The following is a 144,179-nucleotide window of genomic DNA, read 5'->3' as shown; positions in this document are numbered from 1 at the left end:
AACAACATTGGGCTGTTAATGAGTATATGGGGTATTCAGAGTCTGTTGTGTTTAGTTACTGTGGAAGAAGATTTGGTGTTGTGTTTTTAATTGATCTTTAAACATGTTTTTGTTTGTTTGTTTATTGTGTTGTGGTTTCCCAGACCCAATAAAGGGTTTTCAAAACAAAAACAAAAAAACTATGTCTCAATTTAATTTCAATTTATTGGCATGGTAACATATATGTTTACATTGCCAAAGCAAGTGAAGTAGATGATAAACAAGTGAAATAAACAATAAAAAATGAACAGTGAACATTACACTCACAGAGGTTCCAAAATAATAAAGGCATTTCAAATGTCATATTATGTCTTTATACAGTGTTGTAATGATAGGATATTTTTGCAGAATTCTCTAAGCAGAGTCTCAATTTGGTATTTGTCCCATTTTGTGAATTCTTGGTTGGTGAGCGGACCCCAGACCTCACAGCCATAAAGGGCAATGGGTTCTATAACTGAATCAAGTATTTTTTTGCCAGATCCTAATTGGTATCTCAAATGTTATGTTCCTTTTGATGGCATAGTCCCTGCCTCGTCTCTCAGATCGTTCACAGCTTTGTGGAGGTTACCTGGGGCGCTGATGTTTAGGCCATGGTATGTATGTATAATTGTTTGTGTGCAACGGTGTCGAGATGAAATTTGTATTTGTGGTCCTAGAATCTGGAACTTTTTTGGAACACTGAGATTTAGACTGCCAACAGCCTGTTGGAGAGGCACCTGGACCTAACACACCCACCCACCTCGCCAATTTCACCTCTTCCAGGGAAGAAGCACAGGACACTTTTACACATTATGTACAAGGCCTTCTTTCCCACTGCCTTGATCTACCCCAGCTCCGAGGTATCGAAGGAAAGCAGCATCCCCACGTCCTCCTCTAATGCCCCCACCGCAGCACTAACATTCAGCACAGGGAACACATAATCCAGACCCTCGTCCTCCTCTAATGCCCCCATCGCAGCACTAACATTCAGCACAGGGAACACATAATCCAGACCCCCCCGTCCTCCTCTAATGCCCCCATCGCAGCGCTAACATTCAGCACAGGGAACACATAATCCAGACCCTCCGTCCTCCTCTAATGCCCCCATCGCAGCGCTAACATTCAGCACAGGGAACACATCATCCAGACCCTCCGTCCTCCTCTAATGCCCCCATCGCAGCACTAACATTCAGCACAGGGAACACATAATCCAGACCCTCCGTCCACAGATAAGAATTGGAAGTATCAGTCACATACTGCCGATGAAGTACTGGCAAGGAATTACAGACCTCATCTACGGCCTTCCTCAGTAGGCGAGATGATCGGATCCCCGCTCTTTCTCCCAGCTCCTCCAAAGATCTGCTCCTGCTCCGCATCAGATGACCCAGCTTGGTACACCCCACACCTAACAGGCATGAATGTAGGCTGGCTGGACCCAGAGCACAGGACTGGATGCAGTGTTGTAAAAAAGAGGCTCTTCAATAAGCCACATCCCTGGCCGGCCTTACGGGACAGGTCAAAAACTCTCCCAGCCTGTATAATAGACTCATAGAATGGAGTCAGGCAAGACAAATCACCCCCCCTCTCGCTTTAAGAGAAAAATCCCAAACAGCCCACTCTCCTCATTAATGTATAGGCTGTGTCGACCCAGCTAGAACCATCAGCATACAACAGTCTCTGGGCTGCTAGAACCATCCCCGTACAACAGTCTCCGGGATGCTAGAACCATCACCGTACAACAGTCTCTGGGCTGCTAGAACCATCCCCGTACAACAGTCTCCGGGATGCTAGAACCATCCCCATACAACAGTCTCTGGGCTGCTAGAACCATCCCCATTCAACAGTCTCTGGGCTGCTAGAACCATCACCGTAGAACAGTCTCTGGGCTGCTAGAACCATCACCGTACAACAGTCTCTGGGCTGCTAGAACCATCCCCATACAACAGTCTGTGCTGCTAGAACCATCCCCGTACAACAGTCTCTGGGCTGCTAGAACCATCCCCATACAACAGTCTCTGGGCTGCTAGAACCTTCACCGTAGAACAGTCTCTGGGCTGCTAGAACCATCACTGTACAACAGTCTCTGGGCTGCTAGAACCTTCACCGTAGAACAGTCTCTGGGCTGCTAGAACCATCCCTGTACAACAGTCTCTGGGCTGCTAGAACCATCCCCATACAACAGTCTCTGGGCTGCTAGAACCATCCCCATACAACAGTCTCTGGGCTGCTAGAACCTTCACCGTAGAACAGTCTCTGGGCTGCTAGAACCATCACTGTACAACAGTCTCTGGGCTGCTAGAACCTTCACCGTAGAACAGTCTCTGGGCTGCTAGAACCATCCCCATACAACAGTCTCTGGGCTGCTAGAACCATCCCCATACAACAGTCTCTGGGCTGCTAGAACCATCCCCATACAACAGTCTCTGGGCTGCTAGAACCTTCACCGTAGAACAGTCTCTGGGCTGCTAGAACCATCACTGTACAACAGTCTGTGCTGCTTGAAGCCAGAAAGCCATGATCCGAGAAGAAATGTCCACCAAGACTTGCCCACCCTCATGCAGTGGCAGGTACAGGGCTGCAGCTTTAATCCAATGTTGTCCAGACCAGAAAGAAATGCACAAGGGTAGCTCTTGAAGCTCTTGTATCAGGCTGTAAAATCATTAGTATGAGCCACAGGGTAGAGGTGGCTGGGTTATTGTCTACCAGCACCCTTCCCCTATAAGACAGCTGGGGTAACACACATATTCACCGAGACAATCTGGCACACACTTTCTCAGTTATTTTTTGAAAGTCATCGGAGCCTTGAAAAACCTGGAAGTCTTCATCTCATCCCTGCCCCACTGAAGCCCCCTGGTAACCATGGAGTGGACACTATCTGAAGCCCCCTGGTAACCGTGGAGTGGACACTATCTTAAGCCCCCTGGTAACCATGGAGTGGACATTATCTGAAGCACCCTGGTAACCATGGAGTGGACACTATCTGAAGCCCCCTGGTAACCATGGAGTGGACACTATCTGAAGCCCCCTGGTAACCGTGGAGTGGAGACTATCTGAAGCCCCCTGGTAACCGTGGAGTGGACACTATCTAAAGCCCCCTGGTAACCGTGGAGTGGACACTATCTGAAGCCCCCTGGTAACCATGGAGTGGACACTATCTGAAGCCCCTTGGTAACCGTGGAGTGGGCACTATCTGAAGCCCCCTGGTAACCATGGGGTGGACACTATCTGAAGCCCCCTGGTAACCGTGGAGTGGACACTATCTGAAACCCCCTGGTAACTGTGGAGTGGACACTATCTGAAACCCCCTGGTAACTGTGGAGTGGACACTATCTGAAGCCCCCTGGTAACCCTGGAGTGGACACTATCTGAAGCCCCCTGGTAACTGTGGAGTGGACACTATCTGAAGCCTCCTGGTAACCATGGAGTGGACACTATCTGAAACCCCCTGGTAACTGTGGAGTGGACACTATCTGAAGCCCCCTGGTAACCATGGAGTGGACACTATCTGAAGCCCCCTGGTAACCATGGAGTGGACACTATCTGAAGCCCCCTGGTAACCGTGGAGCGGACCCTATCTGAAGCCCCCTGGTAACCATGGAGTGGACACAATCTGAAGCCCCCTGGTAACCATGGAGTGGACACATTCTGAAGCCCCCTGGTAACCGCGGAGCGGACCCTATCTGAAGCCCCCTGGTAACCATGGAGTGGACACTATCTGAAGCCCCCTGGTAACCGTGGAGTGGACCCTATCTGAAGCCCCCTGGTAACCATGGAGTGGACACTATCTGAAGCCCCCTGGTAACCATGGAGTGGACACTATCTGAAGCCCCCTGGTAACCATGGAGTGGACACTATCTGAAGCCCCCTGGTAACCATGGAGTGGACACTATCTGAAGCCCCCTGGTAACCATGGAGTGGACACTATCTGAAGCCCCCTGGTAACCGTGGAGCGGACCCTATCTGAAGCCCCCTGGTAACCATGGAGTGGACACAATCTGAAGCCCCCTGGTAACCATGGAGTGGACACATTCTGAAGCCCCCTGGTAACCGTGGAGCGGACCCTATCTGAAGCCCCTGGTAACCATGGAGTGGACACTATCTGAAGCCCCCTGGTAACCATGGAGTGGACACTATCTGAAGCCCCCTGGTAACCGTGGAGCGGACCCTATCTGAAGCTGACCTGCACACAGCGATTCACTCTTTTCCCAATTAACTCTAGCTGAGGAGGTCCCTCACACACCTTTAAAGCGTTTGAGAGCCTTAACATCCTCAGCCCCTGTAATAAAAACCCACACGTCATCTGCATACGCAGACAGTGCCATCATGGAACCCATCATAACCCCTGGAACAGAGAAACCAGTAAGGCTCGCTCTTATAAAACAAAGCATTTGTTCAATTGCCAGACAATATAACTGTCCTGAAATTGGGCATCCCTGCCTTATACCCATTTGGACAGGGATGGGGCAGCTCAAACTAATCCCCTCCGTCACCATGAGCCTCCAGCATACAGTAAACTCATCCAAGACAAAAAAACATACCCCAGACCCAAAGGCTTTCATTGTTTTGAACAAGTACTGGTGGTCCACACGGCCTAAAGGCTTCTCCTGATCCAAAGAAAGCAAAACAACATTCACATCAGACAGTTTACAAATGTCTAAAACATCTCTTATTAGAAACACGTTATCAACTATAGAGCAGTCAGGTACACAGTAAGACTGGACCTTGTGGACCAACAGCCCAAAATATTATTTGAACCTGTTTGAGACACTTAAATGTCATTTTATATTCTGCACACAGCAATGCAACAGGTCGGCAGTTTTTAAAAGAGCCAAATCTGCCTTTTTTTTGGCAACAATGAAAGCACAGCATGTTGACAGGATACAGGAAGAGAACCCTCATGAAAAGATTCACACACCACTTCATAAAAATCCTCCCCAATAGACCCCCAAAAGTGCTTATAGAACTCAGATGGTAAACCATCGATGCCAGGGGCTCGGCCTGATGAGAGCTGCATAACTGCAGTGGACAGCTCCTGCAGTGTAATGTCAGAGTCCAAAGCAGCTCTCTGCTCAGGTCCCAATTGAGGAAGACCATGTAACAACTGTTCAGCACACAGAGAATCACAATCCTCCTTATAGAGGGCTGAGTAAAAAACACGGCATGTTGGTGCTTGTCACCGTCATCCTTGGTCACCTTCCCATCAGGGAGACGAAGGCATTTGTGTTGCAATGTCGACTGCCCGAGGATATTTTTAATGCGCTAGAAGCATCCATATCCTTGAGGGTAGCAAAGCGAGACCTAATCAAGGCACCCTAAACACTTTCATGCAAAAACAATCTCAATTCATATCTATTGTCCTGTAAGTTCATGACTAGTCCGGGGTAATTCTGATTGAGCAGCTTCAATTCAATAGATTTGATGTCCTGTTCAAGGGCCCTGATAGTCTCTTTAACTTCAATACTAGACAGAGCAGTATACTGTTGACAAAACACATGTATTTGGGCCTTCCCAACCTCCCACCATCGTCTCAAGGACTCAAAATTACATTTAATAACTCTACATTTTTCCCCAAAAAACAAAAACTTTTCACAAAACATGGTCATTTAACAACTAAACATTAAAATACCAGTAAGGTAATGACCTTTGTGGACAGGACAAGTGAATATCAACAGTAACAATATGGTGATCAGAAAAACCCACAGGAGTAATATCACACCTTCCAACCCTACTACAGTAGTGATCAGATACATACAACCTGTCTAACCTTCCAACCCTACTACAGTAGTGATCAGATACATACAACCTGTCTAACCTTCCAACCCTACTACAGTAGTGATCAGATACATACAACCTGTCTAACCTTCCAACCCTACTACAGTAGTGATCAGATACATACAACCTGTCTAACCTTCCAACCCTACTACAGTAGTGATCAGATACATACAACCTGTCTAACCTTCCAACCCTACTACAGTAGTGATCAGATACATACAACCTGTCGAACCCTGCTGCACTGACACCACCTTCATTAACCTTTAGCCATGTGTACTACCTATATTTTGCATTCCTTACTCTCCACACATCAGAAAGCTGAAACTCAGTTAGTTGACGGGACAGACAAATTGCTGACCGCAGGCGAGGTTCTTCAGCAGTGCGATCAGTAAGACCCACTGTAGAGATCCAGTCCCCCCCCTAAAACTATACACCCCTCCTGGTCCCACTGTCTTAAGATTTCCTTTATTTGATCAAATACAGCAATATGCTCTGTACCCTCATTAGGAGCATAAACATAAAATACATTTGAAAAATTAAACATAATTTCGGCCTTGATCAATGAAACCTGACACTTGATAATCTCTGTTGTAGATACCACATTCACCCCTAAGCCTGAGGAAAACAACATTTCCATTCCAGTACTGAAATTAGTACCATGACTGAGTACATGCTGCCCCTGCCACCACATACCCCAGTTACTTCTAATACACAAGCTAATTGAACAGATTCCCAAAAGTCTGGTCCAGGAAACCATTTACTTCACCTAGATTGTAAATTGAGTCATTACCAGCTGCTATCATATCAACAGGGATATCAGCCATGTCCATATCCTTCTCCTGATCCTCCTCAACTGAGGCCACAGAACCCTGACTCCTCTCAGCCACAAAGCATTCACACCTTGAGCTGAACGGTAAGTTCAAATAAAGTCTGGTCTTTCTCTGTCTGTCACATAGTCAATCAGAGATGGAGATGATGGAGTTCCCTTAAACAGAAACAATATAGCTCAATATCACTGTTCCAGCACTCAGACAGAATCGACAGTTCAATCGAGTACAGGTTGGCACCAACCCCCCCCCACCCCCACCCCGCTGGGGTAAAGGAGTTACAATGACGCACCTTAAGGTTATTATAGCTGCTGGTGGTGGGGAGGTGAATGGTTGTTGAAAACTGTTGCTGAAAGACAGCAAGTGAGAGAACGAAGATAAGTTGACATGTAAATACATCCCAAGACTTACGACCCATATTGGTTGAGCGAGAGGAAGGTGATAATTGCAAAAGTGAGCCCATAAGTTAAACATCAAGCGTGAGGAATGTGCATAACGGGGCCGTGCTTATAGGCTATAGGGTCAATAGGTGAATGTCATTCTGCACGTGGCTAATAGGAAAGAGGAGAAGAAACAAGACACTATGTCCCTAGAATAGGAAACAGAGTGAATTATGTTATGCTTCCTGGATGAAGTTTAACAAGCTTTCAGACGAGCCCTCCTGATTGAACTTTGGTAAACAACACTATGCTGGGCGAACTCCAGCTCATCTCATATGTAGTACTGATCTCAGTCTGTCATCCTTTGGCCAATTCATTTTCATCCAATTTATATGCAGAGAGACCTAGGTGCTAACCATCACACCATAGTACCTAATGTGATGAAGGCAATCTGAAGAAGAAAAATATTAGCACATAGGAGAGGCAATGTTAAATGGAACTGTTCATGAATCATCTGAAATGAAACGACTGGCCATCAAGCTCTGTTCCAATTGATGCAGTCAATCCAGCTTCATGGACATGTCTTTTTGCTTGCTTAAAAGCTTGTATAAATTGGTGCTTAGTCGCCTCTTATAGTTTTGTCAATATTGGAGCTCCATTGTCCGTGAATATTCCTCTCAGTAGATCAGCAGCTGAGAAGCAGAGGCAGGCTAACATTGGAGTATTACTGAAAAGGTTTGATGTAAACACAGCCAGACGGTCCCAACTAGATCCCTTCCCCTCCCTTGGCACGAACCTTTCAATGTTTGCAGATTTTATAGGGTGGAAGAAATACTGTGGAATCTTTATCACTGCTTATACCTAACCAGACCTTTTACACATGCTATCATCGAGGGGTTAAAGGGAAAGGGATAGGTTGTGATTTGGGACAGGCAGATACTCTTCTCCATAGACCAATGTAACAACTACACCGGGTGTAGTGGCTTACTATGACCACCAGGGTGCACACCTCTCATGCCCTCTCTTGGTCCTCATGGTGGTATTCAGCAGTGCTGATGTTCTCTCCCCTGTACACAAGCCCAGTCAGTGTGGTGATAGAGCTCTTCACTTTGAAGAAACCATATACATCAATAGGACAAGTTGTTCAGGTGAGGCAGGTGTGAGTGACAGCATTACAGTCTCTCTATGCTGCAGGTTCTCTGAAAGGTGTGGACAGATTGTCCTCTCAACATTCTGACCTGTGGACTGAGGAGTCTGTTGCTGTGCTATCTCACCTGTGTAACACTCCCTTCTTGTGAGGGAGCACTCAGACCTGGAACAGGGAGGGAGGGAGAGGGAGAGGGAGAGGGAGAGGGAGAGGGAGAGGGAGAGGGAGAGGAGAGGAGAGGAGAGGAGAGGAGAGGAGAGGAGAGGAGAGGAGAGGAGAGGAGAGGAGAGGAGAGGAGAGAGGAGAGGAGAGGAGAGGAGAGGAGAGGAGAGAGGGAGAGAGGAGAGGAGAGGAGAGGAGAGGAGAGGAGAGGAGGGAGAGGAGAGGGAGGGAGAGGGAGAGGGAGAGGGAGAGGGAGAGGGAGAGGGAGAGGGAGAGGGAGAGGAGAGACCTTAGTGAAATACTTACTTGCTTACTTACGAGCCCCTAACCAACAATGCAGTTAAAACATTTTTTTTAAACAATTATAATAAATAAATACAAAATATGAATAAGAAATACAAGTAACAAGTAATTAAAGAGCAGCAGTAAAATAACAATAGCAAGGCTATATACAGGGGGTACCGGTACAGAGTCAATGTGCGGGGCCTTCCTCTGACACCGCCTGGTATAGAGGTCCTGGATGGCAGGAAGCTTTGCCCCAGTACTGTACTGGGCCGTGTGTACTACCCTCTGTAGTGCCTTGGGGTCGGAGGCCGAGCAGTTGCCATACCAGGCGGTGATGCAACCAGTCAGGATGCTCTCAATGGTGCAGCTGTAGAACCTTTTGAGGATCTGAGGACCCATGCCAAATCTTTTCAGTGTCCTGAAGGGGAATAGGTTCTGTCATGCCCTCTTCACGACTGTCTTGGTGTACTTGTTAGTTTGTTGGTGATGTGGACACCAAGGAACTTGAAGCTCTCACCCTGCTCCACTACAGCCCCGTCAATAAGAATGGTCCTCGGTCCTCTTTTTCCTGTAGTCCACAATCATCTCCTTTGTCTTGATCACATTGATGGAGAGGTTGTTGTCCTGGCACCACACAGCCAGGTCTCTGACCTCCTCCCTATAGGCTGTCTCGTCGTTGTCTGTGATCAGGCCTACCACTATTGTGTCATCGGCTAACTTAAAGTTGTGCAGTCATGATTGAACAGGGAGTACAGGAGGGGGCTGAGCACGCCCCCTTGAAGGGCCCCCATGTTGAGGATCAGCATGTCAGATGTGTTGTTACCTACCCTTACCACCTGGGGGCAGCCCGCCAGGAAGTCCAGGATCTAGTTGCAGAGGGAGGTGTTTAGTCCCAGGGTCCTTAGCTTATTGATGAGCTTTGTGGGCACTATGTTGTTGAATGCTGAGCTGTAGTCAATGAATAGCATTCTGATATAGGTGTTCCTTTTGTCCAGGTGGGAAAGGGCAGTGTTGAGTGCAATAGAGATTGCATCATCTGTGGATCTGTTAGGGCGGTATGCAAATTGGAGTGGGTCTAGGGTTTCTGGGATAATGGTGTTGATGTGAGCCATGACCAGCTTTTCAAAGCACTTCATGGCTACTGACGTGAGTGCTACGGGTCTGTAGTCATTTAGGCAGGTTACCTTGGTGTTCTTGGGCACAGGGACTATGGTGGTCTGCTTAAAACATGTTGGTATTACAGACTCGGACAGGGAGATATTGAAAATGTCAGGTTGAAAATATTAGTAATTGAATATTGATGTCTATGTCTATATTATTGCCAAACATATTCTACAATACCCATGAGACATAGGCTATAATGTATTTTTAAGAGGAATCATTGGTCTCAGTAAAGTGATTCAGTTTTATGCACAGGAATTAAAGAGAAACATTGAGAATATTCTGAACTCAATTTCGGCCAAAAACCTGAATAATTCAAGAGCATTTATGACTGTGAGGGAGTAAAGAGAACTGCCAGGTAAATGGGAAAATATAATTCGTTTCACTTTCCCCTCTACTCTGTCTGTGGTGACGCCATGCTCTCCAAATATAACTCTGCTCCCTGAGGCGTGTGCCGTGCCGAGCAATGTGTAAAAAAAAAATCACATTTCGCCTCGTTTCTCTCTCATGTCTAAACTCACCTTGGTGTGAAAATAGTTTTACTGTCCTCCTCACCTATGTCAAGAGCAGGCCTAATTCATTACACTGTGTTTCATTTACGCTTCATTTGACTATTTATGTTTTCTAAACGTTTTAAATGTGCCCTTTATTTAACTAGGCAAGTCAGTTAAGAACAAATTCTTATTTACAATGACGGCTTACCGGGGAACAGTGGGTAAACTGCCTAGTTCAGGGGCAGAACGACATATTTTTACCTTGTCAGCTCGGGGATTCGATCCGGCAACCTTCCGGTTACTGGCCCAGCGCTACATGGTGTGTCTGCATCATATCAATTTAAACAAGGGGTGTAGTTATCAACCATACATTACATATTTGTTCTGCACGGTTTGGACCTACAATTTACTCATAACGAGTCACAGAATTGTTCAAAAATGAGTACATGTTCAAATTGATATAGGGAACACTAAGAACAACTATTTAGGGAAATAAGCTACCTAAATGTACTGATATGAGTGACAAGTTACTGACAGGTGCGCGCGCTGTGCGAACGTTCCAAATGTGAACAGGAGGGGTTAACCTGCATTAATGTAACACTGATGACGTTGAAGATGTCTAGAGATTCGCACATTTGGACGTCCAATAAAAATGTGGTGTGGTGTCTGAAGGTTAAAGTAGGTTGCCAGGCTACATGCAGGCTGTGCTGTGAGCGAACATATCCTACCACGTTGTGTCTCATCTCACCAGCCAGGAGCGCCGTGTGTGCGCCTCGCCTCCGTCCTCGGAAAAAACTCTGTCGAATGTCAGAGAACAGCTGGGAGCTTAACATTTCAGAAGTCTGGCGGTTTCAAAAGTCTCGTCTCCCTGCTTACAGAGTGACTGTTCTGTTCACCCAAACAGAACGGTGCGCTTCAACAACTTAACAACTTTTAAAGTGGGGAATACAGCACTGCAACAGCGTGGAAGGAATTTCTCATAGATGTCCACTCAATTGGAAAGAGGCCTACAGCTAGAGACGACCAAGCTTAATGCTCTGAAACTCGAATTCGATGATGAGGAGATTGATGTGGAAAGTCTCGACGGATGCCTGCCCGAGGAGCGGCACGGCAGCGCGGAGAAAGGAGCGAAGGTGGTCACGGAACAGCATTCGCTGCAGACGCCGCGCAAGTCGACCCGCAGCCCCAAATGCGCCCGCTGTCGGAACCACGGCGTCGTGTCTTGTCTCAAAGGCCACAAGCGCTTCTGTCGCTGGCGTGACTGCCAGTGCGCGAACTGTGTTCTCGTGGTGGAGCGGCAGCGAGTGATGGCTGCGCAAGTCGCCCTGCGGAGACAACAGGCGACAGATGTGAGTGTCAGGGACATCTGACTTTTACTGGCAGGATATAATTTAAGAAAGATAATTATCATATCATGTAGGCCTAAATGCTGTATGTAAATGTTTTGTAACTTGTGTCAGTCCATGATGATGTAATTACAGGTTAATACAGGTCAGATGTAATGACTAACCCATGTGCCTCATGCACCTATTCCTTTTTGTCTGCATTTGCTCTGATAGAGAAATGTGGAAATTGAAACACGAGAACAATTAATTGTCCTAATCTATGTAAAAAAAAGAAAGTTGCCTATGATTGATATATTCTCTTAGATAGTGTGTGACAAAGCAGATTCATATACATTGCTTTATAACCGTTGTGATGATGAAAACAAGAACAATATTGTTCCATATTCCCTGAAAAAAACATAGGCTGTTTTTGCTTTACATTTGTGGATAGCATAGGGTATGTTTTCCTGATATATTTGTTTGATTTATACTGAACATAAATGGAAATGCAACATGCAACAATTTCAATGATTTTACTGAGTTACAGTACATTTCATATAAGGAAATCAGTGAATTGAAATAAATAAATTAGGCCCTAATCTATGGATTTCACATGACCGTGCAGGGGCGCAGCCATGTGTGGGCCTGGGAGGGCATAGGCCCACCCACTTGGGAGCCAGAGCCACACACTAGGGAGCCAGGCCCAGCCAATCAGAATGTGTTTTTCCCCACAAAAGGGCTTTATTACAGACATAAATACTCCTCAGTTTCAGCTGTCCGGGTGGCTGGTCTCAGATGATCCTACAGGTGAAGACGCTGGATGTGGAGGTGTCGTGGCTGTCGTGGTTACACGTGGTCTGTGGTTGCGAGACCGGTTGGACGTACTTCCAAATTCTCTAAAACAACGTTGGAGGTGGCTTATTGTAGAGAAATTAACATTCAATTCTCTGGCAACAGCTCTGGTGGACATTCCTGCAGTCAGCATTCCAATTGCACATCCCTCAAAACTTGAGACATCTGTGGCATTGTGTTGTGTGGCAAAACTGCATTTTTTAGTGGCCTTTTAGTGTCCCCAGCAGAAGGTGTACCTGTGTAATGATCATGCTGTTTAATCAGCTTCTTGATATGCCACATCTGTCAGGTGGATGGATTATCTTGGCAAAAGAGAAACGCTCACTAACAGGGATATAAACTAATTTGTCCACAACATTTTTGAAAAATAAGCATTTTGTGTGTATGGAACATTTCTGGAATCTTTTATTTCAGCTCATGAAACATGGACTTTACATGTTGCGTTTACATTTTTGTTCAGTATAGATTTAGTTATTCCACTCATAAAACTCATTTGTTTACACTCTCAAGCATTGTATCATAGAAATTGTAGGCCTTACATCAAGAACACTCAATTGTAATGATTCTGTAACAAACTAGCAACTTCATGCAGTAGCCTACAATACATTACAGAGGTTATGACTGTACTTACATACCTGGTTTATTAATGTAATACATTACTCCATCATAATTTCCCCATGTTCTACATTTTATTTCGTTGTTTCAACTAATTGTTATTAAGTAAGGATAGTTTACTAAAGATTTTGGTCAAAGTGTTACCCAAACTTTTTTTGCTGCCCAAACTTAGCACCCACTTTTTTTAAATTGGGCAAAAATTTCAGTCTACTTAAAAGGATCTGTTTGCTCAACTCATATGTTCTTTCAACTAGAAATACACACTTTGACACACATTAATACATTGTGCATGTTCATTTATGCAGTAACTATAATTCACCTGGGATCTGAACTCACAACCATTTGGTTCACGGCATTCTTCCTCCTACTCCACCATGTCTGTGTCAATTATCACTTAATCATTATTCTCTCATCATTGATTTTATTTACTTATCTCAGCAATTTGAGGGCTTTCTGTCTAGTTGTCTAATGTTGGTGGGGCATATTAACCTGTTTTAATAATACTCCTGAATCATGAATGATCAATAAAATAGATGTACTTTGAAGTGAATGTACTTTGTAGTGTAGCAATACAGGTGAAATCAGTAATAGACACAGACATGGTGGTTTAGCAGGGACATTGGTATGCCATGAACCAAGAGATTGTGAGTTCAAATCCCAGGTGATGAACTGTATAAATGAACATGCACAATGTAATCATGTATGTGAACGTGTGTCAAATATGTCAGTTGAAAACATTGTATGTCAAAAGCACTGTGTGAGGAAGTAGTTCCACAGCCATCTTTAGTTAAGATGCCCAAATAAGAATTGTATGAACTTATGAGACAAGTTGAGCAAACACATTTTAAGTTGACTGTTTTTTTGCCTAAGTTTTCTCAATTTGGGGCTAAGTTTGGGCCAACTGAAAAATAAAAGTTCAGGTAACACTTTGATCGAAAGTTGAGTAAACTAAAAAAGGCTGTGGAACAAGCTACTTGATAATAATTAGTTGAAACAACTCTTCTTTTTTTTACTTTTTTTTTTACAGCGTGGGGTTAATGCATATGTAAATATATTTCAATGTTTATTATCTCTCCTCTGCAGGGTAAAAAAGGGGTCAGAGGAACAGCCGCACCATTACCTCGCACAGCGTATCAACGCTACACCAGAGCACCTAGCATCCTAGCTAAGAGTATCTTAGAGGGTATGTATCACCTAGCATCCTAGCTAAGAGTATCTTAGAGGGTATGTATCACCTAGAATTCTAGCTAAGAGTATCTTAGAGGGTATGTATCACCTAGAATTCTAGCTAAGAGTATCTTAGAGGGTATGTATCACCTAGCATCCTAGCTAAGAGTATCTTAGAGGGTATGTATCACCTAGAATTCTAGCTAAGAGTATCTTAGAGGGTATGTATCACCTAGAATTCTAGCTAAGAGTATCTTAGAGGGTATGTATCACCTAGCATCCTAGCTAAGAGTATCTTAGAGGGTATGTATCACCTAGCATCATAGCTAAGAGTATCTTAGAGGGTATGTATCACCTAGCATCCTAGCTAAGAGTATCTTAGAGGGTATGTATCACCTAGCATCCTAGCTAAGAGTATCTTAGAGGGTATGTATCACCTAGCATCCTAGCTAAGAGTATCTTAGAGAGTATGTATCACCTAGCATCCTAGCTAAGAGTATCTTAGAGAGTATGTATCACCTAGCATCCTAGCTAAGAGTATCTTAGAGGGTTTGTATCACCTAGCATCCTAGCTAAGAGTATCATAGAGGGTATGTATCACCTAGCATCCTAGCTAAGAGTATCTTAGAGAGTATGTATCACCTAGCATCCTAGCTAAGAGTATCTTAGAGGGTATGTATCACCTAGCATCCTAGCTAAGAGTATCTTAGAGAGTATGTATCACCTAGCATCCTAGCTAAGAGTATCTTAGAGAGTATGTATCACCTAGCATCCTAGCTAAGAGTATCTTAGAGGGTATGTATCACCTAGCATCCTAGCTAAGAGTATCTTAGAGAGTATGTATCACCTAGCATCCTAGCTAAGAGTATCTTAGAGGGTATGTATCACCTAGAATTCTAGCTAAGAGTATCTTAGAGGGTATGTATCACCTAGAATTCTAGCTAAGAGTATCTTAGAGGGTATGTATCACCTAGAATTCTAGCTAAGAGTATCTTAGAGGGTATGTATCACCTAGAATTCTAGCTAAGAGTATCTTAGAGGGTATGTATCACCTAGCATCCTAGCTAAGAGTATGTCTCAGTGACACACCTTGGGTAATACAAATTATGCAAATGAGAGGATATGGAATTACACATTGTGTTTACCAGCGAGAGGTTGGGAGGGACAATGTTGTTTTGAGGTTTGTTTCTTCTTCTTTCCCCTGAGTAAGCACATGAACATGTACACACACTAGGCCATGCCATCACAGCTGTGTTTAGAGCATCTACTTGGCCTTTATGAATTTTGATGGGGTGCCATTCTTGAATTTAGATTCATTTTGACTTAATTTACCTAAATAAACTTTGTGATGTGATTATATTAAAACAGAACGTGTTTTCAGGTACTCTGAGAAAAAAAGTGCTATCTAAAACCAAAAAGGGTTCTACGGCTGTCCCCATAAGAGAACCCTTTGAAGAAGCCCTTTTGGTTCTAGGTTGGGTTTCTGTATAGCACTTTGTGATATCTACTGATGTAAAAAGAGATTTATAAATACATTTGATTGATTGATTGAGGTAGAATCCTTTTGGGTTCCATGTAGAACCCTCTGTGGAAAGGGTTCTACATGGAACCCAAGAGTTCTACCTGGAACCAAAAAGGGTTCTACATGAACCAAAAAAGGTTATCCTATGGGGACAGCCACAGAACACTTTTGGAACTCTTTTTTTCTAAGAGTGTATCATATTAATCATTAGACAGGTAAATGACATCAGTCTTGTTTACTTCCTTATAGGCTACAAACCCCCAGTAAATGAGGACGGACCCTGGTCCAAGCGAGGTCACTTCTCCTCTGTCAGTGCCCGGATGAGGAAGAGGAGGGCGTTTGCTGATAAGGAGCTGGAGAGTGTGATGCTGGAAAGGGAGCTGAGACAGAGAGAGCTGGAGGACCTATCAGGTCTCACCCTGCTTCACCACCCTGCCCTGGCAGGGCTGCCCTTTTCCCCCCACCACTGCTTCCCACAGAAGGACCCCGGGGTGGCCACCTACGTGCCTGTGCACAAATACAAACTGGGCCCTGTGCTGTATGAGTGTGACTTCCACTGCTACCAGGAAGAGGTCAAGGCCCGATCCGCAGCAGAGAGCGGTTATGGTTACAGTCAGTTCACGTCACAGTGTAACTCTAACTCTGGGGTTCTGGAACACATGGAGCGAGCCAGGGAGAGAGCACTAGAGAGCTGGAAGTGTTCCAGGAAGAGGGAGACCTGTCAAGAGCCATCACTCCTGCAGAGCGGGAGTAGTTATTCTGAAGGCTCAGCTGATCTGGACAGGGATAAGGCCACGCCAAAAAGGGTCAAAGACAATCCAACGGCTCCAACAGCTCCAAAGTTCGGCATTCCAAAAACAGCCCTCACACACTCGGACTCTCCCTCTGAGCCTAAGCATGTGTTTCAGAGAGAGGAACAACCCTATAGGCACAGCAGAGTCTTAGAACCTCACCTCCTCCCACCCAAGGACTGGTCAGCAGGGGGGACGAGGCATCATGAAAGGCCTCAGATCAACTCAGTAAAACCCACAGTGGCGAGGCAGCCATTACCGTTCTCAGTGGAGTCACTGCTGAGGACTTGAAGAACTCTTGGTAAAAATCGTTAGCCAGCAAGAAATAGAGGTGTCTATGCTATATCTAAAACAGTGGAATGTAGGTGTTAAAAATATTTTGGTAGCACTTTACTGTAAGTGTGCCAATATTTTTTTTCAGAAGTGCATTTTCTATATCAACACTGATGGTAAAATGTGTAACTAGTGGAATATTTATACTCAAATCTACTTTGAAATGTTATACATTTGTTAGTTAGTTTTATAAATTGCTCAGCATTTTTCAAAGGATTGTAAGATATTGTATTTTGAAAGCAATAAAGTAGACATGTACAATGTAACATGTTGTATAATCTCCCGTTTGTATTCCCATATCATTGTCCTCTTTCTTTTTCTGACCGCAAACTTCCTTTAACTTAAAAAACCCTGTTTTATGTGTCATATTAATGTATTAGTGTACTGTTGTATGTGCTATAGTCCCTTGGCTAAGGCAACTGTAAAATAACTAACACTCGCACATTTAGATCATTCAGAAGATACCTTTAGAATGCTTTCACACGTAAAAATAATTTGAAAAGGTGAAAGTAGAGAGGTCAGCTCCTGAAATGCTGCATGGTGCGTTTTGTACATCCCCGATCACGGTATCCACACTGCCGGCTCCTGTCCTCCTTCACAGGGTTAACGCTGTCAAAATAAACTATTTGGTGTTCAAAAATCCCTTTAACTCTAAAGAAAACAAAGAAAGAAAGGAGTACACAGGTAGGCTGGTGGCATGCAGCTCTCTGAGAGAGAGAGAGAGAACAGAGTACATAGGAGTACATGGGTAGGCTGGTGGCATGCTGCTCTCTGAGAGAGAGAGAGAACAGAGTACATAGGAGTACATGGGTAGGCTGGTGGCATGCAGCTCTCTGAGAGAGAGAGAGAGAGAGAGAGAGAACAGAGTACATAGGAGTACATGGGTAGGCTGGTGGCATGCTGCTCTCTGAGAGAGAGAGAGAGAGAGAGAGAGAGAGAGAGAGAGAGAGAGAGAGAGAGAGAGAACAGAGTACATAGGAGTACACAGGTAGGCTGGTGGCATGCAGCTCTCTGAGAGAAAGAGAGAACAGAGTACATAGGAGTACATGGGTAGGCTGGTAGCCTGTAGCTCTCTGAGAGAAAGAGAGAACAGAGTACATAGGAGTACATGGGTAGGCTGGTGGCATGCAGCTCTCTGAGAGAGAGAGAACAGAGTACATAGGAGTACATGGGTAGGCTGGTGGCCTGCAGCTCTCAGAGAGAGAGAGAACAGAGTACATAGGAGTACATGGGTAGGCTGGTGGCCTGCAGCTCTCTGAGAGAGAGAGAGAGAGAGAGAGAACAGAGTACATAGGAGTACATGGGTAGGCTGGTGGCCTGCAGCTCTCTGAGAGAAAGAGAGAACAGAGTACATAGGAGTACACAGGTAGGCTGGTGGCCTGTAGCTCTCTGAGAGAGAGAACAGAGTACATAGGAGTACATGGGTAGGCTGGTGGCATGCAGCTCTGAGAGAGAGAGAACAGAGTACATAGGAGTACACAGGTAGGCTGGTGGCCTGCAGCTCTCTGAGAGAAAGAGAGAACAGAGTACATAGGAGTACATGGGTAGGCTGGTGGCATGCAGCTCTCTGAGAGAGAGAGAGAACAGAGTACATAGGAGTACATGGGTAGGCTGGTGGCATGCAGCTCTCTGAGAGAGAGAGAGAACAGAGTACATAGGAGTACATGGGTAGGCTGGTGGCATGCAGCTCTGAGAGAGAGAGAGAACAGAGTACATAGGAGTACACATGTAGGCTGGTGGCCTGCAGCTCTCTGAGAGAGAGAGAGAGAGAGAGAGAGAGAGAGAGAGAGAGAGAGAGAGAGAGAGAGAGAGAGAGAGAGAGAGAGAGAGAGAGAGAGAGAGAGAGAGAGAACAGACTACATAGGAGTACACAGGTAGGCTGGTGGCATGCAGCTCTCTGAGAGAGAGAGAGAACAGAGTACATAGGAGTACACAGGTAGGCTGGTGGCATGCAGCTCTCTGAGAGAAAGAGAGAACAGAGTACATAGGAGTACATGGGTAGGCTGGTGGCCTGTAGCTCTCTGAGAGAAAGAGAGAACAGAGTACGTAGGAGTACATGGGTAGGCTGGTGGCATGCAGCTCTCTGAGAGAGAGAGAACAGAGTACATAGGAGTACATGGGTAGGCTGGTGGCCTGCAGCTCTCTGAGAGAGAGAGAGAACAGAGTACATAGGAGTACATGGGTAGGCTGGTGGCCTGCAGCTCTCTGAGAGAGAGAGAACAGAGTACATAGGAGTACATGGGTAGGCTGGTGGCCTGCAGCTCTCTGAGAGAGAGAGAACAGAGTACATAGGAGTACATGGGTAGGCTGGTGGCCTGCAGCTCTCTGAGAGAAAGAGAGAACAGAGTACATAGGAGTACACAGGTAGGCTGGTGGCATGTAGCTCTCTGAGAGAGAGAACAGAGTACATAGGAGTACATGGGTAGGCTGGTGGCATGCAGCTCTGAGAGAGAGAGAACAGAGTACATAGGAGTACACAGGTAGGCTGGTGGCCTGCAGCTCTCTGAGAGAAAGAGAGAACAGAGTACATAGGAGTACATGGGTAGGCTGGTGGCATGCAGCTCTCTGAGAGAGAGAGAGAACAGAGTACATAGGAGTACATGGGTAGGCTGGTGGCATGCAGCTCTCTGAGAGAGAGAGAGAACAGAGTACATAGGAGTACATGGGTAGGCTGGTGGCATGCAGCTCTGAGAGAGAGAGAGAACAGAGTACATAGGAGTACACATGTAGGCTGGTGGCCTGCAGCTCTCTGAGAGAGAGAGAGAGAGAGAGAGAGAGAGAGAGAGAGAGAGAGAGAGAGAGAGAGAGAGAGAGAGAGAGAGAGAGAGAGAGAGAGAGAGAGAGAGAGAGAGAGAGAGAACAGACTACATAGGAGTACACAGGTAGGCTGGTGGCATGCAGCTCTCTGAGAGAGAGAGAGAACAGAGTACATAGGAGTACACAGGTAGGCTGGTGGCATGCAGCTCTCTGAGAGAAAGAGAGAACAGAGTACATAGGAGTACATGGGTAGGCTGGTGGCCTGTAGCTCTCTGAGAGAAAGAGAGAACAGAGTACGTAGGAGTACATGGGTAGGCTGGTGGCATGCAGCTCTCTGAGAGAGAGAGAACAGAGTACATAGGAGTACATGGGTAGGCTGGTGGCCTGCAGCTCTCTGAGAGAGAGAGAGAACAGAGTACATAGGAGTACATGGGTAGGCTGGTGGCCTGCAGCTCTCTGAGAGAGAGAGAACAGAGTACATAGGAGTACATGGGTAGGCTGGTGGCCTGCAGCTCTCTGAGAGAAAGAGAGAACAGAGTACATAGGAGTACACAGGTAGGCTGGTGGCCTGTAGCTCTCTGAGAGAGAGAACAGAGTACATAGGAGTACATGGGTAGGCTGGTGGCATGCAGCTCTGAGAGAGAGAGAGAGAACAGAGTACATAGGAGTACACAGGTAGGCTGGTGGCCTGCAGCTCTCTGAGAGAGAGAGAGAGAGAGAGAACAGAGTACATAGGAGTACACAGGTAGGCTGGTGGCATGCAGCTCTCTGAGAGAGAGAACAGAGTACATAGGAGTACACAGGTAGGCTGGTGGCCTGTAGCTCTCTGAGAGAGAGAACAGAGTACATAGGAGTACATGGGTAGGCTGGTGGCATGCAGCTCTCTGAGAGAAAGAGAGAACAGAGTACATAGGAGTACATGGGTAGGCTGGTGGCCTGTAGCTCTCTGAGAGAAAGAGAGAACAGAGTACATAGGAGTACATGGGTAGGCTGGTGGCATGCAGCTTTCTGAGAGAGAGAGAACAGAGTACATAGGAGTACATGGGTAGGCTGGTGGCCTGCAGCTCTCTGAGAGAGAGAGAGAGAGAGAGAGAGAGAGAGAGAGAGAGAGAGAGAGAGAGAGAGAGAGAGAGAGAGAGAGAACATTAGAAACCAAAGAAAAACACCTTGTTTCATCGTGCTCTCTAATAAATGCCATCAAATATATAAATACCAAAGAATTGCAATACACACACACACACAAGAATGGTACCCCGAACACACACACGCACACGCGCACGCACACACACACACACACACACACACACACACACACACACACACACACACACACACACACACACACACACACACACACACACACACACACACACACACACACACACACACACACACACACACACACACACACACACACACACACACACACACACACACACACACACACACACACACACACACACACACACACACACACACACACACACACACACACACACACACACACACACACACAGTCTTGTATAACTAACCTTGTGGGGACACACAGCTTAGTCCCATTCAAAATCCTATTCTTAACCCCTTAGAAATAGCATTTGACCTTGTGGGGACTAACAAAATATCCCCAGTTGGTCAAATTGTTGTTTTGTTTACTATTCTTGTGGGGCCTTCTGGTTACCTAGGCAACATTGTTCTTTATTGTAGGCCAAGCTTGACGCCACTGGAGTTTGTTTGAACCCACAGTTGATCTGTATCCTCCACTGTGTTGTCTTCTCTCTCTCATTCCTATCCTTTGTGGTAATCTGGGCGAGAAGAAAGACAGATAGTTTTGACAACTGTGGACTGTGTGGCGTCAGCACGGGTGATAGCACACTGCTCCTGTCTTTGTCCGGAATGCAGAAAGATAGGCCTTTCTCTCTCTTTTCCCTCTCAGGCCTTTCATAAATAGTAGGCTCTGAACAGAAGAGAGGAGGTGTGCCTGCCTTTACCAACGACAGACAGAACAGTGTCTGTGTCTTTATAGAAGTCTATTAGTGGATTTAGTCATAATAAGTCATAATAAGATATTGTGAAGGGCAGAAATGACCGTTCTCTCTGGGGTAGACAAGCACTCCTCACTGAGATAACGATTCGTGTGAAGAAGAATACGTTGGATATAAATCAATTTTTCCTCTCACAAAGCGGAGGGAAAGACCCATTCATCCAGGCTTCTTTAGAATGGCCTTCTGTGGTCTTAATAGATTGTGACATCGCTCAGAATGCTAGTCGTGTCCCATTTGTCATTAGGATGGTTTGGGACAGAAAGATTAGTGTATTGTTCCCTAGGTGTCTGTCTGCTCTTTGGAAAGGTCTGAATCGGCTTCCTATCACCAGTTTATTAAAATGTTTCTTTGTTGGGAAAACCGTAAGGGGGGTGGGGGAGTGTGTGTGTCTGTCTGTGCATGTGTGTGTGTGCCCATGCGGACAGTATTGGACGGGGTTGAATACCTGACAGAGCAGTTAGCTGCTGGTTTTAACACGGCGTCAGATTTATATCAGCTCTACAAAACAACTTTTGGCTGCTTTGCCTTTCTCTCCGCCCACTTATACCTCATTTCCATTTCAGCAATATTCATTTCACAGATGGTTTTTAAAAGCTTGCTTTGGCCCTTAAGCTCTGCTTCCTTTAGTAAACACACCGCTGCTTGGCTTACTGCAAACCTGACCGACCTGTTATTTCAAACACAGACCAAGCCTCTCTCTAACCCCAGCCTCCACAGGTTTATTTCCCCTGCTGGCCTAGCGCTGTGCCGAGCGTGAAGCCACTGGCCCACCATGTTAGTGTAGCCTAATGTAGATATCAGCGTCTGAGCTCCCCTGACAGGGCATCAGCACCTTTAAGGGCCCACAGGGAGGCTCTTTGATCCAGCTGCCAGGATACAGCTCCTCTGACTGTGGGATTCTCTGGGTTCCCCAGCTCTCGCCCTGCCCTGTTCCCCAGCCCTCGCCCTGCCCTGTTCCCCAGCCCTCGCTCTGCCCTGTTCCCCAGCCCTCGCCCTGCCCTGTTCCCCAGCCCTCGCCCTGCCCTGTTCCCCAGCCCACGACCTGCCCTGTTCCCCAGCCCTCACCCTGCCCTGTTCCCCAGCCCTCACCCTGCCCTGTTCCCCAGCCCTCACCCTGCCCTGTTCCCCAGCCCTCACCCTGCCCTGTTCCCCAGCCCTCAACCTGCCCTGTTCCCCAGCCCTCACCCTGCCCTGTTCCCCAGCCCTCACCCTGCCCTGTTCCCCAGCCCTCACCCTGCCCTGTTCCCCAGCCCTCACCCTGCCCTGTTCCCCAGCCCTCACCCTGCCCTGTTCCCCAGCTCTGGGGAACACACAACTTATTGTCAACATAGTCACATACAACACAGTATTTCCAATATGGAATAACACAGCAACAGAAATGTAGTCGGTCAGTAACCAAGCTGTGTAACAGATACTGAAACAACAGTAAAATAGTCACCCTATTTCTCAGGAATATGATTTGTCCCTACAAACTTAGCAGGAGCAGGGCCTTCACAAATAACAAGACTCTGGGCTTGACTTTCAGCCTCTCCTAATATACAACATTTGGGTTTGGGCTAACCACCCCACATAACACTTACAGAAGCTCAAACAGGAGACTCAGTAATAGACAGGCTGTGTAACTGAGACAGCCACTATAGACATTTCATAACTTTAGAAACATCTTTGAAACAGGCCATATAGAATTCTCTCCCTCCCCCCACTTCCATCTCCCGGTCGGGATTTTTGATCCACTTGGGTTGTGTGTGGAACTCCCCTCTCCTGCCACTGTCTTCTCAGGTCAATGAACAGCCAACAGCCTCTGGTGCCCACAGTTGTAGCTGTACAGCAGTACTGCTACTGTCACAAGGTCTGGCTTGGCCGCTGGAGCCCTAACTCTGCAATATTAGAAACCAAACAACCACAACCTCTCCTCTGTCAGCCTGCTTCTCTCAGCCCCTTTCTGCCTCATAGGCCAATAGGGCCAAGGGCTGTGAGCTGCTGCTGGGGCATGAGCAGTAATGAAGATAACAATGATGATTATGGTGATGATGATGATGTCAATCGGAAACAATGACCTTCTCCTTCATCTCATGTAACAATAAGGTCAAGCACCACTACATCACCAGTGACAGCCACATGTGACTCAAGGGCACTCTGTTTGAATTTAATTATAAATTACTTACTGCAACGAATAGGTGAGAGGATATTCCTGCCTCATCCTGTCAGGATTTGGCCAGGGTTGTTCCGGTTTTTGGTCACTAGATGCCCCCATTGTGCCTTTTGACCTTTTGTTTTCCCTTGATCCCCATTATTATTTGCACCTGTGCCTCGTTTCCCCTGATTGTATTTAAACCCTTTGTTTTCCTCAGTTCTGTGCTCTGTGTTTGTATGTTTGTGGAATTCTGTTTTTTGTTCTTGTTTGTTTGTTTTTTGAGTATCTTTTGAGGCTTTTTGTGCTGTTCCTTCTACCTTGTGGGTTTACCTTTTTGTCTTGGAGGATTACCTTTGTTCTTGTGGAATTCCTTTTGAGGTTGTGGAGTTACATGTTTTCCTGAAGAACTTCACTTTTTACTTCATTAAATACACCGTCTCAAGTACTGCTGTGTCTGCCTCATCTTCTGGCTTCTGCCGACTATTCGTGGCTCAGTTGTTTAAGTGACTATTTCTCACTCCGGAGACCCGGGTTCGTAACCGGGTCCTGACACATCCCCTCCATGCTGAGCTGTGGATCCAACTTTAACCTTCATAGCCCACCCCAGCCTCAACATTCACACCTTCACCCTTCATATCATACCAGGGCCAAGGCATGCCAGCCCAACCAGGAGAGTTCAGGAACTTTATGGGCCGAGGGTGGCAGCAATAACAGCACTGAAAATAGCCCTGGTCCTCCACCCTGTGAACCATTAGCGTGATATTTACCCAGCCTGGATCTGATTTTACCCCACAGTAACCCACACCAACAACATGCCTTACATATTCCCAGTCCTGGTAAGGCAACCCACCCCAATGTTATTTGGATGTCCGTCTGTAAAGCCCCAAACCTAACTTATTGGCACCCTCTTAAAAATGATTGATATCCACGGGGGACAAGCCCGTAAAAGGGGAAAAGTGGGGGAGTTATAAAACTGTTTTGATGTTGGGTTACGAGACCTCTGGGGAATAACAGCTGGCAGAGGCAGAGAGCTGGAGGGTGGGGTGCTGGGGAAGCGCTGGCAGGGTGAAGCAAGGCAAGATGTAGTATTGTATGAGAAAATGTACTGTATGCAACTGATTGGAGTTTGAATCCAGGTCTCTTTCACGCCACAATACTGTGTTAGCCAGCTGAGCTAAACCCTAGGCTTTACTGTGGTCAATGCAGCTGCCCCTCACCTGCCAATAACAGCAGGCTATTTAAAAGCTATTTACCACATGGATTAGTTTTACAGACATAGCTAGCCTAACCATAGCTAGTCTAACCATAGCTAACATAACTGGCCTCCACTCACAGAGAACACCAGCAGAGAGAGAGAGAGAGGAAAACCAGTCAGGGGTTACAGTCTGAAATATAAGTTACTCTAATAGCTGTGACAATATAGTGCCAATAAAAGGCTGTTATTATGCGTCTCGGGTTCCTGTGCAGCATATGTTAGAATCATTCACAGAGATCAAACAGGCCTCCCTATTCCAGTCGTCTATTCTGACTGTCGTTAGATACAAGGTGAATACAGCTTTAACTGACGCTCATAGTGTCTCACACAGAGCCAGGCTGATTTCTCTTTGAAATGAAATTGTTCCACTAATTTGATGGTAAGTCTATGTTTTGACAGATAACCTTCATGGGCCTATGAGTAGCTAGATCCATGTTGATTCAAGCCTATAGATCTCGAGAAACACACTCATTCTCTATGCTCCAAATGACTGACCACATTCAACATTAATTATTCAATATTTTTTAAAGTTCCCATATTATTTTTCACATGTACACGAACAGTGAAACGCTCAGCTTGCAAGCCCTTCCTAACAGTGCAGTCAGTATTCAATATCAACATAGTATAACTAATAAACAAGAAATAAGAGAGGATGCTATATACAGGTCAGTGCCAGTACCACATTTACATTGTGCAGGGATACTGGAGTACTAGAGGTAGACATGTACAGATAGGCAGGGATTCATATATCACTCAATACCACAGGAGGTTGGTGGCACCTTAATTGGGGAGGGTGGGCTCATGGTAATGACTGGAGCGGAATCAGTGGAATGGTATCAAATACATCAAACACATGGTTTCCATGGTTTCCAGGTGTTTGCTGCCATTCCATTCGCTACATTCCGGCCCTTATTGTGAGCCGTTGTCCCCTCAGCAGCCTCCACCGCCCTGTAGACACCTAGTATATGGTTACTTGTAATGATATTGCACGAACAGATTTCTAACAGGGTTCACTGCAGGCCTGAGCAAAGCAGCGTAAAACAACATTTAGTAAACACGGATCCATTCATGATGGGTAAATATAGCCATGAATCTGAAAGTCCACTTACACTTCATTTACTTAAATTGAAAAAATTATGGATTTATGCTCTGAAGGTAAATGTAATATCATCTGTTAGTATGCAACGGTATTGACTGCCTCCCGTCCATGTGATGGTGACTGTGTAATATCATCTGTTAGTATGCAACGGTATTGACTGCCTCCCGTCCATGTGATGGTGACTGTGTAATATCATCTGTTAGTATGCAACGGTATTGACTGCCTCCCGTCCATGTGATGGTGACTGTGTAATATCATCTGTTCGTATGCAACGGTATTGACTGCCTCCCGTCCATGTGATGGTGACTGTGTAATATCATCTGTTCGTATGCAACTGTATTGACTGCCTCCCGTCCATGTGATGGTGACTGTGTAATATCATCTGTTAGTATGCAACAGTATTGACTGCCTTCCGTCCATGTGATGGTGACTGTGTAATATCATCTGTTAGTATGCAACAGTATTGACTGCCTTCCGTCCATGTGATGGTGACTGTGTAATATCATCTGTTAGTATGCAACAGTATTGACTGCCTCCCGTCCATGTGATGGTGACTGTGTAATATCATCTGTTAGTATGCAACAGTATTGACTGCCTTCCGTCCATGTGATGGTGACTGTGTAATATCATCTGTTAGTATGCAACAGTATTGACTGCCTCCCATCCATGTGATGGTGACTGTGTAATATCATCTGTTAGTATGCAACAGTATTGACTGCCTCCCGTCCATGTGATGGTGACTGTGGAAAAAGGCAGTAGCCTATTTGATTCAGATGAGCAGTATTAGACATGACTTCAGGGTTTCCACTGGTACTTTCACACTGCACTGGGTGTGTGGACAAGCGTGAACGCCCACACAAACACGCACACGTACGTGCGCACACATGCGCACAAGCAATCTCAAACACACACTCTCAAGTAAGACAAAAAGAAAACACACCCTCTCGTAGAATCACACAGATACACACACTTCTTAAGACTCATACACACACACTTACTCCATAAAACACACCCTCTGCTCAGACACACACAGATACAAAACAACACACACAGATACACACATTACAGATAAAAGCACACAGTTACACACTCTTCTTAAGACTCATACACACACACTTACTCCATAAAAAACACCCTCTGCTCAGAAACACACAGATACACACAGATAGACAGACACACACAGACACACACAAATATTTTAAAATATATTTTGATAACTACCCTAAACAACAGTATACAAGACATATTGACATTAGAGAGAGAGACATAAAGCGAGGCATAAAGAAATCTCAGGTGTTGATTGGGAGAGCTAGCTAAGACAACAACGGGTAAGGCAGCAACAGTTAATCAGCTAAGACAACAACGGGTAAGGCAGCAACAGTTAATCAGCTAAGACAACAATGGGTAAGGCAGCAACAGTTAATCAGCTAAGACAACAACGGGTAAGGCAGCAACAGTTAATCAGCTAAGACAACAACGGGTAAGGCAGCAACACTTAATCAGCTAAGACAACAACGGGTAAGGCAGCGACAGTTAATCAGCTAAGACAACAACGGGTAAGGCAGCAACAGTTAATCAGCTAAGACAACAACGGGTCAGGCAGCAACAGTTAATCAGCTAAGACAACAACGGGTAAGGCAGCAACAGTTAATCAGCTAAGACAACAACGGGTAAGGCAGCAACAGTTATTCAGCTAAGACAACAACGGGTAAGGCAGCAACAGTTAATCAGCTAAGACAACAACGGGTAAGGCAGCAACAGTTAATCAGCTAAGACAACAATGGGTAAGGCAGCAACAGTTAATCAGCTAAGACAACAACGGGTAAGGCAGCGACAGTTAATCAGCTAAGACAACAACGGGTAAGGCTGCGACAGTTAATCAGCTAAGACAACAACGGGTAAGGCAGCAACAGTTAATCAGCTAAGATAACAACGGGTCAGGCAGCGACAGTTAATCAGCTAAGACAACAACGGGTAAGGCAGCAACAGTTAATCAGCTAAGATAACAACGGGTAAGGCAGCGACAGTTAATCAGCTAAGACAACAACGGGTAAGGCAGCAACAGTTAATCAGCTAAGACAACAACGGGTCAGGCAGCAACAGTTAATCAGCTAAGACAACAACGGGTAAGGCAGCAACAGTTAATCAGCTAAGACAACAACGGGTAAGGCAGCGACAGTTAATCAGCTAAGACAACAACGGGTAAGGCAGCAACACTTAATCAGCTAAGACAACAACGGGTAAGGCAGCAACAGTTAATCAGCTAAGACAACAACGGGTAAGGCAGCAACAGTTAATCAGCTAAGACAACAATGGGTAAGGCAGCAACAGTTAATCAGCTAAGACAACAACGGGTCAGGCAGCAACAGTTAATCAGCTAAGACAACAACGGGTAAGGCAGCAACAGTTAATCAGCTAAGACAACAACGGGTAAGGCAGCAACAGTTAATCAGCTAAGACAACAACGGGTAAGGCAGCAACAGTTAATCAGCTAAGACAACAACGGGTAAGGCAGCAACAGTTAATCAGCTAAGACAACAACGGGTAAGGCAGCAACAGTTAATCAGCTAAGACAACAACGGGTAAGGCAGCAACAGTTAATCAGCTAAGACAACAACGGGTAAGGCAGCAACAGTTAATCAGCTAAGACAACAATGGGTAAGGCAGCAACAGTTAATCAGCTAAGACAACAACGGGTAAGGCAGCAACAGTTAATCAGCTAAGACAACAACAACAGGTAAAACGGTAATGAGTGGGCAGAGAGGGTCAGTTAACTACACACAGGGCCTGAGTTCGAGGCTGAGGCCAACAGATAAACTAAATGGAGTACCGTGATTAATGAACAGTCCAGCATGCATCAGCTATGTAGCCAGGTGATCATAGTGTCCAGTGAACAGCAATAGATGAAACAGGGAAGCCGTTAGGTAGTCGTTTCTACGCTAGCAAGTGGGAGACACGGCGTTCATAAAGATAGCAGGCCGGGGCTAGCAGAAGCGTCTTCACCGATGTCCGGCAAAGGCCGGTTGAGGGCACAACGGACGGAATTACATCGGCAGACCAGTCGTGATGGTACGGCAGGACACCGTTTCGACAAAGGGTAATTTTGTTTTCTAGTCGGGAGATGCGCCTGGCTCGAGGCTAGCTGGTGCTAGCTTTGAGACAAGGGCGTTAGCCACTCGGTAGCAGCTAGCTAACAGCAATGATCCGATGCAAAGGTCCAGAGCTTAGAGCAGGAATCCAGTGATGTAGTGGCTTCTAGTCGTGTTAGTGAAGAGTCTGGGAGGCATCAACTGTGTAGCCGAATGATCATAGGTTACGGCAAGGAATCCGGTGATATAGTGGAGAAAAGCAGTCGATATGCTCAGGGTTGATATCGCGCTGTGCAGACTGGCGGGTATTATCCAAGCTAAAAGCGAATGGTATCTGAGCTATAGGTAAAGGCCGCTAGCAGTGGCTAACAGTGGCTAACAGTGGCTAACAATAAATAGCTAGTAGCTAATTAGCTGGTTAGCATCTGATGGCTAGCTGCTGATGGAGGTTCTAGCTATAGGGTCTAAAAATAGCAGATCCGCATCACATTGGGTGAGGCGGGTTGCCGGAAGGTATATTTAATTGAAAAATGGAAAAAGAGATTGAAATATATACAAAAAAAGACACATTTACACAATTTATTTTCATTTACCTTTATTTATTGTTTATTAATGACAAACAAGTCTGCACTGCTATGCCATCTTGGAATAATTGTTACACACAGACACAGACACACACAGACACACACACACAGATACACACAGACACACACAGATACACACAGATACACAAACACAGACACACACAGACACTATTGTCAAACAGTCACAGAAGTCACAGCAAGGCAAACTGAGCCGTTGGTCTACCAGAGACAATCAGGAGAGTGGATAGTGTAATAGAAACAGGAGCTCTTTATAACCAGCTAGCTTCGTGTCAATATTACTCTTTCCCCCTCAGTGCACACAGCACAGGGCTCTGTTTCCACACACCATCCCCATCAGGCCTACCTGCCTGCCACACTTACTCACACACAACCTGATCACATTTGTCACTACCCCCTCAGCCACCCTCCCTTTACCCCCTCAGCCGCCCTCCCCTTACCCCCTCAGCCCTCCTCCACTACACCCACGCTGATGGTTTTTCCCAAAAAATATTTGGGCTGTAACACAAGCTGTTCTGTCTTGTGTTTTCACTTCAAACAAACGTATGAATCACCTTAATCGCCCTCAATTAACCCCCCTGCACCTGGCGCTCTCTCTGCATGTCAGACCGTGAGGAACCAACCGCTCGACCAAGCAGGTGATGAATCACCCACAAGGCACCTCTCCAGCATCAGCGTAGGCAGGATAATTCACATAATATCCCTATACCAGATGACAAAACGTTAGACACAGGGAAAATGCTATTTGAAACCCGGAGAGGAGAGCCAGAGGGTCCGTTCGTGTCACTGGCTTTGGGAACAGAGATCCCTGGTGTGGAGTGATGCGAAGTGGAGAGAGAGAGAGAGAGAGAGAGAGAGAGAGAGAGAGAGAGAGAGAGAGAGAATAGAGAGAATAGAGAGAATAGAGAGAATAGAGAGAGAGAGAGAGAGAGAGAGAGAGAGAGAGAGAGAGAGAGAGAGAGAGAGAGAGAGAGAGAGAGAGAGAGAGAGAGAGAGAGAGAGAGAGAGAGAGAGAGAGAGAGAGAGAGAGAGAGAGAGAGAGAGAGAGAGAGAGAGAGAGAGAGAGAGAGAGAGAGAGAGAGAGAGAGAGAGAGAGAGAGAGAGAGAGAGAGAGAGAGAGAGAGAGAGAGAGAGAATAGAGAGAGAGAGAGAGAGAGAGAGAGAGAGAGAGAGAGAGAGAGAGAGAGAGAGAGAGAGAGAGAGAGAGAGAGAGAGAGAGAGAGAGAGAGAGAGAGAGAGAGAGAGAATAGAGAGAGAGAGAATAGAGAGAGAGAGAGAGAATAGAGAGAGAGAGAGAGAGAGAGAGAGAGAGAATAGAGAGAGAGAGAGAGAGAGAGAGAGAGAGAGAGAGAGAGAGAGAGAGAGAGAGAGAGAGAGAGAGAGAGAGAGAGAGAGAATAGAGAGAGAGAGAATAGAGAGAGAGAGAGAGAGAGAGAGAGAGAGAGAGAGAGAGAGAGAGAGAGAGAGAGAGAGAGAGAGAGAGAGAGAGAGAGAGAGAGAGAGAGAGAGAGAGAGAGAGAGAGAGAGAGAGAGAGAGAGAGAGAGAGAGAGAATAGAGAGAGAGAGAGAGAGAGAGAGAGAGAGAGAGAGAGAGAGAGAGAGAGAGAGAGAGAGAGAGAGAGAGAGAATAGAGAGAGAGAGAGAATAGAGAGAGAGAGAGAGAATAGAGAGAGAGAGAGAGAAGAGAGAGAGAGAGAGAGAGAGAGAGAGAGAGAGAGAGAGCGAGAGAGAGAGAGAGAATAGAGAGAGAGAGAGAGAATAGAGAGAGAGAGAGAGAGAGAGAGAGAGAGAGAGAGAGAGAGAGAGAGAGAGAGAGAGAGAGAGAGAGAGAGAGAGAGAGAGAGAGAGAGAGAGAGAGAGAGAGAGAGAGAGAGAGAATAGAGAGAGAGATGCCCCTTAGACACAACTACAAAAACATAACCAACCAAAACGGGTCACAACTCCTGCGGCTCTGTCACACGCTGGGTATGTACAGAGTCATGTGTCGAGGGGACTCCTACGGTACGTACAGGTACACCTATAGCTCATCTCTTGGCAGTAGTACTGTCGACTACTTTATCACTGACCTCAACTCAGAGTCTCTCAGAGCGCTCACAGTCAGTCCACTGAGACCCCTATCCGATCACAGCAAAATCACAGTCTATTTGTACAGACCAATACTAAATCATGAGGCATCAAAGCCAAAGGAAGTGAGTAATATTAACAAATACTATAGATGGATGTAAAGTAAACTTCATGGACAAAACGTTTAACTGTGATAGTGAACATGACCTATCAGCTTCTCTTCCAAATCTAAAAAGAATGTCAAACAGAAAACCTCAGAAAATGAACAACAATGACAAATGGTTTGAAGAAGAATACAAAAACATTAGAAAGAAAGTGAGAAACCTGTCCAACCAAAAACATGGAGACACAGAAAACCAGAGTCTATGCCTTCACTATGGTGAATCACTAAAACAATACAGAAATACACCACGGAAAAAGAAAGCACTTCAGGAATCAGCTCAATGTAATTGAAGAATCCATAGAAAATTGGAAAACACTAAACAAACAACAACGCGAAGAGTAATCTATCCAAAACAGAGATGTTTGGATAAACCACTTCTCCAATATTTTTGGCCCTATAACAATGTGTACATGATCAAAAACTAATCTTAGAATCAACTATTAAAGACTACCAGTATCCACTGGGTTCTCTAATTACATTGAATGAACTACAGGACAAAATTACAAACCTTCCAACCCAAAAAGGACTGTGGTGTTGACGGTATCCTAAATGAAATGATAAAATATACAGACCACAAATTCCAATTGGCTATACTTAAACTCTTTAACATCATCCTTAGCTCTGGCATCTAACCCAATATTTGGAACCAAGGACTGATCACCCAACTGACAAAAGTGGAAACAAATTTGACCCCAATAACTACTGTGCGAAATGCATCAACAGCAACCTTGGGAAAATCCTCTGCAATATCATTAACAGCAGACTCGTACACTTCCTCAGTGAAAACAATGTACTGTGCAAATGCCAAATTGGCTTTTAACAAATGACTGTATGACAGACCACGTATTCACCCTGCACACCCTAATTGACAAAGAAACAAATACAAACAAAGGCAAAGTCTTCTCATGCTTTGTTGATTTCAAAACACTTTTGACACAATTTAGCACGAGGGTCTGCTATACAAATGTCTGGAAAGTAGTGTTGGGGGAAAACAAACGACATTATAAAATCCATATCCACAAACAACAAGTGTGCAGTTACAATTGTCAATAAACACACACATTTCTTTCCACAGGGCCCTGGGGTGAGACAGGGAGGCAGCTTAAGCCCCGCCCTCTTCAACATATATATCAAAGAATTGGCGAGGGCACAAGAACAGTCTGCAGCACCCAGCTTCACCCTACTAGAATCTGAAGTCAAATGTCTACTATTTGCTGATGATCTGGTGCTTCTGTCACCAACCAAGGGCATACAGCAGCACCAATTTCTATTTGTGGCCCTGGGCCCTGACAGTAAATATCAGTAAGACAAAAATAATGGTGTTCCAAAACAGGTCCAGTTGTCAGGACCACAAATAGAAATTCCATCTAGACACCGTTGCCCTAGAGCACACAAAAAACTATACATACCTCGGTCTTAACATCAGCGCCACAGGTAACTTCCACAAGGCTGTGAACGATCTGAGAGACAAGGCAAGAAGGGCCTTTTATGCCATCAAAAGGAACATAGAATTTGACATACCAATTAAGATCTGGCTAAGAATACTCGAAAGTGAAAGGAAAGGAAATGGAGAGGGGGATACCTAGTCAGTTGTACAACTGAATGCATTCAACTGAAATGTGTCTTCCGCATTTAAAACAATCAGTTATAGAAAGCATTGCCCTTCATGTTTGTGAGGTCTGGGGTCCACTCAACAACCAAGAATTCACTAAATTAGACAAACATCAAATTGAGACTGTATGCAGAATTCTGCAAAAATGTCCTCTGTGTACTATGTAAAACACCAAATAATGCATGCAGAGCAGAATTAGGCTGATACCCACTAATGATCAAAATCCAGAGAAGAGCTGTTAAATTCTAAACTCAGCAAAAAAAGAAACATCCTCTCACTGTCAACTGCGTTTATTTTCAACAAACTTAACATGTGTAAATATTTGTATGAACTTAACAAGATTCAACAACTGAGACATGAACTGAACAAGTTCCACAGACATGTGACTAACAGAAATGGAATAATATGTCCCTGAACAAACGGGGGGTCAAAATCAAAAGTAACAGTCAGTATCTTATGTGGCCACCAGCTGCATTAAGTACTACAGTGCATCTCCTCCTCATGGACTGCACCAGATTTGCCAGTTCTTGCTGTGAGATGATACCCCACTCTTCTACCAAGGCACCTGCAAATTCCCAAACATTCCTGGGGGTAATGGCCCTAGCCCTCACCCTCCGATCCAACAGGTCACAGGCGTGTTCATTGGGATTGAGATCCGGGCTCTTCGCTGGCCATGGCAGAACACTGACATTCCTGTCTTGCAGGAAATCATGCAAAGAACGAGCAGTATGGCTGGTAGCATTGTCATGCTGGAGGGTCATGTCAGGATGAACCTGCAGGAAGGGTACCACGTGAGGGAGGAGGATGTCTTCCCTGTAATGCATTGAGATTGCGGGCAATGACAACAAGCTAAGTCCGATGATGCTGTGACCCACCACCCCAGATCATGACGGACCCTCCACTTCCAAATCGATCCCGCTCCAGAGTACAGGACTCAGTGTAACGCTCATTCTTTTGAGGATAAAGGTGAATCCAACCATCACTCCCGATTCGTCAGTGAAGAGCACTTTTTCCTGGTCCTGTCTGGTCCAGCGATGGTGGGTTTGTGCCCATAGGCGATGTTGTTGCCGGTGATGTCTGGTGAGGACCTGCCTTACAACAGGCCTACAAGCCCTCAGTCCAGCCTGTCTCAGCCTATTGCAGACAGACTGTTCCTAGGCCATCATTGAAAATAAGAATTTGTTCTTAACTGACTTGCCTGGTTAAATAAAGGTAAAATAAAAATAAAATAAAAGACAGTCTGAGCACTGATGGAGGGATTGTGCATTCCTGTTGTAACTCGGGCAGTTGTTGTTGCCATCCTGTACCTGTCCCGCAGGTGTGATGTTCGGCTGTACCGATCCTGTTGCACGTGGTCTGCCACTGCGAGGACAATCAGCTGTCTATCCTGTCTCCCTGTAGTGCTGTCTTAGACGTCTCACAGTACGGACATTGCAATTTATTGCCCTGGCCACATATCTGTAGTCCTCGTGCCTCCTTGCAGCATGCCAAAGGCACATTCACGCAGATGAGCAGGGACCCTGTGCATCTTTCTATTGGTGTTTTTCATAACTGTGACCTTAATTGCCTACCGTCTGTAAGCTGTTAGTGTCTTAACGGTCGTTCCACAGGTGCATGTTCATTAATTGTTTTTGGCTCATTGAACAAGCACCATAACAAGCATGGGAAACAGAGCCCCAGAACAAGCATGGGAAACAATGAAGATCTGTGAAGTTATTTCGATTTTTACAAATTATCTTTGAAAATTATCTTTGAAAGACAGGGTCCTGAAAAAGGGACATTTCTTTTTTTGCTGAGTTTATAACCACCTAAAAGGAGTCGAGTCCCAAATCTTCCATAACAAAGTCATCACCTACAGAGAGATTAACCTAGAGAAGAGTCCCCTAAGCAAGCTTGGACAGCAACACAATTAGACCAAACCAAATCATGAGAAAACAAAAAGATAATTACTTGACAAATTGGAAAAAATTAACAAAAAGAAACAGAGCAAACTAGAATGCAATTTGCCCCTAAACAAAGTACACTGTGGCAGAATACCTGACCACTGTGACGGACCCAAACTTAAGGAATGCTTAGACTATGTACAGACTCAGTGAGCACAGTCTTGCTATTGAGAAAGGCCGTCGTAGGCAGACCTGGCTCTCTAGAGAAGACAGGCTATGTGCACACTGCCCACAAAATGAGGTGGAAACTGAGCTGTACTTCCTAACCTCCTGCCAAATGTATTTCCATAGTAGAGACACATATTTCCCCCAGATTTCACAAAGAATTCGAAAACAAACCCAAATTTGATAAACTCCCATATCTATTGGGTGAAATATCACAGTGTGCCATCAGAGCAGCAAGATTTGTGACCTGTTGCCACAAGAAAATGGCAACCAGTGAAGAACAAACACCACGTACTTTAACAATTTCCACATAACATGACATTTGTAGTGTCTTTATTCTTTTGGAACTTTTGTGAGTGTCATGTTTACTGTAAATGTTTTTATTGTTTATTTCACTTTTGTTTATTATCTATTCCACTTGACAATAAAAATTGAAATTGAATTGAGAGAGAGAGAGAGAGAGAGAGAGAGAGAGAGAGAGAGAGAGAGAGAGAGAGAGAGAGAGAGAGAGAGAGAGAGAGAGAGAGAGAGAGAGAGAGAGAGAGAGAGAGAGAGAGAGATGGAGAGAGAGAGATGGAGAGAGAGAGAGAGAGAGAGAGAGAGAGAGAGAGAGAGATGGAGAGAGAGAGAGAGAAAGATGGAGAGAGAGATGGGGAGAGAGAGAGAGAGAGAGAGAGAGAGAGGGAGAGAGAGAGAGAGAGAGAGAGAGAGAGAGAGAGAGAGAGAGAGAGAGAGAGAGAGATGGAGGGAGAGAGAGAGAGAGAGAGAGAGAGAGAGAGAGAGAGAGAGAGAGAGAGAGAGAGAGAGAGAGAGAGAGAGAGAGAGAGAGAGAGAGAGAGAGAGAGAGAGAGAGGAGAGAGAGAGAGAGGAGAGAGATGGAGAGAGAGAGATGAGAGAGAGAGAGAGATGGAGAGAGAGAGAGAGAGAGAGAGAGAGAGAGAGAGAGAGAGAGAGAGAGAGAGAGAGAGAGAGAGAGAGAGAGAGAGAGAGAGATGGAGAGAGAGAGAGCGAGAGCGAGAGAGAGAGAGAGAGAGAGAGAGAGAGAGAGAGAGAGAGAGAGAGAGAGAGAGAGAGAGAGAGAGAGAGAGAGAGAGAGGAGTGCAATGCTAAGGAAAATAGTTCAGGAGAGGAAAGATTTTACCTTCTCAATCATGACAGACACTGAGTGATTTTATGCTTCAGTGCCTTGTATCCCCTTTATTGCCGATAGCTCATTGGGTTACTCACACTGGTGCTCTGCCAAATGTTTGACATCTCAGATGAAAGGATGTTGCCTTGAACACATATTTACAGATGGCTTTCTCCTGTTACAACACTGAGAGACTTGGTTCATCACTGACATCAGAGAGGCAGCATGTTGATGGGTGGGTCAAGATTTAATCAGAGACATTGGTAGTGATTGAGACATGACAGTTATATTTACATTTTCACCTGTGTGTGGGTCATATAAAAAATAATGTTTTTTAAAAATAAAACAACTGGATGGGTGTGAATCACAACATGTAATTCCTTATCACACAGATACAGAGACAGCATTTAGATCACTATTATAATAACGGATAAGGGGCAGAAAATCTAAATGGTGGACAGGAAGTAGAGGACATGATGGACTCATGCTAATGTTTTCAACTCATAAGCTAGTTTCTATTTGAAACATCTCATAGATTTATCTACAAATCTCCATCTCATAGATTTGATTGTGGTTCTGAATAAACCTTGACGTCTCTTTAAACCATCCACACTCTGAGCGGTCATGACCTATCCTGTGTAAAAGCCCTTGGCTGACTGAGAAAAGCCCCTGACACTTCACCTGGCCCACAGCTCTGTCATGGCAACAACTCTTCTAGAAGGCTGTGTTGACAGATAGATGGCTCTGGAACAGCACAGTGAAAGAGGTGATTGTCAGGTTTTCTTAGTCACTGAGTGTTTTTCAACACAGTGGGCAAGGACAGGTAGGTTTGTTTATTCAGCAGAGATGGAGGAGTAGGAAGGTATTGTTTGTTAATGTTGGCTGAGAACCAAGGGGACTTTAAAAAGACACTGGTTCAGTGAATCACTAGGCCTTGGTTGTGAACACAAAGCATGGCTAGAGGGTTGATCTGATAACTAGTTACACCTCCGAATATATGCAGGGTTAATCAGCTGGTGCTTGGTAACATGGTTCTGTTGAGGACATTTTTCAATTATTTTACTAGGCAAGTGAGTTAAGAACAAATTCTTATTTTGAATGACGGCCTAGAAACAGTGGGTTAACTGCCTGTTCAGGGGTTTGAACTTGGAACCTTCCGGTTACTAGTTCAACGCTCTAACCACTAGGCTACCCTGACACCCCATAACATTAAACGTGTGTTGATTGGATTAGACTGAAGCACAGTAGACCATCTCTTGCCCTTTGAACCAGGGCAGGGGAGTGAGACACACACACACACACACACACACACACACACACACACACACACACACACACACACACACACACACACACACACACACACACACACACACACACACACACACACACACACACACACACACACACACACACACACACACACACACACACACACACACACACACACACACACACACACACACACACACACACACACACACACACACACACACACACACACACACGGCCCTGTGAGTTGTTCCAGACCAGGGGTCAACCAGGCAACACACTCTTTCTCCTTTATATTACACTTATGTTTCATCCCATCACATATGTTATGTTATATGTTATCACATATGTTATTCTGTATATTTCCATACTGCATGTACGCACAGATTAGCCCATAGTCAAATCAAATCAAAATCAAATCAAATGTATTTATAAAGCCCTTCGTACATCAGCTGATATCTCAAAGTCCTGTACAGAAACCCAGCCTAAAACCCCAAACAACAAGCAATGCAGGTGTAGAAGCACGGTGGCTAGAAAAAACTCCCTAGAAAGGCCAAAACCTAGGAAGAAACCTAGAGAGGAACCAGGCTATGTGGGGCGGCCAGTCCTCTTCTGGCTGTGCCGGGTAGAGATTATAACAGAACATGGCCAAGATGTTCAAATGTTCATAAATGACCAGCATGGTCAAATAATAAGGCAGAACAGTTGAAACTGGAGCAGCAGCCAGGTGGACATGTCCTGAGGCATGGTCCTAGGGCTCAGGTCCTCTGCGAGAGAGAAAGAAAGAGAGAAAGAGAGAATTAGATAGAGCACACTTAAATTCACACAGGACACCGAATAGGACAGGAGAAGTACTCCAGATATAACAAACTGACCCTAGCCCCCCGACACATAAACTACTGCAGCATAAATACTGGAGGCTGAGACAGGAGGGGTCAGGAGACACTGTGGCCCTATCCGAGGACACCCCCGGACAGGGCCAAACAGGAAGGATATAACCCCACCCACTTTGCCAAAGCACAACCCCACACCACTAGAGGGATATCTTCAACCACCAACTTACCATCCTGAGACAAGGCCGAGTATAGCCCACAAAGATCTCCGCCACGGCACAACCCAAGGGGGGGCGCCAACCCAGACAGGAAGATCACATCAGTGACTCAACCCACTCAAGTGACGCACCCCTCCTAGGGAACGGTATGAAAGAGCCCTAGTATGCCAGTGACTCAGCCCCTGTAATAGGGTTAGAAGCAGAGAATCCCAGTGGAAAGAGGGGAACCGGCCAGGCAGAGACAGCAAGGGCGGTTCGTTGCTCCAAAGCCTTTCCGTTCACCTTCCCACTCCTGGGCCAGACCACACTCAATCATATGATCCACTGAAGAGATGAGTCTTAAAGGTTGAGACCGAGTTTGCGTCTCTTACATGGGTAGGCAGACCATTCCATAAAAATTTAGCTCTATAGGAGAAAGCCCTGCCTCCAGCTGTTACTTAGAAATTCTAGGGACAATTAGGAGGCCTGAGTAATATGATCAAATTTTTTGGTTCTAGTCAGGATTCTAACAGCCGTATTTAGCACTAACTGAAGTTTATTTAGTGCTTTATCCGGGTAGCCAGAAAGTAGAGCATTGCAGTAGTCTAACCTAGAAGTGACAAAAGCATGGATTAATTTTTCGGCACCATTTTTGTACAGAAAGTTTCTGATTTTTGCAATGTTACGTAGATGGAAAAAAGCTGTCCTTGAAATGGTCTTGATATGTTCTTCAAAAGAGAGATCAGGGTCCAGAGTAACTGTAACGACGTTCGTCTGTTGTAAGAAGAGTCAGACCGAAATGCAGCGTGTAGGTTACTCATGACTTTAATGAATGAAAACGGTACATGAAATAACTGAAATACGAAAACAACAAACGGAACGTGAACCTAATTACAGCCTATCTGGTGACTACAACACAGAGATAGGTACAAACACCCACAAATTACAAAGCGAAATTCAGGCTACCTAAATACGGTTCCCAATCAGAGACAACGATAAGCACCTGACTCTAATTGAGAATCGCCTCAGGCAGCCAAACCTATACCACACCCCTAATCAGCCGCGATCCCAAATAATACAAACCCCAATACGAAACACAACATATAAACCCATGTCACACCCTGGCCTACCCAAACATATAACAAAACACAAAATACAATGACCAAGGCGTGACAGTAACGCCGAGGTCCTTCACAGTTTTATTTGAGACGACTGTACAACCATTAAGATTAATTGTCAGATTCAACAGAAGATCTCTTTGTTTCTTGGGACCTAGAACAAGCATCTCTGTTTTGCCCGAGTTTAAAAGTAGAAAGTTTGCAGCCATCCACTTCCTGATGTCTGAAACACATGCTTCTCGTGAGGGCAATTTTGGGGCTTCACCATGTTTCATTGAAATGTACAGCTGTGTGTCATCCGCATAGTAGTGAAAGTTAACATTATGTTTTCGAATGACATCCCCAAGAGGTAAAATATATAGTGAAAACAATAGTGGTCCCAAAACGGAACCTTGAGGAACACCGAAATTTACAGTTGATTTGTCAGTGGTCAAATCAACTGTCTTTCTTTCCGACAGATAAGATCTAAACCAGGCCAGAACTTGTCCGTGTAGACCAATTTGTGTTTCCAATCTCTCCAAAATAATTTGGTGATTGATCGTATCAAAAGCAGCACCAAGGTCTAGGAGCACGAGGACAGATGCAGAGACTCGATCTGATGCCATTAAAAGGCCATTTACCACCTTCACAAGTGCAGTCTCGGTGCTATGATGGGGTCTAAAACCATAGTAAACCATTCCACCACGTGTCTTTAAAGCTACTGTATAGAGACCAGAGAGTAGAGAGTTGGGACCTTGGAATATACAATAAATTAGATTGCGTAACATCCCAAGAGTGTGTGTGATTCCATGTTTCTTTCAGCAAATGTGACTATTTATTAATCAAATAAATACCATATGAAGGTAACAAAAGCTCCCTTTTAACTGAAAACCCTCAGTCACTTAAGATTGAAAGCCCAATCCACTAACACTGAATAGTGTTGGAATACTGACTGAGTAGCAGCAGCCAGGCAGTCAGGAAAGCACATAGAGGCAGTGGAAGGTTTTGCTCACTGAAGTCTCCAGCTCTCCAACTCTCCTCTCTCCTCACCATGTCCCCATCATTAACACACTGAGTGAAGACTCCCGCCTCGAGAAAAATATTTATCAATCATCATTGTGTGTGGAGCGAGGAAAGCCCTTCCATTCCCTGTTAGTTTCCACAGAGTACAGTTCTCATAGTACTCAATCACTGCCTTCTATGTCATGGACAACAGAGAAATAACAGGCAGGCTGCCTGTGTAGTGCACTACTTTTGACCATGCCCAATAGGGCTCTGGTCAAAAGTAGTCCACTATGTAGGGAATAGGGTGCCATATGGAACTCAACCTGAATAAGCAGCAGGGATGAATTGGCTACTGAACCACAACCAGTCTGAATCAACAACGACATACAGACGAAAGACAAATACAGCCCCAGAGGCTAACAAACGGGATAGTTTTCTCCCCAAAACGACAGAGTATTATGGCTTGTGGATGGATGGCTGCTAAAAATAGGTCTGACATGAACAAGTTCTGTTAAACTTAAGAGGTTTACGCACCGCACCGCACCGATGAGCGGAGCTGCTCCGTCGATTTGGGAGATTGTGTTCCACTTAAGCAGATCAGGACACGCAGAGCAATGACTATAACGCTCTACGTTCACATGATCAAATCAAATCAAATCACATTTTATTTGTCTCATGCTTTGTAAACAACAGGTGTAGACTAACAGTGAAAGGCTTACTTATGGGAATAAATACACAGTGAATAATGAAAAACAATAACGATGTAGAAAATAACATGACTATATACAGGGAGTAGTAATAACATGACTATATACAGAGAGTAGTAATAACATGGCTATATACAGGGAGTAGTAATAACATGACTATATACAGAGAGTAGTAATAACATGACTATATACAGGGAGTAGTAATAACATGACTATATACAGGGAGTAGTAATAACATGACTATATACAGGGAGTAGTAATAACATGGCTAAATACAGAGAGTAGTAATAACATGGCTATATACAGAGATTAGTAATAACATGGCTATATACAGAGAGTAGTAATAACATGGCTGTATACAGAGAGTACCAGAACTGAGTCAATGTGAAGGGGTATGAGGTAATACCATTGACTATATACAGGGAGTACCAGTACTAAGTAAATGTGCAGGGGTACGAGACAATAACATGGCTATATACAGGGAATGTGTGGCAGCTCTAGCATGTAGCTCAATTGCCTTCAATCCAAGGCTTCTGGTTGGGGTACGTACGGTCACTGTGGGGTCAACGTCATCAGTGCTCTTATTAATGAAGCCGGTGACTGATGTGGTAAACTCCTCAATGTTATCGGATGAATTTCGGGAACATTTTCCAATCTGTGCGAGCGAAACTGTCTTGTAGCATAGCATCCACTTCATTGGACAACTTCAGTATTGGGTGTGTCACTGGTACTTCCTGTTTGAGCTTTTGCTTGTAAGCAGGAAGCAGGAGGATATAGTTATGGTCTGATTTGTTAAAGGGAGGGCGAGGGAGGGCCTTGTATACGTTTATGTGTGTGGAATTAAGGTGATCTAGAGTTTTGTTTCCTCTAGTTGCATTGGTGACATGCTGGTAAAAATGAGGTAAAACGGATTTCAGTTTCCACGCATTAAAATCACTGCCCACGAGAAATGTCGCCTCTGAATGTAAATGTTCTTGTTTGCTTATGGCCTTTTAATGCTTGTTTAGTGAGGTCTTAGTACCAATACCTGTTTGTGGCGGTAAATAGGCAGCTACAAAAAATATAGATGTATGGTAACCATACAATAAATTGTATGGTCTGCAGCTCATAATAATGGCGCCAACGGAAATGGCGATCCCGTAACCAATTATGTTATTGTGTATGTTTTTCCGCTTTATTTGTAACTATTTTATACATAATGTTTCTGCCACCGTGTCTTATGACCGAAAAGAGCTTCTTGATATCAGGGCAGCGATTACTCACCCTGTACTGGAGGAATTCCTCTTCTTCAACAAGTCGGACGGGAAGGATTTACTTGGGACGCCCGACAGGGCCCTCATCCCCGTCAATCGCAGGAGGAATAGACACAGATATTGTGGACGACGGTCCAGGTGCCTTGTTAGGATTCATCGCCTAGAGGGTAATCTACCTTTACCATTGTTCCTATTTGCCAATGTACAATCAATGGCAGTAAGACCGCACTCAACGAGCTGTATAGGGCCATAAGCAAACAGGAAATTGCTCATCCAGAAGCGGCGCTTCTAGTGGCAGGGGACTTTAATGCAGGGAAACTCAAATCCGTTCTACCTAGTCTCTATCAGCATGTTAAATGTTCAACCAGAGGGAAAAAAAACTCTAGACAACCTTTACTCCACACACAGAGACACGTACAAAACTCTCGCCCTCGCCCGCAATTTGGCAAATCTGACCATAATTCTATCCTCCTGATTCCTGCTTACAAGCAGGATGCACCAGTAACTTGGTCAATACGGAAGTGGTCAGATGACGCGGATGCTACATTACAGGACTGTTTGGCTAGCGCAGTCCTCCTGTGGCTATGAGGAGTACACCACATCAGTCACTGGCTTCATCAATAAGTGCATCGATGACGTCGTCCCCACAGTGACCATACATACATACCCCAACCAGAAGCCATGTATTACAGGCAACATCTGCACTGAGCTAAAGGGTAGAGCTCCTTTCTAGGAGCGGGATTCTAATTCGGAAGATTATAAGAAATCCCACTATACCCTCCGAGGAGCCATCAAATAAGTAAAGCGTCAATACAGGACTAAGATTGAATAGTACTGCACCAGCTTCGACGCTCTTCAGATGTGGCAGGGCTTGCAAACTATTACAGACTACAAAGGGAAGCACAGCCGCGAGCTGCCCAGGAACACAAACCTACAAACAAGATAAATTACTTCTATGCTTTCTTTGAGGCAAGCAACACTGAAACATGCATGAGAGCACCAGCTGTTCCGGACGACTGTGTGATCACGCTCTCTGTAGCCGTTGTGAGTAAGACCTTTAAATCGGTCAACATTCACAAGGCCGCAGGGCCCGACGGATTACCAGAACGTGTACTCCGAGCATGTGCCACAATAGTGGTAGGCCTGATCACAGACAACGATGAGACATCCTATTGGGAGGAGGTCAGAGATCTTGTGGTGCAAGGACAACAACCTCTCCATCAATGTGATCAAGACAAAGGAGATGATTGTGGACTACAGGAAAAGGAGGACCGAGCATGCCCCTATTCTCATCGACGGGGCTGTAGTGGAGCAGGTTGAGAGCTTTAAGTTCCTTGGCGTCCACATCACCAACAAACAAACATGGTCCAAGCACACCAAGACAGTTGTGAAGAGGGTACGACAAAACCTATTCCCCCTCAGGAGACTGAAAAGATTTGACATGGGTCCTCAGATCCTCAAAATGTTCTACAGCTGCACCATCGAGAGCATCCTGACGGGTTGCATCACTGCCTGGTATGGCAACTGCTCGGCCTCTGTCCGCAAAGCACTACAGAGGGTAGTGCGTATGGCCCAGTACATCACCGGGGCCAAGCTTCCTGCCATCAGGACCTCTCTACCAGGCGGTGTCAGAGGATGGCCCTAAAAATTGTCAAAGACTCCAGCCACCCCAGTCATAGACTGTTCTCTCTGCTACCGCACGGCAAGCGGTACCGGAGCGCCAAGTCTAGGTCCAAAAGGCTTCTTAACAGCTTCTACCCCCAAGCCATAAGACTCCGAAACACCTAATCAAAGGGCTACCCAGACCCCTCTTTTACACTGCTGCTACTCACTGTTTATAATCTATGCATAGTCACTTTAACTCTACCTACATGTACATATTACCTCAATTACCTCGACTAACCGGTGTCCCAGCATATTGACCATGTACCAGTACCCCCTTAATATACTCTCACTTGTTATTTTACTGCTGCTGTTTAATTATTTGTTACTTTTATTTATTTATTTATATTTTTTAATGAACACTTATTTTTAAGGGTTTGTAAGTAAGCATTTCATTGTAAGGTCAACCTGTTGTATTTGGCGCATGTGACAAATAACATTTGATTAGATTTTTGATCATGAGGTTTTCTAACTCAGGCAAGCCCCGACCTGGTAACACTTTACAATAAGGTTCCATTTGTAAAGGGTTCATAAAGGGATTATAATGATGTTGTTAAGAGTTATTTCATCGTTTGTAAATGCATTATAAACCATTCATAAACGGTTATATCGTATTGGCCAGAATAGTGCAATAACTGGAAAGTGTTTGCCAAATGAGCCAATATTTATATACGGTTATTAACCATTTATAAATGCTTAGAAGATGAACCCTTATGTATAATCATGCAACCTTATTTTCAATAGTTTTATAGTTGAATATTAGTTATTTTCTCCCTTTTGGTGTGATGCAATGTTGCTTTGTCCCAGGAACACAAGACGTTGATTTTCATGATGTATCTTGACCAACTTTTGAAACCCTGATGCACTGGCCAAATTTACATCCAGGACATTATTGAATCATCATTACCCTTTACTCGATTACCATATTATCACTTATTAGTGATAGCCCAAGAATGGTAAACGCTCTGGTGTGAAATGGTAACCGTAATCCCTTTGGTTGGTGAAACAGTGGAGGTATCCTCTCACAACATTTCATGTTATGGTCTTCCTACCCACCATTCATTGACTGAACATGTTTAACAAAGTGTTGAATATTCTCTCTTGTTATGTAGTGATGAGTAACCAATAGTGAGAATAAGTACGTCTAAGCTCTGCGTGAAATCTCAAATCATCTATAAATGATTTACCCAAATGCATAACCGCTAAAACAAACCCTATTTTCAAGTGACAAACCTATACACATTTATAACTGAGTTATCAACATTTATGACTGCTAAAAGTATACATCATTTTAAAGTGGCAATTCACTGACCATTAACAAATGAGTTACTAACATTTATAACTGCTGAAAAGATAACTTTAAAGGTGCAATATGCAGAAATCGCTCCGCCATTTCCTGGTTGATAAAGTTTGAATAGTTTGCCTAATTTCAGTTTATGTGACAAAATAAGCAGTCATTGTGTAGAGAATCACTGTACCATCTAAACTGCTGTGAAACATATTATTTTCCAAAACCAAAAATATTGTATTTTCAGCTATTTGAAGCTGGTGTACAAGACCGAAAGTAAAAGACGCACAAACAAAACTTTAGAACGGGAGGCATAGAATGTGCGAGTGATGTCGAATATCCTCTCCATCCTTTGTTCCCTCAATTGCCCATCAATGTGGATGGTCGAAGCAATGAGGGAGTCAAAATCTGTGCGTAACTCCCGAGCCTCAAGCTTGTCCTTAACCTCCTCCAAGATGCCATGCAGGAATATGTTGAACAGTGCTTCCGGGTTCCATGCACTCTCCGCTGCCAACGTACGGAAATTCACGGCATAGTCGGCCACAGTGCATAGTCGGCCACAGTTACCACCGTGGCAGGCTGCCTCCCAGATGAACCGTGGAATTGCTCCAGTAGCATGTCCAACGCCCGGTCATGGTGCTCAGCCAACGTATGGACCCCTTCCATCAGCCCACGAAGCAATTCCTTGTGCCGACCAATGGCGGCTCCTTGGGAGGAGATGGCGTTGCGCAGCTGGTCCGGGTCTGCTGGGTCAGTCGTGGCCAGTTTATACTATCAGGTATGAAGGTAAGACCCAGATGCAGAACACGCTGAGTAAACAATAGTTTAATAACCCAACAGGGGCAGGCAATAGACAGGTCAAGGCAGGCAGGGGTCAGTAAACCAGAGGTGGGGCAACAGTACCGGACGGCAGGTAGACTCAGGGACAGGGTAAGGCAGAGGACGGAAATCCAGAGGGGGGCAAAGGTACAGATTGGCAGGGAGGTTCAGGGTCAGGGGCAGGCAGAGTGGTCAGGCAGGCAGGCTCGGAGTCAGGACAGGCAAGGGTCAAAACCAGGAGGAGGAGAAAAGAGAAACTGGAAAAAGCAGGAGCTAAGAGACAAAATGCTGGTTGGCTTGAAAATACACAGGGGATAATGGGGAAGATGAATGAAAAATGGAGGGGGGTGGAGACAATCACAAAGACAGGTGAAACAGATCAGGGTGCGACACCACTAGCTTACAATAATAATTATAATAACATTACTTGCTAACACTAATAGCCTGCTACCACTGATGAAAGGGCTTTGCTAGTTATCACCATTTTTGCTTAAACACTATCTAGTTAGCTAGTTAGTAAGTTAGTCTTAAAATTGGAACCACTCATGTTAGTGTGCTGACAAAGTATGCTAGCTAGCTAATTTACCAGCTACCTAGCTAGAGGCTGTACCTGAGTTCAAAGGTTAGATAACTAGCTAGCTAGCATGGTAATCCAAAAAAGCTAGCTAAACAACTTGCATGGAAACTCTATTATGTCAATGTTAGCTAGCTAGCTGGTAGCTAACATTTGCTAGCTAGCGAAGGGAGACAACAAATGTGATCTAATTAGTTAGTTAGCTATATCATGCCAATGATTATCTCGTGTTAAATCGTCTAGCAGAATGTCTATATTCAAAAATACGTTTTACGTCTTGTCTAATGCTAGCTAACTGGCTAGCGAATGTTTGTTAGCAAACTATGTAGGACAGAGGTGCTAACAAACATTAGTTAGCTAGCTAGCTACTTAGCTAATTGAGCAGCATGCTAAATCATCCAGCAGAACTTCTTCATTCAAAATTTATACAAATTGTACAGAGAATTGACCCTTTCTTAACTTCAACATTTTTATCTTGTGAACAATGTTTCTTTCGCGCAATCTCTTCTGTGTGGACTTTGTACACTGAAAAACATATCCACGCCCATCATAATTATTCACGAGACACTGTTCCATGATGTCAGAGTCAACCCATTCTGGGCACCTTCCAGGTCGTCTTTATTTCTAGCTTGTTTCACAGATCTCACAAAGTTTGGGCTAGCGATCTTGAAATTAAGCCATTATTTCTGGAATAAATAAGTGTACCAATGCATCATCAGGGTTTCAAATGTGGGGCAAGACAAATCATGGGACTTGTTCTGAAAAGCAACCATTTCTGTTCCTGGGACAGAGCATCACATCACATTATGGCCTGGTCTGGAGTAAGCAGAACGTCCAGAGCTGCCGAATCGTTGAAGTACAAAGGTTAGTGATCGCTGTTGTGATGTCCAGAAGCTGTTTTCGGTCATAGGAAATTGTGGCGGAGACATTATGTACAAAAAAAAGTTTGGATCAGCGTAAGAAACACACAAAATAGCAGAATTGGTCAGGAGCCGTTAAGAAGGAAAAAAAGAAAAAAAAACTACAACCTTTCATTCGATAGAATGGATTTTGTTTTCTCATGATTTAGTAAATGAGAATATTGACTTGCATGGCACCGTACTGGTTGCGTTGCCATACTTCACATACTACAGGGGTCAAACGGGATGTTATTAAAATATGCCACAGGTTGACAAGCTTTTTTTAAAGGACAATCAGAGCGTAGATTCTCCCTCTGTTCGTCTGCTATCACTCTCTTCTCTCTGTCTAGTAATATTCCTCTGAACAGGGTCACAGTCTGGGAGACACACACACACACACGCACACGCACGCACGCACGCACGCACGCACGCACGCACGCACGCACGCACGCACGCACACACACACACACACACACACACACACACACACACACACACACACGTGTCTCTCTGTGGTGGGAGAGAGAGAGTGGAGCCAGTGGGACTGTGATGTGCTCCTGATTGTCAGACTGCGTGCCAGCCCTGATGCATCTGCACCTCCTTCTCCCATCATCCCCTCCTCCCATCATCCCCTCCTCCCATCACTCCATCTCCCCCCATCCTATCTCAGCCCTATCACTGCCATTGCTCTGCACTGCTCCAATCTACCTGTCTTTGTCTTGTTTGGATGATGCTATCCTGTCTCTGGATGTGGTTAAAACTATACTGCATCTGTCTCCAGACTCAGTATAACACAGTTTAACATGATGGTGCGGAGAAAACACTGAGAAAGTGAGTCACCGTGCATACGGCATGTCTACTGCTTTTGGTCCAGAAACGTACAGGTTGTGTACTTACTGTTCCCCTTAACGTGCACACACACACACACACACACACACACACACACACACACACACACACACACACACACACACACACACACACACACACACACACACACACACACACACACACACACACACACACACACACACACACACACACACACACACACACACACAGTCCTCTGTCAGGGTCCAGCTGTGTAAATAAGTACATACATTTAGAAGTCCCCCGGAATTAGACTGTCAGGCTGGGTAGCTGCAGGTAATAAGTGTAATTAATGAACATTCATTACCAACACGTCATGTTGTTCTGTTACATGGCCACTCACTCATGGCAACTCCAAGGTCAACACAGTAACACAGTTCATAATTACAGTGTCAGAACTCACAAATTGTGTGTGTGTGCATACGTGCGCACATGCGTGTTTGTTTGAGCGTAAAATGCGTGTTTGTTTGAGCGTAATGCATGTCTGTCTATGTATGTGCCTCCCACATTGCTCTCATATCGACAAATACCAACAGATGCCAATACAGAGTTGATCAAATCAAATCAAATGTATTTATATAGCCCTTCTTACATCAGCTGATATCTCAAAGTGCTGTACAGAAACTTAGCCTAAAACCCCAAACAGCAAGCAATGCAGGTGTAGAAGCACGGTGGCTAGGAAAAACTCCCTAGAAAGGAAGAAACCTAGGAAGAAACCTAAAGAGGAACCAGGCTATGAGGGGTGGCCAGTCCTCTTCTGGCTGTGCCGGGTGGAGATTATAACAGAACATGGCCAAGATGTTCAAATGTTCATAAATGACCAGCATGGTCAAATAATAATCACAGTAGTTGTCGAGGGTGCAGCAAGTCAGCACCTCAGGAGTAAATGTCAGAATGTCAGTTGGCTTTTCATAGCCAATCATTAAGAGTATCTCTACCGCTCCTGCTGTCTCTAGAGAGTTGAAAACAGCAGGTCTGGGACAGGTAGCACGTCCGGTGAACAGGTCAGGGTTCCATAGCCGCAGGCAGAACAGTTGAAACTGGAGCAGCAGCACGGCCAAGTGGACTGGGGACAGCAAGGAGTCATCATGCCAGGTAGCCCTGAGGCATGGTCCTAGGGCTCAGCTCCTCCGAGAGAGAGAAAGAGAGAAAGAGAGAATTAGAGAGAGCATACTTAAATTCACAAAGGACACTGGATAAGACAGGAGAAGTACTCCAGATATAACAGACTGACCCTAGCCCCCAGACACATAAACTACTGCAGTATAAATACTGGAGGCTGAGACAGGAGGGGTCTGGAGACACTGTGGCCCCATCCGATGATACCCCCAGACAGGGCCAAACAGGAAGGATATAACCCCACCCACTTTTCCAAAGCACAGCCCCCACACCACAAGAGGGATATCTTCAACCACCAACTTACCATCCTGAGACAAGGCCGAGTATAGCCCACAAAGATCTCCGCTACGGCACAACCCAAGGGGGGGCGCCAACCCAGACAGGAAGATCACGTTAGTGACTCAATCCACTCAAGTGACGCACCCCTCCTAGGGACGGCATGGAACAGCACCAGTAAGCCAGTGACTCAGCCCCTGTAATAGGGTTAGAGGCAGAGAATCCCAGTGGAGAGAGGGGAACCGGCCAGGCAGAGACAGCAAGGGTGGTTCGTTGCTCCAGAGCCCTTCCGTTCACCTTCACACTCCTGGGCCAAACTACACTCAATCATATGACCCACTGAAGTGATGAGTCTTCAGTAAAGACTTAAAGGTTGAGACTGAGTCTGCATCTCTCACATGGGTAGGCAGACCATTCCATAAAAATGGAGCTCTATAAGAAAAAGCCCTGCCTCCAGCTGTTTGCTTAGAAATTCTAGGGACAATTAGGAGGCCTGCATCTTGTGACCGTAGCATACATGTAGGTATGTACGGCAGGACCAAATCGGAAAGATAGGTAGGAGCAAGCCCATGTAATGCTTTGTAGGTTAGCAGTAAAACCTTGAAATAAGCCCTTGCCTTAACAGGAAGCCAGTGTAGAGAGGCTAGCACTGGAGTAATATGATCCAATTTTTAGTTCTAGTCAGAATTCTAGCAGCCGTATTTAGCACTAATTGAAGTTTATTTAGTGCTTTATCCGGGTCGCTGGAAAGTAGAGCATTGCAGTAGTCTAACCTAGAAATAACAAAAGCATGGATTAATTTTTCTGCATCATTTTTGGACAGAAAGTTTCTGATTTTTGCAATGTTACGTATATGGAAAAAAGCTGTCCTTGAAACAGTCTTGATATGTTCGTCGAAAGAGAGATCAGGGTCCAGAGTAACGCCGAGGTCCTTCACAGTTTTATTTGTCAGATTCAACAGAAGATCTCTTTGTTTCTTGGGACCTAGAACAAGCATCTGTTTTGTCCGAGTTTAAAAGTAGAAAGTTTGCAGCCATCCACTTCCTTATGTCTGAAACACAGGCTTCTAGCGAGGGCAATTTTGGGGCTTCACCATGTTTCATTGAAATGTACAGCTTATGTTTTCGAATGACATACCCAAGAGGTAAAATATATAGTGAAAACAATAGTGGTCCTAAAACGGAACCTTGAGGAACACCGAATTTTACAGTTGATTTGTCAGAGGACAAACAATTCACCAAGACAAACTGATATCTGTCACGCCTTGGTCATTGTATCTTGTGTTTTTGTTATATGTTTGGGTAGGCCAGGGTGTGACATGGGTTTATATGTTGTATTTCGTATTGGGGTTTGTATTAATTGGGAGTGTGTATTAGTAGGGGTGTGTCTAGTTAGGCTTGGCTGCCTGAGGCGATTCCTAATTGGAGTCAGCTGATTCTAGTTGTCTCGGATTGGGAACCGTATTTAGGTAGCTTGAGTGCGCGTTGTATTTCGTGGGCGATTGTACCTGTCTCTGTGTAAGTCACCAGATAGGCTGTATTAGTTTCACTCGTTTGTTGTTTTTGTATTTTCAGTTATTTTCATGTACCGCATTTTTCTTTATTAAAAGTCATGAGTAACCTACACGCTGCATTTCGGTCTGACTCTCTACAAACAACAGACGAAACAACATTACAGAATCGCCCACCACCATTCACAGACCGAGCAGCGTGTGAACTGGCAGGAGCTAAAGGAGGGCGATATGGACGGCAGAAGCAGGGATTATACGACGTGGGAAGAAATCGACAGGTGGGCGGCCGACCCAGAGCGAGTGCAGGAGCCCGTCTGGGATTCCCTACAGCAATGCGAAGAGGGCTATACACGTATGGAATCGAGAAGGAAAGCATTGCTATACAGAGCGAAAACTGAAGGTAAAAGGGGAAAGCGCAGAGAGAGAGTGGCTGAGTCAGGAAACAGACCTGAGCCTACTCTCCCTGTTAATTGTGAAGAGCAGTTGCAATGGGAGAGAATGCATCATTTGGAGATTTAGACATGGGAGGAGGAATTAGACGGTCAAGGACCCTGGGAGCAGCCGGGAGAATATCGCCGTCCCAAGGAGGAAATAGAGCAGCTAAAGCGGAGAGGCGCATGTATGAGGAGGCGACGCGGTTGGAAACCGGAAAGTCACCCCCAAAAAAATATTGGGGGGGGCTAAAGGGGAGAATAGTTATGCCAGGTAGGAAACCTGCGCATACTCCCTGTGCTCACCGTTGGGCTAGAGAGACCGGGCAGGCACCGTGTTATGCTATGGAGCGCACAGTGTTTCCAGTGCGGGTGCAGAGCCAGCTGCGACACATACCAGCCCTTCCTATTGGCCGGGCTAGAGTGGGCATCGAGCCAGGTAAGCTTGGGCAGGCTCGGTGCTCTAGAGCTCCAGTGCGCCTGCACGGTCCGGTCTATCCAGAGCCACCTCTACACACCAGTCCTCCGGTAGCAGCTCCCCGCACCAGGCTTCCTGTGCTTGTCCTCGCGCCAGTACCACCAGTTCCAGCACCACGCACCAGGCCTCCAGTGCGCCTCGCCTGTTCAGCGCAGCCAGTGCTTTTCTCCCCTCCTGCGCTGCCGGAGTCTCCCACTTGTTTAGTGCAACCAGAGCTGTTCTCTTCTCCTGCGCTATCGGAGTCTCCCGCTTGTTTAGCGCAGCCAGAGCCTTTCTCCTCTCTTGCGCTGCCGGAGTCTCCTGTCTGTCCAGCGCCACCAGTGCTACCAGTCGGCCCAGCGCGTCCAGTGCGCCTCGCCTGTTCAGCGCAGCCAGAGCTTTTCTCCTCTCCTGCACCGTTGGAGTCTCCCGCCTGTTCAGCTCAGCCAGAGCCTTTCTCCTCTCCTGCGCTGCCGGAGTCTCCTGTCTGCCCAGCGCCGCCAGTCGGCCCAGCGTCACCAGTCTGCCAGGATCCACCAGAAGTGCCAGTCTGCCAGGATCCGCCAGAAGTGCCAGTCTGCCAAGATCTTCTAGATCGGCCAGACAACCTTAATCATCCAGGTCCACCAGCCAGCCAGGATTTACCAGAGCCTACTACCTGCCTGAGCTTCCTCTCAGTACTGGGCTCCCTCTCAGTACCGGGCTTCCCCTCAGTACCGAGCTGCCCCTCTGTCCCGAGCTGCCCCTCTGTCCCGAGCTGCCCCTCTGTCCCGAGCTGCCCCGCTGTCCCGAGCTGCCCCTCTGTCCCGAGCTGCCCCTCTGTCCCGAGCTGCCCCTCTGTCCCGAGCTGCCCCTCGGTCCCGAGCTGCCCCTCGGTTATGTGGGGATCAGGGTGAGGACTATTAGGCCATGGTCGGCGGAGAAGGTGGATTATCCTAGGACGCGAAGGGGAGGAACTAGGACATTTATGGAGTGGGGTCCACGTCCCGAGCCAGAACCGCCACCATGGACAGACGCCCACCCGGACCCTCCCTATGCTCTTGAGGTGCGTCCCGGAGTCCGCACCTTAGGGGGGGGTTCTGTCACGCCTTGGTCATTGTATCTTGTGTTTTTGTTATATGTTTGGGTAGGCCAGGGTGTGACATGGGTTTATATGTTGTATTTCGTATTGGGGTTTGTATTAATTGCGAGTGTGTATTAGTAGGGGTGTGTCTAGTTAGGCTTGGCTGCCTGAGGCGATTCCTAATTGGAGTCAGCTGATTCTAGTTGTCTCGGATTGGGAACCGTATTTAGGTAGCTTGAGTGCGCGTTGTATTTCGTGGGCGATTGTACCTGTCTCTGTGTTAGTCACCAGATAGGCTGTATTAGTTTCACTCGTTTGTTGTTTTTGTATTTTCAGTTATTTTCATGTACCACATTTTTCTTTATTAAAAGTCACGAGTAACCTACACGCTGCATTTCGGTCTGACTCTCTACAAACAACAGAGGAAGTTACATTACAATATCTTTCCGGCAGATAAGATCTAAACCAGGCCAGAACTTGTCAGTGTAGACCAATTTGTGTTTCCAATCTCTCCAAAAGAATTTGGTGATCGATGGTATCAAAAGCAGCATTAAGGTCTAGGAGCACGAGGACAGATGCAGAGCCTCGGTCTGACGCCATTAAAATGTAATTTACCACCTTCTCAAGTGCAGTCTCAGTGCTATGATGGGGTCTAAAACCAGACTGAAGCATTTCGTATACATTGTTATTATTGCCACTTTTAGTGAGTTTGGTACACATCCGGTGGTTAGAGAGCCGTTTATTATGTTCAACATAGGAGGGCCAAGCACAGGAAGCAGCTCAATCAGTAGTTTAGTTGGAATAGGGTCCAGTATGTAGCTTGAAGGTTTAGAGGCCATGATTATTTTCATCATTGTGTCAAGAGATATAGTACTAAAACACTTGAGTGTCTCCCTTGATCCTAGGTCCTGGCAGAGTTGTGCAGACTCAGGACAACTGAGCTTTGGAGGAACACTCAGATTTAAATAGGAGTCCGTAATTTGCTTTCTAATGATCATAATCTTTTTCTCAAAGAAGTTCATGAATTTATTACTGCTGAAGTGAAAGCCATCCTCTCTTGGGGAATGCTGCTTTTTATTTAGATTTGCGACAGTATCAAAAATACATTTTGGATTGTTCTTATTTTCCTCAATTAAGTTGGAAAAATAGGATGATCGAGCAGCAGTAAGGGCTCTTCGATACTGTACGGTACTGTCTTTCCAAGCTAGTCGGAAGACTTCCAGTTTGGTGTGGTGCCATTTCCGTTCCAATTTTCTAGAAGCTTGCTTCAGAGCTCTGATATTTTCTGTATACAAGGGAGCTAGTTTATTATGACAAATGTTTTTAGTTTTTAGGGGTGCAACTGCATATAGGGTATTGCGCAAGGTTAAATTGAGTTCTTCAGTTAGGTGGTTAACTGATTTTTGTCCTCTGATGTCCTTGGGTAGAAAGGGGGAGTCTTCAGATTAGCCTTAACGTCGGTAGCTCTGCCCCCCGGTAAACAGCGTATGATTGCTAGATTCGTTTTAAGTCTAATACTGCGGGTAATGGAGTCGCTAATGACAAGGGTTTTCAATTTGTCCGAACTAACGGTGGGAATCTTCGGCATCTCAGACCCGTAACGGGAGGATGAGAGACAAGAGAAGGCTCGGCCTCAGACTCCGACTTGCTGCTTAATGGGGAAAACCGGTTGAAAGTTTCTGTCGGCTTAATGAGCGACACCGGTTGAGCATTCCTACAGCATTTCCCTCCAGAAGCCATGAGAAAATTGTCCGGCTGCGGGGACCGTGCGAGGGGATTTATACTAATGTTACTATCTGTACTTACTGGTGGCACATACGCTGTTTCATCCTATCATACACTGAAATTACCCTTGCCTAACGATTGCGTCTGAAGTTGGGCTTGCAGCACAGCTATCCTCGCCATAAGGCGATCGTTCTCCTGTATATTATGAGTACAGCGACTGCAATTAGAAGGCATCATGTTAATGTTAATAGTTAGCTTCGGCTGTTGGAGATCCTGATGAACCATGTCCAGATAACATGTAAACAAGTCTGCAAGTTGTGACTTGAAATGATTGATCAGTTGATCAGTCCATTCAGAAGGTATACCTAGCAATTTGTATAAAACAAATTAGTTCTGGTTCTCCCAAGTTGCGCAGAGGTGTTCGATCCCAGGCTGTGTCACAACTGGCTATGACCGGGAGACCCATAGGGCGGCGCACAATTGGCTCAGCGTTGTCCGGGTTAGGGCAGGGTTTGGCTGGGAGAGGGGGGGGGGTTACTTGGCTCATCGCACTCTAGCAACTCCTTGTGGCGGGCCAGCTGCCAGCAGGCGGACGTCAGTCATCAGTTGAACTGTGTTTCCTCTGACACATTGGTGCGTAATTTAATTTATTCTTATTTGTCTTTGTATAGGCCCTACAGCTGTTCAAAGGAGACCTGGCAATCCCTCCCAATCTGGAAACCTGTTCAAGAGCTGTGCCACAAATGGAGAGAGAGAGAGAGAGAGAGAGAGAGAGAGAGAGAGAGAGAGAGAGAGAGAGAGAGAGAGAGAGAGAGAGAGAGAGAGAGAGAGAGAGAGAGAGAGAGAGAGAGAGAGAGAGAGAGAGAGAGAGAGAAGTAGGGTTGCAAAGGGAGTGTATATTACTGCAAACTTTTGAAGTTTACCAGTAAACTCACAGAACTTTGGTAACTTTCAAGGAATATATGGATTTTTTTCAGTTAATATCTAGTGGCCTTTTTGGGTACTTCAGTTTATCACAGTTGTCTGTAATTGCAGTATCTCTGGTCAACTTAGTGAATAGCATTGGTGTTTTAAACAAACTTTTATTCAACCAAACTGTTGGCAGTTGTGTGAAAACTGTCACGCCCTGACCATAGTAAGCTGTTTATGCTCTATGTTGGGTTGGGGCGTGATAGTGACGAGGGTGGGTCATCTAGGTTTTTGTATGTCTATGTTGGCCTGATATGGTTCCCATTCAGAGACAGCTGTTTATCATTGTCTCTGATTGGGGATCATATTTAGGTAGCCATTCCCTCCTTTGTGTTTGTGGGATCTTGTCTACATTGAGTTGCCTGAGTGCACACCAGTAGCTTCACGTTTCGTTTAAACTTTATTGTTTTGTTTGACTGTGACGACTTCCACTGAAGATGGCTCCTCTCCTTTTTCGGGCGGCATTCGGCGATCGAATGTCACCGGCTTTCTAGCCATCGCCGCTCCATTTCTCATTTATCCATTTGTTTTGTCTTGTTCCATTACACACCTGGTTTTCATTCCAATATTACTGCATGTATTTCGTCCTCTGTTCCCCACCATGTCTTTGTGTGCAATTGTTTATTGTTATGTGGATTTTGTCAGGCGCTATACTTTTGCTATGTCCTGTGTTTTTGGCACATTATTGTTCTTATGTGCTGTTATTTTTGGAACAGAATTAAAGTGCGCCTGTTTATTACACTCTGCTCTCCTGCACCTGACTTCACCTCTCGTACACACCCCTGACAATGACCAACGTTACCATAGATTGCCATAGATTACCTCTTAATTACCAAAATTACCGAAGACTTTCACTTTGGTAAATTACTGGTAAGTATGCAACTCTAATTCTAAGTAATGGCATACAGCACCTTGAGAAAGTATTCACACACCTTTACTTTTTCCACATGTTGTTGTCCTTAACAAATTGCATAATAAGTTGCATGGACTCATTCTGTGTTCAATAATAGGGGTTAACATCTCTGTACCCCACACATAATATTATCTCTAAGGTCCCTCGATCGAGTAGCGAATTTCAAGTACAGATTCAACCACGGATACCAGGGAGTTTTTTCAATGCCTTGCGAAACAGGGCACTTGTCACGCCCTGATCTGTTTCACCTGTCCTTGTGCTTGTCACCGATCTTCCCCATTATCCCCTGGGTACTTATACCTGTGTTCTCTGTTTGTCTGTTGCCAGTTGGTCTTGTTTGTTCGTCAACCAGCATTTGACTCTTGCCTGTCCTGACTCTGAGCCTGCCTGCTGTCCTGTGCCTTTGTCCCTACTCTGGATTATCGACCTCTGCCTGACCTGTACCTTGGCCCCAGTACTCTGGATTATCAACCCCTGCCTGACTTGACCTGTCGTTTGCCTGCCTCTGTTGGTTTATTTCTCTATTTGGTTAGGTCAGGGTGTGATTTGGGATGGGCATTCTAAGTTGTCTATTTCTTTGTTTTTGGCCGTGTATGGTTCCAATCAGAGGTCTATCATCGTGTCTGATTGGGGATCATACTTAGGCAGCCCTTTTTCCCACTTTCTGTTGTGGGATCTTGTTTTTGTTTGTTGCTGGTTTAGCACTACAGTACTTTATGTGTCGTTTATCTTTCTTGTTTTTTTGGTGTTCACTTAATAAATTTCAAAATGTACGCCTACCACGCTGCACCTTATGGCAAGACTTGAAAATGGCTGTCTAGCAATGGTCAACAATCAACTTGACATAGCTTGAAGATTTAAAAAAAGAAATAAATGCCAAATATTGTAAAATCCAGGTGTGTAAAGCTCTTAGAGACTCACAGCTGTAATCGCCAGGAAAGGTGCTTCTACAAAGTATTTACTCAGGGGTGTAAGTACTTCTGTAAATTAGATATTTCTGTATTTAATTTTCAATAAATTTGCAAACATTTCTGAAAACTTATTTTCATTTTGTCATTATGGGGTATAGTGTGTGAATGGGTGAGACAAAAAAGTATATTTAATCCATTTTAAATTCAGGCTGGAACACAACAAAATGTGGACTAAGGGGTATGAATACATGAATACTGAAGTAGAGCACACCCATGTGAAGAGAGTCAAGGCCATACAGTGCTCTGTAAGTCACCCTTTCAACCTGCATTCACCAGACTGCAACCCCTAAACCTCAGCTCCACTGTACCTTTTCAATAGGGAGAGTGAGAAGGAAAGAGAGATGGTATGGGGAAACAGAGGGGAGAAAGATAAATTGAGAAAGAGAGAGCCTGAAGGCCCCTGGCGTAACTCAATATACCCAGTGCAACATTTAAACCAACCTAACCTAAACACACCATCTATCTCTCTCTCTCTCTCTCTCTCTCTCTCTCTCTCTCTCTCTGGCAGTAGTAGTATTAGCGCTGAGACCCCACAGACAGAAGTAGTCTTAAGAGGCAGAACGTGGCAGAACACATGTCTGAACAAAGCAGGCCACTTGAGCTGAGTGAGTCTCTAAGTGGAAGGGGATATTGCAGTAACGTGATCCTCCAAATGGGGTTATGAGAAGAGACAGGGAGTGAACGGCACCGCCTCCCTCCCTCCCACCCTCCCACCCTCTGCCCCTCGCCAACCCCCCCCCCACCCCCCAACCCCCACTCACTAAATCCATCCCTCCATTCCTCTGTCCCTCTCTCCCTCTGTCCATCACTCCTTCCTCCCTTCCTCCCTCCCTTTCTCCCTCTCTCCCACCCTCTGCCCCTCTGTCCATCACTCCTTCCTCCCTTCCTCCCTCCCTCTCTCCCACCCTCTCCCCCTCTGTCCATCACTCCTTCCTCCCTCCATTTCTCCCTCTCTCCCACCCTCTCCCCCTCTGTCCATCACTCCTTCCTCCCTCCCTTTCTCCCTCTCTCCCACCCTCTCCCCCTCTGTCCATCACTCCTTCCTCCCTCCCTTTCTCCCTCTCTCCCACCCTCTGCCCCTCTGTCCATCACTCCTTCCTCCCTCCCTTTCTCCCTCTCTCCCACCCTCTGCCCCTCTGTCCATCACTCCTTCCTCCCTCCCTTTCTCCCTCTCTCCCACCCTCTCCCGCTCTGTCCATCACTCCTTCCTCCCTCCCTTTCTCCCTCTCTCCCACCCTCTCCCCCTCTGTCCATCACTCCTTCCTCCCTCCCTTTCTCCCTCTCTCCCACCCTCTGCCCCTCTGTCCATCACTCCTTCCTCCCTCCCTTTCTCCCTCTCTCCCACCCTCTCCCCCTCTGTCCATCACTCCTTCCTCCCTCCCTTTCTCCCTCTCTCCCACCCTCTGCCCCTCTGTCCATCACTCCTTCCTCCCTTCCTCCCTCCCTCTCTCCCACCCTCTCCCCCTCTGTCCATCACTCCTTCCTCCCTCCATTTCTCCCTCTCTCCCACCCTCTGCCCCTCTGTCCATCACTCCTTCCTCCCTTCCTTCCTCCCTCCCTCTCCCACCCTCTCCCCCTCTGTCCATCACTCCTTCCTCCCTCCATTTCTCCCTCTCTCCCACCCTCTCCCCCTCTGTCCATCACTCCTTCCTCCCTCCCTTTCTCCCTCTCTCCCACCCTCTCCCCTCTGTCCATCACTCCTTCCTCCCTCCCTTTCTCCCTCTCTCCCACCCTCTGCCCCTCTGTCCATCACTCCTTCCTCCCTCCCTTTCTCCCTCTCTCCCACCCTCTGCCCCTCTGTCCATCACTCCTTCCTCCCTCCCTTTCTCCCTCTCTCCCACCCTCTCCCGCTCTGTCCATCACTCCTTCCTCCCTCCCTTTCTCCCTCTCTCCCACCCTCTCCCCCTCTGTCCATCACTCCTTCCTCCCTCCCTTTCTCCCTCTCTCCCACCCTCTGCCCCTCTGTCCATCACTCCTTCCTCCCTCCCTTTCTCCCTCTCTCCCACCCTCTCCCCCTCTGTCCATCACTCCTTCCTCCCTCCCTTTCTCCCTCTCTCCCACCCTCTGCCCCTCTGTCCATCACTCCTTCCTCCCTCCCTTTCTCCCTCTCTCCCACCCTCTCCCCCTCTGTCCATCACTCCTTCCTCCCTCCCTTTCTCCCTCTCTCCCACCCTCTCCCCCTCTCTCCATCACTCCTTCCTCCCTCCCTTTCTCCCTCTCTCCCACCCTCTCCCCCTCTGTCCATCACTCCTTCCTCCCTCCCTTTCTCCCTCTCTCCCACCCTGTGCCCCTCTGTCCATCACTCCTTCCTCCCTTCCTTTCTCCCTCTCTCCCACCCTCTGCCCCTCTGTCCATCACTCCTTCCTCCCTCCCTTTCTCCCTCTCTCCCACCCTTTCCCCCTCTGTCTCAGGTAGAATCCATTTCTTTACCAAAGGAGTGAACTGTTCTTATCTCTCTGTTCCTACAGTCGCCACCTCGATTTGGGATCAGCTCAAACTGTCTCTCTTCTCTACACTCTCTATCTGTCTTTCTGTCAGGCTCTAGACATCACTACTCATCTCTGGACAAACACATCTGACTTCTACACACAGTTAACATGTACACACATGCACTCTCGCTGATAACAGGTCAGTGAGGCGCTGACTGGATGGCTTGTGCTCTGAAATGTTTGCATATTGCTATTCTGTGGCATGCTGATGATTGAAAATATATTTGAAAAAACATGTCATCATAATGTCCTTTTTGAACTTTTTCTGTTTGTTATGTAGCTATGTCTGCAGGGGTAGAATATCAACGATGACATCTGTTATATTGGCCATGTTCTTGGTCCAGTTTATTTTGTGTTATGCATCATACAGAGCATTCAAACAGCAAGAGAGTAATACACTTTACTGGACACTTTAAAGGAGATACACGTCTAACATGTGAGACGCCTCTGATCCCTACATCTAGCCGTCTTTTGGACAGCACGACGGCTACTGCTGCAAATACAGTTGATCCCTGGCCCAAGTGGACTGGTACACAACACATGTACTGATAGAGCACATGGAGGGAGATGCATCTACAGAGCAGTTATGTACTGAGGGGCTCGAGATCACATGAACACTGAGATCTAGATGAAGGCTACTACTGTACTCCATGTGCCTCCAATAGTCCTTAGCAGATAACCAGCTGGCGACCGATGGCTCATTGCCACTAAAACAGAAGGGGAAAAAACTAAAAACGAGTCGTGCCATGGCCACCTCTGATGCCTGCATCAAAGCTCACTTTACGGAAGAGTTCATTGCCAGCTAGTCATTTTCTGACACTTTTACAGGAGAGTTGTCAGGGGTCGGGCTGCCAAGCCATGGCCAGGTGAAAAGTGTGATGATTGGTTGTTGGCAGTCGCCACGGCATCACAAGAGCTGGCTGCAGACCAGAGATCCATGTAAAACCTTTCCTATTAGGAGTGTGTGTGTGTGTCCATGCGTGTGTGTGTGTGTGTGTGTGTGTGTGTGTGTGTGTGTGTGTGTGTGTGTGTGTGTGTGTGTGTGTGTGTGTGTGTGTGTGTGTGTGTGTGTGTGTGTGTGTGTGTGTGTGTGTGTGTGTGTGTGTGTGTGTGTGTGTGTGTGTGTGTGTGTGTGTGTGTGTGTGTGTTCATGCATGTTTCCCAATATACTGTTCAGGAAATTGTGCCAGTCAGCACTTCCTTCCCAGTAGGAGTGTGATGGGGAAGCTGACCTAACAGTACGGCACTCCTCTCGTCTGCGTCCAACCCACACTAACACATACCCATGCACACAGAGCTGCTAGGAATTATACAAGAGTGTTGGACTGAGATCTCTGAGATCTCAACAAGTTTGTACTATATAAAAGATTAAAGTGGAATTAGATTGAAGATGAGTGTGTGTTTGTCTCCACTCCATAGTTCTGACATCTGAAGAGTGATGTTGCCAGGGGCTACAAAGCAAGATGAGCAGAGAGACAGTGATGAAGACCCTGAAGGCCGTGTGAAGATGACAGAGGGAGAGCAACCTATGACCCATCCTAGATATTCATCTAATCAGGTTAACAGGGCTTTCCGTCAATCATCTGTGATAGATAGATAACTGTATGGTGGACAGGCTCCATTTTGATGTTTTGTGCTTGGCTTTTCAAGGCAAACAGAGAGTACTCTATGTAGTTCTAATGAGGAGCCTGGGGGCCGTTTTCAGTTAATAAGTACATCAATCTCTCTTTGATCTGCTCAGAAAGCAACTGAATCCAACCATAGCTGTGTTCCCATCCCTCACTCTACCCAGACACCTAATCGATAGGCCCTTTGATTGAAGTCCAAATGGTGTTTGTAGTTGTTATTCTCTCTCTCTGGCTTTTATTTTCAATGCCTCTGAAAACCCTCAAGGTTTTTCATCTTTTGGTCCTTTTGTTAGAGGGATGATCCACCTCTCCACTCTCAGACTTCCCTCACCTCCATTCCCTCCCTTCCACCCTCACCTCCTCACCCCCTTAGAAACCGAGAGAGACCAGGTCAGGTCCCGTCTGATTGTCAGCAAACACCATCCTCCCTCTCAGAGGTAACTCTATCCCTCTTTTGTCACCTGCTGTAAGTGGTAGCTGCAGACAGACAGGCGTGACATCTAGTTGGCCTGTCACTGCGAGTCTCTGTGCGTGTGTGTAATTTTTCAACATCTTACATAAATTCAACTTTATTTAACGTGGTGGCTGCTTTCCAATCTCCTGCAAATGGAGGGCAAGCTTTTAAGAGATTATACACCTGGTGCTTAAGACGAGAACAAAACAGAACCAGTAGCAGCCAGAACAGGTAACTGCCAATATAAAGGAAACACAACCAGTTCCTTAATAGGGCGTTGGGCCACCATGAGCCACTAGAACAGCTTCAATGCGCCTTGGCATAGATTCTACAAGTGTCTGGAACTCAATTGGAGGGAGTTGTTCTCAACTAGCCTACCTGGTTAAATAAAGGTGAAATAAAAAAATAAAAAAACATGACACCATTCCTCCACAATAAATTCTATGATATGGTGTTTTGTTGATGGTGGTGGAAAACACTGTCTCAGGCTCCACTCCAGAATCTCCCATAAGTGTTCAATTGGGTTCAGATTTGGTGACTGAGACAAATACACACACACACACACACACACACACACACACACACACACACACACACACACACACACACACACACACACACACACACACACACACACACACACACACACACACACACACACACACACACACACACACACACACCCTATGCTCCTTTGAGACCCCTCTTTCAGAGTCACTGAGATCCCTACGCATGTGGGCTGTTAATGGTTTCATTATGTTCAGAACCACACCTGTGTTGAAGCACCTGCTTTCAATATACTTTGTAACCTGCATTTACTGAATTGTTTCCTTTATTCTGTCAGTTACCTGTAACTGATAGGTGAGAAGATCATCTGTCTCATAACTGGGTGATTCACATTCCATGAGTCCTTTACCATATAATGTACTGTAGATTTGCCAGCTACTGGTGAGCATCACTAACTAACTGAGCACTATCGCTGGATACATAATAGATAAAGATTGAAGGATTCATGTCCCCATGAATGCAAGACTATATCCTTATTACTCTCTCTCTCTCTCTCCCTCCCTCCCTCCCTCCCTCCTCTCCCTCCCTCCCTCCCTCCCTCCCTCCCTCCCTCCCTCCCTCCCTCCCTCCCTCCCTCCCTCCCTCCCTCCCTCCCTCCCTCCCTCCTCAGGGCTGTTTTCTGCTGTCATGACTTCCTGTCACCTGTGAGGTATGCCAGGGCGTGTGGCCAGGACAGGGCAGGGCCCAGCTGATGTGGATCCCCTAGCCAAACAAAGACCACTCTGACTGGTCAGGAATGTGACATGGAGGACGACCCTGTCCGTCTCTCATCAGCAGAACTATTCACGAGAGGAGAGGCATGGTGTCATTAGTCCAGAGTTAAAACAAATGGAAAAAAACACTGAACAAATTCTCAGACAGTCTTAGAAATTTGGAGCTTCAGTATACATTATGTCTGAGAAACAATCCGTGTTTATTTAATGGGGGCTTGGGTTATTAATATCATGAGAAGGATCATTCAATTCCCAAATGAACTGGATTCATGGGCCATCTCACTTTGTCAGGCTACATATAGCAATATCCTCAAAACAAACATTTAATAACAGTCTTACTATGACATCTTTTGAAAATGGTAAAAGAAGTATGCTGCTTTTTGTCTGGAATAATCTGTTATTTTTTCTTCAAAGAATCTGATGAAAATTGGCACATAAAAAGTAATGTGACCTCATAGAGAGGGGATTGCTCTATGTTGTGTCAACATCTCTCCGCAAGCTACTGGTCCGCAGCTGTACTGCTACTGGTCCGCAGCTGTACTGCTATTGGTCCGCAGCTGTACTACTACTGGTCTGGTCCACAGCTGTACTGCTACTGGTTTGGTCCACAGCTGTACTGCTATTGGTCCGCAGCTGTACTGCTACTGGTCTGGTCCGCAGCTGTACTGCTACTGGTCTGGTCTGCAGCTGTACTGCTACTGGTCTGTTCCGGAGCTGTACTGCTACTGGTCTGGTCCACAGCTGTACTGCTACTGGTCTGGTCCGCAGCTGTACTGCTACTGGTCTGGTCTGCAGCTGTACTGCTACTGGTCTGTTCCGGAGCTGTACTGCTACTGGTCTGGTCCACAGCTGTACTGCTATTGGTCCGCAGCTGTACTGCTACTGGTCTGGTCCACAGCTGTACTGCTACTGGTCTGTTCCGGAGCTGTACTGCTACTGGTCTGGTCCACAGCTGTACTGCTACTGGTCCGCAGCTGTACTGCTACTGGTCTGGTCCGCAGCTGTACTGCTACTTGTCTGGTCCGCAGCTGTACTGCTACTGGTCTGGTCCACAGCTGTACTGCTACTGGTCCGGAGCTGTACTGCTACTGGTCTGGTCCGGAGCTGTACTGCTACTGGTCTGGTCCGCAGCTGTACTGCTACTGGTCTGGTCTGCAGCTGTACTGCTACTGGTCTGGTCCACAGCTGTACTGCTACTGGTCCGCAGCTGTACTGCTAATGGTCTGGTCCGCAGCTGTACTACTACTGGTCTGGTCCGCAGCTGTACTGCTACTGGTCTGGTCCGCAGCTGTACTGCTACTGGTTCACAGCTGTACTGCTACTGGTCTGGTCCGCAGCTGCACTGTTACTGGTTCCCAGCTGTACTGCTACTGGTCTGGTCTGCAGCTGTACTGCTACTGGTCTGATCCGCAGCTGTACTGCTACTGGTTTGGTCCGCAGCTGTACTGCTACTGGTCTGATCCGCAGCTGTAAAAATTGGCACGTAAAAAGTAATGTGACCTCATAGAGAGGGGATTGCTCTATGTTGTGTCAACATCAGCTGTACTGCTACTGGTCTGGTCCGCAGCTGTACTGCTACTGGTCTGGTCCACAGCTGTACTGCTACTGGTCCGCAGCTGTACTGCTAATGGTCTGGTCCGCAGCTGTACTGCTACTGGTCTGGTCCGCAGCTGTACTGCTACTGGTCTGGTCCGCAGCTGTACTGCTACTGGTCTGGTCCGCAGCTGTACTGCTACTGGTTCACAGCTGTACTGCTACTGGTCTGGTCCGCAGCTGCACTGCTACTGGTTCCCAGCTGTACTGCTACTGGTCTGGTCTGCAGCTGTACTGCTACTGGTCTGATCCGCAGCTGTACTGCTACTGGTTTGGTCCGCAGCTGTACTGCTACTGGTCTGATCCGCAGCTGTACTGCTACTGGTCTGGTCCGCAGCTGTAAAAATTGGCACATAAAAAGTAATGTGACCTCATAGAGAGGGGATTGCTCTATGTTGTGTCAACATCAGCTGTACTGCTACTGGTCTGGTCCGCAGCTGTACTGCTACTGGTCTGGTCCACAGCTGTACTGCTACTGGTCCGCAGCTGTACTGCTAATGGTCTGGTCCGCAGCTGTACTGCTACTGGTCTGGTCCGCAGCTGTACTGCTACTGGTCTGGTCCGCAGCTGTACTGCTACTGGTCTGGTCCGCAGCTGCACTGCTACTGGTTCCCAGCTGTACTGCTACTGGTCTGGTCTGCAGCTGTACTGCTACTGGTCTGATCCGCAGCTGTACTGCTACTGGTTTGGTCCGCAGCTGTACTGCTACTGGTCTGATCCGCAGCTGTACTGCTACTGGTCTGGTCCGTAGCTGTACTGCTACTGGTCTGGTCCGCAGCTGTACTGCTACTGGTCCACTGCTATGAGAATATTCAAAATATACATTGTTTTTAGTCTCCCTCAGGCAGGCTTTCTGGGATATGAATTCATTTGGATGATGTTCCGCCAAACAAATTAAAAGGTAGGATATGCCTTCCTCCATCCATCCTATACCTCCCTCCATCCATCCATCTATTCCTGCATCCTCTCTTTCTCACTTCCAACCTGCTTCCATCTCTCTCTCTCTCTCTCCCTCTCTCTCACAGAATTGAGTAACCTGGAGCGCAGGCTGTTATGTGGACAATGAAGCCTCATGGAAGGGTGGGTTTAACTCCTGTCCTGGGTGGTCTTGTCCTCACCAGTCACTGAGACATTACAGAGGTGTTGTCCTCACCAGTCATTGAGACATTACAGAGGTGTTGTCCTCAAAAACACACGCACATTCTCCGCCAATCACCATCCGGAAATACATTATCTGTGCGGGTGAGAAGTGGGGTGTTAGAGCAGAGAGAGACGTTAATAACCGAATCAATGAGGTGCTCATGCAGACATACACACACATCCTCGAGTGCCCTGTATGTCCAGCTCTCTCCTCTAATGTGTCTAGTTAATCGTCTCTGATTGGAAGTGAGGCACAGAGAATCAGCAGCCTCCACACTCCCTGATTCACTCCATGAAGATGACAATGTGTAGTCAGGAGGGCAAATATGATTAAAACATGACTACGTAGTGGAGGGCAGAGGACCACCCTGGATGGTACACCTGACTGAGCCAGCTCACATCCCCCACTACTGCCCCCCGGTGGAAGAACCATGCTACTAACTGTCAGCAACCAGACCAGATTGCCTCCAACACTTATGAAAGTACTTTGTCTTTGTGACCAAAACGTTTACTACAGTCTGCAAGGGAAGACTATAAAGTAACTTTGGTCAGATATCTATTCTACAACAAGGTCTGTCCTAATCTCTGCAGCTCTAATCTGCTGCATTCAAGCAGTGAGAAAGTCTGAGAAAGTCTACTACTACTGAGACACAACAGGGAGATTAGGGAGGAGCAGGGGTGACACAACACTAGGATATGATCTGTGTAAAGCTTTCCCACGACAAGGGTGTCTCCACCTGTGTGTGTGTGTGTGTGTGTGTGTGTGTGTGTGTGTGTGTGTGTGTGTGTGTGTGTGTGTGTGTGTGTGTGTGTGTGTGTGTGTGTGTGTGTGTGTGTGTGTGTGTGTGTGTGTGTGTGTGTGTGTGTGTGTGTGTGTGTGTGTGTGTAAAGATAAATGTACTTCTACTATCACCTGTCCTGCTGGCTCCAGTGTGAGGGTTGTATTTAGCTATAGATGGATATACCTGCATGGCACTGGATGTGTGGGTAGAGGTGCCCTGCTCTCCCTAACACAGGTAGAGAAGAGGGACTGGAAAATCACTATCTCACCCAGCACACACACATTCACTGGGGTGGTAACACAGAGTGTATGTGGAGATGTGTGTGAGATAGAGCATTATCTTGGTGTATGTGGAAACAATAGAGCGTGAGAGTCAGGCTGTGTTCATAGTTATGTTCAGATTGGCGTTGTGGTTGACTGGCAGCCACAGACAGGGCTCAGCTCAGGGCTCCAGGTACACACATAAACAACTTTATCACGGTCTTCCCTGGAGACTATCTGTACAATACACTGTCCTGAATGGGTTCTCTTCTCCACTGGCTCAAGAGTAGGGATAGTTAGAATCTGTCATTTTTTATGGTACATTTAGTGTCTGCATATTTATACGAGAAAAAAAGCTATTTGTGTTTTATGACAGCATTTGGTTGAATACATTTCTAAAGGCATTTTTTAAATGTCAATTCCCTGTAAATGTAGATTGTAATGGATATAGCGCATAACATACTCCTATATTGTAATGAACACGAGGTGAGACAGAGAGCTGGTTTCAAGCGCAGGGCCCAGCAGGTGTTTATTGTAAAGGACCACAGGACGAGGCAGGTAGCTGGGTCCAGGGGCAGGCAGAAGGTCATACACAGGGGGAGGCAGGTAGCTGGGTCCAGGGACAGGGAGAAGGTCATACACAGGGGGAGGCAGGTAGCTGGGTCCAGGGGCAGGGAGAAGGTCATACACAGGGGGAGGCAGGTAGCTGGGTCCAGGGGCAGGCAGAAGGTCATACACAGGGGGAGGCAGGTAGCTGGGTCCAGGGACAGGGAGAAGGTCATACACAGGGGGAGGCAGGTAGCTGGGTCCAGGGACAGGGAGAAGGTCATACACAGGGGGAGGCAGGTAGCTGGGTCCAGGGGCAGGGAGAAGGTCATACACAGGGGGAGGCAGGTAGCTGGGTCCAGGGGCAGGGAGAAGGTCATACACAGGGGGAGGCAGGTAGCTGGGTCCAGGGGCAGGCAGAAGGTCATACACAGGGGAGGCAGGTAGCTGGGTCCAGGGACAGGGAGAAGGTCATACACAGGGGGAGGCAGGTAGCTGGGTCCAGGGACAGGGAGAAGGTCATACACAGGGGGAGGCAGGTAGCTGGGTCCAGGGGCAGGGAGAAGGTCATACACAGGGGGAGGCAGGTAGCTGGGTCCAGGGGCAGGGAGAATGGTCATACACAGGGGGAGGCAGGTAGCTGGGTCCAGGGGCAGGCAGAAGGTCATACACAGGAGGAGGCAGGTAGCTGAGTCCAGGAGCAGGCAGAAGGTCATACACAGGAGGAGGCAGGTAGCTGGGTCCAGGGGCAGGCAGAAGGTCATACACAGGAGGAGGCAGGTAGCTGGGTCCAGGGGCAGGCAGAAGGTCATACACATGGGGTCCAAAAGGCAACAGTACAGGAAGGGAAAATGCTAGTAACATTGTCTAGGAGATCAGGCAATAGGAAGATAACAGGAAATCCGATAGGCTAAAGTACAGGCAGCGAATAGGCAAAAGGTGTCGTTAGTGAGGCAGGCAAAAACTATCATACATGGGAGTAGTAAGTCACAGGGGAAAAACCCAGAGCCCCGAAAGACTTGTGTCACAAAACAAACAATACCTCACAGTGATGGGATGCAAAAAACTGAACTAAATAGTGTGTGATAATGACATACAGGTGTGTGAACAGGTGATTGGGATATGGAGTGAGCTGCTTTCAGGGGATGTAGTTGTTTGAGAGTGTGAGTTGGAAGCAGACGTTACATATATAACATAACATACTCCTATATAGCATAACATACAGTACTTCTATATAGCATAACATACTCCTCTATAGCATAACATACTAATCTATAGCATAACATACTCATCTATAGCATAACATACTCATCTATAGCATAACATACTCATCTATAGCATACCATACTCATCTATAGCATACCATACTCCTCTATAGTATAACATACTCCTCTATAGCATAACATACTCATCTATAGCATAACATACTCATCTATAGTATAACATACTCATCTATAGTATAACATACTCATCTATAGCATAACATACTCCTCTATAGTATAACATACTCCTCTATAGCATAACATACTCATCTATAGCATAACATACTCATCTATAGTATAACATACTCCTCTATAGCATAACATACTCATCTATAGCATAACATACTCATCTATAGTATAACATACTCATCTATAGTATAACATACTCCTCTATAGTATAACATACTCCTCTATAGCATAACATACTCATCTATAGCATAACATACTCCTCTATAGCATAACATACTCATCTATAGTATAACATACTCATCTATAGCATAACATACTCCTCTATAGTATAACATAGTCCTCTATAGCATAACATACTCATCTATATTACAGAAAAACATCCATTTATGAAAAAGAAAATCCATTTACATTTCAAACATGCTATTTGATTAGATATTATTTTTACCGTTCCCTTTGATTCTCATCCACAACCACTCATGTTCCAAAGGTCATGTTAAAGTAATTAAAAGTTACACAGGAAGTTCATTAAATGTCTGTTCTAAATTCCAAATTCCACCTCTAGTGGATTCCTCTTCCCCCTCAGTTAATAAATATCAGCAGAGTTCATTAGTGGTCATACCTAAGTGGATTAGATAGTGTGTGAAAGAATAAACACTGGTTCTTGTTTGTTCTGTGTTGGATTAATCAGGGAGAAAATGGCTGAATTATACATTGCATGATGTTTAATTAGCAGGCTAGTTGGAGGGAACTTTGTAATTAGAACTCAACCTTGTGACGAAAGGTCAGAAGTCGTCGGTTGCCACGGCGCAGAGTAGGCCTGTCTACTACGGAAAGGGTGCTGCGCCACAGCATCGGCAAGCTTCCTGAATATTCAGCTGTTATTGGCTTTGATACTGAGCCACGTTCAGGGGGGAAAAATCTCTCTCTATTTTGCTCACACACCAGTTCTAAAGGAATTATATGGTGTGTATAGTTGCCATTAAAATGTGATGTTCTTTTCCATGGCTTTTCTGAATAATAACCATATTCAAACAAGGGAAAATCATTTGAAATGCTTCCATAATGGCCAGAGGATGTTTACTACATCAAAATGCTACCCTGACAACCTAAAAATGCCCTCTCTCTGTTCTCCAACCCAGAATGCAAAGGGGGGAAGAAGTGTATGTCTTGAAGTTAACGTGGTGGGACATTGTGATAGGAGACAGAGGGATGTGATTGACATAAGCCCGGGGTTCCTCACACACACAGAGACAGTCGCACACAAGAGCTCGCACACACATGCACCAACGCACATTCACACACAGAGACACACACAAAATCACACACTGAAGCCTACTAACCTGCCTGTAGACCTTCCCAATAACAACTCCACACACTAACACTAGCTGATACTCTGCAGGAAGCTATTCCATGTTATTACTTATTTTCTATTATTTTTCCTTAAATCAGGTTCCAACATGGGAAGGCAGAGTAGCAGAAGATCTCCAGCATTATTAACCTGTCTCTTTCCATGAGGGAGGCAGTGACACGGCGCAGACAAGCGCAGAGACACACAATGCTCAGAAGTCGTCAGACGGGGAGAGGGGGAAACAAAATGATTGCCTCAGAGCAGGCCAGATGGGAGAGGAACGAACGAAGGAAGACTGGAGGAAGGGAAAAGAAGTGAAACGAAATTAAAGGCCTTATGTGAGGAGACAAGTACAGGTTCTCCACAGCAGTGAGATTGTCATCACTGCTTTCCCGAGGGATCCACCCAACAAAATGTGCCATTTACAACGGGAAGCGTCTGTGTGTGTGCGTGTGTGTGTGTGCGTGCGTGTGTGTGTGGTGGACGTGTTTAAGTATACTTATTGGGACCAGAAGTCTCCACAAGTATAGTAACATAACAAAAATTTGACCAACTGGGGACATTTTGTTTGTCCCCACAAGGTCAAATTATATTTCTAGGGGGTTTAGGGGTTAAGTTTAGAATTAGTTTCAGGGGTTAGTTTTAGGGTTAGGAGCTAGGTTTTGGGGTTAAAGTTAGGAACAATAGGATTTTGAATGGGACTGAATTGTGTGTCCCCACAAGGTTAGTACAGATGGCAGGCTAACTCAAGCCCAGTTCTGCACAATGTGAAAACCTCATTTCGGGTTTCTACAGCACTGTGCAGCCAGTTAGCAGTGACTGTACTTCCTCAAAGTTTTCTCCCATTACTGTTAAATATGCATATCTGTCAACCCAGTAGACTACATCAGCCATCAGCAACACAAAGACGCTCCCAGATGGAGAACACTAAAGTACTCCAAGTATCATCTGCCTGTGTCTGCCTGCCTGACAAATGTAAGAACATTCTGAAAAATAAAGATTGATAACCGCCCTCAAAACCTATTAGGCCTATAACATAAACCCAAAACAAGACAAATTGCTCCATATGAAAACTCTAAATCAATATATAACACTACAACAGCCTCAGAATTAAATCAACAGCAGTCCCAAAAAATAAGGAAAAAAAACCTCACAAAGACACAAATAACTATTGACCAAGCAATAATTTCAAGCTATTGCAGCCTGGTCTCATAGACTAGACGCAACATAGTAAATGTAAACTCGGGACATTCAAGTTAGTATGATATGTTACGTTTGATATGGTTACATAAGACAGAAGGTTACTTAAGGCAAAAATGAAAGTAATATGGTTAGTCGGGGTTTATGGGGGGGGAGTAAAATACAAAAATCCAGTAATCCAAAGGTTGAGCTTGAATCTTATCACAGACAACTTTAGCATTTAGCTAATTAGCAACATATCATATGAAATGGATGATGGACATACACAAATTAATACATACCATACAAAACGTAACATACTGTGTTACATTTACCCGAGTCCAGGTTGGCCAAATATACAGTTGAAGTTGGCACGGTGGCTAGGAAAAACTCCAGAGAAAGGCAAAAACCTAGGAAGAAACCTAGAGAGGAACCAGGCTATGAGGGGTGGCCAGTCCTCTTCTGGTTGTGCCGGGTGGAGATTATAACAGAACATGGCCACGATGTTCAAATGTTCATAAATGACCAGCATGGTCAAATAATAATAATCACAGTAATTGTCGAGGGTGCAGCAAGTCAGCACCTCAGGAGTAAATGTCAGTTAGCTTTTCATAGCCGATCATTAGGAGTATCTCTACCGCTCCGTCTGTCTCTAGAGTAGAGGTCGACTGATTAATTGGAATGGCCGATTAATTAGGATATTTTTGGACACCGATTTGGCCGTTTTTTTTTTTACACTTTTATTTAATCTTTATTTAACTTGGCAAGTCAGTTAAGAACACATTCTTATTCTTAACGCTCTAACCACCTGCCTCTCATTGCACTCCACGAGGAGCCTGCCTGTTACGCGAATGCAGTAAGCCAAGGTAAGTTGCTAGCTAGCATTAAACGTATCTTATAAAAAAACAATCAATCAATCATAATCACTAGTTAACTACACATGGTTGATGATATTACTAGTTTATCTAGCGTGTCCTGCGTTGCACATAATCGATGTGGTGCATATTCGCGAAAAAGGACTGTCCTTGCTCCAATGTGTACCTAACCATAAACACCAATGCCTTTCTTAAAATCAATACACAGAAGTATATATTTTTAAACCTGCATATTTAGCTAAAAGAAAGTTTAGCAGGCAATATTAACTAGGTGAAATTGTGTCATTTCTCTTGCATTCATTGCATGCAGAGTCAGGGTATATGCAACAGTTTGGGCTGCCTAATTTGCCAGAATTGTACGTAATTATGACATAACATTGAATGTTGTGCAATGTAACAGGAATATTTAGACTTATGGATGCCACCCGTTAGATAAAATACAGAATGGTTCCGTATTTCACTGAAAGAATAAATGTCTTGTTTTTGAGATGATAGTTTCCGGATTCGACCATATTAATGACCTAAGACTCGTATTTCTGTGTGTTATTATGTTATAATTAAGTCTATGATTTGATATTTGATAGAACAGTCTGACTGAGCGGTGGTAGGCACCAGCAGGCTCGTAAGCATTCATTCAAACAACTTCATTGTGCTTCAAGCATTGAGCTGTTTATGACTTCAAGCCTATCAATTCCCGAGATTAGGCTGGTGTAACCGATGTGAAATGGCTAGCTAGTTAGCCAGGTGTGCGCTAATAGCGCTTCAAACGTCACTCGCTCTGAGACTTGGAGTAGTTGTTCCCCTGGCTCTGCATGGGTAACGATGCTGCGAGAATGGCTGTTGTCGATGTGTTCCTGGTTCGAGCCCAGGTAGGGGCGAGGAGAGGGGCGGAAGTTATACTGTTACACTGGCAATACTAAAGTGTCTATAAGAACATCCAATAGTCATGTCTCTCTATACAAATCATATAGAGAGAAATAGTCCTATAATTCCTAGAATAACTACAACCTAAAACTTTTTACCTGGGAATACTGAAGACTCATGTTAAAAGGAACCAACAGCTTTCATATGATCTCATGTTCTGAGCAAGGAACTGAAACGTTAGCTTTCTTACGTGGCACATGTTGCACTTTTACTTTCTTCTCCAACACTTTGTTTTTGCATTATTTAAGCCAAATAGAACATGTTTCATTATTTATTTTAGGCTAGATAGATTTTATTGATGTATTATATTAAGTAAAATAAGTGTTCATTCAGTATTGTTGTAATTGTCATTATTACAAATACATTTTAAAAATCATCCGATTAATCGGTATCGGCTTTTTTTGGTCCACCAATAATTGGTATTGGTATCAGTGTTGAAAAATCATAATCGGTCGACCTCTACTCTAGAGAGTTGAAAACAGCAGGTCTAGGACAGGTAGCGCGTCTGGTGAACAGGTCAGGGTTCCATAGCCGCAGGCAGAACAGTTGAAACTGGAGCAGCAGCACGGCCAGGTGGACTAGGGACAGCAAGGAGTCATCATGCCAGATAGTTCTGGGGCATGGTCCTAGGGCTCAGGTCCTCCGAGAGAGAGAAAGAAAGAGAGAATTAGAGAGAGCATACTTAAATTCACAAAGGACACCGGATAAGACAGGAGAAGTACTCCAGATATAACAGACTGACCCTAGTCCCCTGACATATAAACTACTGCAGCATAAATAAAGGAGGCTGAGACAGGAGGGGTCAGGAGACACTGTTGCCCCATCCGATGATACCCCGGACAGGGCCAAACAGGCAGGATATAACCACACCCACTTTGCCAAAGCACAGCCCCTACAGCACTAGAGGGATATCTTCAACCACCAACTTAACATCCTGAGACAAGGCCGAGTATAGCCCACAAAGATCTCCGCCACGGCACAACGCAGGGTGGGGCGCCAACCCAGACAGGAAGATCATGTCAGGGACTCAACTCACTCAAGTGACGCACCCAGTGTGTGCGTGTGCAAATGGCGTGAGGAGGTAAGGCAATAAATAGGCAATAGTAGCAAAGTCATTACAATTTAGCAAATTAACACTGGAGTGATAGATGTACAGATGATGATGTGCAAGTAGAAATACTGGTGTGCAAAAGATAGGCTAATTGACATCATTTGAGTCAATTGGAGGTGTACCTGTGAAAGTATTTCAAGGCCTACCTTCAAACTCATGTAATGATCTTCGTCTGTTGTTAGAAGAGAGGCAGACCGAAATGCAGCGTGTAGGTTACTCATGACCTTTAATAAAGATAAAGCGGTACATGAAATAATTGAAAATACAAAAACAAACAAGTGAAACAAATTACAGCCTATCTGGTGACTAACACAAAGACAGGTACAATCACCCACGAAATACAACGCGCACTCAGGCTACCTAAATACGGTTCCCAATCCGAGACAACTAGAATCAGCTGACTCCAATTAGGAATCGCCTCAGGCAGCCAAGCCTAACTAGACACACCCCTAATAATACACACTCCCAATTAATACAAACCCTAATACGAAATACAACAAATAAACCCATGTCACACCCTGGCCTACCCAAACATATAACAAAAACACAAGATACAATGACCAAGGCGTGACAGAACCCCCCTAAGGTGCGGACTCCGGGACGCACCTCAAGAGCATAGGGAGGGTCCGGGTGGGCGTCTGTCCATGGTGGCGGTTCTGGCTCGGGACGTGGACCCCACTCCATAAATGTCCTAGTTCCTCCCCTTCGCATCCTAGGATAATCCACCTTCTCCGCCGACCATGGCCTAATAGTCCTCACCCTGATCCCTACATAACTGAGGGGCAGCTCGGGACAGAGGGGCAGCTCGGGACAGAGGGGCAGCTCGGGACAGAGGGGCAGCTCGGGACAGAGGGGCAGCTCGGGATAGAGGGGCAGCTCAGGATAGAGGGGCAGCTCAGGATAGAGGGGCAACTCAGGATAGAGGGGCAACTCAGGATAGAGGGGCAACTCAGGATAGAGGGGCAACTCGGGATAGAGGGGCAACCCGGGACAGAGGGGCAGCCCGGGACAGAGGGGCAGCCCGGGACCGAAGCAGCCCGGTACTGAGGGAAAGCCTGGTACTGAGGGGAAGCCCGGTACTGAGGGGAAGCCCGGTACTGAGAGGAAGCTCGGTACTGAGAGGAAGCTCGGTACTGAGAGGGAGCCCAGTACAGAGAGGGAGCCCAGTACAGAGAGGGAGCCCAGTACAGAGAGGGAGCCTAGTACTGAGAGGAAGCTCAGTACTGAGAGGAAGCTCAGGCAGGTAGTAGGCTCCGGTAAATCCAGGCTGGCTGGTGGACCTGGATGATTCAGGTTGTCTGGCCGATCTAGAAGATCTTGGCAGACTGGCACTTCTGGCGGATCCTGACAGACTGGCACTTCTGGCGGATCCTGGCAGATTGGTGACGCTGGGCCGACTGGCGGCGCTGGGCAGACAGGAGACTCCGGCAGCGCAGGAGAGGAGAACAGCTCTGGCTGAGCTGAACAGGCGAGGCGCACTGGACGCGCTGGGCCGACTGGGAGCACTGGTGGCGCTGGACAGACAGGAGACTCCGGCAGCGCAGGAGAGGAGAACAGCTCTGGTTGCGCTAAACAAGCGGGAGACTCCGATAGCGCAGGAGAAGAGAACAGCTCTGGTTGCGCTAAACAAGCGGGAGACTCCGGCAGCGCAGGAGGGGAGAAAAGCACTGGCTGTGCTGAACAGGCGATGCGCACTGGACGCGCTGGGCCGACTGGGAACACTGGTGGCGCTGGACAGACAGGAGACTCCGGCAGCGCAGGAGAGGAGAACAGCTCTGGTTGCGCTAAACAAGCGGGAGACTCCGATAGCGCAGGAGAAGAGAACAGCTCTGGTTGCGCTAAACAAGCGGGAGACTCCGGCAGCGCAGGAGGGGAGAAAAGCACTGGCTGTGCTGAACAGGCGATGCGCACTGGACGCGCTGGGCCGACTGGGAACACTGGTGGCGCTGGACAGACAGGAGACTCCGGCAGCGCAGGAGAACAGCTCTGGCTGCGCTAAACAGCCGAGGCGCACTGGAGGCCTGGTGCGTGGTGCTGGAACTGGTGGTACTGGCGCGAGGACACGCACAGGAAGCCTGGTGCGGGGAGCTGCTACCGGAGGACTGGTGTGTAGAGGTGGCTCTGGATAGACCGGACCGTGCAGGCGCACTGGAGCTCTAGAGCACCGAGCCTGCCCAAGCTTCCCTGGCTCGATGCCCACTCTAGCCCGGCCAATAGGAAGAGCTGGTATGTGCCTCACCGGGCTATGCTCCCGCACTGAAAACACTGTGCGCTCCATAGCATAACACGGTGCCTGCCCGGTCTCTCTAGCCCAACGGTGAGCACAGGGAGTATGCGCAGGTCTCCTACCTGGCATAACTATTCTCCCTTCTAGCTCCCCCCCAATAATTTTTTTGGGCTGATTTTCCGGTTTCCTTGCCAACCGTGTTCCCTCGTATCGTCGGCTCCTATCTCCCGCTGCCTCTGCTCTCCTTAGTGCCTCCACCTGTTCCCATGTGAGGCGATCTCTTCCGGCCAATATCTCCTCCCAAGTGTAACAACCTTTACCTTCCAATATGTCTTCCCATGTCCATTCTCCAAATAATTCATCCTCCCTTTGCTGCTCCAGCTGTCGCTGCCTGTTTAAACCAGCGCCTCTCCGTTTTTTCCGGCGTGTCTTTTTCGTTGATTCGATTCGCCTGTAGCCCTCTTCGCATTGCTGTAGGGAATCCCAGGCGGGCTCCTGCACACGCACTGGGTCGGCTGCCCACCTGTCGATTTCTTCCCACGTCGTATAATCCCTGCTTCTGCCGTCCATATCGTCCTCCTTTAGCTCCAGCCAGTTCACACGCTGCTCGGTCTGTGAATCGAGGTGGGTGATTCTGTAATGATCTTCGTCTGTTGTTAGAAGAGAGGCAGACCGAAATGCAGCGTGTAGGTTACTCATGACCTTTAATAAAGATAAAGCGGTACATGAAATAATTGAAAATACAAAAACAACAAACAAGTGAAACAAATTACAGCCTATCTGGTGACTAACACAAAGACAGGTACAATCACCCACGAAATACAACGCGCACTCAGGCTACCTAAATACGGTTCCCAATCCGAGACAACTAGAATCAGCTGACTCCAATTAGGAATCGCCTCAGGCAGCCAAGCCTAACTAGACACACCCCTAATAATACACACTCCCAATTAATACAAACCCCAATACGAAATACAACAAATAAACCCATGTCACACCCTGGCCTACCCAAACATATAACAAAAACACAAGATACAATGACCAAGGCGTGACAACTCAATGCCTCTTTGCTTGACATTATGGGAAAATCAAAAGAAATCTGCTAAGACCACAGAAAAAAAATTGTAGACCTCCACAAATCTGGTTCATCCTTGGGAGCAATTTCCAAACAACCTGAAGGTACCACGTTCATGTCTACAAACAATAGTGCGCAAGTATAAACACCATGGCACCACGCAGTCGTCATACCCCTCAGGAAGGAGACGCATTTTGTCTCCTGGAGATGAACGTACTTTGGTGGGAAAAGTGCAAATCAATCCCAGAAAAACAGCAAATGACCTTGTGAATATGCTGGAGGAAACAGGTACAAAAGTAGCTATATCCACAGTAAAACGAGTCCTATATCGACATAACCTGAAAGGCCGCTCAGAAAGGAAGAAGCCACTGCTCCAAAAACGCCATAAAAAAGCCAGACTACAGTTTGCAACTGCACATGGAGACAAAGATCGTACTTTTTGGAGAAATGTCCTCTGGTCTGATAGAAAAAATAGAACTGGTGCACTTCACAAAATAGATGGCTTCATGAGGCAGGAAAATTATGTGGATATATTGAAGCAAAATCTGAAGACATCAGTCAAGAAGTTAAAGCTTGGTCGCAAATGGGTCTTCCAAATGGACAACGACCCCAAGCACACTTCCAACATTGTGGCAAAATGGCTAAAAAGTTCTTGTAACTAGGGGGCAGCATTTTCATTTTGGGAAAAATAATGTTCCCAATGTAAACGGGCTATTTTGTCAGGACAAGATGCTAGAATGCTCAGGGATTCAATCTAGCAACCTTTACGGTTGCTGGCCCAACGCTCTAACCACTAGGCTACCTGCCACCCTGGAAAATTAGGGTTAAGTACCTTGCTCAAGGACACCTGTCAGCTCGGGTATTCAAACCAGCGACCTTTCGGTTACTAGCCCAACGCTCTAACCTCTAGGCTACCTGCCGCCCATGAACTTGTCACCATATTCTACTAATTCTCATACAGCCAGGCTCAACCATTAAACCCACATAGGTCTACTGAACGGAGCCTTGCTCAACCATTAAACCCACATAGGTCTACTGAACGGAGCCTTGCTCAACCATTAAACCCACATAGGTATACTGAACGGAGCCTTGCTCAACCATTAAACCCCCCTAGGTCTACTGAACGGAGCCTTGCTCAACCATTAAACCCCCCTAGGTCTACTGAACGGAGCCTTGCTCAACCATTAAACCCCCCTAGGCCTACTGAACGGAGCCTTGCTTAACCATTAAACCTCACATAGGTCTACTGAACGGAGCCTTGCTCAACCATTAAACCCCACATAGGTCTACTGAACGAAGCCTTGCTCAACCATTAAACCCCCCTAGGCCTACTGAACGGAGCCTTGCTCAACCATTAAACCCACATAGGTATACTGAACGGAGCCTTGCTCAACCATTAAACCCACATAGGCCTACTGAATGGAGCCTTGCTCAACCATTAAACCCAAATAGGCCTACTGAACAGAGCCTTGCTCAACCATTAAACCCACATAGGTCTACTGAACGGAGCCTTGCTCAACCATTAAACCCACATAGGTATACTGAACGGAGCCTTGCTCAACCATTAAACCCCCCTAGGCCTACTGAACAGAGACTTGCTCAACCATTAAACCCCCCTAGGCCTACTGAACAGAGACTTGCTCAACCATTAAACCCACATAGGCCTACTGAACGGAGCCTTGCTCAACCATTAAACCCCCCTAGGCCTACTGAACAGAGACTTGCTCAACCATTAAACCCCCCTGGGCCTACTGAACAGAGACTTGCTCAACCATTAAACCCACATAGGCCTACTGAACGGAGCTTTGCTCAACCATTAAACCCCCCTAGGCCTACTGAACGGAGCCTTGCTCAACCATTAAACCCCCCTAGGTCTACTGAATTGAGCGGATCATGTAAAAATTTAAAGCACAATAGCGTTTGACATAGTACCTCTAGCTAGATATCAAACAAGCATACTTGGTTTAAATTGATCTGAAAACATGTTCTTTGATGTTTTTCAATTGCCAACGGCGAAGTAAATTGGTTTAATGGAGGCCAACAAACAATGGTGTTGTTCTGCTAGAATGCAAGGGAGCCCTCACATTTTATATTTTGAGTATAAAAGTAGCTGGTAAAAATTATTTCTGAAGCTGAATCAATGTCCCGCAAGATCACATAATGAAGAATTGGTATTTTACATAACAGAACCGAATATAATAGCATATCATAGTAGGCCTATAACGTTACTGTTACACCAAAAACACATCGTTTCTAGTGAGATTTTAGGCTGGTTAGCTGAAGCTGAATAGTCGCATTTCTTTTCTCATGCGGCCACAACTCAACAACCGGTCGCGCCTCTCGGCAACATATACACTGAGTGTACAAAATATTAAGAACACCTTCCAAATATTGAGTTGCAACAAGCTGTCGAAAGCGTTCCACTGGGATGCTGGCCGATGTAGACCCCAATGCTTCCCACAGTTGTGTTAAGTTGGCTGGATGTCATTCTTGATACACACCGGAAACTGTTGAGCGTTTTAAAAAAACAGCAGCGTTGCAGTTCTTGACACAAACTGGTGCGCTGGTAAGGACTACATTTACATTTAACATTTAAGTCATTTTGCAGACGCTCTTATCCAGAGCGACTTACAAATTGGTGCATTCACCTTATGACATCCAGTGGAACAACCACTTTACAATAGTGCATCTAAATATTTTAAGGGGGGGAGGGGGGGTGAGAAGGATTACTTTATCCTATCCTAGGTATTCCTTAAAGAGGTGGGGTTTCAGGTGTCTCCGGAAGGTGGTGATTGACTCCGCTGTCCTGGCGTCGTGAGGGAGTTTGTTCCACCATTGGGGAGCCAGAGCAGCGAACAGTTTTGACTGAGCTGAGCGGGAACTGTACTTCCTCAGTGGTAGGGAGACTACACCCGTTCAAAGGCACATTTCACCGGTAAAACGTGAAGACCTATCATTCACGATTGACAGTGATGATGGCCTATTTTGAAATGAGGTCCGCCTAACTTGGTGTTTGAGGTTATTAAAAATATATAATTTTCTTGAAACAATATGTGTGGGCTTAGACAGACGTTGCAATTGGAGGGCAACATTTTGAGAAATTACGTCATTTACTATTTTTTCCCCCACAAGACAGAAATAATGCACTCTCCGCTAATAGAGCAAGAGCACAGTACAACAGCCCCTGTAGCTCTGCACAGATATAAAGGCAATTTAATTGCATCCATTGGCTGACTGATAATAAATGAGTACTGTGCGCCCTCGTGTGGCCTCGTGTGTTTATGGTTGCCAGGCAACGAGAGAACAAAATCATTTTTGCGAATGATACACTTTGAATTTCGTGTCTTGGGCTGGTTTGCTATAAAGTTGCACACTACGTATCGTCTCTCGTCTTTTTTCTGTATTGTATTCGAATTTATACAAAAAGGATGGCTTCGGCTAAGCAGTCAAAAGAAAAGGATCCTGCGGATATTGTTAATCAGAACGCAATTCACATCGAGACCATAAAGAAAGAGAATAGGAGCCAAAAAGTGTACACGCTATTTAGCATCAACCCGTACAAAAGACGTAAGCACATCCCACCTCGGTAGAAAGATGTGGATTAATGTGAACGAGGAGGAATTACATGATGAACAACCCCTTTTTCTCATCTTCTTTCACTTCTCAGTTCACATTTTGACTGACAAACCTATGGCTGGCAACAAGACACACGACAAAGTGCAGGAGGACCGTAAGTATGCCTAATAGCTCTTCAATGTAATGAGATGTTGGCCAGTCTGTTCGATCAGGGTTTCCCAAACTGTCATGGGGCCCTCCGTGTTCACGTTTTGATCGTTACCCAAGGACTATACAGCTGATTAAAATAACCAACTCCATTATTTGAAACAGCTGTGTGGTGCAGGGGGCAAAACCCAAAACGTGCACCCAGGACCGTTTGGGAAACCCTGTCTGATTGTTTTATCCCCCAGCTGCTTTCCTAAGGGCCATCCACAGGGCTTGTTTGGAGCCAACCAAGAAATACACTCACCCCCAAACTGAGAGCCAGGAGATAGGCTGGATATCCAGACCTCTGGTAAGAAACCCCTCTTTGTGAGTGATGAGCAGGAAAATAGCTACTTTTCAAAATGGTTTGACAAGCTGTGTCCCCTTTACTTCCAGGTATTTGTTGTCATGTCCCCTGTCTGAGTGTCCTAAGCCTGTTGTCACCGCCCTCTAAAATAGCTTTTCTGCCCTGAGATGGTTTCAGATCGCAGCGATAGAAGACTGAACTGGTCACGGCAGAACTCTGAGATCACCAAGTACATGGATGCAGCATGGCGTCTCAAAGAACAGACACAGAACCTGGGTTAGATCTACAGCCTTCATTATAACCTGGGTTAGACCTACCAGACTTCATTATGATAACCTGGGTTAGATCTACAGCCTACCAGACTTCATTACGATAACCTGGGTCATTGGTCTCTTTACTGGATAAAAAACGAGTGGAAACACAGCTATGAAGAATAATACTTTACTGTCCAAAGGAAATACAATGTAACTGGTTGCAGGCAGACCTACTGTAATTAAGCAATAAGGCCCAAGGGGGTGTGGTATATGGCCAATATACCACAGCTAAGGGCTGTTCTTGTGTGCAACGCAGAGTGCCTGGATACAACCTGGAGCCATGGTATATTGACCATGTACCACAAACCCCCAAGGTGCCTTAATGCTATTATAAACTAGTTACCAACATAATTAGAAGAGTGAAAATAAATAGTCACACTTGTGGTATATCAGACCATATACCACGGCTTTCAGTCAATCAGCATCCAAGGCTTGAAACACTCAGTTTATAACAAACACCACACCAGAGAAACATGAAGCTGCATACTAATCATTCATTCAAGTTAAACAGATGCAGGTGTAGCCTGGTCCCTGTTTGTGCTCTTGCCATCTCCATCAGTCATTGTCAAGCAAACCTCAGCATGAAATTAGTTGGTATAATAGCACAGACTGGCACTCAGGCTAGAGAAGGGGTTATTCTTGCCCAAAATGTACCAACTATTGTCATACCGGCAACCTGTTTGCAGAAGAAACATTTACCCAGATCTATAGAAAGTAATACATTGGCCCACTACACATTAATAATATTGATACATGGAAAAGGCCAAACACGACAGCTGTTCAATATTAGAAAATGTCACATCCCTAAAGGTAGTGAATCAGGGGGTCAATAAGGAGACTTGCTAAGTGTGCATTTGACAAAAATCTATCAAGTATTTACTCAAACTAGATGACATACATTTGTGGAAGTGGCTTCATCATTGTTTTCACTTTCAGCAAATAGTTTCACAAACATAGACGCCTTACAACAAAGTATAAAGATCTCCTTTAAAAGATACATGGATTTATTTTACTGCCGATAATAAAATGTCATTGTACCGTTGATGTCCATATTCATGTTAGAGGTTTAAACCATTAAAAAAAAACATTGAATTTGGCATGTTTAGTACAGCTCTGTCTGGTTTTCATATGGAGACATTTTAAAGCTTGTCATCTTGGTGATACTCTAGGAAGGACATCTTGTGGTATTGGTGATACTCTAGGAAGGACATCTTGTGGTATTGGTGATACTCTAGGAAGGACATCTTGTGGTATTGGTGATACTCTAGGAAGGACATCTTGTAGTCTTGGTGATACTCTAGGAAGGACATCTTGTGGTATTGGTGATACTCTAGGAAGGACATCTTGTAGTCTTGGTGACACTCTAGGAAGGACATCTTGTAGTCTTGGTGATACTCTAGGAAGGACATCTTGTAGTCTTGGTGATACTCTAGGAAGGACATCTTGTAGTCTTGGTGATACTCTAGGAAGGACATCTTGTGGTATTGGTGATACTCTAGGAAGGACATCTTGTGGTATTGGTGATACTCTAGGAAGGACATCTTGGGAAATCATCACACAAAAGGCCTCCAGATCAGTCCACTGCCCCAAGGGCTCCATGAAGGGTGGTGTGTGTGATCAAGAAGAGAAAGAGAGGACTTCTCTCTAATATTACCTCCTTCCAGAAGTTGGGATGCAATGTGGCAAAGACCGAAGACAACACACACACACCTCTTTAGGAGCGACCCTTCATCTTCTTGCGTGCATTCTTGCCCGGTCGTTTCTGAAGGAATTGAAGAAAAAGGGATCAAAATGACAAATTAACTAACTTTTTTTCAATAACAAACCAAATGTACCATCACTATAAACACAATATTTTAATTCAAAATGTGATATTGTATGACCCATTCATGGTTTCCTGTCAGTGACTTACAGCCCCTCCTTTGACGGGGCCCCTTCCGCCTGGTCCTGCTTTGCCTCCTTTCCCTCCCTTTCCTCCTTTCCCATGAGCCACCTTGGCTCTGAACCCTGACACATCGTTGTGGCTGTCCTTGGTGTTCCACTTGGTTCCACTTTTCTTCCCGCCAAAGCCAAACCTCTGGTCTTTATACTTCCTCTTAGCATTGGGCCTGTCAAGTCAGAGACTTCAGTTTTAGTCCAAGTACATATAGATTTGATATAAAAGCACTGAATACAATGAATATAGGTAGGTAGTTGAAGCATTGTGAACAACATTCCCATGTCTGTGCAGCATCTTACCCTTTCTTGTTCATGGCCTTTTTATCAGGTGTTTGGCCACCGGCCCCTTTCCCTGCACCTCCTTTAGCTGGAGCGCCTCCTTTAGCAGTCTTCTGATCTCCTTCCAGGAAGTCCAGTTTGTCAGTCATGCCTGCAAGAGAGGAGGGTGTTTACCGTTATGAATCACATTTAGCAGATGTCACCCAAAGCAACTTACCAACCAAAATAGTGTAAACAACATGGGTGACTTGGGTGGTAAACAAAACATGCAGAACTGAGGACCCACCTTTTTGATACCTCTTCACTGAAGACATCATGGCCTTCTTCTCCCTCTGTCTCTTCTGAATAACCTCTACTTGTACCTACAACACCAATTTCATAAGATCACATTCACCAAGAGGATATAATAAAAAAGTACAATTCCTGTGAGACCCCCACTGCTGTCATGTAAGATGAAAGGAGACTGACCTTCTTGCCATACTTCCTCTGTTCTCTTAGTTTCTTGGCCTTTTCCGACTTCTCCATCATGATCTGCTTCGTGATGAGTTTCTTCCTGATCTGTAGGAAAAGATAAAGGATTGCATTATTCATGACCACACCAGTGTTTAGACCAGATTTGAAATTGCTGGACAAATGTGCATATCAAATAGAATCTCAGTTGGATGCCAGCCACGTGTCAGGTAAAGTGTAAATCACGGTCCACAGACACCAGGAGTCGATAGTCCAACGCCCCATTGTGACATACCTCGCCACACGGCTCTGAGACAAACAGCCGCGAGGGACGAACAGCCCGAATGTGCACCTCCTTACAATTCCCACCAAATGAGTCTCCGGTACACACCCTTTATTAATTTGAATGCATTGACAGTTGGACAAATTGCTTGAACTGCTCTAAGAATTAGAGAAGTATGAAAGCCAACAGTCCAATGTCCTTCAACACTGCTGTGCGTATGCATACACAATATGGACTATGTTAAATTCTTAATGCTTTGTTAGGAGTGCCCACTGCCAATTCATTGTGACCATCATGGAAATTACTGCAATTATAATACAAGAAATGATAGCCTACCAAGTGTACGTTGGTGCCTTGCACAAAGCATGTCTCCCTCCATCCATTTAGCTTGCCAAAACCTCTGCTGCGGAGTCAATTTATTTTTCCACTTGTCTTGCCTCCATCCTTGGTAAAGTAGCTAGTTAGCTATCAAGCAAGCATTGCAGTTTTTAGCATTTTTAAGCTAACTACTCAACCAGGCATTAGATCAGTGGAATACTCCTTGGTGGACTAGGTAAAAAAGTTCTCTTTTATGAAGAGTAATCGAGCAAAACGTCCTAAAATACAAACACACTTCTCCCCTGTGTGCATACAGTTGTGTCCGACCAACATTGTGGTGATACTGATGGTTTCTCGGGACTGATTGCTTCTACGGTTGTGGCTACAAAGTACAACTATGGGAATAGTCGTGACTTCAAGTAGTAGGTTAGGAGAATTAGGTTAAGGTTAGGGAAAGGGTTATGCTTAGCTAAAATACTGCAGCTGTACTCCATCTAGCCACAACCTTAAAATCTATCTGTTCTGAGAATCCACCAGTATTACAACACCACTACCATGATACAATGTTGCAAGGTCCTTAGAGAGCACAAGTGCAAGACAGGGTGTCTTCTAATTGCACAATCTGTCTGAACCAACCAATGTGATTTACAGAGGATTTTTATTTTCATCACGATACCTTTTGCAAATCAATGTTTATTTGTTTGCATGCATTTATCTACCAAAAGCCTGTAAAAACATTGACCACCCCCTTTGTTTTAACACTCACTGTTTATTATCTATGGTCACTTTACCTACATGTACAAATTACCTCGACTAACCTGTACCTCCTGTATATAGCGTGGTTATTGTTATTTTGTTGGTTTAGTTTACATTTTTTACTTCAGCTAATTGAGTAAATATTTTCTTAACTATTTCTTGAACTGCATTGTAAGTAAGCAGGTAGCGGCTACCTGGGGCACGAACCGAAAGGTTGTAAGACCGAATCCCCGAGCTGACAAGGTCTGTCATTCTGCCCTTTAACAAGTCAGTTCCTAGGCCGTGCCTAATTAAATAAAGGTTTACACACACACACACAAAAAAGCCATTCAGTGTAAGGTTGTTGTACTCAGCAAATAAAAGTGAAAAATAAAATGTGATTTGAATTAATGGCTAAAGGAATAGCTCGACAACCAAACCTGATGCAATTCAGTCACATACATATAAAGACAGATGGCAAGATCTCTGGGAGTAAGGCCAGAGCAGGACATCCTACCTTCTGCATTTGCTGGTCTGACTTGGCCATCTCTGCAAAGTAGTCCTCAGGTCTCTTGGTGGCTATCTTCAGCTTCAGTAGCCGGGGCATCGCTTCCAGAACAGCTTCTTGGGCTTGACGGTAACTGGAAGAGATCAATGAAAGAGAGGATATGGTTTACAATTGCTATGACTAGGACAGCATCATGACATTGCAACAAATTATCTGTCCACTGATAAGACTGTATGGACATTAGACATGAGACACTCACAAGAACATCTCTCTCTGGAAGTCGTCATCTGGGTTGATGTCTTCGCTGGCCTTGTTGTCGAGTCTGCCCTCGGACTTGGCAACGATGTCATCAGCGGGGAGATTGACCATGTCCAGCCTCTCTATCCAGGGTAGTGTGTTCTTACGAAAGTCAGCGAGGCATTGTTTCAAACCCTCCTGTCCACAACCATGAATTAAATACGGATCATATTAGAACAGCTAATAATTTGTGACTTATGGGTCGAATAAAGCATGAATGAGAGACAATGGTGGCTTTCTGGTCGCAGACACGTGCGCATGTCAACACTCACCACATTGTTGACAATCTTCTTCGGTTCTTGTGTTGTAAAGTTCAACCCAGGCTTTAACAATCCCTTTGCGAATGCATCTTGAAGCTAATGAAAACGAAAAACACACCACAGTTACGCCTTGTTAACGGATACATTGTTAGTTAACTAGCTAGCTAAATTGGCTAATGTTCGCTAGCAAGCTATAAAATACCCGGTTACCTCTCCGTCAGATAATTCGCTGTCCTGCTCAGACGTCTCACCTAACTGCTCGTCATCTTCAATAATATCCATGGTATAGTCAACGAGAATGATTGAATACAAACAGTGATTTTGTGGACCAAATACCATAAAATCCGTGCTCATATGGAGCGGTTCACGTGAGAAGGAATTGGCGTCTGTAAAGGGTACACCGAAAATGTCTTCCGGTGAAACACCCGCCCCGAAGTCATCAAATGTTCCTATCGGAAGTTTTCTTTTGCAGCTGTCTACAGCTCTCATGTATAACTCGTGAAAAAAGGAACAGAGGACAATAAACCTTAGTGTGAATTTCCGACATATATTCGGTTTATAATGATATAGGTTTATGCTTTAATGAGTTATAATCGTTACTTATTATGTAATTATGCATTGTATGAAAGCTTCTCCATAGTGATAGAATTTAACGATAACATTCTATTCGTATTATTTTCCACGCTTCGGCAAAAATAGCATGTCAATCTCAATTATTTATTAATTTGTATTTTCAATACAGATAAGTAGCTAGCCTAGTAAAATAAGACGATCATTTATTTTCCAAGTTGAGCTTTACGGTTCCAGTAACTCTATAACAAGCATGGAAGATCAGGCGTTGTAGATGTAAGCTTCAAGGGACAGGAGGCAATTTCAGATTAAGGTGAAAATGATTAATATGGCCATACAGAATTGAATTAGTATCCTTTCGACTTTTTCCTGCTACATAAAGATAAAACCCCTAAATGATTTTTCTTCTTTCCCTTTTACTGGCAGATTTTAGTCTGCAGTTTTGACGTGACAGGACTGTGTGATGTCTGGAGTGGTGGCCCAGTGTCACTACAGCTTTGGTCAGCGGACTGGCGTGGCAAATAACTTGTGCTACTTTGATGAGCAGACTGTCATCTTCCCATCTGGGAACAACTGTGTTCATTACAACATAGATCAGAAATGGCAGAGGTTCATCCCAGGTATTTGCCACGCTCACTTCTCAGGATTATAACAATATGTCTAGGGTCAGGGTGTTTTATAGATGTTTAGTGTTTCTGACACTACAGCGCTCTCTGAAATCTTTTCATCGCCAAACATAAACCTGGTATTCAAAACAGAATTAGCTGTTAACAACCTGTTCAATTCATCCAACTTCTAGTTATGTTTTCTTTGTGATTCATCCTTGATTTTGCTTCTCAGGTTTGGAGAGGAGTCAGGGGATGTACGCCCTGGCCATCAGCTCAAACCGCCGCTACCTGGCAGTATCGGAGCGTGGCGAGAGGGCCACCATTACCGTGTATGACCTGCAGCACGAGCAGAGCCGGAAGAGGAAGGTGCTGAGCGGAGGGGACATCCCTGTCCATGAGTTTGTCTCAATGGCGTTCTCCACGGACTCCAAGTACTTCATCGGCCAATCAGGGGCGCCGGACTACATCCTCTTCTATTGGATGTGGGAGAAGCAGAAGATCATGGCCATGGTGAAGACCACTGTGGCGGCTAACCCAGTCAACCAGGTGAGGTCGGACTGCTCTCTTGTTAGCAGTGGTGTAAAGTACTTCAGTAAACATACTTTAAAGTACTACTGAAGTGTTTTTTTGGGGTATCTGTACTTCACTTTACTATTTATATTTCTGACTATTTTTTATTTTTTACTTCAGTACATTCCGAAAGAAAATGATGTACTTTTTACGCCATACATTTTCCCTGACACCTAAAAGTACTTGTTACATTTTGAATGCTTAGCAGAACAGGAAGAATATGAAATTCACACGCTTATCAAGAGAACATCCTTGGTTTTACCTACTGATTCTGATCTGGCGGACTCACTAGACACACATGCTTCATTTGTAAATGATGTCTGAGTGTTGGAATGTGCCCCTGGCTATCTGTACATTAAAAAAACAAGAAAATGGTGCTGTCTGGTTTGCTTAATATAAGGAATTTACTTTTGATACTTAATTATATTTAAAACCAAATACTTTTAGACTTTTACTCAAATATTTTACAGGGTGACTTTCACTTTTTCATTTTCTATTAAGGTATCTTTACTTTTACTCAAGTATGACAATTGGGTACTTTTCCCATGACAGCATGTTAGTGGGGCCAGGGAAGTGTCCTTGGCAATGAAACGGTGGTGTGGAATGATCAGCATGTTCATTCAAAATAGCAGTGTTATTTTTCCATTTAAAAGGCATTAAATAACCTTACTGGTCCTTGCTCCTTACTCTGTTGTAGTATCAACTCTGTAGCTGATCAGACACATACTAATTTACTTACACAAGCTATATTTCAATGGTACTGTCTCACACTATATGTTTCCAGGTCAGTTTGAACCCATATGACAACACCCAGATCTGTGTGAGTGGGAATGGGGTCTTCAAGCTGTTCCGCTATGCAGAGGGGGCTCTGAAGCAGTCCACCTTCCAGAAGCTGGAGACCCATCAAATCAAATCAAATTGATTTATATAGCCCTTCGTACATCAGCTGATATCTCAAAGTGCTGTACAGAAACCCAGCCTAAAACCCCAAACAGCAAGCAATGCAGATGTAGAAGCACGGTGGCTAGGAAAAACTCCCTAGAAAGGCCAAAACCTAGGAAGAAACCTAGAGAGGAACCAGGCTGTGGGGTGGCCAGTCCTCTTCTGGCTGTGCCGGGTGGAGATTATAACAGAACATGGCCAAGATGTTCAAATGTTCACAAATGACCAGCATGGTCGAATAATAACAAGGCAGAACAGTTGAAACTGGAGCAGCAGCACAGTCAGGTGGACCGGGGACAGCAAGGAGTCATCATGTCAGGTAGTCCTGGGGCACGGTCCTAGGGCTCAGGTCCTCCGAGAGAGAGAAAGAAAGAGAGAATTAGAGAGAGCATATGTGGGGTGGCCCGTCCTCTTCTGGCTGTGCCGGGTGGAGATTATAACAGAACATGGCCAAGATGTTCAAATGTTCATAAATGACCAGCATGGTCGAATAATAGTAAGGCAGAACAGTTGAAACTGGAGCAGCAGCATGGCCAGGTGGACTGGGGACAGCAAGGAGTCATCATGTCAGGTAGTCCTGGGGCATGGTCCTAGGGCTCAGGTCCTCCGAGAGAGAGAAATAAAGAAGGAGAGAATTAGAGAACGCACACTTAGATTCACACAGGACACCGAATAGGACAGGAGAAGTACTCCAGATATAACAAACTGACAAACTGACCCTAGCCCCCCGACACAAACTACCGCAGCATAAATACTGGAGGCTGAGACAGGAGGGGACAGGAGACACTGTGGCCCCATCCGAGGACACCCCCGGACAGGGCCAAACAGGAAGGATATAACCCCACCCAATTTTGCCAAAGCACAGCCCCCACACCACTAGAGGGATATCTTCAACCACCAACTTACCCATAACTTGTTGTCCCACACCTGGGTGTCTGAGGACAGGGTGATAGCCGGGACAGAGGCAGGCAGGCTGATGGTGTTTGGAGACCTGCGATGGGATATGTGTGTGTCCACCAAGACCACCATGTCACAGGACCCAGACAGGTGGGCATAGGGAGAAAAAGACAAGCTGGGGTTGAAAGAACTCCAAACAGATGTCACCAACACATTGTAAGAGTGACCATGTTGTACAGTTTTCAATTTAAAAAAATACTTTTTACAGTGCAAAGGGAAATGATGAAGAGTCCCTTCCTCAGTTGCCTCGGGTTACAGTCATCACAGCGTACACCAAAGGCTTTGCCTACTCGGCCGGTCCTGGGACTATGTGTCAGTTTGAGAGAACCGACGATAAGACAACTACAGGAAGACCAGGGAGATAAAGGGTAAGAAAGCTTTCACCTCGCTTCGTTTCTATCACTCTTTCCAGGAATATGTTGTATAGAACTAAGCTCATTATTTGTGTGTGTGTGTGTTTTTTATTTTAAGAGTTTTATTCCAAAACACTATATATCCATTTTCAGAAATGTTGGAAAATTTGCTTTTATCGTTTAAAGAAATTATGAAAGAGATTGATGTGTTTTTTCACTATCTCGTCATGGCATGGGGTTGTTCAATGACGGACATGTATTTGTTTAAATCTATAATGGTGTAGGGTTTCACTTCAGAGAGACAAATAATCATGTTTTTGCTAAATGCTACATATTCGTCACACTCTCAGAGAAATAAGTAGTACTGTTAGGTTTTACACAGTCAAATGTAACAAATAACCACATTTTTTATGAATACATTTATATTATATTTGTCATTTTAGCAGATGCTCTTATCCAGAGCGACTTACAGTAAGTGCATTCATCTTAAGATAGCTAGGTGAGACGACCACATATCACAGTTAAATATACAGGATGTGAACATTACATTCCAGCTAAACAGTGGCTACATAGTGTTTAGCAAAAACAAAAACAAAATTCATACACATCTAAAATCTTGGAATCAAAATTCTGAGAACAGTAATACTTTACACATACATTAAGTTACCCATAAGCAAGCATTTCTGATGAAGAAACACAAATGGGAATAATTGATGGACATAGCATTTAGGAAATAAACGGTCCCATCCAGATCCCCCCAGACCAGTGCAGCCACGAGCCCAGCCAGGCAGAGCAGCAGCAGATCGTCTCTCTGGTCATCAGTCCATCAGAGGAGACTGTAGTGACCAGTACAGACTGGGGTCAGCTCAACATTATCACCCTGTCCTCTGCTGAGATGAGCAAGGGGGAGCAGGCTCAGTTTGAGTTCCTGTCCTATTCCTTCCACTCCTTGTCTATCACTGGTCTGTCCATATGTATCCGTAAGCCCTTCATCGCTACCTGTTCCCTGGACCAGTCCGTACTCATCTGGAACTTCGAGACCAAGTAAGAGTTAGTCTCCCTCTCCCTTCCCCCTTAGCCTTTTATCAGGTCTGTCTCCCTCTGTCATGTTTTGTCTTATATTGTCTTGTCATTTTGCTTTTCCTTCTGTTCGTTTTCCCCCTGCTGGTCTTTTTAGGTTCGTTTCCCTTTTTCTCTCTCCCTCTCTCTCTCTCTTCTCTCTATCGTTCCGTTCCTGCTCCCAGCTGTTCCTATTCTCCTAATCAATCATTTAGTCTTCCCACACCTGTTCCCTGTCTTTTCCCCTGATTAGAGTCCCTATTTCTCCCCTTGTTTTCCGTTTCTGCCCTGTCGGATCCTTGTATATTGTTCACCGTGCTGTGTCTTTGTATCGCCCTGTCGTGCCGTGTTTCCCTCAGATGCTGCGTGGTGAGCAGGTGTCTGACTCTGCTACGGTCAAGTGCCTTCCCGAGGCAACCTGCAGTTTATTATCGAGTCTCCAGTCAGTTCTCGTGATTACGAGTGGAATTGTTTTTTATGCTTTATTTACCGCTCCGATTTGTCTAGGAGTAGTGCTATTTCCTTTAACTGGATTAAAGACTCTGTTTTCGCCAAGTCGCTTTTGGGTCCTCATTCACCTGCATAACAGAAGGATCCGACCAAAGAATGGACCCAGTGACTACAGACGCTCGTAACACTGCCGTCGAGATCCAAGGAGCCATGCTCGGCAGACACGAGCAGGAATTGTCTGCTGCTCGTCATGCCATGGAGAACCTGGCCGCTCAGGTTTCCGACCTCTCTGGACAGTTCCAGAGTCTTCGTCTCGTGCCACCTGTTACTTCCTGGTCTGCCGAGCCTCCGGAACCTAGGGTTAATAACCCACCTTGCTACTCCGGGCAGCCCAAGGAGTGCCGCTCCTTTCTCACCCAGTGTGATATTGTGTTCTCTCTCCAACCCAACACATACTCTAGAGAGAGAGCTCGGGTTGCTTACGTCATTTCACTCCTTACTGGCCGGGCTCGAGAGTGGGGCACAGCTATCTGGGAGGCAAGGGCTGATTGTTCTAACAATTACCAGAACTTTAAAGAGGAGATGATTCGGGTTTTTGACCGTTCAGTTTTTGGTAGGGAGGCTTCTAGGGCCCTGGCTTCCCTATGCCAAGGTGATCGATCCATAACGGATTACTCTATAGAGTTTCGCACTCTTGCTGCCTCTAGTGACTGGAACGAGCCGGCGCTGCTCGCTCGTTTTCTGGAGGGACTCCACGCAGTGGTTAAAGATGAGATTCTCTCCCGGGAGGTTCCTTCCAGTGTGGACTCTTTGATTGCTCTCGCCATCCGCATAGAACGACGGGTAGATCTTCGTCACCAAGCTCGTGGAAGAGAGCTCGCGTCAACGGTGTTTCCCTGCTCCGCATCGCAACTATCTCCCTCCTCTGGCTCAGAGACTGAGCCCATGCAGCTGGGAGGTATTCGCATCTCGACTAAGGAGAGGGAACGGAGGATCACCAACCGCCTGTGCCTCTATTGCGGATTTGATGGACATTTTGTCAATTCATGTCCAGTAAAAGCCAGAGCTCATCAGTAAGCGGAGGGCTACTGGTGAGCGCTACTACTCAGGTCTCTCCATCTAGATCCTGTACTACTATGTCGGTCCATCTACGCTGGACCGGTTCGGGTGCTACATGCAGTGCCTTGATAGACTCTGGGGCTGAGGGTTGTTTCATGGACAAAGCATGGGCTCGGAAACATGACATTCCTTTCAGACAGTTAGACAAGCCTACGCCCATGTTCGCCTTAGATGGTAGTCATCTTCCCAGTATCAGATTTGAGACACTACCTTTAACCCTCACAGTATCTGGTAACCACAGTGAGACTATTTCTTTTTTGATTTTTCGTTCACCTTTTACACCTGTTGTTTTGGGTCATCCCTGGCTAGTATGTCATAATCCTTCTATTAATTGGTCTAGTAATTCTATCCTATCCTGGAACGTTTCTTGTCATGTGAAGTGTTTAATGTCTGCCATCCCTCCCATTTCTTCTGTCCCCACTTCTCAGGAGGAACCTGGCGATTTGACAGGAGTGCCGGAGGAATATCATGATCTGCGTACGGTCTTCAGTCGGTCCCGAGCCAACTCCCTCCCTCCTCACCGGTCGTATGATTGTAGTATTGATCTCCTTCCGGGGACCACTCCTCCTCGGGGTAGACTATACTCTCTGTCGGCTCCCGAACGTAAGGCTCTCGAGGATTATTTGTCTGTGTCTCTTGACGCCGGTACCATAGTGCCTTCTTCCTCTCCGGCCGGGGCGGGGTTTTTTTGTTAAGAAAAAGGACGGTACTCTGCGCCCCTGCGTGATTATCGAGGGCTGAATGACATAACGGTTAAGAATCGTTATCCGCTTCCCCTTATGTCATCAGCCTTCGAGATTCTGCAGGGAGCCAGGTGCTTTACTAAGTTGGACCTTCGTAACGCTTACCATCTCGTGCGCATCAGAGAGGGGGACGAGTGGAAAACGGCGTTTAACACTCCGTTAGGGCATTTTGAGTACCGGGTTCTGCCGTTTGGTCTCGCCAATGCGCCAGCTGTTTTTCAGGCATTAGTTAATGATGTTCTGAGAGACATGCTGAACATCTTTGTTTTTGTCTACCTTGACGATATCCTGATTTTTTTCACCGTCACTCGAGATTCATGTTCAGCACGTTCGACGTGTTCTCCAGCGCCTTTTAGAGAATTGTCTCTATGTGAAGGCTGAGAAGTGCTCTTTTCATGTCTCCTCCGTTACTTTTCTCGGTTCCGTTATTTCCGCTGAAGGCATTCAGATGGATTCCGCTAAGGTCCAAGCTGTCAGTGAGTGGCCCGTTCCAAGGTCACGTGTCGAGTTGCAGCGCTTTCTAGGTTTCGCTAATTTCTATCGGCGTTTCATTCGTAATTTCGGTCAAGTTGCTGCCCCTCTCACAGCTCTTACTTCTGTCAAGACGTGTTTTAAGTGGTCCGGTTCCGCCCAGGGAGCTTTTGATCTTCTAAAAGAACGTTTTACGTCCGCTCCTATCCTCGTTACTCCTGACGTCACTAGACAATTCATTGTCGAGGTTGACGCTTCAGAGGTAGGCGTGGGAGCCATTCTATCCCAGCGCTTCCAGTCTGACGATAAGGTTCATCCTTGCGCTTATTTTTCTCATCGCCTGTCGCCATCTGAACGCAACTATGATGTGGGTAACCGCGAACTGCTCGCCATCCGCTTAGCCCTAGGCGAATGGCGACAGTGGTTGGAGGGCGACCGTTCCTTTTGTCGTTTGGACAGACCATAAGAACCTTGAGTACATCCGTTCTGCCAAACGACTTAATGCTCGTCAAGCTCGTTGGGCGTTATTTTTCGCTCATTTCGAGTTTGTGATTTCTTACCGTCCGGGTAGCAAGAACACCAAGCCTGATGCCTTATCCCGTCTTTTTAGTTCTTCTGTGGCTTCTACTGATCCCGAGGGGATTCTTCCTTATGGGCGTGTTGTCGGGTTGACAGTCTGGGGAATTGAACGACAGGTTAAGCAAGCACTCACGCACACTGCGTCGCCGCGCGCTTGTCCTAGTAACCTTCTTTTCGTTCCTGTTTCCACTCGTCTGGCTGTTCTTCAGTGGGCTCACTCTGCCAAGTTAGCTGGCCATCCCGGCGTTCGAGGTACTCTTGCTTCTATTCGCCAGCGCTTTTGGTGGCCTACTCAGGAGCGTGACACGCGCCGTTTCGTGGCTGCTTGTTCGGACTGCGCGCAGACTAAGTCAGGTAACTCTCCTCCTGCCGGTCGTCTCAGACCGCTCCCCATTCCTTCTCGACCATGGTCTCACATCGCCCTAGACTTCATTACCGGTCTGCCTTTGTCTGCGGGGAAGACTGTGATTCTTACGGTTGTCGATAGGTTCTCTAAGGCGGCACATTTCATTCCTCTCGCTAAACTTCCTTCCGCTAAGGAGACGGCACAAATCATCATCGAGAATGTGTTCAGAATTCATGGCCTCCCGTTAGACGCCGTTTCAGACAGAGGTCCGCAATTCACGTCACAGTTTTGGAGGGAGTTCTGTCGTTTGATTGGTGCGTCCGTCAGTCTCTCTTCCGGGTTTCATCCCCAGTCTAACGGTCAAGCAGAGAGGGCCAATCAGACGATTGGTCGCATACTACGCAGCCTTTCTTTCAGAAACCCTGCGTCTTGGGCAGAACAGCTCCCCTGGGCAGAATACGCTCACAACTCGCTTCCTTCGTCTGCTACCGGGTTATCTCCGTTTCAGAGTAGTCTGGGTTACCAGCCTCCTCTGTTCTCATCCCAGCTTGCCGAGTCCAGCGTTCCCTCCGCTCAAGCGTTTGTCCAACGTTGTGAGCGCACCTGGAGGAGGGTGAGGTCTGCACTTTGCCGTTACAGGGCACAGACTGTGAGAGCCGCCAATAAACGTAGGATTAAGAGTCCAAGGTATTGTTGCGGCCAGAGAGTGTGGCTTTCCACTCGCAACCTTCCTCTTACAACAGCTTCTCGTAAGTTGACTCCGCGGTTCATTGGTCCGTTCCGTGTCTCCCAGGTCGTCAATCCTGTCGCTGTGCGATTGCTTCTTCCGCGACATCTTCGTCGCGTCCATCCTGTCTTCCATGTCTCCTGTGTCAAGCCCTTTCTTCGCACCCCCGTTTGTCTTCCCTCCCCCCCCGTCCTTGTCGAGAGCGCACCTATTTACAAGGTACGTAAGATCATGGACATGCGTTCTCGGGGACGGGGTCACCAATACTTAGTGGATTGGGAGGGTTACGGTCCTGAGGAGAGGAGTTGGGTTCCGTCTCGGGACGTCCTGGACCGTTCACTGATTGATGATTTCCTCCGTTGCCGCCAGGATTCCTCCTCGAGTGCGCCAGGAGGCGCTCGATGAGTGGGGGGGTACTGTCATGTTTTGTCTTATATTGTCTTGTCATTTTGCTTTTCCTTCTGTTCGTTTTCCCCCTGCTGGTCTTTTTAGGTTCGTTTCCCTTTTTCTCTCTCCCTCTCTCTCTCTCTTCTCTCTATCGTTCCGTTCCTGCTCCCAGCTGTTCCTATTCCCCTAATCAATCATTTAGTCTTCCCACACCTGTTCCCTATCTTTTCCCCTGATTAGAGTCCCTATTTCTCCCCTTGTTTTCCGTTTCTGCCCTGTCGGATCCTTGTATATTGTTCACCGTGCTGTGTCTTTGTATCGCCCTGTCGTGTCGTGTTTCCCTCAGATGCTGCGTGGTGAGCAGGTGTCTGAGTCTGCTACGGTCAAGTGCCTTCCCGAGGCAACCTGCAGTTTATTATCGAGTCTCCAGTCAGTTCTCGTGATTACGAGTGGAATTGTTTTTTATGCTTTATTTACCGCTCCGATTTGTCTAGGAGTAGTGCTATTTCCTTAAACTGGATTAAAGACTCTGTTTTCGCCAAGTCGCTTTTGGGTCCTCATTCACCTGTATAACACCCTCTCCCTTCCCCCTTAGCATTTTATTAGGTCCGTCCCCCTCTCCCTTCCCCCTTGGCCTTTTATCAGGTCCATCTCTCTCTCCCTTCCCCCTTAGCCTTTTATCAGGTCTGTCTCCCTCTCCCTTCCCCCTTATCATTTTATTAGGTCCGTCCCCCTCTCCCTTCCCCTTGGCCTTTTATCAGGTCCATCTCTCTCTCCCTTCCCCCTTAGCCTTTTATCAGGTCTGTCTCCCTCTCCCTTCCCCCTTAGCATTTTATTAGGTCCGTCCCCCTCTCCCTTCCCCCTTGGCCTTTTATCAGGTCCATCTCTCTCTCCCTCCCCCCTTAGCCTTTTAGCAGGTCCATCTCTCTCTCCCTTCCCCTTTAGACTTTTATCAGGTCCATCTCTCTCTCCCTTCCCATCAGAACCCTGGAGCTGTATAAGGAGTTCCAGGAGGAGGCGTTCAGCATTGCCCTGCACCCCTCTGGCCTGTTTGTCCTGGTGGGATTCTCTGACAAGCTGAGGCTCATGAACCTGCTCATAGACGACGTCAGGACCTTCAAGGAGTTCAATGTCCGATGCTGTAGAGAGGTCAGAATTAAGAATTCGCAATGCCAACAGTAGCTCATTGTAGATAGCTGATCATCACTGGCACTCAGACATTCATTTCTAGCTATTCCTGCTCTCACAGTATACTGTATGCTTTGCCTTTCAGTGTGCCTTCAGTCACGGAGGAAACCTGTTTGCTGCAGTGAATGGAAATGTCATTCATATCGACTCCAGCACCACCTTCGAGAACGTCCTCAACCTCAGGGACACAATGGGAAGGTGAGGGGCGCTGATGGTTTACTGCATGATTTATCATCAGAGTCAGGCTATTCATATTGACTGCCAACACTTCCAGTAAGCCTCGCCTCAGGCCAACAGTTCTAGGCCATGTGAGCTGGCCAGGAAAACCTTTGGCCATAGTTATAGCTTTTTCCTTGTTCATTCTGTTGTTAATTTACCTATCTCGAAAAACTCAAGGTGGCAGAGATAACAGAGGTGACTGCGGGGGTTGTATGTTCGAGTACTACGTTATGTGTCTCCATCTTCAGGTGCACTCCATAGTCTGGAGTGGTGACGACAGCAGGCTGGTTTCGTGCGGGATGGAGGGGGCTGTGTACGAGTGGAACACCCTGACCGGCAAGCGGGAGTCGGAGAGCGTCCTCAAGTTCTGCAGCTACACCGGTGTCACCGTCTCCCCCGACGCCAAGACTATCTTCGCCGTGGGGATCGACTGTACCCTGAAAGAGATCCAGGACTGTCAAGTGAGACCTGAAAACAGTAGCATATGAAATGTTTCTTCCTTTTAGAAAGATGTTTCTGGCCAATGTTCTTCTGTTTCTGCTTGGTCTTTTTGGTCAATTGCAGATGTACAAAAAGAAGAAAAATATTAACATTTGTTTGAAATGTTGCATGCTCTGACAACTGTGTATTAGTTTTGAAATATAGTCAGTTAAATCTTGGTATAAACTTCTATGAGGACTTTCTTCCTGATAGCGATAATATAGTTTTAATAATTGAGGGGAGCAGTTAGATCTTATTAGCCAGCTTTCCTTATTCTCACTATGCATACGTTTTCCTTGAAAGTGGTGCTGATGGTTTTGAGGGAATATTTTATTTAAAATAAATCTTCATTTCATATTTTTTTGCTGGAGTCAGTTTCCAGCTGTGTTATATGAAGTTCTGAAAGGGAAAGTACACTGAACAAAAATAAGAATGGAACAATTTCAAAGATTGTACTGAGTTGCAGGTCATGTAAGGAAATCAGTCAATTACAATAAATTCATTAGGCCCTAATCTTGGATTTCACATGACTGGGAATACAGATACTGCATCTGTTGGTGATAGATACCTTTAAAAATAAGGTAGGTGCGTGGATCAGAAAACCAGTCAGCGCTGCATGAGGCAAATGGTCGTCACATCTCCTTTGCATGGAGTTGATCAGGCTGTTGATTGATCAGGCTTTTGATAGTGATATGTAGAATGTTGTCCCACTTCTCCTCAATGCCTGTGCGAAGTTGCTGGATATTGACGGGAACTGGAACACGCTGTCGTACACGTCGATCAAGAGCATCCCAAACATGTTCAATGGGTGACATGTCTAGTGAGTATGCAGGCCATGGAAGAACTGGGACATTTTCAGCTTCCAGGAATTGTGTGCAGATTCTTGCAACATGAGGCCGTGCATTATCATGCACGGGTGATGGTGGCGGATGAATGGCACGACAATGGGCCTCAGGATCTCGTCACGATATCTCTGTGCATTCAAATTGCCATAGATAAAATGCAATTGTGTCCGTTGTCTGTAGCTTATGCCTGCCCATACCATAACCCCACCACCACCATGGGGCTCTCTGTTCACAATGTTGACATCAGCAAACCGCTCGCCCATCTGCCCGGTATAGTTGAAAACTGGATTAATCCGTGAAGAGCACACTTTTCCAGCGTGCCAGTGGCCATAGTAGGTGAGCATTTGCTCACTGAAGTCTGTTACAATGTCAAATTGTAGCCAGGTCAAGACCCTGGTGAGGAGGACGTCATGACGAGCATGCAGATGAGCTTCCCTGAGAAGGTTTCTGACAGTTTGTGCAGAAATTCTTCGGTTGTGCAAACCCACAGTTTCATCAGCTGTTTAGGTGGCTGATCTCAGACGATCCCGCCAGATGTGGAGGTCCTGGGCTGGCGTGGTTACACGTGGTCTATGGTTGTGAGGCCGGTTGGACGTACTGCCAAATTTTGTAACACCATGTTGGAGGAGGCTTAGGGTAGATAAATGAACATTCAATTATCTGGCAACAGCTCTGGTGGACATTCCTGCAGTCAATTGAACGCTCCTTCAAAACTTGAGACATCGGTGGCATTGTGTTGTGTGACAAAACTGCACATTTTAGACTGGCCTTTTATTGTCCCCAGCAGAAGGTGCACCACTGTAATGATCATGCTGTTTCATCAGCTTCTTAATATGCCACACCTGTTAGGTGGATGTATTATCTTGGCAAAGGAGAAATGCTCACTAACAGGGATGTAAACACATTTGTGCACAAAATTTGAGAGAAATAAGCTTTTTGTACATCTGGAATATTTCTGGGATGTTTTATTTCAGCTCATGAAACATGGGACCAACACTTTACGTGTTAAATTTATATATTTGTTCAGTGTAAATAGAGTTTCCCATCTCTGTCATAATGACCAGAGCAGAGAAGAGAGCCCATTAAATTCACACTCTGCTGTTAGTTCTCCTCATCCTGAGTGACGGTCATCTTTCTGACAGTCTGTGAAACCAGTCAGGAGAGATGATAAAGGCCCCTTGAGTTATTGTCAGATGCTGGAGCTTTGAAAGAAACTCTAACAATCACACATTTTAACAAAACTTTCACTGACACACAGATGTAGGATCTTCATTTGACCAGTATCGTCTCAGCAAAATAATCCCGCAGCAACAGGATTTGAACGTTTAGTCCATAATGTTGCTTGGTCGGTGGTTAGGCTGGTCAACATGAGGCTACATGAAAAGTGGAATACTGTTAATATAACTGTGTGTTAGTTTGGATTTTCAGTAAATTTATGTAAATCACAAAGGCTATCTGCATTTTCTGGAAAATTCACTGGACAATTCTCAGTAAGAAAAGAGTGATCAAATTAAGATCTTTAATATCCACTTCAATAAATGAGTCCCTGGATGAGGCTGGCACATTAGCTTTAATGTTATGCATGAATGACAACAACACTCTACCTCTGCTGTAATTGTTTCTTGCCATCCCTTGATAGTAGCCTTTATATTCACATCAATTCGCTCTCTTTGTCAGATCATGCGTGAGTTGCCTACTGAAGACGTGGCATACACCACCGTCACCATGTCCCGGTCCGGACGCATGCTCTTCACCGGGACCTTAATCTGGACCATCAGGGCCATCAGGTACACCCTGTCTATCCAGAAGGACTGGATCGAGTATCAGGCCCACTCTTCACCTGTCACCAAAGTACGACAATGCAATGCCTCCACAAAACAGGAACATACTATGCATTGCAACGCAATACAACGCAGCAAAGTTTTATCCATTGCAGTGTAATGGACCACACAAATCAGTGCAAAGGCCATTGATTTGAGTGGATGTATCCTGAACAGAGGTGCGTAAACTGTGTCCTTTCTGTGTTCAGATGGTGATCACATTTGATGACCAGTACCTGCTGACGGTGTCTGAGGACTGCTGCCTGCTCATCTGGAAGATCATAGACAAGGAGGGCCGCGGCCTGAAGAGAGACAAGGACATCACCTACGCTGAGGAGATCCTCATCACCAAGTCAGACCTGGAGGAGAAGGTACAGAGATGTAGGATCTTCATTTGAGCCAGTTTGCTATAGCAGGAAAATAATTAACAGAAAATGTGAGTTATTAAGTGGATATAATAAATGTACATTTTTGTAGGGGTTGATACATTTTCCATAGGGGAAAATCAAGTCTGAAATTTCAAAGTGGAAATTACTAAATTCAGAACCCTTTTAAACCTCAAATAAAAAATGTCCTTCGTTGCAGTTAAGTTTTCCTTCAACACCGTGATCAAATGAAGATCCTACATCTGTAGGACACCCATGGGAACTCTTGTAGCATTACACTGACTTGATACTTGGGGTGGGGGTGGTTCCTTATTGTAGGTTGCACAGGAGGTTGGTGGCACCTTAATTGGGGAGAACAGGCTCATGGTAATGACTGGAGCGGAATCAATGGAACGGTATCAAATACATTAAACACATGGTTTCCATGGTTTCCAGGTGTTTGCTGCCATTCCATTTGCTCCGTTCCGGACATTATTATGAGCCGTTCTCCCCTCAGTAGCCTCCTGTGGTAGGTTTGCAAGGGCCATGCAGTTGCTCATCCTGAAACCTGATTATTCACATTCTCCCTGTCCTTTCCTCTTTCCTCTCCTTATGCCTCCCTTTCTCTCTTCTCCCACTCTCTTCACTTAAGATACTCTCCTCTTCTTCTCTCTCTCTACCATCTCTCTTTCTCTCCCTCCCCATCCCTCCTTTCCTCCATAACAGAACCAGGTTATGCTGGAGCTGACGATGCGTGTGGAGGAGTTGAAGATGGAGAATGAGTACCAGCTCCGTCTGAAGGAATGAAGTATAACAAGGACATCAAAGAGATGTCGGCTAAGTTTGTCGAGCAGAAGAGCTCAAGACCAGGAGACAGGTCAGACGAGGCTTCAAACATAATCAGTTACCCACCTTAATTAAGTTAACTAAAGAAAGTACAAGTACATATGATATAATTACCTGAGTGAATCATAGCAATGAAGATACATTTAGATGGTAAATAGGCTCTGAGATAAACAGATTAAAACAGTAAATTATAAAAATTATTCATCTGATGAAATACTTATGTTTACCTTGTCCCAAATAACTCAGAGGACTCTATTGTTGGCTGGCGTTAAGGGCGGTGCTAGTGTCAAATGCACATTGTCATTTTCCAGCCCTAACGCCAGGTTCGGGAATATTCCTGTTTTATATCAGCTCACTTGCTCTCTGATGGGAGAGTTATAAATATTTGCGTGTCCTTAAAAACATGATCCAAAGTGTTAATTTCAGGCAGCGTTGGTAGGGATACTTAAGACCAACCAAAAGCTTGTTTCAGTGGTAACATAGTTGGTTATGGCATGAATATTGACAGCGGAAACGCAGCCTATCCAGCCGTGATGCACACTGCCCATAATACGCATGGAACAACAGCAGCCTATCATGCAGGGATCGTCTGAGACCAGCCACCCGGACAACTGATGAAACTGTGGGTTTGCACAACAAACGAATTTCTGCACAAACTGTCAGAAACCGTCTCAGGGAAGCTCATCTGCATGCTCGTCGTCCTCACCAGGGTCTTGACCTGACTGCAGTTCCGGCTCGTAACCAACTTCAATGGGCAAATGCTTACCTTCGATGGCCTCTGGAACGCTGGAAAGTGTTCTCTTCAACTGTACCGGGCAGATGGCAGACATCATGTATGGTGTCTTGTGGGCGAGTGCTGATATCAATGTTGTAAACAGAGTGCCCCATAGTGGCGGTGGGGGTTATGGTATTGGAAGGCATTAACTACGGACAACGAACACAATTGCATTTTATCACCTCATGTTTCAGCAAGATAAAGCCCAACCCCATGTTGCAAAGATCTGTACACAATTCCTGGAAGCTGAACATGTCCCAGTTCATCCATGGCCTGCATAATCACCAGACATGTCACCCATTGAACATGTTTGGGATGCTCTGGATCGACGTATAAAACGGCGTGTTCCAGTTCCCGCCAATATCCAGCAACTTCGCAACTTCCATTCGAGAGTAGTGGGACAACATTCAACAACCTGATCAATCAACAGCCTGATCAACAATTACAGACCAGTATCCCTTCTTTCTTTTCTCTCCAAAACTCTTGAACGTGCCGTCCTTGGCCAGCTCTCCCGCTATCTCTCTCTGAATGACCTTCTTGATCCAAATCAGTCAGGTTTCAAGACTAGTCATTCAACTGAGACTGCTCTCCTCTGTATCACGGAGGCGCTCCGCACTGCTAAAGCTAACTCTCTCTCCTCTGCTCTCATCCTTCTAGATCTATCGGCTGCCTTCGATACTGTGAACCATCAGATCCTCCTCTCCACCCTCTCCGAGTTGGGCATCTCCGGCGCGGCCCACGCTTGGATTGCGTCCTACCTGACAGGTCGCTCCTACCAGGTGGCGTGGCGAGAATCTGTCTCCTCACCACGCGCTCTCACCACTGGTGTCCCCAGGGCTCTGTTCTTGGCCCTCTCCTATTCTCGCTATACACCAAGTCACTTGGCTCTGTCATAACCTCACATGGTCTCTCTTATCATTGCTATGCAGACGACACACAATTAATCTTCTCCTTTCCCCCTTCTGATGACCAGGTGGCGAATCGCATCTCTGCATGTCTGGCAGACATATCAGTGTGGATGACGGATCACCACCTCAAGCTGAACCTCGGCAAGACGGAGCTGCTCTTCCTCCCGGGGAAGGACTGCCCGTTCCATGATCTCGCCATCACGGTTGACAACTCCATTGTGTCCTCCTCCCAGAGCGCCAAGAACCTTGGCGTGATCCTGGACAACACCCTGTCGTTCTCAACTAACATCAAGGCGGTGGCCCGTTCCTGTAGGTTCATGCTCTACAACATCCGCAGAGTACGACCCTGCCTCACACAGGAAGCGGCGCAGGTCCTAATCCAGGCACTTGTCATCTCCCGTCTGGATTACTGCAACTCGCTGTTGGCTGGGCTCCCTGCCTGTGCCATTAAACCCCTTCAACTCATCCAGAACGCCGCAGCCCGTCTGGTGTTCAACCTTCCCAAGTTCTCTCACGTCACCCCGCTCCTCCGTTCTCTCCACTGGCTTCCAGTTGAAGCTCGCATCCGCTACAAGACCATGGTGCTTGCCTACGGAGCTGTGAGGGGAACGGCACCTCAGTACCTCCAGGCTCTGATCAGGCCCTACACCCAAACAAGGGCACTGCGTTCATCCACCTCTGGCCTGCTCGCCTCCCTACCACTGAGGAAGTACAGCTCCCGCTCAGCCCAGTCAAAACTGTTCGCTGCCCTGGCCCCCCAATGGTGGAACAAACTCCCTCACGACGCCAGGACAGCGGAGTCAATCACCACCTTCCGGAGACACCTGAAACCCCACCTCTTTAAGGAATACCTAGGATAGGTTAAGTAATCCCTCTCACCCCACCCCCCCTAAGTTTTAGATGCACTATTGTTAAGTGACTGTCCCACTGGATGTCATAAGGTGAATGCACCAATTTGTAAGTCGCTCTGGATAAGAGCGTCTGCTAAATGACTTAAATGTAATGTAATGTAAATGATCAACTCTATGCGAAGGACAAATGGTGGTCACACCAGATACGGACTGGTGTTCTGATCCACACTAGTGTAAAGGAGTGCATAACTGGCTGCAGAGAAGTCAGGCGCAGGAGAGCAGAAATGGGGAGCAAACGGAGCCCTTTGTTGAGGCGAACAAAACACGGCACTCAGAAAACTAAACACACACGGGTTACAATAACCCGGCGCAAACCAGCCTGGAGTACACATACATTTACATATAACAATTCCACACACAGACATAGGGGGGGTTATATGCAAGACGAGTAATGAGGGATTGCAAACCAGGTGTGCGGGAAAACAAGACAAAACAAATGGAAAATGAAAGGTGGATCGATGATGGCTGGTGACGTCGACCGCCGAACGCTGGCCGCACAAGGAGAGGAACCGACCTCGGCGGAAGTCTTTCCTTTACGGTATCTGTGACCAACAGATGCATATCTGTATTCCCAGTCATGTGATTAGGGTCTAATGAATTTATTTCAATTGACTGATTTCCTTATATGACCCGTAACTCAGTAAAATCTTTGAAATTGTTGCATGTTACGTTTTATATTTTTGTTCAGTATGTACGCTGTAATACTTTTAACACGTTTTAACTTTTTGTTTAGCTCTCATAATGGTATGCACTGACTTACTTTGCCTTGTAAGAGCCGGCCTTGATAAGAGCCACTGCTAGATCAATACATGGAAATGAAAATTGAAAGTGGCACTGGCTGGGCTGTCTTAAGGTGAACACCTCAATGAGGATCATATGTAGATACATCCCTCTCGCTTCACCTCTCTTCATCTCTCCTGTCAGATCTTGAAGACGGAACGAGGCAAGATGGAGTCAGCCAATCAGGAAGCCATGTTCGAGGTGATGGAGAAACACTCCAAAGAGCTGCAGGATCTGGGTGAGTTCTGTTTTATTCTGTTCTATTCTATTTTGATCGATTATATTCTGTTCTATTCTATCTATTCCATTCTATTCTGTTTATTCTATTCTCACTTCTTGTCCATCTATCGGAAAAGTTGCCTCTAAGTTTAGAGCAATGAGACTTGAATGACTCCCATTTCAGTGTGTACATTGACAGCAGCACCTGATATTATTGAGATACAGTGTCCTCCTCATATCCTCTCTGACTCTTGCTGCTCCCCCCCCAGAGTCAGCCAACAGTCAGAAGCTGATGCTGGAGTATGAGAAGTACCAGGAGCTGCAGCTCAAGTCTCAGCAGATGCAGCAGGACTACGAGGAACAGCTGCAGCGGATGGAAGAGAGCAAGGCTGCTGCCCTGGAGGATCTCACCCTCCACTATGAGGGGAAGCTGCATGAGAAGCTGCTGGTGTTGGAGCAGGTAGGAGATATAACGTCAAAGCGCTTGTTAGGGGCTGTTTTTAGGTGGTATTTGGGGCTTTATATAGAGAGTCCTTACAGCTAGGGTCCTGTTTTTTCCCCACGAAAACCTTCCTTAGGAACCTGAGTTTTCCCCTGACCAGTTCTTTGTGTTAGGACCCTGAGTTTCCCCCTGACCACTTCTTCGTGTTGGGACCCTGAGTTTTCCCTGACCAGTTCTTTGTGTTAGAACCCTGAGTTTTCCCTAGTCAGGGCATGTGGTCAGGAACAAATCCTGGCCTCTCTCCCTTCACACTCCCCTTCCTCCCTTCTCCCCCCTTCCTCCCTTCTCTCTCTCCCTTCACACTCACCTCCCTTCCTTACCTGCCTCTTTGCTCTCTTTCCCTCCCTCTCTCCTCAACTCCCGCTCTTCTCTCCTCCCTATCCTCTCCTCTCCCCTCTCTCCTCTCTCCTTTATCCTCCTCCCCTCTCTCCTCCCTATCCTCTTGCCTCCCTCTCTCCTCTCCCCTCTCCTCTCCTCTCCCTCCCTCCCTCCCTGCTGTGACACTGATTGGAAGTGAAGGGGCAAATTCATCTGGGAATGGCAGGTGCTCCGTGGCGGACGTCCGCAGAATCTTTAAGGAAATGTGACGTCAACTCCCATCACCGCTAAAGGAGGTGTGAGACGGGCAACGCAGGGACAACGCAGGGACAACGCAGGGGCAACGCAGGGGCAACAACGCAGGGACAACAACGCAGGGGCAACGCAGGGGCAACGCAGGGGCAATGCTTGGACAACACACGGTCAACAACACAGGGACAACAACGCAGGGACAACAATGCAGGGGCAACGCAGGGACAATGCAGGGACAACAACGCAGGGACAACAACGCAGGGACAACAATGCAGGGGCAACGCAAGAGCAACGCAGGGGCAACGCAGGGACAACAACGCAGGGGCAACGCAAGGGCAACGCAGGGGCAACGCAGGGACAACAACGCAGGGGCAACGCAGGGGCAACGCAGGGGCAACGCAGGGACAACGCTGGGACAACGCAGGGGCAACGCAGGGGCAACGCAGGGACAACAACGAGGGACAACAACGCAGGGGCAACGCAAGGGCAACGCAGGGACAACGCAAGGGCAATGCAGGGGCAACGCAGGGACAACAACGCAGTGGCAACGCAGGGGCAACGCAGGGACAACGCAGGGACAACGCAGGGGCAACGCAAGGGCAACGCAAGGGCAACGCAAGGGCAACGCAGGGACAACAACGCAGGGGCAACGCAAGGGCAACGCAAGGGCAACGCAGGGACAACAACGCAGGGGCAACGCAAGGGCAACGCAAGGGCAACGCAGGGACAACAACGCAGGGGCAACGCAAGGGCAACGCAAGGGCAACGCAGGGACAACAACGCAGGGGCAACGCAGGGGCAATGCAGGGGCAACGCAAGGGCAACGCAGGGACAACGCAAGGGCAACGCAGGGGCAACGCAGGGACAACAACACAGGGACAACAACGCAGGGGCAACGCAAGGGCAACGCAGGGGCAACGCAGGGGCAACGCAGGGACAACAACGCAGGGGCAACGCAGGGGCAACGCTGGGACAACGCACGCAGGGGCAACAACGCAGGGACAACAACGCAGGGGCAACGCAGGGACAACAACGCAGGGACAACAACGCAGGGACAACAACGCAGGGACAACAACGCAGGGGCAACGCAGGGGCAACAACGCAGGGACAACAACGCAGGGACAACGCAGGGACAACCGATGGACAACGCAGGGGCAACGCAGGGCAACGCAGGGACAACAACGCAGGGACAACCGAGGGACAACGCAGGGGCAACGCAGGGGCAACAACGCAGGGACAACCGAGGGACAACGCAGGGGCAACGCAGGGGCAACGCAGGGGCAACGCAGGGACAACGCAGGGGCAACGCAGGGACAACGCAGGGCCTGCGTAATCCCTTTATTATTTCACTCTGAATAGTGAATAGTGAATTCATCTTAGAGAGAGAGACAGAGTATGGGGACAAAATTGATGTGAATATAAAGGCTACTATCAAGGGATGGCAAGAAACGATTACAGCAGAGGTAGAGTGTTGTTGTCATTCATGCATAACATTAAAGTTATCGTGCCAGCCTCATCCAGGAGTGTACATGTAATGTTTAAGCACAACCAAATAACCCCCAGGGACTCATTTATTGAAGTGGATATTACAGATGCAGTATCTTAATTTCATCACTATTTTGTTGCTGAAAATTTTAGAAGGATTTCCCAGGAAATGCAGATGAGCTTTGTAATTGACATAAATTCACTGAAAACCTGCACTAACACACAGTTATTCCACTTTCCATGTAGCATCATTTTGACCTGCTAATAGCCTAACCACCAATCAAGCAACATTATGGACTAAACGTTCAAATCCTGTTGCTGCAGGATTATTCTGCCGAGACAATACTGGTCAAATTAACAAAACCGCGGATCTATTCAGGACTGTCAAAAATTCCTCAAAATGAAGACGTTTATGATTGATAAGAGTTTCTTTCAAAGCTCCAGCATCTGACAATATCTCAAGGGGCCTTTATCATCTCTCCTGACTGACTGGTTTCACAGACTGTCAGAAAGATGACCGTCACTCAGGATGAGGAGAACTAACAGCAGAGTGTGAATTTAATGGGCTCTCTTCTCTGCTCTGGTCATTATGACAGAGATGGGAAACTCTATTTATACTGAACATAAATATAAACGTAACATGTAAAGTGTTGGTCCCATGTTTCATGAGCTGAAATAAAAGACGAGGCGGTGAATGGCATGCGGAGTAGCTCTTTAGCTTGGTCTTTACTGGGATAATTGAGGATGTAGGTTACTACAGGTGCATAAGCAAACACCCAACAATGGGATTATCCATCTTCTTCACATATGCCGTGCTAGGATGACCTCTGTCCTCTGACCTCTGTCTGTGTTGAGGTAGAGCTCCCGTTCATGCCCTATTTATCTCTATATCTCTCCTTCTGTCTCTTGCCATCTCTCTTTTTGTTATCTTTCTTATCCCCACTCTATCCTTTCACCTCCCTCTATCATTCCCCCTCTTTCTTCCCATCTTTCTTGCCTTGCTATTTTCCACATCTTTCTCCCTCCTTCTTTCTTTATCTCTCCCTCCTCCCCTCTCCCTCCTACTTTCTGTATCACTTCTCCTCCCCCTCTCCCTCCTTCTTTCTGTCTCTTCTCCTCCCCCTCTCCCTCCTTCTTTCTGTCTCTTCTCCTCCCCTCTCCCTCCTTCTTTTTGTCTCTTCTCCTCCCCTCTCCCTCCTTCTTTCTGTCTCTTCTCCTCCCCTCTCCCTCCTTCTTTTTGTCTCTTCTCCTCCCCCTCTCCCTCCTTCTTTTTGTCTCTTCTCCTCCCCTCTCCCTCCTTCTTTTTGTATCTTCTCCTCCCCTCTCCCTCCTTCTTTCTGTATCTCTTCTCCTCCTCCTCTCCCTCCTTCTTTTTGTATCTTCTCCTCCCCTCTCCCTCCTTCTTTCTGTATCTCTTCTCCTCCCCTCTCCCTCCTTCTTTTTGTATCTTCTCCTCCCCTCTCCCTCCTTCTTTCTGTATCTCTTCTCCTCCCCTCTCCCTCCTTCTTTTTGTATCTTCTCCTCCCCTCTCCCTCCTTCTTTCTGTATCTCTTCTCCTCCCCCTCTCCCTCCTTCTTTTTGTTTCTTCTCCTCCCCTCTCCCTCCTTCTTTCTGTATCTCTTCTCCTCCTCCTCTCCCTCCTTCTTTTTGTCTCTTCTCCTCCCCTCTCCCTCCTTCTTTTTGTCTCTTCTCCTCCCCTCTCCCTCCTTCTTTCTGTATCTCTTATCCTCCTCCTCTCCCTCCTTCTTTCTTTATCTCTCCCTCCTCCCCCTTTCCCTCTCCCTCCTCCCCTCTTCTCTCCCTCCTTCTTTCTGTATCTCTTCTCTTCTCCTCCCCCTCTCCTTCCTTCTTTCTGTATCTCTCCAACTTTAAACTCTGTATTGACAACCCCCCATCTGTGTCAGGAGGAGTCTCGTATCAAGGGGAGGGAGTTTGAGGAGAGCAGGAAGCAGATGGAGACAGGGAGATCCAGGACATCAGGATCCGCTATGAGAGGTGGTTGAAGGACGAGAGGGAGACCAACATGCACATGAAGGGAGACACCGGCATCATGAAGAAGAAGGTAGAGACATCATATTCTCACCCCCACAACTCCCTCCACCATCACAAGCTCTCAAAAGTTTCCTTGATTACTTTTGTCCTCTCCCTGCCTTCTTCTCAGAACATAAGAGGGATACGAGGAGAAGATCCTCATTTTCCTCAGACATTTTGATATGGAAGTGTGAAGAGGATGGAGAGAAGAGGACGGGAGGGAGAGGACGGAGGAGAGATTATGGGGGAGAGAGGATGGGAGAGGATGGGGGAGAGGGATGGGGGAGAGGACGGGAGGGAGAGGACGGGGAGAGAGGATGGGGGAGAGAGGACGGGAGGGAGAGGACGGGGGAGAGGGACGGGGAGTGGGACAGGGGGAGAGGAGAGGACTGGTAGGAGAGGACAGAGGAGAGGATGGGAGAGAGAGGACGGGAGAGAGAGGACGGGGGAGAGGGACGGGGGAGAGGACGGGGGAGAGGACTGGAGGGAGAGGACGGGGAGAGAGGACGGGAGGGAGAGGACGGGGGAGAGGGACGGGGGGAGAGGATGGGAGAGAGAGGACGGGGAGAGAGGAGGGGAGAGAGAGGACGGGGGAGAGGGACGGGGGGAGAGGACGGAGGGAGAGGACGGGAGGGAGAGGACGGGGGGAGAGGACGGGGGGAGAGGACTGGAGGGAGAGGACGGGAGAGAGAGGATGGGAGAGAGAGGACGGGAGAGAGAGGACGGGGGAGAGGGACGGGGGGAGAGGACGGGGGGAGAGGACTGGAGGGAGAGGACGGGGGAGAGAGGACGGGAGGGAGAGGACGGGGGGAGAGGGACGGGGGGAGAGGAGAGGACTGTTAGGAGAGGACAGAGGAGAGGATGCAAGATTCCCCGCTAGTCTCCCTCCAACTCCCATCCTTCACACACTCCCTCCCCAACCCTCTCCCACCTAGACCCTGCGTGCCCTCTCATCACAGTGGTACATCATAATTACAGCCAATGAGACGCAGCATACGGCCTGCTGATGGCGAGCAGGGCCTGTCCATGTGTCCATAGTTAGGCTCTAATGTGCTCCCTCCGCTTGCTCACTCAATATCACAGGGAGAATGTTAAGTCAGATCCTGTGTGTAGATTCTGCAGTCCTATGGCCCCATTCTGTCTGTCTGCTGTCTGTTCTTGCCTTTCTCCCTAGATAAGGTTAGGCTGTTTTTACTATCCAATATGGTAGTGCATGTGGAGGCTTTTTTGTTGGTTATGGGAAGCTATAAAGAATATGACCATTGTGTAAGTCCCAATGAGTTATGACGACGGTGACTGATGACATTTTCCTCCCCTCCCTGCCACGTCTACCCCCTGTCCTCCTCTCCCTGCCACGTCTATCCCCTGTCCTCCTCTCCCTGCCACGTCTACCCCCTGTCCTCCTCTCCCTGCCACGTCTATCCCCTGTCCTCCTCTCCCTGCCACGTCTACCCCCTGTCCTCCTCTCCCTGCCACGTCTACCCCCTGTCCTCCTCTCCCTGCCACGTCTACCCCCTGTCCTCCTCTCCCTGCCAAGTCTACCCCCTGTCCTCCTCTCCCTGCCACGTCTATCCCCGTCCTCCTCTCCCTGCCACGTCTACCCCCTGTTCTCCTCTCCCTGCCACGTCTACCCCCTGTCCTCCTCTCCCTGCCACGTATACCCCCTGTCCTCCTCTCCCTGCCACGTCTACCCCCTGTCCTCCTCTCCCTGCCACGTCTACCCCCTGTCCTCCTCTCCCTGCCACGTCTACCCCCTGTCCTCCCCTCCCTGCCACGTCTACCCCCTGTCCTCCTCTCCCTGCCACGTCTACCCCCTGTCCTCCTCTCCCTGCCACGTCTACCCCCTGTCCTCCTCTCCCTGCCACGTCTACCCCCTGTCCTCCTCTCCCTGCCACGTCTACCCCCTGTCCTCCTCTCCCTGCCACGTCTACCCCCTGTCCTCCTCTCCCTGCCACGTCTACCCCCTGTCCTCCTCTCCCTGCCACGTCTACCCCCTGTCCTCCTCTCCCTGCCACGTCTATCTCCTGTCCTCCTCTCCCTGCCACGTCTACCCCCTGTCCTCCTCTCCCTGCCACGTCTACCCCCTGTCCTCCTCTCCCTGCCACGTCTACCCCCTGTCCTCCCCCCCTGTCCTCCCCTCCCTCCCTCACACACACACCCACGCACACACACTGCAGTTCAGCAGCCTGCAGAAGAATATAGACGACAGGAGCATGGAGAAAGAGAAGATGAAGACAGAGCAACAGAAGCTACTGGCACATCAGAAGTGTCTGGAGAGAGACATCCTGGCCCTGATGAAAGAGATCCAGGAGAGGGATGACACCATCCAGGATAAGGTGAGAGGGCTGCTGCTGGGCTGAGGGGGTACAGACAGGTGCCATGGCATGGAGAGGGTTAGGTTTGCCTCCAAGGTATGCATAAACATGGCCGGTTCCTTGACTGGATGCCATTGAAACGGAAGGAAAGAGGAAGTTTTATTGATGGACCTCTACTGTTTATGATTGTAGTTGACTTTGTTCAAATGTTCTTCTCTCATAATCGAACACAATCAACTTATGCGCTATTATATATTGTCCATAAAAGTTGTTCTCCCCCATACATCTATTATCCTGAGTCCCAGTCCCAGTCCCATGCATCACACCAGACAAGGTGACTTTGAGACTGTGAGACTCCTCCCCTTCTCACAGCACTGAACCAGAGTGTGAAGGTCCAATAATGAATAATCCCACTGCATCAGCATGTGGTGGAGCAGGCCACCGTTTCAGGCACCGACTCAGACACTTGCTCTGCGAACACATACCACCCTGCATCCCACTGCTGACTTGCCTCTGAAGCTAATCAGGGTTGGTCCTGGATGAGAGACCAGATGCTGCTGGAAGTGGTGTTGGAGGGCCAGTAGGAGGCACTCTTTCCTCTGGTCTAAACATTTTTTTTATATATCTCATTGCCCTAGGGCAGTGACATTGCCCTGTTGCAAGGTGCCGTCTTTCGGGTGGCACGTTAAACACATGTCCTGACTCTCTGTGGTCACTAAAGATCCCATGGCAAAAAAGTCCACTCTTTAGAGTAGGGGTGTTAACCCCGGTGTCCTGGTAAAAATGTCCAATCTGGTCGTTGCTGTAAATGAGAATGTGTTCTCAGTCAACTTACCTGGTAAAATAAGGGTAAAATATATATTTTAAATAAACTATCCCCCTCTCTTTTTTCGCATAAGGTTAGATGTTGACATGTTGTGTCCCTGTGTAAACAAAGCATGAACAAAGAATGGGGCTGTTAGCGTAATTGATTTGCGATGTTATATCCCTCCAAACAGCATGTCCATATTTTAACATCAGTGTTCTGAGGGAGGAGACAACCATTTTCATCCTCTTCTAACTCTGTCTCTTATGTGCGGTCCAAACACTTAAAAGACACACCCTCATCCACTTATGCCCTTGGGGGAATCCCTGTCGCCATCTTGGAGGGCGGTCCAAATGATTAGCCAAGCAAGGGAAGTTTGTGACGTAAGCCCCTCAGCCCTAGTGTTTGTCGGCTTTGCGAGTGTACAATTATGTTCACTCCGAGGCCTGAAACTCCCCATAATTCAATTCGCAACGATTGTACATCCACTAAGAAAAGTCAGCGAAAACTTAAAACAACATTAATGGAGAAGTCAACGTACAAGTGTAAGTAAAAACGAATGCAAATACGTTAGACATTGTGCTACTAATGCACATGATGGCACAAACACGTCTTGTAAAAAGTAAATATGTTTTTGTTTGGTCATCTTTTGGAAATTGTAGAAATAAAAAATGTTCCTTCTTCAGAAGTTCCAGCTGGGCAGACTAATGTTAGTTAGATAATTCATTTGCTAGCTATCATACAGTAGGCGTATATGAATAATTATATATTTAATATAACTAGACATGCACTCATAATTGACTAACGCATATAAAGCAACCACAAGCTACCGGTGGCTGAAAACACAATCATCGCGGGATGAACGATTGACGAATTTCCGGGGAAGGTGGTCCATTTAAAAATCATTCCGTCCTTCCCTCGCCCTGCAAGTGTAAACTCGTCAGACATCATGATACGCCATCAGAAGTGTCCACTTAATTTGAGGGCTGAGGGATGGGATGTGTCTTTTAAATGTGTGCACACACTGTATATAGACTTTTTCTATTGAGTTATTGACTACGTTTGTTTATTCCATGTGTAACTCTGTTGTTTGTGTCGCACTGCTATGCTTTATCTTGGCCAGGACGCAGTTGTAAATGAGAACTTGTTCTCAACTGGCCTACCTGGTTAAACAAAGGTGAAATAAATACTGTAATGACCTGACTAGATCATAAATGAACAATTGTCCAGACAGAGGCTTGAGTTTACGAATTGACGGTTTATTACACCAACTTTACACAGGCTACTGTTTGGGCCGTAGCACACGCCAAATAGATGACAGATAACCCACAAGCCAATCGTGACCTTCTCTTGTGAAACCCAGACGTAAGAGAGAGAGAACAAAGGCTGAACCTGGTCTTAACTTCCAATGCTCCACCGCCCTGCCCAACCCCCCTCCATGCCACTCCGCCAACCACCAGGATGCCCGGCATCAGAACATTCCAGGCATTCCCGTGATTGGCAGATAGCAGGTTGATTGACAGGTCGGACCCCGCGAACACCGGGTACTGGTCAGTACAACACAACCACCTCCTAGCCTAACACATAACACACAGCTGTCTATGTGGGTCGCTACAATACAATGAAATAGTGTTTTGGGCCACAGCCTTAGTGTGCAGAGGGATCCGGATCGTGGAAACTCAGCACTACATCGTTATTGAAATTTAAAGGCAATGTTCCCACGTCAGCAGAGACTGCTTCATGGTAAAAGCTGCAGATGTCGTCTCAATAGGAAATGACCTTTACATTTCTACCCTGCTCTCTGTAACGCTTCAGCGACACAGACTGAATAGAGACAATAATTGATAACTGTCTTTAATGTGTAAATGTCACAGATGCTGTCTATGAAAAGATTACACCCCCCCCCTTCCTCTACACTCACACACACCACCTGCCCTCAAGATGAAACACTTTCAAATAGCTAATTGGACAGAGAGTAAATTATAACAAAATGTCCCTGCATTAAAAGAGGAGGCCCCAGTTCAGTTCAAACACAGATCCATCCTCCTATCCTTTCTCTTCATGAATAAAGATTCACACTCAGCAGAGTAGCCGTGGCAACTGTTGTTCTAACGTTCGTCGTCACTAACGATGATACATTTGAACATTAAAGATGCCTCCCAGAAGTTAAGCTTGAACATTAGATTTGGTTCACTAACAAGCTTGTATTGTTGAACTACGGAAGTGACATTTTATATTCAATTTCATGGGATATTAATGTTGGAAGAGGATTATGAATGCAATTGAACTGGACAAATAACTCAAGTCAAAGACTATAAAGAGAATGGGTTGATTTCTTGGCTTAACAAATTTCATGGCTAACAAACCTGTTACATGGCAACATTGCATCATGCCATGTTATATTCTATGAGTTATAATGTAACAGTATAACTTTAGACTGTCCCCTCGACCATACCCGGGCGCGAACCAGGGACTCTCTGCACACATCAACAACAACCTCTCTCATCATCACCCAGTGCCTGGGCTTACCTCCGCTGTACCCGCACCCCACCATACCCCTGTCTGCGCATTATGCCCTGAATATATTCTACCATGCCCAGAAACCTGCTCCTCTTATTCTCTGTCCCCAACGCTCTAGACGACCAGTTTTGATAGCCTTTAGCCGCACCCTCATACTACTCCTTCTCTGTTCCGCGGGTGATGTGGAGGTAAACCCAGGCCCTGCATGTCCCCAGGCACCCTCATTTGTCGACTTCTGTGATCGAAAAAGCCTTGGTTTCATGCATGTCAACATCAGAAGCCTCCTCCCTAAGTTTGTTTTACTCACTGCTTTAGCACACTCTGCTAACCCTGATGTCCTTGCCGTGTCTGAATCCTGGCTCAGGAAGGCCACCAAAAATTAGGAGATTTCCATACCCAACTATAACATCTTCCGTCAAGATAGAACTGCCAAAGGGGGAGGAGTTGCAGTCTACTGCAGAGATAGCCTGCAAAGTAATGTCATACTTTCCAGGTCCATATCCAAACAGTTCGAACTACTAATTTTGAAAATGACTCTCTCCAGAAATAAGTCCCTCACTGTTGCCGCCTGCTACTGACCCCCCTCAGCTCCCAGCTGTGCCCTGGACACCATTTATGAATTGATCGCCCCCCCCATATAGTTTCAGAGTTTGTTCTGTTAGGTGACCTAAACTGGGATATGCTTAACACCCCGGCAGTCCTACAATCTAAGCTAGATGCCCTCAATCTCACACAAATCATCAAGGAACCCACCAGGTACAACCCTAACTCTGTAAACAAGGGCACCCTCATAGACGTCATCCTGACCAACTGGCCCTCCAAATACACCTCCGCTGTCTTCAACCAGGATCTCAGCGATCACTGCCTCATTGCCTGTATCCGCTACGGAGCCGCAGTCAAACGACCACCCCTCATCACTGTCAAACGCTCCCTAAAACACTTCTGTGAGCAGGCCTTTCTAATCGATCTGGCCCGGGTATCCTGGAAGGACATTGACCTCATCCCGTCAGTTGAAGATGCCTGGTCATTCTTTAAAAGTAACTTCCTCACCATTTTAGATAAGCATGCTTCGTTCAAAAAATGCAGAACTAAGAACAGATACAGCCCTTGGTCCAGACCTGACTGCCCTCGACCAGCACAAAAACATGCTGTGGCGGACTGCAATAGCATCGAATAGTCCCCGCGATATGCAACTGTTCAGGGAAGTCAGGAACCAATACACGCAGTCAGTCAGGAAAGCTAAGGCCAGCTTCTTCAGGCAGAAGTTTGCATCCTGTAGCTCCAACTCCAAAAAGTTCTGGGACACTGTGAAGTCCATGGAGAACAAGAGCACCTCCTCCCAGCTGCCCACTGCACTGAGGCTAGGTAACACGGTCACCACGATAAATCCATGATTATCGAAAACTTCAACAAGCATTTCTCAACGGCTGGCCATGCCTTCCGCCTGGCTACGCCAACGTCGGCTAACAGCTCCCCCCCCCCTCCCCCCGCAGCTACTCGCCCAAGCCTCTCCAGGTTCTCCTTTACCCAAATCCAGATAGCAGATGTACTGAAAGAGCTGCAAAACCTGGACCCGTACAAATCAGCTGGGCTCGACAATCTGGACCCTCTATTTCTGAAACTATCCGCCGCCATTGTCGCAACCCCTATTACCAGCCTGTTCAACCTCTCTTTCATATCATCTGAGATCCCCAAGGATTGAAAAGCTGCTGCAGTCATCCCACTCTTCAAAGGGGGGAGACACCCTGGACCCAAACTGTTACAGACCTATATCCATCCTGCCCTGCCTATCTAAGGTCTTCGAAAGCCAAGTCAACAAACAGGTCACTGACCATCTCGAATCCCACCGTACCTTCTCCGCTGTGCAATCTGGTTTCCGAGCCGGTCACGTGTGCACCTCTGCCACGCTCAAGGTACTAAACGATATCATAACCGCCATCAATAAAAGACAGTACTGTGCAGCCGTCTTCATCGACCTTGCCAAGGCTTTCGACTCGGTCAATCACCATATTCTTATCGGCAGACTCAGAAGCCTCGGTTTTTCGGATGACTGCCTTGCCTGGTTCACCAATTACTTTGCAGACAGAGTTCAGTGTGTCAAATCGGAGGGCATGCTGTCCGGTCCTCTGGCAGTCTCTATGGGGGTGCCACAGGGTTCAATTCTCGGGCCGACTCTTTTCTCTATATATATCAATGATGTTGCTCTTGCTGCGGGCGATTCCCTGATCCACCTCTACGCAGACGACACCATTCTATATACTTCCGGCCCGTCCTTGGACACTGTGCTATCTAACCTCCAAACGAGCTTCAATGCCATACAACACTCCTTCCGTGGCCTCCAACTGCTCTTAAACGCTAGTAAAACCAAATGCATGCTTTTCAACCGTTCGCTGCCTGCACCCGCACGCCTGACCAGCATCACCACCCTGGATGGTTCTGACCTTGAATATGTGGACATCTATAAGTACCTAGGTGTCTGGCTAGACTGTAAACTCTCCTTCCAGACTCATATCAAACATCTCCAATCGAAAATCAAATCAAAAATCGTCTTTCTATTCCGCAACAAAGCCTCCTTCACTCACGCCGCCAAACTTACCCTAGTAAAACTGACTATCCTACCGATCCTCGACTTCGGCGATGTCATCTACAAAATTGCTTCCAACACTCTACTCAGCAAACTGGATGCAATTTATCACAGTGCCATCCGTTTTGTCACTAAAGCACCTTATACCACCCACCACTGCGACTTGTATGCTCTAGTCGGCTGGCCCTCGCTACATATTAGTCGCCAGACCCACTGGTTCCAGGTCATCTACAAGTCCATGCTAGGTAAAGCTCCGCCTTATCTCAGTTCGGTCACGATGGCAACACCCATCCGTAGCACGCGCTCCAGCAGGTGTATCTCACTGATCATCCCTAAAGCCAACACCTCATTTGGCCGCCTTTCGTTCCAGTACTCTGCTGCCTGTGACTGGAACGAATTGCAAAAATCGAGGAAGTTGGAGACTTTTATCTCCCTCACCAACTTCAAATATCTGCTATCTGAGCAGCTAACCGATCGCTGCAGCTGTACATAGTCTATTGGTAAATAGCCTACCCATTTTCACCTCCCTCATCCCCATACTGTTTTTATTTATTTACTTTTCTGCTCTTTTGCACACCAATATCTCTACCTGTACATGACCATCTGATCATTTATCACTCCATTGTTAATCTGCAAAATTTTAATTATTCGCCTACCTCCTCATGCCTTTTGCACACAATGTATATAGACTCCCCTTTTTTTCTACTGTGTTATTGGCTTGTTAATTGTTTACTCCATGTGTAACTCTGTGTTGTCTGTTCACACTGCTATGCTTTATCTTGGCCAGGTCGCAGTTGCAAATGAGAACCTGTTCTCAACTAGCCTACCTGGTTAAATAAAGGTGAAATAAAATTAAAATAAAAAATAAAAAAAGATCAGCTGTATGTGGGAGTATATAGAGATCAATGCTATGGGCTTCCTGTACTCTGTAGATGGAGCAGGAGCTGGATACCTTCCACAAGAAGAACGCTCAACAGGAACTGGACATCGCTGAGCATCAAACTCACCACCACCGACAAGGAGATGCACAAGGGACTGCAGAAGGTATGTAGTGTGTGAGGGAGAGGGATACCATTTTACCTTGAGTGCATGGCAGGTGTTTATATTTGTGTTTTTATCTTTGCAAATGACCAACCCCTCTTCCCCAGGTAAGGGATGTGGAGGCCCTGGTACGTAGGTTCAAGACGGACCTCTATAACTGTGTGGGATTCACCCAGGAGCCTAAGAGGTTAAAGGACAGCATCACAGACCTTTACGACCACTATGTACAGAAGAGTGATGTGGTGAGAGAAACAGGATGAAAGAGGGAGATGGAGAGAGAGTTCATTTGTATTATTTATTTTACTTTTGTATATCTACTTCACTTGCTTTGGCAATGTAAACATATGTTTCCCATGCCAATAAAGCCCCTTGAATTGAATTGACAGAGCGCAAGAGCAGCATTGTTATAGGCTCACTAGAGCTCACTCTGCCTGTTTGTGCTGCTTTTATGCTCTTTCATGCAAGCTGGTAGAGTGAATTGGGTTGTAACCTTGTAATGGCTACAGTGCTGGTCTAAAAAGTTCTCCCTGAGCAAAAATGTACCCAGAAGTTAAAGAATGCAACTCGTCATAGATAAGTAAGTTGGCTACTGTGTATTCATTGTAATCAAATATGGCTGCTCTTCATGTCTCTCAGGTGGATATAGTTGGTGTGGACGCAGAAGTCCAGAGGGAGTACGTCCCGCACAGAGAGCACCTGGAGAGGAACGTGGCGTCCCTGAAGAGGAAACTGGCCAAAGACGGCGTGGTCCACCATGCAGACAACGTCAAGATCATGCAGGTGACAGAGACGAGACTTTTCATAAAGGACTGTTGGAGTGCCGCACACAATAGTCATAAAATTAGTGACCACAACTTTATTATACACCCCAAATCTATAGGCTGTTTGTTCTGTACTATTCTTTGACTAACTGATTGGTTGATTCATTCATTGATTGCTACAGGAGAATGCAACTCTAATCAGAGAGATCAACGACCTGAGAAAGGAGTTGCGTCTGGTGCGTTCCCAGGTCCACGACTACAAGAGTCTGATGAGAAAACAGGGCAAGAAGCAGACCAACACTATCAAAGGTGACCTGTTTCTCTCTTATCTGGACTGATTTACAGTAAAGACGACTGATTGCAGCTTTCATTGGAAAGAGTCTGCAGGATAACTTTTAAAATCAAATCAAATCAAATTGATTTATATAGCCCTTCGTACATCAGCTGATATCTCAAAGTGCTGTACAGAAACCCAGCCTAAAACCCCAAACAGCAAGCAATGCAGGTGTAGAAGCACGGTGTCTAGGAAAAACTCCCTAGAAAGGCCAAAACCTAGGAAGAAACCTAGAGAGGAACCAGGCTATGTGGGGTGGCCAGTCCTCTTCTGGCTGTGCCGGGTGGAGATTATAACAGAACATGGCCAAGATGTTCAAATGTTCATAAATGACCAGCATGGTCGAATAATAATAAGGCAGAACAGTTGAAACTGGAGCAGCAGCACAGTCAGGTGGACTGGGGACAGCAAGGAGTCATCATGTCAGGTAGTCCTGGGGCACGGTCCTAGGGCTCAGGTCCTCCGAGAGAGAGAAAGAAAGAGAGAATTAGAGAGAGCATATGTGGGGTGGCCCGTCCTCTTCTGGCTGTGTCGGGTGGAGATTATAACAGAACATGGCCAAGATGTTCAAATGTTCATAAATGACCAGCATGGTCGAATAATAGTAAGGCAGAACAGTTGAAACTGGAGCAGCAGCATGGCCAGGTGGACTGGGGACAGCAAGGAGTCATCATGTCAGGTAGTCCTGGGGCATGGTCCTAGGGCTCAGGTCAGTTGAAACTGGAGCAGCAGCATGGCCAGGTGGACTGGGGACAGCAAGGAGTCATCATGTCAGGTAGTCCTGGGGCATGGTCCTAGGGCTCAGGTCCTCCGAGAGAGAGAAATAAAGAAGGAGAGAATTAGAGAACGCACACTTAGATTCACACAGGACACCGAATAGGACAGGAGAAGTACTCCAGATATAACAAACTGACCCTAGCCCCCCGACACAAACTACTGCAGCATAAATACTGGAGGCTGAGACAGGAGGGGACAGGAGACACTGTGGCCCCATCCGAGGACACCCCCGGACAGGGCCAAACAGGAAGGATATAACCCCACTCACTTTGCCAAAGCACAGCCCCCACACCACTAGAGGGATATCTTCAACCACCAACTTACCATCCTGAGACAAGTCTGAGTATAGCCCACAAAGATCTCCGCCACAGCACAGCCCAAGGGGTGGGGGGGGGGGGCGCCAACCCAGACAGGATGACCACAACAGTGAATCAACCCACTCAGGTGACGCACCCCCTGCAGGGACGGCATGAGAGAGCCCCAGTAAGCCAGTGACTCAGCCCCTGTAATGGGGTTAGAGGCAGAGAATCCCAGTGGAAAGAGGGGAACCGGCCAGGCAGAGACAGCAAGGGCGGTTCGTTGCTCCAGAGCCTTTCCGTTCACCTTCCCACTCCTGGGCCAGACTACACTCAATCATATGACCCACTGAAGAGATGAGTCTTCAGTAAAGACTTAAAGGTTGAGACCGAGTTTGCTTCTCTGACATGGGTAGGCAGACCGTTCCATAAAAATGGAGCTCTATAGGAGAAAGCCCTGCCTCCAGCTGTTTGCTTAGAAATTCTAGGCACAATTAGGAGGCCTGCGTCTTGTGACCGTAGCGTACGTGTAGGTATGTACGGCAGGACCAAATCAGAGAGATAGGTAGGAGCAAGCCCATGTAATGCTTTGTAGGTTAGCAGTAAAACCTTGAAATCAGCCCTTGCTTTGACAGGAAGCCAGTGTAGAGAGGCTAGCACTGGAGTAATATGATCACATTTTTTGGTTCTAGTCAGGATTCTAGCAGCCGTATTTAGCACTAACTGAAGTTTATTTAGTGCTTTATCCGGGTAGCCGGAAAGTAGAGCGTTGCAGTAGTCTAACCTAGAAGTGACAAAAGCATGGATTAATTTTTCTGCATCATTTTTGGACAGACAGTTTCTGATTTTTGCAATATTACGTAGATGGAAAAAAGCTGTCCTCGAAATGGTCTTGATATGTTCTTCAAATTATAACCCCCCCAACCCCTCCATCCAAACCAATTTATAACCCCCCCAACCCCTCCATCCAAACCAATTTATAACTCCCCCAAACCGTCCATCCAAACCAATTTATAACCCCCAATCCCTCCATCCAAATCAATTTATAACCCCCAACCCCTCCCTCCAAACCAATTTATAACCCCCAACCCCTCCATCCAAACCAATTTATAACCCCCAACCCCTCCCTCCAAACCAATTTATAACCCCCAACCCCTCCCTCCAAACCAATTTATAACCACCCCCAACACCTCCCTCCAAACCAATTTATAACCACCCCCAACCCCTCCCTCCAAACCAATTTATAACCACCCCCAACCCCTCCCTCCAAACCAATTTATAACCACCCCCAACACCTCCCTCCAAACCAATTTATAACCCCCCCCAACCCCTCCATCCAAACCAATTTATAAACCCCCAACCCCTCCATCCAAACCAATTTATAACCCCCCAACCCCTCCATCCAAATCAATTTATAACCCCCCAACCCCTCCATCCAAACCAATTTATAACCCCCAACCCCTCCCTCCAAACCAATTTATAACCCCCAACCCCTCCCTCCAAACCAATTTCTAACCCCCAACCCCTCCATCCAAACCAATGTATAACCCCTCCAACCCCTCCATCCAAATACATTTACAACCCCCCAACCCCTCCATCCAAACCAATGTATAACCCCTCCAACCCCTCCATCCAAATACATTTACAACCCCCCAACCCCTCCATCCAAATCAATTTATAACCCCCCAACCCCTCCATCCAAACCAATTTATAACCACCCCCAACCCCTCCATCCAAACCAATTTATAACCTCCCCCAACCCCTCCATCCAAATACATTTACAACCCCCCCCAACCCCTCCATCCAAATACATTTACAACCCCCCAACCCCTCCATCCAAATCAGTTTATAACCCCCAACCCCTCCATCCAAATAAATTTTTTACCCCCCAACCCCTCCATCCAAATCAGTTTATAACCCCTCCAACCCCTCCATCCAAATCAATTTATAACCATCCCCAACCCCTCCCTCCAAATCAATTTATAACCATCCCCAACCCCTCCCTCCAAACCAATTTATAACCAACCCCTCCATCCAAACCAATTTATAACCACCCCCAACCCATCCATCCAAATCAATTTATAACCCCCAACCCCTCCCTCCAAACCAATTTATAACCAACCCCTCCATCCAAATCAATTTATAACCCCCAACCCCTGCATCCAAATCAATTTATAACCCCCAACCCCTCCATCCAAATCAATTTATAACCCCCCAACCCCTCCATCCAAATCAATTTATAACCCCCAACCCCTCCATCCAAATCAATTTATAACCCCCAACCCCTGCATCCAAATCAATTTATAACCCCCAACCCCTCCATCCAAATCAATTTATAACCCCCAACCCCTCCATCCAAACCAATTTATAACCCCCAACCCCTCTATCCAAACCAATTTATAACCCCCAACCCCTCCATCCAAATCAATTTATAACCCCCCAACCCCTCCATCCAAATCAATTTATAACCCCCCAACCCCTTCATCCAAACCTATTTATAACCACCCCCTCAACCCCTCCATCCAAACCAATTTATAACACCCCAACCCCTCCCTCCAAACCAATTTATAACCACCCCCAACCCCTCCATCCAAACCAATTTATAACCCCCAACCCCTCCATCCAAATCCATTTTTAACCCCCAACCCCTCCATCCAAATCAATTTATAACCATCCCCTCCATCCAAATCAATTTATAACCATCCCCTCCATCCAAATCAATTTATAACCATCCCCTCCACCCAAATCAATTTATAACCACCTCCAACCCCTCCATCCAAATCAATTTATAACCCCTCCAACCCCTCCATCCAAATCAATTTATAACCCCCCAACCCCTCCATCCAAATAAATTTACAACCCCCCAACCCCTCCATCCAAATCAATTTATAACCCAACCCCTCCATCCAAATAAATTTACAACCCCCCCCAACCCCTCCATCCAAATACATTTATAACCACCCCCAACCCCTCCATCCAAATCAATTTATAACCCAACCCCTCCATCCAAATCAATTTATAACCCCCAACCCCTCCCTCCAAATCAATTTATTACCCCCAACCCCTCCCTCCAAATCAATTTATTACCCCCAACCCCTCCCTCCAAACCAATTTATAACCCCCAACCCCTCCCTCCAAGCCAATTTATAACCACCCCCAACCCCTCTATCCAAACCAATTTATAACCCCCCCAACCCCTCCATCCAAATCAATTTATAGCCCCCTATCCCTTCCATCCAAATCAATTTATAACCATCCCCTCCATCCAAATCAATTTATAACCACCCCCAACCCCTCCATCCAAATCAAACTATAACCACCCCAACCCGTCCATCCAAATCAATTTATAACCCCCCAACCCCTCCCTCCAAACCAATTTATAACCAACCCCTCCATCCAAATCAATTTATAACCATCCCCTCCATCCAAATCAATTTATAACCCCCAACCCCTCCCTCCAAACCAATTTATAACCCAACCCCTCCATCCAAATCAATTTATAACCCCCAACCCTCCATCCAATTCAATTTATAACCCCCCAACCCCTCCATCCAAATACATTTACAACCCCCAATCCCTCCATCCAAATACATTTACAACCCCCCAAACCCCTCCATCCAAACCAATTTATAACCACCCCCAACAACTCCATCCAAACCAATTTATAAACATCCCCCAACCCCTCCATCCAAATACATTTACAACCCCCCAACCCCTCCATCCAAATACATTTAGAACCACCCCCAACCCCTCCATCCAAATCAATTTATAACCCAACCCCTCCATCCAAATCAATTTATAACCCCCCAACCCTTCCATCCAAATCAATTTATAACCCCCCAACCCCTCCATCCAAATCCATTTTTAACCCCTCCCCCCATTTTTAACCCCCCCCTCCAACTAAATCAAGTTATAACCATCCCCTCCATCCAAATCAATTTATAACCACCCCAACCCCTCCATCCAAACCGATGTATAACCCCTCCATCCAAATCAATTTATAACCATTCCCTCCATCCAAATCAATTTATAACCCCCCAACCCCTCCCTCCAAACCAATTTATAACCAACCCTCCATCCAAATCAATTTATAACCCTCCAACCCCTCCATCCAAATCAATTTATAACCAACCCCTCCATCCAAATCAATTTATAACCAACCCCTCCATCCAAACCAATTTATAACCAACCCCTCCATCCAAATCAATTTATAACCCAACCCCTCCATCCAAATCAATTTATAACCCCCCCAACCCCTCCATCCAAACCAATTTATAACCACCTCCAACCCCTCCATCCAAATCAATGTATAACCACCTACAACCCCTCCATGCAAATAAATTTATAACCCCTCCATCCAAACCAATTTATAACCCCACTATCCCTTCCATCCAAATCAATTTATAACCATTCCCTCCATCCAAATCAATTTATAACCCCCCAACCCCTCCATCCAAACCAATTTATAACCACCTCCAACCCCTCCATCCAAACCAATTTATAACCACCTCCAACCCCTCCATCCAAATCAATGTATAACCACCTACAACCCCTCCATGCAAATCAATTTATAACCCCTCCATCCAAACCAATTTATAACCCCACTATCCCTTCCATCCAAATCAATTTATAACCATTCCCTCCATCCAAATCAATTTATAACCCCCCCAACCCCTCCCTCCAAACCAATTTATAACCAACCCCTCCATTCAAACCAATTTATAACCCCTCCATCCAAACCAATTTATAACCCCCAAGCCCACCCTCCAAACCAATTTATAACCACCCCCAACCCCTCCCTCCAAACCAATTTATAACCCCCAACCCCTCTATCCAAATCAATTTATAACCACCCCCAAACCCTCCATCCAAACCAATTTATAACCCCCTATCCCTTCCATCCAAATCAATTTATAACCATCCCCTCCATCCAAATCAATTGATAACCCCCCAACCCCTCCATCCAAAATTATTTATAACCCCCCTATCCCTTCCATCCAAATAAATTTATAACCATCCCCTCCATCCAAATCAATTTATAACCAACCCCTCCATCCAAATCAATTTATAACCACCCCCAACCCCTGTATGCTGCTCTGTACCATCACTCATTCATATATCCTTATGTACATGTTCCTTATCCCCTTACACTGTGTATAAGACAGTCGTTTTGGAATTGTTAGTTAGATTACTTGTTGGTTATCACTGCATTGTCGGAACTAGAAGCACAAGCATTTCGCTACACTCGCATTTAACATCTGCTAACCATGTGTATGTGACAAATAAAATTTGATTTGATTTGCGTGTACGTGCGTTTTTACGGGACCTGTTTGTCAACTGTAGGATGATCCTTCGTATTACCACCATAATAACGGGAAGTGGCAAAAACGGTAAGCCTATCATTCTCTAGACTTTAAAAAAAGTACTGGGCAAATCTATTTTGTCTGTCAGCTAGGTGCTATCCCAACGGCGCACATCCCCTTCATGAGAAGTGTTTATAATTTAAGGCTGGCGCGCGGGCTTTCCCCATGGGACGCCAGCGAAAGGTCGCGCGCTGCTCTGTAGCCTACTGATGCGCTTTCCCCTCCCAACCAGCGTCGCCTCTGCGTGCGGTGACCACACCTGCAACCGGGAAAGTCCGCTAGACCTTTCGGACGGTTCAGTGAGCGCGAGAGGCACACACAATCACAATCGGAGGCTCCACATCGGAGAAAGGTAGTCAGTCTAGTCAGAATTATGTTGATTATTGAGACTATATTGTTTCAAACCGTCCTTTCACGCACCAAACGCGCGGCATATGGTTTGGATTTGGAAATACCTCCCGGCGCAAAAACGGAGATTTGTGGAGTCGTTCCGTTTCGAGGATGAATAGCGACTGGAAATGTGCCAGCACCACGCACAGGTAAACAGCATATAGACAGAATAGAAATGCTAGACAGTGCATGGATCACACACTCGATTTGATGAGGTGACTAGGCTAAATAACTTTCTTGACATTGTTCCACCTTTTATAGTTCGGTTCTAGGCTAGTTACTTATTTGAATTATCAAGCAAGATCATTTGAGCTGAATATAAATAGCCTAGTTTACTGTCATAACGTGTCGTGATCTGTCCTCATGACAGGTCATCATATGACAGTGTCATATAGCATTATAATATATGCCATTTAGCAGACGCTTTTATCCAAAGCGACTTACAGTCATGTGTGCATACATTCTACGTATGGGTGGTCCCGGGGATCGAACCCACTACCCTGGCGTTACAAGCGCCATGTTCTACCAACTGAGCTACAGAACCCACCCATTATGACAGTGTTACGTATGACAGCCATAGGTAATGTGTTGCTGTATGTTTGTTGTAACCATACTGTTGAGACAATCATCCCATAGAGCCAGAATAGGCTACATTGGAGAGTTTAGCTTACTGCAGTTGCCACATTGAATACAAATAGCCCTTTGTACTTTCTTAAAGCCTCTAAGCATATTTTCTGATAGATATCTCCCATGAAAGGACAGTGAAGCTCGTAATTTTAGAATTTGTCAACATTTAGTGGGAAATTGGTCACTTACTTGGTCCACCCCCCCCATGAAGTAATTCATTTCCAGAAGTTTGATCATGGTTATTGGCTGTTTGACTGAAGTTTTCATTCATATTTTCGAGCCTGACTTGACCCATGACCATAAGAGATATTAAACATTGCATAAAAAAAGAGAAATGTAATTAAAAACCAAAACATACTCCTGACTATTCTTACAACCATCATGCAAATAACACAATTATAGTTTAATCTATTTTCAGACACATTTTTGTGAAGCTGTAAAGACTGGAATAGCTGAATAAATATGAACCTTTTATTGCCAGACAGAATGGGTGTAGCAGGTTTTGTGGAGGACTGAACTGTCCAGTTTTTTTATTTATTCAGGCCAACCAGGATTTCCTATACTGTAACTAGTTCCTGCCAATATCACACCTTAAGTTTTGGACCCAAGTGTTAGTGTTGGCCTCTAAACACTGTTGTAGCTATTTCCACTTGTATATACCATACAAAACACAAGTCAATGATGTTGTGAAAAATCCATCTAGCATATACTTGTGTAACAGTAAATAACTATACCTAGGAGTGACCTCTCCATTGTCGTTCCCTGCTGTCTCATGATCAATATACATAACATAGTCTCACCAATAAACTAAAAGGCGAGTGAGGGAACGAGGGACGGAGTGAGTGTGTGACTAAGTGCATGCATGTGTGTGCCAGCGGAGGCTGGTGAGGGGAGGATGGCTCATAATAATGCCAGAAACCATGTGTTTGATGTATTTGAGAGAGTGCAGGAGAGAGGATGAGTGTGAGAGAGAGACAGAAGGTGAGAGCGAGAGTGTGGAACCCAGCCCCGTGAGGATCAGGTTGTATCTGGAACCCAGCCCCGTGAGGATCAGGTTGTATCTGGAACCCAGCCCCGTGAGGATCAGGTTCTATCTGGAACCCAGCCCCGTGAGGATCAGGTTCTATCTGGAACCCAGCCCCGTGAGGATCAGGTTCTATCTGGAACCCAGCCCCGTGAGGATCAGGTTCTATCTGGAACCCAGCCCCGTGAGGATCAGGTTCTATCTGGAACCCAGCCCCGTGAGGATCAGGTTCTATCTGGAACCCAGCCCCGTGAGGATCAGGTTCTATCTGGAACCCAGGCTCCTGTTTCTCACAGAGCAGGGATGTTTGAATATGTTGAAGGCCGCCTCCGAACCCATACAATTAAAAAAAATAATGGCGAACAACAAAAGGTAAACATGTTTTTGTCGTCAGCAGAATGGAGCGAGGCAAGGGGGACGCGAGTGCATGTTAATTGGTGATTTGATTAGGGTTTTAATATTGGAGCTGTGCTCAATGAAGGCAGGCAGGCTCAGGCTGGCCACTACAGAGAGGAGAGTGTACATCCGAGTGGGCAGCTATAAGGGAAACTATCAGCAAAACCACAGGAAACAGGAAACAGTCTGCATTCAAGGGAGGAAAATACTGTATGCAAATGAAAAGTCAAGTGCAAAAAAAATGTCAGACTCGCTTTAGATTATGTTGTGTTGGTGTTCTGTTCTTATCTATATTCTGTTCTTATCTATATTCTGTTCTTATCTATATTCTATTCTTCTTTCCATCCAGTTTGTGACTGATGCAGGCAAGCTACTGTAGAGCCAGGTGGCTGAGGTCTCGGCAGGGAGTCAGTGCAAGCTGAGAGGGGTAGTAACATCACCGTCAACATCACTAGGTCCTGCTGAAGAGAGATTGAAAACAACATCAGGTACAGGACCAGGGGGGAGAACAGCGGGGGAGAGAAGTGTTTCCTTGTGCTGTTAGTTGTATTAGTATTTGCTATCAAGCACATAGTCCACAATTAAAATAGCATTAAGCCCAACTGAGTTGGTGTGTCTGCCAATTGTCCCCTCACCGTGCCTGGCCACAGAGAGGATCCCGAGGCCTCTGACTGGCTGGACTGTGACAGGAACATAGACACCGCCTGAATAATAAACCATTCAGAACCTCTCTCTCTCCACCCGCCACTCCTCCATCCAGCCCTGCCTAGCCTCATCCCCAGACGCCTGCCTGCCTCCAGCCCCTAGCAGCTCCAGGCTCCCGGCCCCCATGGAGCTTGGCACTGATGCCCAGTGCAAAAACAGATGGTGCCAATCCTGACCCCTCTCGTCACCGATGAACAGGAAGAGGAGGAGGCACTGTTGCCACGGCAACTCCTGGCCACACATCCTCTCCAAGGGCCTCAGGTAAACACATTCACACAACAGGACCAAGGCGAGGACCCCATTTGTGTCATAGTCAGCTAACTCATTGCCTGTGAGACTTCAACACGACCAGACTTTTTTATGTAGGCGTCCAATTCCATGCCTGCTTGGACTGTATGAGAATGTGCTGATGGACCAGGACCAGTGCAGGAACGTGACATCAGTTTACTGAAAGCCAATGAAACTCCATCCTGTTGGGGACTGCTCCTCTTTCCCTGCTGGCTGGCCTGGGCTCTCAGGCCTGGATGAATTATTAAAGGGACCCCTCAGTACTGCTGGTAGCTCTAAAGGCCTCTTTAAACACCTGCTGATCGGAGGGAGTGGTGTGTCGGTTCAAACCCTGCAGAGAGGAAGTAGGGACAAGCAGTTTCAGCCGTTTGACTGCAGATCAAAGCAAAGCTTCTGCAACTATCCGGCTCCCTTGGCTCTCATCTCCTCCTGTCAGAAGTAAAACAACTACCATTTTGTTTATTTTGTTCTTATGTGAACCCATGAATAATTGATCTACAGACTGATTATAATGGCAAATTCCTATTTTAAAAGAACAAAAGAACAGAACTTCAACATTAAATGAGACACTAATGACTTGGTGGGATGAATTCAGCAGGGCCAAATAACATAGGGAATACAGTGTCCATAAAGCATAGCTCCTCTGTCGAGTTGACCAACAGACCAACCTTCAGACCTTAAAAGAAAAGAGGTCTTACTAACTGATTCTCAAGGTTTTACGATTATCTGTGGGTTTTCATCATCATTATCACAGAGCAAATTTGCATTAACTGAAATATGCTGCTCCGCATATAACCGTCATCAACCTTGCTAGGTGCTGCAGACATTTGGGGGAAGTCATTGTCTGCCTCTGTGCCTGTCTGCGAAATACAGAAGAGACAGACTAGAGAATAGCTCACACAGAGGAGCAGATGATGAAGGTTTTTATGATGAGGCCTCTGGTATCTGTGATGTGAAGGAGAGGTCCTATCAGCTCTGATAAGAGAGCAGGCAGAACGCCTCTAAACAAGAGAGGAGAATGAGGAGAGAGAGAGAGTGTGTGTGGGTTAGTGCTGAGCGATTAGTGCTTTTTGAGGTCGGTTCAGTTTAAAACAAATAATCACGTTTTTCAATTTTGGTTTCGATAAATACATAATATATCTATTTTTAAATTAATTATGAAATATGAGCTTGAAATAATTTTAGAGCTTTTGAATTGAAATTCCAAAGCCAAATATATTGAGAACATTCAATTGTCTCTAACACAGAATAAAGCAATGAATGAGCCCCATGATGTGACTGCCAATTACTGCTTAGCACTTATTAACAATAATGAATTCACATTCCTTTAATATATTACTACATTTATTATTTAATGATCTCATTTTTTCATTTCTTAAAGTCGTCATCTCATCTCTGCTCAGGCAGTAGCAGCCAGACAACCATCTAGCATTATCCCTGTGCTCCCCAACGAGCCAAGCTCCCCAGTCTTAGCTAGCGAAAAAGGGTAGCCCCTGATCATTGGGTTGCCACAGCTGCCCATGCTGCAGAGCTGCCCATGCTGCAGAGCTGCCCATGCTGCAGAGCTGCCCATGCTGCAGAGCTGTCCGCTACAACTGTCAATCGGTTAATAAAGCTATATGTCCCAAACTGTCTGTCTATCTCTGTTGCTAGGTTGTACATTTCTCTCTCATGCGGTCTGTGTGCAGCTCCAGGAAGAATAGGCTAAATAGATTCTGGTCATTGTGGTTAACAGGGTTGGGGAGTAGTGAACTGCATTTAGTTCAATTAGTAATTTTGCAGTAGCCTGGTGGTGGTTGAGCTAAATTCAAAATCTTGGTAGTGTTTTGAGTAGTTAATAAATGTTTTGCGGTGTCGCTAACAACAAACTACACCCTTCTTTTTATGCAAAAATAAAATATGGGTGAAGTAAGCAAGAATTTCTTTTAATTTTTGTCATCAGACCTGCCTAATTCTCACTTGAAATATAGTTGTGTTTAATAGCTAAATTGCACATTCTGTTACAGTTTGTTTTAATCGCTTTGGTACTATTTTCACAAGCTTGTGGTGAATTTGATACATTTTTTGTACAAAACGCCAAATTAGTCACAGTTGTAACTTTGTGCATTCATTTTGTAGACATCTTTCACCACACAACCATTGATCCCGAATATAAGGTTACTGTGAAATATAATGAGTATATAATGACACAAGGCGAGATTCAGATGAAGACACAGGTGGAAGATGATTAGAGTCTCTGATATTTATTTAATAGCGAGGGAAAGGCAAGAGGCAGGGTGAGGACAGGCAAGAGTTCATAATCAGGTCCAAACGGTACAGGGCGGCTGGCAGGCTCGAGGTCAGGGGAATGGTCAGGCAGGCAGGCAGGCTCAGTGTCAGGCCAGGCAGAATGGTCAGGCAGGCAGGCTCAGTGTCAGGCCAGGCAGAATGGTCAGGCAGGCAGGCTCAGTGTCAGGTCAGGCAGAATGGTCAGGCAGGCGGGCTCAGCGTCAGGTCAGGCAGAATGGTCAGGCAGGCAGGCTCAGTGTCAGGCCAGGCAGAATGGTCAGGCAGGCGGGCTCAGTGTCAGGGCAGGCAGAATGGTCAGTCAGGCAGAATGGTCAGGCAGGCGGGCTCAGTGTCAGGGCAGGCAGAATGGTCTGTCAGGCAGAATGGTCAGGCAGGCAGGCTCAGTGTCAGGGCAGGCAGAATGGTCTGTCAGGCAGAATGGTCAGGCAGGCGGGCTCAGTGTCAGGGCAGGCAGAATGGTCTGTCAGGCAGAATGGTCAGGTAGGCGGGCTCAGTTTCAGGGCAGGCAAAAGGTCAGAACCGGAAGGACTAGAAAAACAGGAGCTTGTTATTTTCAGTACATTACACTGTTGTGGGCTATACACTTGCACTACCCATCAAAATGTACTGAATCACATTTCCATCATTTCTATCATTGGTGTGATCATTGAATACATCTTCAACAATCATAGATGCAATTTATTTATTTATATACACAGTGCATTCAGAAAGTATTCAGACCCCTTGACTTTTTCTTATTTTGTTATGTTACAACCTTATTCTAAAATTGATTAAATTGTTTTTTTCCCCCTCAATCTACACACAATATCCCATAATGACAAAGCAATTATTATTTTATTTTTTCACATTTTAGCAAATTTAAATTTTAAAAACCCACAAAAAAAACAGAAATATAACATTTACATAAGTATTCAGACCGTTTACTCTGTTCTTTGTTGAATCACCTTTGGCATCAAGCCACATACAAGGTTGTCCTGGAAGAACTTGCTTCCTTCTGCTCTGACAATGTTCCCCAACTCTGAGGATTGGTTTTTCCAGCAGGACAATGCTCCATGCCACACAGCCAGGTAATCAAGATGTGGATGGAGGAAGTCCAGATCAAGAGCCTGTCATGGTCAGCCCAATCTCCAGACCTGAACCCCATTGAAAACCTCTGGAATGTGATCAGGAGGAAGATGGATGGTCACAAGCCATTTAACAAAGCAGTGAAGCTTGAATTTCTGCACCAGGAGTGACATAAAGTCACCCAACATCAATGTGAAAGACTGGTGGAGAGGAGAGCAGGCCAAGACACATGAAAGCTGTGATTGAAAATCAGGGTTATTCTACCAAATATTGATTTCTGAACTCTTCCTAAGTTAAAACATGAGTATTGTGTTGTTTATAAATTAATATAAAACATATTTTATTTGCGTTATTCGAGGTCTGACAACACTGCATATTTTTTGTTATTTTAACCAGTTGCAATTTTTTGCAAATATATGCTCTAAGTGACAATATTTTTATTTGGAATTTGGAAGAAATGTTGTAGGTATTTCATTGAAAAGAAAATGTTAATTTTACCCAAACACATCTATAAATAGTAAAACCAGAGAAACTGATACTTTTGCAGTGGTCTCTTCATTTTTTTCCAGAGCTGTATATACTACATGACCAAAAGTATGTGGACAACTACTCGTTGAACGTCTCATTCCAAAATTATGGACATTAATATGGAGTTGGTCCCCCTTTTCCTGCTATAACAGCCTCCACTCTTCTCTGAAGGCTTTCCGCTAGATGTTGGAACATTGCTGTGTGGACTTGCTTCCATTCAGCCATGAGAGCGTTAGTGAGGTTGGGCACTGATGTTGGGCGATTAGGCTTGGCTCGCAGTCGGCGTTCCAATTCATCCCAAAGGCATTCGATGGGGTTGAGGTCAGAGCTCTCTGCAGGCCAGTCAAGTTATTCCACACCTATCTCGACAAACCATTTCTCTATGGACCTCGGTTTGTGCACAGGGTCATTGTCATGCTGAAACAGGAAAGGGCCTTCCCCAAACTGTTGCACAAAGTTGGAAGCACAGAATCATGTAGAATGTCGTTGTATGCTGAAGAATTAAGATTTCCCTTCACTGGAATTAAGGCACCTAGCCCGAACCATGAAAGCCAGCCCCAGACCATTATTCCTACTCCACCAAACTTTACAGCATTGGGGCAGGTATCGGTCTCCTGGCATCAACCAAACCCAGATTCATCCTTCGCACTGCCAGATGGTGAAGGGTGATTCATCACTCCAGAGAACACATTTCCACTACTCCATTGTCCAATGGCGGCAAGCTTTACACCACTCCAGCCGATGCTTGGCATTGCACATGGTGATCTTAGCCTTGTGTGCGGCTGCTCGACCATGGAAATCCATTTCATGAAGCTTCTGACTAAAAGTTATTATGCTAACGTTGTTTCTAGAGGCTGTTTGGAACTCGGTAGTGAGTGTTGCAACCGAGGACAAATGATTTTTACATTCTGCTCGCTTCAGCACCCGCTGGTCTTGTTCTGTGAGCTTGTGTGGTCTACCACTTTGCTCCTGAGCTTTTGTTGCTCCTAGAAGTTTCCACTTCACAATAACAGCACTTACAGTTGACAGGGGCAGCTTTTAGCAGGGCAGAAATTTGACGAACTGACTTGCTGGAAAGGTGGCATCCTATGATGGTGCCACATTGAAAGTCACTAAGCTCTTTAGTATGGGCAATTCTACTGCCAGTGTTTGTCTATGGAGATTGCATAGCGGTGTGCTCGATTTTATACACCTGTGAGCAGCGGGTGTGGCTGAAATAGCCAAATCCACTCATTTGAAGGGGTGTCCACATACTTTTAGCCATGTATTGTAGTTTGGATGTAGTGAACTACTTTTTAAAAGTAACTCTAGTTAAGTGAACTATATTTTTCTTAAGTGTAGCTTAATGTCTTTCAGTGTGAAGTAATTGGTAGCTTGGCAAACTATATTTTCAGAGTAGCTTCCCCAACTCCGGTAGGTAATTACCACGTTTTCTGCGCTGAACTAGGTTGAATATTTGCCTACGAAAACTCCCTAAAGCATCTCACAGTTAGTTCTTGATTTTGATGTCTCTCGTGCTTGATAGGATTTCTCACTAGAGAAATGGCACGTTGAGCTCACGAGAAAACCAAACTAAGTGAACTTGGTTTGGATTACGTTGGGGAATTCAAGTAATTGAACCAACGTCAATCAAATAGTTGTTTAATAATCAGAAAATGTTTTTGTTAATCGCTCAGCGTGTGTGAGTGAGTGAGTGAGTGAGTGAGTGAGTGAGTGAGTGAGTGAGTGAGTGAGTGAGTGAGTGAGTGTGAGAGAGACAGAGAGACAGAGAGACAGAGAGACAGAGAGACAGAGAGGAGGTGAGGGCCCTCGGAGTGTGGTGTCAGGAAAATAACCTCACACTCAACGTCAACAAAACTAAGGAGATGATTGTGGACTTCAGGAAACAGCAGAGGGAACACCTCCCTATCCACATCGATGGAACAGTAGTGGAGAGGGTAGCAAGTTTTAAGTTCCCCGGCATACACATCACAGACAAACTGAATTGGTCCACTCACACAGACAGCATCGTGAAGAAGGCGCAGCAGCGCCTCTTCAACCTCAGGAGGCTGAAGAAATTTGGCTTGTCACCAAAAGCACTCACAAACTTCTACAGATGCACAATCGAGAGCATCCTGGCGAGCTGTATCACCGCCTGGTACGGCAACTGCTCCGCCCTCAACCGTAAGGCTCTCCAGAGAGTAGTGAGGTCTGCACAACGCATCACCGGGGGCAAACTACCTGCCCTCCAGGACACCTACAACACCCGATGTTACAGGAAGGCCATAAAGATCATCAAGGACAACAACCACCCGAGCCACTGCCTGTTCACCCCACTATCATCCAGAAGGCGAGGTCAGTACAGGTGCATCAAAGCTGGGACCGAGAGACTGAAAAACAGCTTCTATCTCAAGGCCATCAGACTGTTAAACAGCCACCACTAACATTGAGTGGCTGCTGCCAACACACTGACACTGACTCAACTCCAGCCACTTTAATAATGGGAATTGATGGGAAATGATGTAAATATATCACTAGCCACTTTAAACAATGCTACCTTATATAATGTTACTTACCCTACATTATTCATCTCATATGCATACGTATATACTGTACTCGATATCATCGACTGCATCCTTATTTAATACATGTATCACTAGCCACTTTAACTATGCCACTTTGTTTACATACCCATCTCATATGTATATACTGTACTCGACACCATCTACTGTATCTTGCCTATGCTGCTCTGTACCATCACTCATTCATATATCCTTATGTACATATTCTTTATCCCCTTACACTGTGTATAAGACAGTCGTTTTGGAATTGTTAGTTAGATTACTTGTTGGTTATTACTGCATTGTCGGAACTAGAAGCACAAGCATTTCGCTACACTCGCATTAACATCTGCTAACCATGTGAATGTGACAAATAAAATTTGATTTGATTTGAGACAGACAGAGACAGAAGAAAAATTATGTGTGTTTTGGTATGAGAGAGAAAAGCCAATTATATATATGTGTGTGTGTTTTTATTGTTTTCATCCAGCTCATATGTCACCTCAATTACTGCCTTCTATTCCTGTTATACCTGTCAGTGGCATCAGGTCCAAACCTGCTGGGATTTAATTTGTGACTCAACAACACACACACTGTACCCCCCACATACACACACTGTACACCTCGTATACACATCCACCTCATAATTATGAACTGAAACGGCGTGGAGAAGCTGGAGTCCAATAAACGCAATGCGCTCTGTTATTTAGTATCCCTTCACTTCACACCTAATGTGAACACCTTGTGACTCAGCTGTACTGTGTGTCATATCTCGGTGTGATGATCCCTGTGTGTTGATGAGGACTCAGCTCAACCTGCCGCTTGGAGGCTCAGACAGACTAGTAGTGTTCTGTTTGTGTCAGCAGACTAGACCAGGTCTGTTAGAGGACAGTTGTAATTCCTGTCAGAGAGCTGCTGCTGCTGTGTGCTCGCCTCGCTCAGTGCCTCGGCTCGCGCTATTGACTTTGATAGTAAAGGGGCTGTCAGACTTTTAAAGACAAGCTGTCTGTGCCCTGACCTTGAGAGTCGCTGAGACTACAGGGACAGACCATTGATAAAAGGAGTCATACTTGAGCCCTGTTGTAAGGGGGGCTGTAGTCAGCGTTGCCTGCCATCTTAGAAATATCATCTCGCCGGGGAATAAACAGGAGGTGGCACACAACACCGGACGAGAGCTGGGTGGCTAAACTAGCCTACGGGGTGGCTAAACTAGCCTACGGGGTGGCTAAACTAGCCTACGAGGTGTGGCTAAACTAGCCTACGGGGTGGCTAAACTAGCCTACGAGGGGTGGCTAAACTAGCCTATGAGGGGTGGCTGAACTAGCCTACGGGGTGGTTGAACTAGCCTACGGGGTGGTTAAACTAGCCTAAACGGGGTGGCTAAACTAGCCTACGAGGTGGCTAAACTAGCCTACGAGGTTGCTAAACTAGCCTACGAGGTGTGGCTAAACTAGCCTACGAGGGGTGGCTAAACTAGCCTACGAGGGGTGGCTAAACTAGCCTACGAGGTGGCTAAACTAGCCTACGAGGTGGCTAAACTAGCCTACGAGGGGTGGCTAAACTAGCCTACGAGGGGTGGCTAAACTAGCCTACGAGGGGTGGCTAAACTAGCCTACGAGGGGTAGCTAAGCTAGCCTATGGGGTGCTGATCTACATACAGGAGTACACCATAAAGATGCTAGGCCACTATCAGCTGCTAATAACACCACACACACACACTCAAACACAGAAACACACTTCTATTTCACGTTATTTGTCTCTGTCAGACACACACACACGTCTAAGAAGGGAGAGGGGTTTTCAGGTTGCATATTTAGCATTATGTTTTCAGTCAGTTCAAACACCTCTCTCTGCAGGATACCTCTGTTATATGGCAGGATCTCTAATGTTTAAAGCCCTGCTATAAAGATTGCATATTCAGCAACGTGTGTGTGTGTGCTTGCATGCATGTCAGGTGGCTCTAATGTCCCTTGTCTCTCCTCTCCCCAGGTATCCATCAGGCTGCATTTGGTCCCTGAGCTCTGAGGGTTCAGTGACAGGACATCCTCTCAGAGTGCAGTGGACTACCTGATGGACCCTGTGATCCACCAAGAGGACCTGTAATCAAGTGAGAAGGAACTGTGATCCGGTGAGGTTTCCAGTGATCCATCTGCTGTGATTCACTGAGGACTCTATTGACATCCACTCAAGATTTCCAGAGAGAAAGAACGGTGTTCCACTGAGAGTTCCAGTGATCCAGCTTGTGTCCTGGTAGAGTTCTCTGGTGAGCGTGTCTGTCAGGCTGGGAGGATCAGGATGCCAGAGCTGGAGGACTTCCCTCCGTCCCGGGATGGCCAGCCGACCGGCCCCGACCCTGCTCAGATCCAGCGCAGTGTTCTGGATGAACAGGTGGAGCTGTGGTGGTTCCGGGACCCGGCCAAGTCTCTGCTGTGCTACTGTGTGGCGGTCCTCCTCATCCTGGGCTGTGGCCTGGGTGGCGTGCTTCTCCTCTCCACCACCACCAGTTTCTCCAGTGACTGGCGCATGGGAGCGGGCATGGCCCTGTGTCTCTTAGCCCTGGCCGTCCTCCTCAAACAGCTCCTGAGCTCGGCCGTGCAGGACATGAACTGTGTGCGCAGTCGCAGGCGGATCGATATCCTTAAGAGCGGAGGGCTGTCGGATCTGTTAGTAGTGCTCATCACGGGGCTGTGTCTGGTGGTCTGTGGGGCTGTGCTGCTGAAGCTGGCTTTGGAGCACCACATGCCCCAGCCGGGCGTGGCCCTGAACGATATGTACATCTCTGGGGTGGTGTTGTTAGCTGGAGGGGGGGCAGCGGTAGTGGGGGTAGGGGTGTACACAGGGGTGGTAATGCTGCTGGAGAGGACCAGGCCGGGCCAGAGGTTTAGGGACAGGGCTGTGGGGCTTTTCACTATCTCTGGACGACACATAGACCAGGGTAGGAGGGAGACCACCTCTAGCCTGGCTAACCTCATCTGACCACCAGAGACATGGGATGGAACAGGTAGCCCAGACAGGAGATGACTGCGACACTCATATGGACCAGATCTGATCTGTGGGAGATGCGCACTGGGGGAGGGTTGGAGCTTATTGGCCAGCTCTGGTTTGAGGTATGTGGCCTTGTAGTTTCTGGGCCACGTTTGTTCTGAATGTGGGCCACATGCACCTTGCTGTCATGGAGGGACCAATGGACATCACATTTGAAAATGGCATTTTAGCATAATGGCCATCTTGGAAAGCCACTATATGTTCATTGAGTTGTTGATTACCACAGCACCCCTGTGGTTCTTAAAACAATGGAATGTTGCAGGATCATGAAATACCATGAGGAATACAGAGCTGTGTCAACACATGATATTTTTACGGTTCAAGCATGGGCCATTTTATGAGCCCAGCAGAGCACCTTTCTATGATGTGGAATGAAGAGAATACCAGTGACACTGCACAGACACCGGACACTGAACACGGTGCAGAGATAATGATTCAGAATGTGTCCAATGTAATAATAATAATATCATCCACTACAAAGCAGCAGGTGAAAAAAGCTGCTGTAAGGAATATTCATATCATAGAATAATGTACCCAGCATCTCCAAACTTAATCAAAGTGATCAATGACACATTTAGTCACCTTTTCATGTCACAGGTTTACAGCAGTGTTGGGTGGGCAAAGACTTCCATAAGCAAGCTGTGTCATCACTCACTTTGCTTTGCAACGCTTACCAAGAATCTGAGGAGAACGTCCTGCATTGTTGCCATGGTTAAAGGGTACAATGTGGTTTCATTAAACAAAGCGTCTATGTGCTTGGATGCTGTTCTTGGATTTAAGTTGCTGTGTGTTTTGTGTGTGTCTGGCCCTCGCACCTCCTTATCAGGCAGTGCATGTGAGCGGCCTGTTGCTCAGAGACAATAGGGGTCACTGAGGCGGCCATTGTTGTTGTACTGATGGTTGGGCACTCGGACAATGGACAGACTGTGGATCGTAAAAGGGCTGGCATCGCCCAGTACGGCTCACCCTTACCACACTCTCTCTCTCACACACACACACAGCATCGGCAGTGACTGTGCAATGAGCCAGTACAGCGTGCAATCCCTAATTGACAAGGGACTGTTCTTGGTCTCTGCTGTGCACTGCTATGGACATGCCTTCTAGGTGGTGCCAGGTATGTTTGTGTACATATGATAGAGAGACGACAGCCACAAACAGTGATGGGAAAGAGCTACAGAGATGTTCAACGTGAGCTCCTGATTTATTTCATTTTTTGTTTTTAGAATGAGACACTCAAATCTAAAAAATAATTCAAGACAAGAAGTGATGAACAACAACTCAATATTCAATCAGAATAGAAAAAAGTCACTTTGCGCCTCAAATTAGAAGTCTTGACTCGCTAGCTAGCTACACCACAAAAACCTAGCCAGCAGGCTAACATGCTAGCCAGAAATATTTAGCTAGAACAAACCTAGCAAGGGGAGTTAATACAACTGCATCAAACGATCAAACTGAGTGAGTAAACAAAAAGGAGCGCGGACTTTAAACATATTCTGTTTTTTTGGTGTGACGATTTTTCACCTTTTTTCCGGTTTCTGAGCTAATTTAGAGCTAGCTAGCAACAGCAGCAGACAAACAAAACCGGTTGCCAAGGCAACGGTGCAGCAGTAGTAGCAGAGCCCACAAGCACCATGTCCCCACTCCCCCCATTCTCTACTCTCCAGAGGCCAAAATTGACACAAGGATGAAAGCTTCTTTTTTTTTACTACTAAAGGGGAGGCCAGAAATCTTTTTCGCAGACCTCTACAAAAACAGAATGTGAGTAATCTCATATTTTTCCCTGACCAACCAAATGCATGGCGGTCAGCAGTCTGCTCTCACTACCCATCCATAAAGAAATAAGGAATCTGTAATGGGTGGAAGCTGAAAGTCAAATAGACAGATGACCCTGACAGCGCCATGATAACAATTAACCACTACAAGACTGGGGCAAAGTAACCTTAGGCTGTTTGAAACAGACTTTCAGACCATTAGAGAGCAGAGAGAGAAACTCCACCACCACCACCCCCACTCTCCCCACCCAAAAAGGCACA

The 144,179-nt window shown here is 46.3% G+C and overlaps 3 protein-coding genes and 1 pseudogene across 5 annotated transcripts; 3 read left to right on the top strand and 1 right to left on the bottom strand.

The window, feature by feature from the left end:
* Window positions 1-10,913: 10,913 nt before the first annotated feature.
* dmrt2b (doublesex and mab-3 related transcription factor 2b) lies at window positions 10,914-17,131 on the top strand. The gene is made up of 3 exons (XM_046300750.1): window positions 10,914-11,595; window positions 14,122-14,221; window positions 15,977-17,131. The coding sequence occupies exons 1-3, from the start codon at window positions 11,230-11,232 to the stop codon at window positions 16,807-16,809; spliced, it is 1,299 nt and encodes a 432-aa protein (XP_046156706.1). The 5' UTR covers window positions 10,914-11,229; the 3' UTR covers window positions 16,810-17,131.
* A 65,371-nt stretch (window positions 17,132-82,502) lies between these two features.
* LOC123996640 (protein FAM183A-like) lies at window positions 82,503-83,678 on the top strand. The gene is made up of 4 exons (XM_046300176.1): window positions 82,503-82,744; window positions 82,845-82,907; window positions 83,146-83,249; window positions 83,414-83,678. The coding sequence occupies exons 1-4, from the start codon at window positions 82,606-82,608 to the stop codon at window positions 83,525-83,527; spliced, it is 420 nt and encodes a 139-aa protein (XP_046156132.1). The 5' UTR covers window positions 82,503-82,605; the 3' UTR covers window positions 83,528-83,678.
* On the bottom strand, window positions 83,672-89,067 carry LOC123996639 (probable rRNA-processing protein EBP2). 3 transcript variants are annotated; one of them, XR_006832018.1, is made up of 10 exons: window positions 88,839-89,067; window positions 88,641-88,724; window positions 88,331-88,506; window positions 88,081-88,204; window positions 86,246-86,335; window positions 86,064-86,139; window positions 85,799-85,928; window positions 85,473-85,668; window positions 85,215-85,322; window positions 83,672-85,101 (listed from the first exon to the last, which is right to left on the bottom strand). XR_006832018.1 is itself a non-coding variant. In XM_046300175.1 (9 exons), exons 1-9 carry the CDS (start codon window positions 88,980-88,982, stop codon window positions 85,275-85,277), a joined length of 1,068 nt encoding a protein of 355 aa, XP_046156131.1. In that variant the 5' UTR covers window positions 88,983-89,066; the 3' UTR covers window positions 83,672-85,274. The 3 variants fall into 3 exon arrangements, 1 of the variants encoding a protein (XP_046156131.1); XR_006832019.1 differs by having other exon boundaries at window positions 83,672-85,068; XM_046300175.1 differs by having other exon boundaries at window positions 83,672-85,322; window positions 88,839-89,066.
* Window positions 88,686-141,398, top strand: LOC123996466 (annotated as a pseudogene).
* Window positions 141,399-144,179: the final 2,781 nt, after the last annotated feature.

Source organism: Oncorhynchus gorbuscha, linkage group LG15 (assembly GCF_021184085.1).
Source record: "Oncorhynchus gorbuscha isolate QuinsamMale2020 ecotype Even-year linkage group LG15, OgorEven_v1.0, whole genome shotgun sequence".
Taxonomy (NCBI): domain Eukaryota; kingdom Metazoa; phylum Chordata; class Actinopteri; order Salmoniformes; family Salmonidae; genus Oncorhynchus; species Oncorhynchus gorbuscha.
Note: the sequence above shows the minus strand (reverse complement) of the source record. Positions and strands in the feature narration are given on the sequence as shown.

What these genes read in the sequence shown, in the direction of transcription:
- LOC123996640 (XM_046300176.1), top strand. Translation starts at nt 82,606, where the DNA reads ATGGCTTCGGCTAAGCAGTCAAAAGAAAAGGATCCTGCGGATATTGTT. An exon ending in CATCAACCCGTACAAAAGAC is followed by an intron (nt 82,745 to 82,844) that starts GTAAGCACATCC and finishes TTCACTTCTCAG; the next exon opens with TTCACATTTTGACTGACAAA. An exon ending in CGACAAAGTGCAGGAGGACC is followed by an intron (nt 82,908 to 83,145) that starts GTAAGTATGCCT and finishes TTTATCCCCCAG; the next exon opens with CTGCTTTCCTAAGGGCCATC.
- dmrt2b (XM_046300750.1), top strand. Translation starts at nt 11,230, where the DNA reads ATGTCCACTCAATTGGAAAGAGGCCTACAGCTAGAGACGACCAAGCTT. An exon ending in GGAGACAACAGGCGACAGAT is followed by an intron (nt 11,596 to 14,121) that starts GTGAGTGTCAGG and finishes TCTCCTCTGCAG; the next exon opens with GGTAAAAAAGGGGTCAGAGG. An exon ending in AGCTAAGAGTATCTTAGAGG is followed by an intron (nt 14,222 to 15,976) that starts GTATGTATCACC and finishes ACTTCCTTATAG; the next exon opens with GCTACAAACCCCCAGTAAAT.
- LOC123996639 (XM_046300175.1), bottom strand. Translation starts at nt 88,982, where the DNA reads ATGAGCACGGATTTTATGGTATTTGGTCCACAAAATCACTGTTTGTAT. An exon ending in AGAAGATTGTCAACAATGTG is followed by an intron (nt 88,507 to 88,640) that starts GTGAGTGTTGAC and finishes GGTTGTGGACAG; the next exon opens with GAGGGTTTGAAACAATGCCT. An exon ending in AAGGCCATGAACAAGAAAGG is followed by an intron (nt 85,669 to 85,798) that starts GTAAGATGCTGC and finishes CTGACTTGACAG; the next exon opens with GCCCAATGCTAAGAGGAAGT.